The sequence below is a fragment of the Populus alba genome, chromosome 9 (genome assembly GCF_005239225.2).
Source record: "Populus alba chromosome 9, ASM523922v2, whole genome shotgun sequence".
NCBI classification, from domain to species: Eukaryota; Viridiplantae; Streptophyta; class Magnoliopsida; order Malpighiales; family Salicaceae; genus Populus; species Populus alba.
The window spans coordinates 7,022,359-7,128,323 of NC_133292.1; the positions used below are offsets into that span (position 1 = coordinate 7,022,359).

At 35.0% G+C, this 105,965-nt stretch overlaps 11 protein-coding genes, 2 long non-coding RNA genes and 1 other non-coding gene across 21 annotated transcripts; 8 read left to right on the forward strand and 6 right to left on the reverse strand.

Moving 5' to 3' along the window:
• The first annotated feature begins 2,501 nt into the window (after positions 1-2,501).
• LOC118027579 (ran-binding protein 1 homolog b) lies at positions 2,502-5,423 on the forward strand. The gene is made up of 4 exons (XM_035030961.2): positions 2,502-2,754; positions 2,858-3,009; positions 3,100-3,225; positions 4,757-5,423. Exons 1-4 carry the CDS (start codon positions 2,600-2,602, stop codon positions 4,978-4,980), a joined length of 657 nt encoding a protein of 218 aa, XP_034886852.1. The 5' UTR covers positions 2,502-2,599; the 3' UTR covers positions 4,981-5,423.
• A 5,294-nt stretch (positions 5,424-10,717) lies between these two features.
• Positions 10,718-16,423, forward strand: LOC118027578 (potassium transporter 1). Of its 2 annotated transcripts, XM_035030959.2 has the most exons (10): positions 10,718-11,265; positions 11,485-11,570; positions 12,279-12,522; positions 13,044-13,289; positions 13,796-13,846; positions 13,946-14,206; positions 14,303-14,355; positions 14,453-14,567; positions 14,647-14,901; positions 15,001-16,423. In XM_035030959.2, the coding sequence occupies exons 2-10, from the start codon at positions 11,511-11,513 to the stop codon at positions 16,014-16,016; spliced, it is 2,301 nt and encodes a 766-aa protein (XP_034886850.1). In that variant the 5' UTR covers positions 10,718-11,265; positions 11,485-11,510; the 3' UTR covers positions 16,017-16,423. The 2 variants fall into 2 exon arrangements, with proteins under 2 accessions (XP_034886850.1, XP_034886851.1); XM_035030960.2 differs by lacking the exon at positions 11,485-11,570 and having other exon boundaries at positions 10,721-11,265.
• A 3,806-nt stretch (positions 16,424-20,229) lies between these two features.
• Positions 20,230-22,777, forward strand: LOC118027577 (INCREASED PETAL GROWTH ANISOTROPY 1-like protein 1). Its single transcript, XM_035030958.2, has 5 exons — positions 20,230-21,102; positions 21,184-21,500; positions 21,588-21,699; positions 22,320-22,451; positions 22,526-22,777. The coding sequence occupies exons 1-5, from the start codon at positions 20,437-20,439 to the stop codon at positions 22,604-22,606; spliced, it is 1,308 nt and encodes a 435-aa protein (XP_034886849.1). The 5' UTR covers positions 20,230-20,436; the 3' UTR covers positions 22,607-22,777.
• Positions 22,778-24,297: 1,520 nt separating this feature from the next.
• On the forward strand, positions 24,298-25,107 carry LOC118027539 (pyruvate decarboxylase 2). The gene is made up of 4 exons (XM_035030916.1): positions 24,298-24,387; positions 24,485-24,589; positions 24,776-24,919; positions 25,006-25,107. Exons 1-4 carry the CDS (start codon positions 24,298-24,300, stop codon positions 25,105-25,107), a joined length of 441 nt encoding a protein of 146 aa, XP_034886807.1.
• Positions 25,108-27,197: 2,090 nt separating this feature from the next.
• On the reverse strand, positions 27,198-27,845 carry LOC118027576 (uncharacterized). Its single transcript, XR_004683850.2, has 2 exons — positions 27,558-27,845; positions 27,198-27,462 (listed from the first exon to the last, which is right to left on the reverse strand). It is a non-coding gene; the product is annotated as an uncharacterized lncRNA (long non-coding RNA).
• Positions 27,846-29,637: 1,792 nt separating this feature from the next.
• On the forward strand, positions 29,638-39,919 carry LOC118027575 (6-phosphofructo-2-kinase/fructose-2,6-bisphosphatase). Of its 4 annotated transcripts, none has more exons than XM_035030955.2 (23): positions 29,642-30,278; positions 30,374-30,437; positions 30,714-31,006; positions 31,952-32,149; positions 32,515-32,724; positions 32,837-32,932; positions 33,178-33,276; positions 33,349-33,378; positions 33,980-34,033; positions 34,760-34,813; positions 34,898-34,975; positions 35,560-35,657; positions 35,734-35,791; positions 35,893-35,967; positions 36,163-36,210; positions 36,604-36,701; positions 37,565-37,640; positions 38,493-38,555; positions 38,672-38,763; positions 38,963-39,031; positions 39,119-39,182; positions 39,277-39,342; positions 39,559-39,919. In XM_035030955.2, the coding sequence occupies exons 1-23, from the start codon at positions 30,090-30,092 to the stop codon at positions 39,634-39,636; spliced, it is 2,250 nt and encodes a 749-aa protein (XP_034886846.1). In that variant the 5' UTR covers positions 29,642-30,089; the 3' UTR covers positions 39,637-39,919. The 4 variants fall into 4 exon arrangements, 2 of the variants coding, with proteins under 2 accessions (XP_034886846.1, XP_034886847.1); XM_035030956.2 differs by having other exon boundaries at positions 35,566-35,657; XR_012170731.1 differs by lacking the exons at positions 39,277-39,342; positions 39,559-39,919 and adding an exon at positions 38,840-38,858 and having other exon boundaries at positions 29,639-30,278; positions 39,119-39,148.
• Positions 39,920-41,197: 1,278 nt separating this feature from the next.
• LOC118027573 (RING-H2 finger protein ATL2) lies at positions 41,198-42,154 on the forward strand. Its single transcript, XM_035030954.2, has one exon. The coding sequence runs from the start codon at positions 41,368-41,370 to the stop codon at positions 42,109-42,111; it is 744 nt and encodes a 247-aa protein (XP_034886845.2). The 5' UTR covers positions 41,198-41,367; the 3' UTR covers positions 42,112-42,154.
• Positions 42,155-45,812: 3,658 nt separating this feature from the next.
• On the reverse strand, positions 45,813-45,886 carry TRNAI-UAU (transfer RNA isoleucine (anticodon UAU)). The gene has a single exon. It is a non-coding gene; the product is annotated as a tRNA-Ile (tRNA).
• Positions 45,887-47,941: 2,055 nt separating this feature from the next.
• Positions 47,942-50,169, reverse strand: LOC118027572 (zinc transporter 6, chloroplastic). Its single transcript, XM_035030953.2, has 2 exons — positions 49,220-50,169; positions 47,942-48,515 (listed from the first exon to the last, which is right to left on the reverse strand). The coding sequence occupies exons 1-2, from the start codon at positions 49,910-49,912 to the stop codon at positions 48,201-48,203; spliced, it is 1,008 nt and encodes a 335-aa protein (XP_034886844.1). The 5' UTR covers positions 49,913-50,169; the 3' UTR covers positions 47,942-48,200.
• A 7,412-nt stretch (positions 50,170-57,581) lies between these two features.
• On the reverse strand, positions 57,582-59,427 carry LOC118027571 (probable N-acetyltransferase HLS1-like). The gene is made up of 2 exons (XM_035030952.2): positions 59,026-59,427; positions 57,582-58,859 (listed from the first exon to the last, which is right to left on the reverse strand). The coding sequence occupies exons 1-2, from the start codon at positions 59,197-59,199 to the stop codon at positions 57,879-57,881; spliced, it is 1,155 nt and encodes a 384-aa protein (XP_034886843.1). The 5' UTR covers positions 59,200-59,427; the 3' UTR covers positions 57,582-57,878.
• Positions 59,428-65,391: 5,964 nt separating this feature from the next.
• On the forward strand, positions 65,392-67,934 carry LOC118027568 (BAG family molecular chaperone regulator 4). The gene is made up of 4 exons (XM_035030949.2): positions 65,392-65,683; positions 66,269-66,525; positions 66,616-66,762; positions 67,530-67,934. Exons 1-4 carry the CDS (start codon positions 65,488-65,490, stop codon positions 67,725-67,727), a joined length of 798 nt encoding a protein of 265 aa, XP_034886840.1. The 5' UTR covers positions 65,392-65,487; the 3' UTR covers positions 67,728-67,934.
• A 1,203-nt stretch (positions 67,935-69,137) lies between these two features.
• Positions 69,138-71,187, reverse strand: LOC118027570 (SAGA-associated factor 11). Its single transcript, XM_035030951.1, has 4 exons — positions 71,049-71,187; positions 70,743-70,813; positions 69,772-70,083; positions 69,138-69,532 (listed from the first exon to the last, which is right to left on the reverse strand). The coding sequence occupies exons 2-4, from the start codon at positions 70,782-70,784 to the stop codon at positions 69,350-69,352; spliced, it is 537 nt and encodes a 178-aa protein (XP_034886842.1). The 5' UTR covers positions 70,785-70,813; positions 71,049-71,187; the 3' UTR covers positions 69,138-69,349.
• Positions 71,188-78,525: 7,338 nt separating this feature from the next.
• Positions 78,526-79,913, forward strand: LOC140955971 (uncharacterized). Its single transcript, XR_012170785.1, has 2 exons — positions 78,526-79,346; positions 79,456-79,913. It is a non-coding gene; the product is annotated as an uncharacterized lncRNA (long non-coding RNA).
• A 16,107-nt stretch (positions 79,914-96,020) lies between these two features.
• LOC118027566 (farnesol kinase, chloroplastic) lies at positions 96,021-98,941 on the reverse strand. 4 transcript variants are annotated; one of them, XM_035030947.2, is made up of 6 exons: positions 98,392-98,932; positions 97,592-97,659; positions 97,381-97,512; positions 96,866-96,981; positions 96,593-96,707; positions 96,021-96,488 (listed from the first exon to the last, which is right to left on the reverse strand). In XM_035030947.2, exons 1-6 carry the CDS (start codon positions 98,728-98,730, stop codon positions 96,311-96,313), a joined length of 948 nt encoding a protein of 315 aa, XP_034886838.1. In that variant the 5' UTR covers positions 98,731-98,932; the 3' UTR covers positions 96,021-96,310. The 4 variants fall into 4 exon arrangements, with proteins under 4 accessions (XP_034886838.1, XP_034886839.1, XP_073267341.1 ...); XM_035030948.2 differs by lacking the exon at positions 98,392-98,932 and adding an exon at positions 97,964-98,366; XM_073411240.1 differs by lacking the exons at positions 97,592-97,659; positions 98,392-98,932 and adding an exon at positions 97,964-98,366.
• Positions 98,942-105,965: the final 7,024 nt, after the last annotated feature.

Sequence of the window (105,965 nt, forward strand, 5' to 3'; positions counted from 1 at the left end):
AAAACACTCTAAATGTCTTTCATCTCTCAATCAATAAAAAACTGTATGCGTGCATTATATATATATATATAGTAAGTTGGGCTGGGTCTTACACTCCTTCCCATTCGGGATCCAATAACATTGGGGCCTCCCTCCCACCATGACCCTATAATATTGAACCCTCCCTCTACCAGGATCCTTAACCAATCTTAGTATTGTAGAGGCAGTGTGAGCAATTAGAATTTAACTTGATTTTAGACGTGATTTTTTTTTTTTTATCATACATACATTTTCACAAATAAATTATCAAAGGTTAATTATTGTGAATGTTTCTTCACAATAATGATGGTGATAGTTATAACGGGGAAAATATCAATTCATTTTGAATGGATTCAAAACGTTGTTACTGTATGGATCGTGATTAACAATTCTATCGTTCTCATCCATTAAATAATATTTTAATACTTCCTCTTAAAATATTTTTTTATTGATTTTTTTTTCATATTGTAAAGATGAGATAAATTGATGTGACTTTTTTTATATTGTACGGAAGTTGGGTGATAATAATTTTTTTTTTGTTTCAAGTTGGGTTGAATTTTCTAGTTAAAACATGTTTGGTTTTGTATTTCAAAAATTCTATGAAAAAATTTGAAAATTTTTAAGTTTTTACTTTATTTCAAATTAATACTTTTTATGTTTTTGTATTGTTTTTTTTAATTTTTTTTTAAATATATTGAGGTTATGTCTGGCTGCGAAGCAAGACCCAGGAAATTTTAAATTTTAAAATTTTTTCTTTACTTCAAAATAATTTTGTTTTTAGATCGTGTTTGGCTTCAAAAACGGACTCAAGAAAAAAAAATACTAAATTTACAGTAAATATTACTACTATATAAAAAAATAGATTTTGATTTTAAGGATAAAATCAATTATTATTATTATTATTAATTTGGGTTTGGTATCTCCTTCAGATCCAAGAAACTTAAGGATCGAAAAGTACACCTAACCCTGTAGTTTTAAAAATTCTTTGAAATTTTTTTGAAATTTTGTTATCTAATATTGTCATATTAAGGCTGATGAAACTCTTAATAAATTTTTGATTCACATCATATACTTTATAAAATTTTGATATTATATAAGATATTTTTTTTTGGGTAATATAAGATATTTTTTTTTTATAACAGTAGTGTATCAGATTCAAAGTTTTATCAATATTTTATTATCTTTAGATTTTTTATGTAGTAGTTTGGAATTATATATATTATTTAATGTAGGTCCTGCTAGTGGAGGACCCAATTGGGTGTTGGGTCCTATCGAGTGCAGGATCCATAATACTTCTCTATCTTGCAAGGTGCAGTACTCACAACGTTAGGCCTTGCTCACAGTAGGCTCTACTTGCCACCACAACATGACCCAACAACAATGGGTCTTATAACTAGGACTTAACAACTTTGAGCCCTGCCTTTATCATGACTCAACGCCCAATTTGACCAAGCGCTCATGAGTACCCAATATTTTTGAACTTTACTTACCATCATGACTCACACATCTAATTGGACCCTACCTCTACCAGGATCCAATATCTTTGAGCCCTTTTCAACCAGAACCCAACAACAAGACCCAACGATGTGGGTCTTGCTAGGAGGTCAGGCCCAGTAGTGTTGGTGTGGGTTTGTTACGTTCAAAATCTGACTCTGCAATTAACACGGAGTAAACTAGTAGACTAGTCAGGTCAACCCATAACTAGGGTAATCCGGAAAAAATCTAGAATGAATATTTTTTTTTTCAAATGTGTTTTTCTCCTATCCTAACGGGTTAAAAAACCAAAAAATAAAAACTAAAAACCAAACACAATACCAAATGGGACATAGTATCTACTAGGAGCCCGTTTAAAAACGTGGACTAAGCCATGTTTTTAAATTTTTTTTAAAAAAATAATTAATTTTGTTATATGTTTTAGACCGTTTTAATACATTGATCTCAAAAATAATTTTAAAAAATAAAAAAAATATCATTTTGATGCACTTCGATATTAAAACACTTTTAAAAACAATTCGCAACTACACTTCCTAAATAGAAATATGTTACCTATGCCTCGCTGCGAATCAAATAATCAATATTTTAAAAAACGCTTCTAGAGAGAGAAAAAAAAGAGGTTTTATAAAAATTTAAATTTTTAATATTTTTTAATTAATTTAATGTTTTAAAAAATAAAAATATTATTTTAATATATTTATAAATAAAAAACATAATAAAAAAAAAACCGTGCCCCCCTTACAAACATCTCTGAGTCAGAATACTATGACAAGACAGATCAGGTAAATTTTAACAACTCCAGAGAATAGAAAGAGTCCTCGACCCTTGATTTGATAAAAAATCCATCCTCAAATTTTTAACCCGGAAGGAAAAAAATAAATAAATTAATCAATTGTCTGTAACTATTGTATCGTGCGTAAAGCTCACGCCTCTTTTTATTCAAAATCTATTATAATTCAGCAACCCCCACTATATATAAACTTCCATCACTTCACTAGTACAGCCCCCAAACCCCCAATCCCTCCAACACTGAACTAAAACACCAGACCCCTACTTTTCTCCTCTCCAAGCAAGAACATCAAATCTAATGGCAAGCGCAGAACCCGAACACGAGCACAGAGAAGATGAGGAAGCTCCGGCCGGAGAAGACGAAGACACCGGTGCTCAGGTTGCTCCGATCGTCAAGCTTGAAGAAGTTGCTGTCTCTACCGGTGAAGAAGATGAAGATGCGATCCTCGATCTGTAAGAAAATAAATCTATCACTTTCACCTTTTAAGTGTTTTGGTTAGTTTTTTTTTGTGATTTAAATGCGTTTTTTTTTTTTTTTTTTAAAAAAAAATTCAAGGAAATCGAAGCTTTATAGATTTGATAAGGACGGGAATCAGTGGAAAGAGAGAGGTGCTGGCACTGTCAAGTTATTGAAGCATAAAGAGTCTGGAAAAGTTCGTCTTGTTATGAGACAATCTAAGACTCTCAAGATCTGCGCCAATCATCTCGGTTTGTTCTCGTTCTTTTTCTTACTCTTTGTTTTTTTTTTTGTTGTGATTTTGCTAGGGTTTTAAACATGTTGTGCGTGTGTTTTTGTAGTGCTGCCGACTATGTCCGTGCAGGAGCACGCAGGGAATGATAAGTCGTGTGTGTGGCACGCTACAGATTTCGCTGATGGTGAATTGAAGGATGAGTTGTTCTGCATTCGTTTCGCATCTGTTGAAAGTGAGCTATTATTAGTATATGTTAAGAACTTTTTAGCTAGCAATTTTTCTGATTGGAAGTGCTTTTATTTCATTTTTACTGGTCTTGGATCGTGGTTCTGTTTGAATTGATTCTGCGTTGCAAATGTTGCATGGTTGATTGCATCTGTTGCAATTCATGTCTGCTTGCATGATATTTCGGTGTTGCTATGTAGTTGTCTTTGAAATGGTTTTTTTGGAGGTGAGGCTTGCAAGTATTGATTGCAGTGGGGTCTTGAAACTGTGAATGCACTAGAGGGATTTTGATTTTCTTAGTGAGCAGGTGTGCTCTTTTGTTTGTTATATCGTATTTGGTTTTCAGTATATTCATTATAGGTGTAATTGAGTGGTAGTAGTAACAACTATCGTTGTAGTTGGTTGATATAAACTAAAGGCTTTGGGGTCATAATTGCATTGCATCATCGTGCAACCCTGCTCTAAACAAAACCTGGTATTAATTTTATGCTTTTGCTTTTTTTGGTTTCTAGTTGGGGTAGGTTCTGTGTGCTCATGCATGCTGCACTGGTGCTAGAGATGTGCAACTCTCCTCTGAACATAACCTGGTATTAATTTTATGATTTACTTTTTGGGTTTCTAGTTAGGGTAGGTTCTATGTGTATTCATGCACGCGGCACTTCTGCTAGAGATGGTTAGGACTTGACATGTTTCTTATGTAACTTGGTTTTGAGTGTATGCTCTTTGTTTACTTGCTTTCAACTCAGGCAAAGTTTTGTGTGTACTAACACATGAAGCCTAAGATGGTTACGATGTAAAAGAATCTATGACTGTTTTGAGCATGTTGTTAAATGCTGTAATCCGGTGAAGTAAGAGAAATATTGGAGATGGTTGCTGTCTATATCAACTAGCTCTAAATAAACGACTGATGTGTGGAATTTGCACAGTCAGAACACATGAACACATGTCTTATTTCATTCACTATGAAATATGTTGTTCTATATTAGTGTCAACATCTTATGATGGAATGAGTTGTCTCTACTCTATTAGCAAAAAAATCATTTACTGGTTAAGTGAGACGGGGAGAATAAGAATCTCAACTTCAATAGCAACTTTGTTGATTAACCTTGATTTTCTTAAACTGTTTTTTCCCACAAAAATCATCCTGTTCTCTTAGAAAAACCACATGCAAGTTGTGAGAACCCAAAATAGAAATTTTGGTAATGTTGCTATGGAAGTGTCCGTATCATTCAGTGGAACTTGAGTTTGAGTCGAGACCTTAATGCCATGAGCTAGTAAAATTTAACTATTATTTCCAGAAGCAAGTGTGGGCGGGAAGAGGGCATGTGTGTATTCAAATTGTAAGGACCTGAAGTTCATTTAATGGCGGGTCTCCATCGGATTGTGTTGTTGACTTTTACATAAGCATGATGGATGTATGTATTTTTTGGGTAGACATAATATGTCTTGCTGTCTCTTTATTCTTTACATGTGACTGAAACACATGCATTATACTTATCTTCTTCCTCATTGATTACTGATATTTGGTTTTTCCTCAGATTGCAAAACCTTTAGGGAAATGTTTCAAGAAGTTGCTGAATCCCAAGAGAGCAAAGAGGAAAATAATGATGCAACTGTTGTTGCTGATGCATTGGAGAAGTTGAGTGTTGAAGGGAAGAAAACTGAGGAGAATGCTGGAGAAGAGGCACCTGCTGCAACCAAAAATGAGGAAACTAAGACTGACACGGATAAGAAAGGGGAGAAGCCTGCTCCCTCAACTTGAGGGTTGATTTGTTTGTTTTGCCATTCCCTTGGCAGTATGATGAGTTCAGTTGTCAACCATATTTCTTGTCCATTTTCTGGTTTTCTCATGCTCTAGAAATTTGTTGGACTTGGGCAAAGTATGGTTTGGGGTCTCTTCATTATGTGGTACGAGTCTGTTAGCATTTGGTCAAGCTTCGGATCGGTTGTGATTTTGCTGTCTGGGTATTGTCGAAGTTTCAGGTAGGTTTTTGTTTACATGATGTAAGTCGGCTGTGGTGCTCGGGGGTGCAGTTCGAATTAAGAGGAAAAAAAGGAACAAAACCTGTTACAGACAGTTTTACTGGGATATAATTCCTTGAACTGCTTGGGGTCTGAATTATTATCCTGTATTATGAGGATGATTTGTGTGCTACTATTGATCATTTTGTTGAAAGATTCATCTATCTAATTTCATTTGGCTAAGATTCCATTAAAAGTCAGTTGAAGGAATTATTTATGTTAGCTCACTCCAGAATTGGAGGACTGGTGGTTTTTTATATAGAAATGAGTGGGATGCTTGTGGTATGGGCGTGAATCTTTTGATTTCATTTTCTGCTTAGACATGCTACTGATGCATCTGCGCACAGAAAGAATATCACGCAATTGAGCGGCATTTTTGCCATGCGTTGTGAAACCCTAGGTCAAAGCAGCCATGCGAGCAACTGAACAAAACCTAGAGCTAGGCAATCTGATTTCATTTTTTTAATCCTCGGAAAGGAAGGTGGACCCTGGCGTCTTGGAGGTTTATGTTGTGTTCAATTGCTCCGAGCTACAAACCACTAAATTTCTTGGGATTTGTTTTTTCATTTGGTGGTTGTGCTGGAGCCGCAAAACTACAAATTATAAACTATAAAACATACCTAATCAAATTGTCGAGCTTGCTCGGGTGGCTATGATCCCACTCCCAAGGATGAAGATGACAAACATTTACTGATTTTATAGGTGGACTAATGAAGCGTTGCAATAACCACATTAAAAGGTAATTCCTTTTTTGTACTCTTTATCATCTATTTAACACTTCTTGCAATATTATTTATCTGTATGAAAAAAATTCCAAACAAAATCTATTTTAAGTTTTTTTTTTTGAACAAGCTAAGCACTACATGCTAGTAAAAATATATTTTTCTCAAGATATTTTGCAATTGTCGTGTACAGCTCTACCATTACTCTGTTAAATAATTAGTTGGGACTCGACCGATCATTTCAAATGCACTCTTTAAACTGGGGTGTAAAAAATGACAAATATTCAGCACAGCAGTCCAAAAGTCGGCGGCTGGCGGCCTTGATTGCACCGATCCTTTTTTCCAACCAAACCCCCTTTCAAGTTAATTGCCTTGATTGTGCTGGGCTTCTCGTTATGGGGATCTGTCCCTCAAAAAAATTATACAGCTGAAAGGCAGAACAAGGTGTAAATCAAAATTCTTAAAAAAATTAATTTTTTTATATATTTTGAATTATTTTGATATATTGATCTTAAAAATAAATTTTTTAAAAATAAAAAATATTACTTTAATATATTTCAATATAAAACATATTTTAAAAAACAATTATCCTCGAACATGTTATTAATTGTTACATCGGGTAGAATCTGTCTGATCACTTTATCATTTAGACAAGCCTGCAAATTAACGTGTCAGCATGGAAGCCATTTGCTGAGGACGTGAGGTGCCTGGCCATCCACTGAAGCACATTATTTATTTATTTATTTAAGTGGGAGCAATAATGCATCTTTAACTTAATTTTTTCTGGTCATGAAAGCAACTAGAGGATAAGGTGTATTTTATTGAACACTTTAAATGAAAGTTTAAAAGAGAAAGAGATAGAACTGAACTGAGCTACCAAGTTTGAATGGCCTAACATTGAATCAATTGGGACAGACGAGAGAGAAATAAATGTTCGATGTAGAAAGCTCACCTAACTGATTCCATCTGGTTCTTTTCTCCTCCCTCTCCCAGGCTCCTCCTCCCTTAGTTTCAATTTGTGCCCTCCATCCCTCTATACAATGTACTAGCAATAATAAACATGGTACGGTTGGGAACCCCAATAATGCTGGAGAAAAAATAAAAATAAAAATCAAAGGGATTTGGTTGTTAAGGTTCTCGATAAGTTGATGTCTCAGCCTTCCTATCATGCATCTTGTTAGCCGAAGTCATAAACAATTATTTTGGCCATAATGAGATGATATATAATTGTGTGGTTGGGACCAGTGATTTCGAGAGAAACAAACAAGGTTGGATTTTGGTTGTTCAGACACACATGTCAATAGTTGTCAATAATATCAGCTTGTAGTCGAAATAAAAAACAATGATTTTGCCATATATGCAAGCTCTCGCGAGACTCAGAACACATGACAAGCTTCCCAAAAGGCTAGTGTCAATAAAGGATGACGACACCGGAGGGGGGGGGGGGAGAGCTTAAAATGAGTTAACATCATATCTCAGCATCTCATTTGGTTGTAGCAAGAAATCTACATCAATCACAACTTGCATACTGTAAGTTGCTTCAATAATAAGTGAAAGAATCAAACTTGGGAGGCTATTAATAAAGCATGAACACCATCTTTATTGTTTCTTGCTGAGCTCATAGCGACCAATCTCAACTTTAAGATAACTTTTCTTTTATTTTTTTTACTACTTGGTGTTTTGCTTGCTAGGAATGAGAATATGTGGAGGGAAATATCAACTTTTTTTATTTATATATTTGGCGAACACTCTTTTAGCCTGAGCACAAGGATTTGGACGAACACAGGTGAATTCCAGGGATAAAGATAGCACGTAAGGTTTCTTTACAGCCTTCTTTTTGTACATCAATTCCTTTAAAGGCTTACAGTAGCTGAATGGACCCAAAATATGGGAAAGAAACAAGGACACTTCTGGAAACAGCGAAGGTCTTATGGTCCTACCGTTTGATCAATGATCACCCTTTTTTCAGCCACGAACAGGAAGCCAAGGCCACGAGGACAGCTGATGATAAATATCCCAGAAACTTTCAGCGAAGAAAAAGAAAACCAACAAAGATAGGTACTTCTAGGATATACCATTTTCGATCCCTGGATGTGACGGTGATTTTCTTGTTTGTAAAGAAGAAAGCACGAAAGAAAAACTGATCTGTACTGCGAAACAACCACTAAAGTCTAAACGAAACCCTAAATTTCAGCCAAAGCCATTGGCTAAGTGCCGTTTGGAGATTGAAGATCCCTAGCTATCATGCATGTAAGCTTAGACACCCTCAAGTATATATTGGGGGTGTACCCTATCTTATTGATCCTTAGTGTGTGTTAAAAAATCCTGTAACTTTGTTCCTTTAAATAAAAATCAATTTCTGTGTTTACAATCTTGTAAGAATTATATGTCCATTTCAAACCAAACACATGTATTATACCTTTCGTAGAAGACAGACGAGGATTGAAGTACATATCACTAAAGCACCACTGATTGGCAGCTAATCAGAGACATGTCTTTGGTGCACACGCGTCAGAGATAATATTTATGATTCTTTCTCGTCACGGGAGATGGGACAGGCCTTCCCTTGAATGGCTGTTTTTATGCATGCAAGTTCACTGTATCTAGGATAGAATAGCTGAAACCTTTATGCACTCATGAAAATAAATTAAATCATATCAAAGAGGGCTATAAGAAAAGAAAGACAAATTTAATAGTGAAAGCTAATTATTTTCAAAAATCATATAAAATAAGCTTTTAACTTGTCTAAATATAGAAGTTTAGTGAGAGGAAAATTGTAAGATATACTTGATATATTAAAAAAGAGAAAAAAAGAGAAAAAGGGAAAGGAAAATCAATGGGAGATACCAGCTTTATTCCTAGAAAATATATTTATTTAACAGGAATAAAAAATATATTCTTAGAAAACTTATTTTGGCTAACTGAATTAGATAAACATGTATATAATCCAAACTCTTTAGACTGTGCATTTGAAAAAAGTTGAAGATATTGATCACGAATTATATTAAAGCTTAAAATTATATAAAAATTAGAAATTTAAGGACCAAAATGTACAAATAATATATAACAGGTGGCAAGTATGGTACTGCCATGCTGTGGGACCCTGCCATCCCCAGTTCCATTAGTACTCGTGTCGTGCCAAAGTGGGCAACTTTACTTTTCCACTGGTCTGCGTACGTGTCTCTTAATCAGTGTTTGGAATCCTATTGAAACTGTATTTCTAAAAACATTTAAATGTTTTTTTTAAATTTTATTTTTAAAATTTTTAAAATGTAAAAAATATTTTTTAAAATAAAAAATATTCTTTTCATATATTAAAAAATAAAATTAAATCACAATTATTACTAAACTCCTAAACATCATTTTAATATTAATATGATACATGACATTATTTGAAAATATTTTTTAATTATTATGTTTGAAATTATTTGAAATTTTTTGTTAATTATTATGTTTTTTGTATTTTTTAATTTTTAATAAAAATATTAATTTAATATTTTTTAAATAAAAAATATTTTAAATAAGAAACTGGATCACTAGTCGCATATTTAACGACCCACAACCTAACCCTAGTCTGTTTAATCAGGTACTGATGGCATTTAATCGGGTCCATGTTAGGCTATAGGCTAGCTTGGCTTGGACTGATTATTCAATACATAAGGTCTGCATGCCAATTGACAAGCAGATTAGTACGAAAACGTTTTACCTAATTACTTCCTTTCCAGCTGGGTTAGTGATCAGGCTTGGGTCCAAACTTAGATTATGCCAAACAGATCACCACAGGGTGACGGAGATCGTGACCCTTTTTTCGTCCTACCACCTTGGCTTTTACCTCATTTTGCAACGGGATACTTTTCTTGGCTTTTTATTATTTCAGAAACTAAGTCACATTTTAAAATAATTCTTTGATGCAAAATTTGTTATTTTAAGAAACTTTGGGTTTGTTTGTTTTTATATTTTAAAAATATTTTTTAAAATTTTTATTTTTATTTTTATTTTTATTTTTTTGTTTAAAATTAATAATTTTTGTGTTTTTTGATTATTTTAATATCATATAAAAATAATTTTTAAAAATTAAAAAAATATGTTATTTTGATGTATTTTCGAGCAAAAAATCACTTTAAAAACACAATTATTACTACATTTCCAAACACTTCTTTATTCTTTTTTAAGGTACAAGGGCACGTTAAAAGTGTGGTAAATATTATTTTTAAAAGTGTTTTTTTATTTACAAACTTATCAAAATAATGCTTTTTGATATTATTTTTTAAAATTTATTTTTGATATTAATATATTAAAATAATAAAAAAACATAAAATATTTAATTAAAAATTAAAAATTAAATTTAAACGAGTAGACCGCAATACCAAAAATCACCTCACTTACCAAAAGACATGCAAATAGTTTTAATGTAAAATTAAAAAAATCACCTCACTTATTAAGGATTAAAAAAAACTGATCTTTCTTAAAAAAATTAAATTTAAACGAGTAGACCGCAATACCAAAAGACATGCAAATAATTTTAATGTAAAATTAAAAAAATCACCTCACTTATTAAGGATTAAAAAAAAACTAATCTTTCTTAAAAAAAAAAAAAAAAGCGATCTCATTTATTAAAAATAGAATGTTCCCGCAAAACCTTAATCTCTTCTTTTCATGCAGAAAAGTGGAATTGAAAACGAAAGGGATAATGTTCTCAATTCTCTCCTCACCAATTTGTTTTAAAAAAAACGGAAAATGTTCTTAAAGTTCACTTTCCAAACGGTCAGTTCTTTAATTGAATAAGATATTTTCCGTTCCTTCCTCAATCCCCATCCCCAATGTGTAACCTTTTATTTTCTTGACATTCACAGTAAGGTAACCCCCACCCAATGACAGTAGCCATTGGGCCAGAGCAAAAGAGTTCCAGAGAATACAACACCCCTTCAAGACTGCAACTGCCAATATATTTATTATATATCTTTTGTTAAACTTTTTGTTAGATTGTTTACTTGTATAATTCTACGAGTTTCAAGGCTTTATTTACATAAATTGTTTTTTTAAAAAACAAAATTTTAGAGACTAGAGAGGGACAAAGAGCATTGAATGCATTTTGCAACCTCTTTGGTGCACACGCATCACTTGCCTCTTCACTACTTGCTGCTGCCTCTCTTCCTACATTCTCTCTTCTCTCTCTTTATATTCTCCTTTACAGCTTTTCACCCTCCAAGTTCCAATCTTTTTGGCCATCTCTCTCGCTCACTCGGAGTCAAAAAGCCATGAACCCACCAGCAGAATTTGTGGAGCAAGGGATATCTCCACAGGTACTCCGCAACTGACCATGATTTTTTTATTGCAGTTTTTCAGTTTCATATGCTGTGGAGTTTGTGTTGAATGGGGTTGTGAATGCTGTCACTGACGGAAGCTTTCAAGAAATCTTAGTTCAATGTTTGTTTGTAAGACTAAAGATGGTTTCTTTTTTAAAAAACTTCTGATGTGTAATAATGAATTGGCGGGGTTTTCTGTTTCTTGTTCCTTTGCAGAAGATTTTGTATCTTTTTAGTATTTGATGATGATAGTGAATTTCATGAGCAAGTTTCACAGTGATGGTGACGCATGCAATTCATTGGTAGATTCTGCTTCTCTAACCAGCCCCTGTGCATTTAATTCTTAAATGTTGGATGGATTTAAGAAGATTGCACCCATGTTTTTTTTTCAAATTTTGCTTTCATGTCTACTTGGGTCAGATAGGTTCATTTGAAAGGTGAAAAAAATATATGGCATAATTTAGAGCTTTTACCACTGTTATTCTTCAGGCATATTTGTCATAAGCTGTGGCATATTTTGTAGAATTGAGAATAGGTATTAGAGAATAATATAAATTAGTTTTTGAAATTTTATTTAATAGTTTAAATTTTTGGGTTAAATTAGTTCTTTGACATGATATCAAAGCCTTGATGACCAAGCGATCACAAGTTTGAATTTTCACTATTTCTATTTATTTGATAAAAATTAAGCATAAAGTAATGTGGATCTGTGTAAGTTTCAAGCCCAAAAAAAGTTTTCATTTTAAGGAATGTGCTAGAGAATAATATAAATTATTTTTTAAAATTTTATTTAAAAACTTAAGCTTTTAAATTGAATTAATTATAAAGCGTTGAACCTCAAAAGACTGCAAACAGGCTTGAATAGTGCTGCTCATTTCTAGCTCAAAATAGGGTCATCAACCTTTTGCATTTTCTGCATATAAAGATAATTTTACCTTATAATGTTGGTTGTCCTAAATTTTTCTTTCATATGCATCATGAATTTATTAGTTTACTCTATTATGAATCAGAATGTAAAGAGGGCATCCTGCATGAGCGTGATCACATTGGCTTACCAAAGTCTTGGAGTGGTTTACGGTGATCTTAGCACATCCCCTCTCTACGTTTACAAGACCACTTTCTCTGGGAAGTTGAGCCTTCATGAGGATGACGAGGAAATTTATGGAGTGCTCTCTTTTATCTTTTGGACATTTACTCTCATCGCTCTTGTCAAATACATATTCTTTGTCATGTCAGCTGATGACAACGGTGAAGGTAGCGCTTTCTCATTTCCTCAACTGCTTACTAATGGCCTGTCGTACACAACCTTATCAAAATTGTGACAAAAGAATTATTTAGGATAAGAACAAACGATTTGTATCCTATTCTGAATATGATGAGAACTCAGAGAAATATGTATGCATAAATCATTGCCCGGGCTTAGCCCCAGTTTTATTCCACTGCAATTACCGAGAAGCAGACTTGTCACTCTGTGAAAAACCTGCCCAAAGAAATTTCCCCTGCATTCTTATCCCTCTCCCTTTTTCTTCTGAAAATGGGAAGCTTGGACTAGGCTAAGCACCACCCTTTAGCACACAGCAGCATTCTAAATGTTGAAACTGTAGCAGTTGTGCACAACTCAGTTAGAGTTTTCATTCTGAATACCAGACACATCCATCTATGGAAAAACCATGTACTAGTTCCCATAGAACTTATTAATTTGAAGCTCAATGGCTGCAGATTTGGACAAGGGAGAAAGACAGCTTATTGATGCCAGCTTTTCACCTATTGTGCAGGTGGCACCTTTGCATTGTACTCTCTTCTTTGCCGACATGCGAAACTCAGCATTTTACCAAATCAACAAGCTACAGATGAAAAGTTGTCTACCTATGCAACAGAAGCATCTGCAGACACATGGCAGAGTTCTGCTCTGAAGTCATTTTTAGAGAAGCATCCAAGATTTCACAAAATGCTGTTGATCTTTGTTCTTTTGGGGACGTGTATGGCAATTGGTGATGGCGTACTCACCCCTACAATATCAGGTAGCGGGATTCAACGTAACCACTCCTTTTTGCTTAGAGCATAAGTACCCAAGGAACACTCATACTGATTGGCTGTTGACAGTCGTATTAGGCTAAATTTTATTATGATGTCCACTGAAAGGGGAAAAATTTTCTTCCAATGTCATGGAACATATAATCTATAACATTTTCCTTATTGTGGCGAAAATGCAGTACATATTAAATTGGAATACTTAGGGATGGTGAATTTGATGGCAGTTGATATTTTTCTTGCCAGAACAAGATGAAGTAGGTATAGAAAAGGTGCCTTTCTTTTTTGTATAGAATTAAGAATGCTGATGGCAGTGTGACTTAATAATAGTTTTATGTCCATGTATAACTTGGATGTCAAATCTGAAACGCAATGACATTAGGATATGCTCCTTTTCTCTCTGGATATTTTTCCCTCCTTTTGAAACTCTGAATCTTAGTCTGATTTATAGAATAGATCCTATTCGTACTGAGCTTTGCATACCTCTGCCTTTCAGTCCTTTCAGCAGTTTCGGGGGTCAAAGTTAAAATCACTGGACTCCATGAGAGTAAGTCCAAATTCATTCATCACTGTCTAGAAATATATTACTGCTTAAAGGCCATCTTTGTGAGATAAACTTATATTTGATGTTTCTGTGTACCTTCAGATTACATAGTTATAATCTCGTGTGTCATACTGGTGGGGCTTTTTTCTCTTCAGCATCATGGAACAAACAGAGTTGCTTTCTTGTTTGCTCCTATTGTCACGGCATGGCTTCTGTGTATTAGTAGCATTGGAATATACAACATATTCCGGTGGAATCGACATGTATTTTGTGCGATTTCTCCCATTTACATGCTGAAGTTTCTTAAAAATACTGGCACTGAGGGATGGGTGTCGCTAGGAGGAGTGGTCCTTTCAATTACAGGTACTTCTTTAACACTTCCTTATGGTTATAGTGCTTTACTTGAGGAATGGGCTAGATAGAGGTACTAAAACTAGATTCCTCTGGAATGCGTTTCAGGAGTGGAGACGATGTTTGCAGACTTGGGCCATTTTTCTTCATCGTCAATAAAGGTAACTTGGTTATGTACCAGGCATTCAAAACTAAATTTTCTTATATCATTCAACCTTGTCTCTATCCTAATCTGAACACCTGAAATTTGTTTTCCAGGTTGCCTTCACTTGTGTAGTATATCCCTGCTTAATTCTTGCATATATGGGTGAGGCTGCATTCCTTTCCAAGCACCATGAAGATATCCAGCGAAGCTTCTACAAAGCTATACCAGGCAAGAGCTAAACTAAGGTCCAAAGTTGAAGATTGCTATTGGTTCTTCTCTTGTGTTAATGTAACTATGCTTTCTGCAGAATCTGTGTTTTGGCCAGTGTTCATAGTGGCAACTTTTGCAGCTGTGGTAGGAAGCCAGGCTGTAATATCAGCTACATTTTCCATGATAAGTCAGTGCTGTGCCCTGAATTGCTTCCCACGTGTGAAAATTGTTCATACTTCAAGCAAAATATATGGGCAGATATACATTCCAGAGGTCAATTGGATGTTAATGTGCCTTTGTTTGGCTGTGACAATTGGATTGCGAGACACTAACATGATGGGCCATGCATATGGTATAAATATATCAGCCATAAAAATAATTGACAATTATCATTTATCTTTATGCATTCATCTATGTTAAATAAAATTTGATCATTTTCCTTGGTTTTTAGGTCTGGCTGTCACTACTGTTATGTTCGTGACAACTTGCTTAATGGCACTGGTGATGATAATTGTGTGGAAGAAAAAAATAATTATTGCAGTTGCTTTCTTATTGTTTTTTGGATCGATTGAAGTGCTTTACATTTCAGCATCTGTTTACAAGGTGCCAGAAGGTGGGTGGATTCCACTTGTGCTGTCTTTGATCTTTATGGTTGTAATGTACATATGGAACTACGGAACAATGAAGAAACACCAATTTGATGTGGAGAACAAGGTTTCAATGAATAGGATAGTGTCTCTAGGACCTAGCCTGGGCATGGTCCGTGTTCCTGGAATAGGTTTGGTTTACTCCAACCTGGCTATTGGAGTCCCTGCTGTTTTTGGACACTTCGTAACAAACCTGCCTGCCTTCCATCAGGTGCTAGTTTTTGTCTGTGTCAAATCTGTTCAAGTTCCTCATGTCAGTGAAAATGAACGGCTGCTCATCAGTAGGGTCGGCCCGAAGGAGTACGGCATGTTTCGGTGCATTGTAAGGTATGGTTACAAAGATCTGCAACAGGAAAACTATGATTTTGAGAACAGACTGGTATCCGCAATAGTTCAGTTTGTAGAAACAGAGGAAGAAAGTGCATCTAAACTGACAAGCGAATCATTTGGGGAATTTGAAAATACAGCTTTCAAAGGCTTTGTTGCTTCAGAGCACCCCTATACAAACTCACGTCGCAAGGAGAAAATGGAGCAGTCTTCATGTGATATTCAAGCAGAAGTGGCTAAAACTGGCAGTGAACGTCTAGAAAATACTCAACTTAAACACGAATCGTTGCAAATACTGAAAGCTAAGGAGTCTGGTGTTGCTTACATTCTCGGGCATTCCCACGCGAAGGCAAAGAAATCATCCTCTATCATCAAGAAAATTGCAATCAATGTGGTGTATACTTTTCTGAGCAAGAATTCTAGAGAACCCGATATTGTTCTTAATGTGCCTCACACATCTTTGCTGGAGGTTGGCATGATTTATTATGTCTAAGTTCTACAGGAGGGACACTAGCGATTAGGAGATTCTACACCTAGAGGGGAAGAAAAGAAAGAAAGAAGACCACTGTTAATTACGGTGACAGATATCGAGTACAGTCCGGATAGTGGCCTAGAGAATGGAGAGCTTTCTAGTCTTTTTTGAATCCAGGCTTTACAGGTTTGCATGGCACACCTTGCTTGTTCATATGGGTTTTATGTTTGGTGACTAAACACCATATAACACCATCACCAACAATTGCTAGAAAATGTATAGTCTTATTTCTTGAAATTGTTGGCTGTTCTAACATAACACATGCACATGAAAGTTAATGCCATTCTGAAACATTCGCCGATAAATGTTGCAACTGAACTTGATGAATTATTGCAACTCTTCGAGTATGGAGGATTTTCTTTGTCGTATCGCCTGTTGTCTGTTGATGCAGAAAGGATGATAGTGTGGTACGGATAGCAGAAAGGATAATGCAAACAGCAATTTCTTTGCCTAGCTCTCCATAATTTGAGTACAGAACACATGCATGCATATTGAAAATTATAAACATTCAGTAATTTAGGGATTGCTGGAGGTAACAATCACCTAAAGTTTATTGCATGGTTCTAGCTCGCCAGGTGGGAGAAAAATTGAAAATAATAACATAAAAAAGAATTGTGAGTAAAAGTAAATAAAGGGGGTAAAAGATGAATTGAAATATTTCCCAAATTGGCCATGAGATATTGGGTCAAATCACTAAGATTTTATTGTTTAGCGACTAAATCTGGATATTCGAGCAATATAAGGGACTAAGAAAACCAATGAAGCTCACAAACTTGAAAATGCAAAGTGCAAAAACTCTCTTACATAACAATTATTATTGATTTGAGTTTCTATAAATTAAAGAACTACTCGGTTCCAGAAAACCAACATGAAAGCTTGAAGAGGTAAGATGAATATATCGGCTCTTTGAGGGAGTGAAAATTGAGAAAAATAATTGAAATATAAAGAGTCCGTTAAAACAAACGGGGGCTGTGAACGATTTTGATGATATCGCTAGAAGATTTGCTTTGTTAATCACAAAGACTTCAACAGCTTAAGAACCTTAAGACAGGTTGACTTGGTATTGGATTCCTTCATGCTGTTTTTACCTTCTTGGTTTACACCTTCATTTAAATAACTATAGCAAGCCCCAACCAATAATAATAATAACAAAAAAAAAAAAAAGGGATCGTTCGCCCCTGCACATAAAAAGAATTATAAACCAACGTGAGCTGGCACTTTTGATTGCTAGCGTGTTTGTTCTCTCTAATGCTTTGGAGTGGTTTCGAGCCTGGCTCAGAACCACCTGATCTCTTTTCGTTTAATGTATTTTTTGGTTTGCGTTTTATTTTCAATTTTCGTTAAGACCTTTCGTTTTATTTCTTAGATTGTTAATTGTTCAAAAGGCCTGATAAACAGTACTATAAACCAAAAGGCCTATAAACCAATGATAAACAGTACTATAACCAAAAGGCCTGATCCAGCTCTCCTGGGCTGAACCCAGGTGAGCACAGCTCCTGCTCGTCTGGGACAGCCCAATCACTTGGGCATGTCCTCAGGTTCAGCCCGGCTGGGGGAAAAACGCAGATCCTTTTGTGCAGATTTTATTTTATTTTGCATATTTTTATTCATATTTTCTCATAGTCTTTCTTTTGTTGTATAGATATTTTTTATATTTTTCTATACACAATCTCATAAATTCTTTCTTTTTTTCCCCCACTCAATCCCATAAATTTTCTTGTCTTCACACAAACATTTTTATTAAACAACCATTCTCTAAACCAATAAAAATTATTTATTATTTTTTCATAAAAATCTATTCACATGAAGGGCTACAAATAGTTATACCGTCCTACATTTAGTCTCTCTTCTTAAAAAAGATAAATGTAATTTATATAACAATTTTTTTTTTATATCTATAAAAACTTACCATATCCTAAGACCCATACCAAAAAAAAAAAACGCCATTCATTTTCTTCATTTTTCTAACCTGCTAAACCCAAACTAACTTAAGTATCAAATTTTTTGTTTTGTAAGTAACCCCAACCATAAAAATACAAGTCCAATCTATAACCAACAAAAAAAAACCTAGAGATTCATTGGAGTTTTCATCGAGGATATAAATACACACACACACACACACATATATATATATATATATATATATATATAATATGGTCTCATTATTAAGTATTACTCTAAAAAGTGTGAGTTTTTTTTAGTATGCAAGACTCAATTGTTCATCGTTTCACATATTATTGTGGATGAGTTATGCAAAATTTCATGTTTTTTTAATTTCATTTTTAATTTTTTTTCTAGTAATTTAGTCCCAATTAAAGAACAATTGATTTTAATTTTTTAAAATACCCTGTGTATACAATGGTGGATACAACCATAGAAGTTGAAATCCATGATAGGCCTTACAATGTAATCAAGAACCGTAACTACACAGGTTTAGTTGATGCTCTCCATAATGGACATGGAAAATGCTGGACAAACAAGGTCTCAATTCCTCACTGTGGGATTGATTAGTGAAATTGAGAACAGTAGATTCATTAACCTTCTTCTTCTTCTTCTTCTTCTTTAAGGATTACCTGTATGGTTTTTAAGGCAAAAAAAAAACAAATAAAATTAGCGCAAGAATAGTTTTTAAGGGAAAAAAAATTGAGGGAGACTTGTGAATGTTTCTTTTTTGTTTTTGCCTAGCCACCCACCGATTTGGAGGGTGATATTTTACCTTCTCACACGTGAAGTAAAAAACTAAACAAACTACTATTTGCAAGGCAATCATGCTTACTTAAGCCAGCCATTAATGGAGGAGACTTTTTTTAGGAGAACAATGACTGAAAGCACCGATAATACAGTAGATAAATACAAGACACAGAACTTCCTTTGGTCTTCGGGCATCAATATTGTTCACAATTGAATTGCCCATCAAGATCTTGTGGTTCAAATCATGATATTATAAACAGGACGCAGTTTGCCCGCACCATCCTTCAACGCTTCTCAAGTCATCAGCAAGTAATAGGGAATTCGATTTACGACCTAATGATGGCTATGGGGCCTCCTGAAAAAAAAAAAAAAAAAAAGCTGACTTGAAGAAAATCAAAGCAACCAAGCTCCTGCAGCTCCTGGTCGGACTACTTTTTCTCTTAACGTTGAGGCAGAAGTACATTATAGTGATTGCGCTTAGATGTTCCTTTCTAGTACTGTAGAATTGATTCTTACAAAGTTTTTTATCAGGATCCCTCATAAACCCGGTACATCGTCTCCGGTCTCCACCAAAATGGTGATATTCTAACATTCTCTATCTCCTCAACTACCACAGGAAATAAAACTTCACCATCAGAGATATTCTTTACTTATAACTCGTATAATCGCTAATTTAACCTTTTCAACATTTTACAATCAACGCCTCTGAGAGGGCAAGCTACTCCAGGAATAAAACCTGTAGACATACTGTATCATGACATAGAACCAGGGCCTACGAAAGGGCAGGCTACTTCAAGAACAAAACCTGAAGCATAGCTGCCATCCATTTTCCTTTAAAAGTAAGGGAAAAACGAAAAAACAAAGTAAAAGACGAAAAACTTATTCTGGTAGGCTGTATTTATCATTGCCTTTTCTTTTCTTTAATGAACTACTGTCGGCATCTTTACTGTGCTTCATTTCCCAGCTCTTTTTTACTTTCCACGTTGCTTAACAAGCAAAGAATAGCAAACGCAATGCAGTGCGATCAAGACCTCTAGAAAAGTTCATGGAGATCAACACGAGAAGAATTCAGAATTGAAACCTGGTTTGACCTGATAGTTCCACCATCCCACTCCGGGGCTTACACATGTAAAAAGAAGAGTAGAAAAGGAAGTTCACACATGGGCAGTTGGGAGTTTGCAATCAGTCATATCTCAATTGCTGCCTCGTGCTCTGCCTCACAGCACAACGTGCAAGATATGCAAGTGATGTTATAACTTGGATTGATGAAGCCTAACAGCTTATGCCACAGCAAGAAAATGGAATTCTACCAGGATGTCAAGGGTAAATGAACTTCATATACAATCAATAATGCGAAATAAAATAGAGGAAAGAGTTAAATTTGACCTGAGAATTTAATGTTGCACCTAACATAACTTCCTAGGGACAAGTATAAAGGATGCCAGCAAATCAAAGAAAACTCCTCACCTACACTGCAAATTGCAAAAGAGGGAAGTATGACAAGTCACAATTTCTGGTTCACAAAAGGTCAGAAATACCCTGCCCAGGATACCATGTTCGGCATGCCTGGAGTGCCATTTCTAAGCATGCTAAGGGGTATTCTATTGAGCATCACTCTTCAGGCTTAGGTGAGAATACCTTGCTTCCAAAGTAAGATCATTAAATAAAAGGGGAAGGATCTAGCTATTGAATGCGACTCCAACCTTCTTCTGTTATTATTTTGATGAAAGCAGAACGAGAGAGTAAAATGCGGAAAGAAGAGGATGAATCATTGATCATCTACCTCAAGAAAGAAGTCGAAGCTGCTCTGCTAAGGACTGATTCTCTGGAGAAAGAAAATCGGGAATTACAACAGGAAGTAGTTCGTCTAAAAGCACAGATAAGTTCACTCAAAGCACACGACAATGAGAGAAAATCCATGCTTTGGAAGAAGTTACAGAACCCCATTGACAGCAGCAAAACTGATGTATTTCTGCAGAAACAATCAGATTTTGTCAAAGTGAGTGAGGAACATTCAAGTCCAAGACCGAGCATACAGGAATTACCATCAAGAAAAGAGAAACTGGCAAAAGTACCAAATCCACCACCAAGGCCTACTTCTGTAGCCCCTTCATCACCCAAGGAAGTGAACAGCAATAAATTGTCACCAGCACCACCACCTCCACCTCCGCCACCGAAGATGTCTGTTGGGTCAAAAACAGTGCGCCGCGTGCCAGAAGTCGCCGAGTTCTACCGTTTGCTTACAAGGAGAGATGCCCACATGGAGAACAGGATCAATTCAGCGGCTATTCCAGTAGTTGCATTTACTCCAAGCATGATTGGAGAAATTGAGAATCGTTCCACTTATCTTTCTGCAGTAAGTTAGTTGCAAACTTCTCTTCTCATTGTTTTAACAAATTGTTACTCACTGATGACAAAATGCATGCTCATTGGCTAGATAAAATCGGATGTGGAGAAACAGAAGGAATTTATCAATTTCCTAATCAAAGAAGTGGAGTCTGCAGCCTTCAAAGAAATATCTGATGTTAAGGCATTTGTGAAATGGCTGGATGATGAATTATCATCTTTGGTTGACGAAAGGGCAGTATTGAAGCATTTCCCACAATGGCCAGAACGAAAATCAGATGCTTTGCGAGAAGCTGCTTTCAACTACCGAGACCTAATAAACCTCGAGTCTGAAGTTTCATCATTCCAGGACAATAAAAAAGAGCCTTTGATCCAAGCCCTGGGAAGAATGCAAGCATTGCAAGACAGGCGAGCATGTACAAACTAAATTGCAGTAACTCCCTGTTTTTACTCAATACCATGAATTAATGACATGATCAAACATCAAATTTACAGGTTGGAGCGAAGTGTAAACAATACAGAAAGGACTAGAGAGAGCATGATCAAGAGATACAGGGATCTTCAGATCCCATGGGAATGGTTGCTGAACACAGGGTTGATCGGTCAGGTAGGTAGCATGTAGCTTATTTTTACCTTGAAGCCTGATCAGGTAACATGTAGCTGGTTTTCACCTCGAAGCATGATATTTCAACTCATGACAATACCTTGCCAACAAAATTATCATCAATTAATAGAAAATTAGAACAACAACTTGACAGGCCAAAACTTTTGACATTTACAGAAATAAACTGAAGTTCACGTGTTTTATAAAGGAAACTGCTTCTTCCCATTTAAAGGGATTGAAGTGCGTCAATTGTTACTATGAATAACACCAGAAAAGATTCTCAGCAAAAAAGCAGGATAAACATGATGGTCTAGCCTCCTGCATTCTCTAGAATCGAAGTAGCGGAATAGAAAAATGGCTTCTCCTAGGTGAAATTTCAAGTGATAGAAAAATTTGGTGGCCACTCGAAAAATTTATGCAGATAATTTAATGCCCCCCACTGCATTTTCTAGATTTTGCATATTGCATCTCGTAATGGATTCATCTTGAAGAACTCCAAAGAAGGGTTTCCTATATCTGCCAACATTTTTACACAAATATTACCAAGAAAACAACTTTAAAATGGACTCCCAATAAGAAATCAGAGACACAGCTCCAACTAACAGTCTCGATATTGTTAACAGATGAAATTAAGTTCTTTGAGGCTAGCCAAGGATTACTTGAAAAGGATAACTAAAGAGCTGCAGCTTAATGAATGCTCAGGAGAAGAGAATCTTCTGCTTCAAGGAGCTAGATTTGCCTATCGTGTACACCAGGTAAACATTGAATTCCCTCAAGCTCATTTTTGAGATTTTACCTGTCTTACTAACCTTTATGTCAAAACATTCAGTTCGCAGGTGGCTTTGATGCTGAGACCACACATGCATTTCAGGAGCTAAAGAAGATTGGCATGGGTAGTCTCAAACAATAGAGAGTTAAGTAAATTCAATTTTATAGAATGGGAGAGTTTCATAAATTATGAATTAAAGTTCTAAGATCCTCTCTTATGGGTATAGACATGCTAATCACTGGTTTTGGGAACAATGATACCAAGCACCTTGATCATCTCAGGCTTTCAACATGCAGCAATCAAAACAAAATGGTAAGGAGTCACGGATGGCAATGAATGTATAATATAAATTCGGACTAAATCTTATGAATTTATCTGTCTAAGTAACTTGGGCAAATTCTTGATTGCCTGAAGGGGAAGAAGGCATTACAGTCTGTTTTTGGGAAGTTTTTTCACTGAATTTCTGAAAACATATTCTGTATTCTGCAGTTCGGTAATGATAGTTCACTGAATGCATGGGAAAACGTTCGGTAAATCTGTCGGATTTCCCCCATTAGCAGTGCCTTTCTGACATCCTAAATCCGTGGGTTAACTTTATGTTCTATATATCTTATTCATTTAGATCCTAGCAGCAAATAGCACATGAATTCACTCCAAAACCTTTTGAAGGATAGAAAGATCGTATCACGTTCACACCATGTCAATCACTCAACAGTGTTCATCACAAAAAAAAAAAAAAACAATAACAGAGAAATTTTTATATTTTTTTATTTTCTTCAATTTAATTTTTTAAAAATAAAAATATATTATTTTAAATATTTTCAAATAAAATATATTTTTTTAAAAAAATCATCATCACATTAATAACTCTGCCGACAGCAATAGCTAACTTCGCGCACGTTATAAAATTAATGCACGACAAGTGACTTTTCAGGAGGCATTGCATATTTGCATAGTATTTGCACCACAAATTAAAAAAAGGATGGATTTCCAATCTATATTATTAAAGAAAACATCAGATTCTGAGATTAAGAAGTCAAATCACCGCTAGAATCCTTTTTTATTTGTAGTTTGTACCATCCTGTTGGCAGGCATATATAGTGCTTGAAATTTTATATTTTATTTTAGTTTAGAGTTAATTACCTTAATTATCCGGATAATTTATAGTTGTTTAAAACAACCCGAACTCCAAGCACAAGAACAAATCAAAATGGAGGCACCTAATTTTTGTCAATTTGGTCTTGACAAGCATCCAACATTCTTCTATATTATTAGGATCTTGATTGGTTGGATTCTTTTATTACTAACATAATTAACGGAATCCATCTACTATATATTATATTAATGTCTGATCTCTTTAATCTAAGAGACCAGTTAAAGCTAATGACGTGTCACATTGAAAGCGTGACACACATGTAGTGTGACTAGGTATAACAGTTTGATGTATCAAAATTCTTTTTTTTCCCTTAATTTTTAATTTTTTAATAAAAAAATAAACAATGTTGTTTGTTTTTTTTATTAATAAATGCTGCATTTATTATTATATTTTATAATTGTTAATGATTTGATCTACTCATTTATTTATTTATCATATTGAAAGTGGTTTTTTTAAAAAATGTTTTACTTTATTTAAAAAAAAAGTTTATTTTCTAACTTCATCAATGGAGGATAAAATTATTGATTTATTGATGAAACGTACTTGATTCAATTTGTGTTTTTTTTTTATAGGCGTGATTTTTCAATTTATTTTTTATGTGTTTGAGATTTTATGATTTTATATAAAATATTTTTTCCTGGCAGAAAAAAAGATGATTTTTCAACACATACAGAAAATGTCTCAGGGAGCACAGCTGTGGTTGCTGAGACAGGAGACTCCTGGTTTCATTGCCAGAGACTCAAGTTACCAGAAGGACGTGTGTACTGTATAGGATCAAAAGGCCTAACGTCATTTATCTTAGTTTCGACTTTTCTGAGACATAAAAAAGGAATAAAACTTGGTGTTGTGGGTATGAATTTCAGATTCAACATGGTTCAATAGGGTGGTCTGTAGGTGCAACACCTGGCTATGCACGGTCCCTGCCATATAAGCGGGTGATTGCTTGCATTGTTGATGGGAGCTTTCAGGTGAGCACTTAATACTGTTCTCATTCAATCCATCAGTAACTGGCACGCAAATGTATATTGTCCTATCTATAAATGTAATCCCTTTGAAGAATTACTTTATAAGGTTACTGGCCGTACAGCTGATAGCGATCCGATTTGCAGATGACAGCACAAGCTGTGTCGACTTTGCTGCGGTGTTGACAAAAGAGTACCATCTTCGTTATAAACAATGGTGGATACACCATAGAAGTTGAAATCCATGATGGGCCGTACAATCGTATCAAGAACTGGAACTACTCGGGTTTAGTTGATGCAATCCACAATGGGGATGACAATTGCTGGACAAAAAAGGTCAGGGTTTGAACTCCTAATTGCAGAATGGGCTACTTCAGTGAAACTGAGAATTGGAAGTCAGTGTTAGTTCAAATTGTGAGGAGGAGCTTATTGAAACAGCAACAGAAGAGACGAGAAATTGTCTTTACTTCATTGAGGTGATTGATGCCAGCAAAGAGCTACTAGAATGGGGTGTAAGGGTCTAGCAGCCAATGGCCGCCCGGCGCCCACCAAATCCTCAGTAAACGGCCTCTACAAACTTGAAACTAGAATAAAAAGCCTGTTGCAGAATCTTAAACGTTTCAATTAGCAAGGCTGCTCATTTATATCAAGAAATAAAATTCAATGGGATTCAGTTCCTGAGTTTATATGAGATTTATGTTTCATATCAATAGTTCAGGACGCGATATGAGTGAAATAAAAAGACCGGAGAAATAAGATCAAACCTCTGTTTTATGATAAAGCAATGTCAATACATCCTGCCTATGTTTCATGATTGTTCTGCGCGATCAATAGTTAAAATCTCCAATTCGTAGTGGTCGTATGAAGTGGTTTTTTTTTTTTTTTCCAATTATGAAGTAAACTAGTGGATGTTTCTCGTTTGTCTTGCCTAGCCACCCGTTGACTTGGAAGACGATAATTTACCTTCTAATTGGCCTGTGATTATAAAAACTACGAAACTACTGCTTGCAAGGCAACGTCCGACCTAAAACTGCTAATCGTCGTGGAAACCTTTTTGAACAATAACTCAAAGCACCAGCACAACAGATGAATAGATTAATGCTGAGCACAAAACCTCCTAATTTGGTATTCGAGCATTGATATTGCTCACAAATGAAAAGCCTATCAAGCTCCTGTGATGAAGTAAAAAAAGACACGAAGTTCCCTTGGCTGTAGGGAATTGGATTTCGGAACTGAAGATGGCCCTCGGCCTCTAAAAAAGTTGAGCTAACTCAAAGAAAAGCAAAGCAATAACACGAGTTATGTTTCCCTGCTGAATCTCCTAGTCAGGTTACCTTTTCTTTTAATAACACGAGTTATGTTTCCCTGCTGAATCTCCTAGTCAGGTTACCTTTTCTTTTAATGTCGAGACAAGAAGTGAGAATTGTACAAATTTCAAGTTCTCTACATCCTAGTGACCGCATCTTTAGTTGAAGTGTTCCTTTCCGATACTCAAGAATCCATTTTCTCAAAGATTTCAAGTATCCTCCCAGACCTGGTATGTTATCCGGTCTCCACCATAATAATGATATTCCAACACCCTCCTCAACTACCTCTGGACATAACTTCACCATCTGAGTTATTCGTTACGTTTAACTCCATGTATTACTAGAATAATCAAAGCATATAGAATTGATCACCTAGACATACAGTATCATGATGACAACAGAGGCCTGCTAAACTACTTTAAGAATAAAACCTAAAGCAAATCTTTTGCCTGATAGTTCCAACATCCTACTCTGGGGCTTGCACATGTTAAATGGAGAATGAAAAAGAAAGTTCCACACGTGGGCAGTTAGAAGTGATGTTATAACTCAGGTAGATGTCGATGAGACCTGACAATGTACACTACAGCAAGAAAATGGGATTCTACCACGATTTCAAGGGTAAATGAGGTTCATGGACAATCAATGATTGATAGTAAAATAAAAGAAGAAAGAGTTAAACTTGACCTGAACATTTAAAGGGGCACCTAACATAACTTCCTAGGGAGAACTTATAAAGCATGCCGGCAAACCAAAGAAGTCGCCTCACCTGCACTGCAAATTGAAAAAAAGGCTAGCCTAACAAATCCCAATTTCTCTAAAATCAAAAGGGGAAGGAATTACTAGTGACAGACACCCGATCTTATAAAGACCTGAAAGGCAATTTGACTTCCCGTTAATTTATCTGTCGAACATGCTTCTCAATTCCTAAATCCTAACATAACTAGGCTCTAACACACAACTTACTCCCACAGTCACCAATAAATAAAAGATTGAAATTGCAAAACAACATAATGTTCTTGCATTCTATTTATCTTATTCATTGAGGTCCTAGCACCAACACCCGAATCCATTCTAAACCCCATTCAAAGCGCAAAATGCTTTGAGTATTGACAATGTTTATCACCATAACAAAAGAAACATTACTGTTCTGCTGTGCTGGACACAACGTAACTGAAAATCACCTATCAACTAGACATCTCGGATTGCAGTAAATTTTAAAACTCAGTAAGTTAAGGAACAAACAACAGAACTTTGCAACAATTGGCGACTTAGGAATAGAATTTTAGAATCAAAGCAGGACAAGAGACTTATCAGGGATTGCATAACAATTGCATTCACGCCACATTTTTTTTTTTTTTTTTTAAAGTAGCATTCCCAATAGTAATAATTAAAAAAACCCGCTAATTTCCGCACATCAAGTGATTAAAAACATATACTCCATGGTTCAGAAAGGAAATAACAGCGAAGATTAATTAAGGGTTTTGTAAGGTTGAGCTAAAACTGCAACTACTTGGATCTTTGCCTCATTTTTCGGCGTTTTCTCTTCAACCTCCTCATTCGCTTCTTCTTCCACTGCAAAAACAGATATACCAATTAATGACTCTCAAGTCTTCTAATTAAACAGCTTTTTATGATTTAGGTTTGCTAGAAAGCAGAGATTAGATTACCTTGGCTCTCATTGTACCAGATGGCGCGAGTGAAAAACCCTTTTTCTTCTTCAAGGTCTAGAATAGACAACTGCAAATTGTAAATACGCGAAGGGGATCGCCGCTTCTCGGAGTTTTTAAACACTAACCTTAACTCTATTTTGTTTGGGTCAAAGTAACCGGGTCTGAAAAACGGATCCAGTGTAAAAAAATGGAGGCATTGCTTGGCTGTTCTAATTCTCACAGCAAGATAGAGATTTTTGGCTCCCCTCAAATTGGGGTAACACGTGTCTGCTTCTTGTTGTTATGTTGTTCTGTGGTTATTATGTTGTATTGCATTTAATGTTGTATTTTTTTTATTAACACAGATATTTATTTCAATTATGTGCATTGTAATTAATTTTATAAGTCCTGAATTTTATAAATTCTGAAATTAAAAAATTCAATATTGAAACATAAAATAAAAATATTATTTGATAAAAGATTAGCAACAAGATAACAATGTTCGGTTAAACTATATTATTTTGTTTTTAAGATATAAAGTGAAAGATTAATAAATATTATAGTACACAAAAAGTATTTATTAAAATTTATGTTATTTATATCAAATGATTTATAATTTATTAAACTTGTATGACATGTGTGCACTTTTTTAGGAGAGTAATCTTAGGGCAAAAAAACTAAAAAAAAAAGAAAAAAGAAGGAAGTTTAAACTGGAATATGACTTTAGATGTCATGGTGGACTAAAAAAAACATTTGGTTACAAGAGCCATTCAAAATGGAACAGCTTCTGGGTTCTTCGGTATGAGACTCACAATCCTACGTTATATTTTTTCACTACCAAACATAGATTTGACTTTTTGTCTGAAAAAAGGACTTTTAAGTTTTAACTAAACAGCCTTTGAAGACTTTTTATGATTTAGTCTTGCTACAGATGAGAGATTAGATAAATGGAGCAGGTGAGAAACCCTTTGATTCTTCAAGGCCCACAAAAAGCGCAAATTGTGAATATACGAAGGGGCATGGCACTTCTCAGTCTTCTTTTTTTGGAGTCCTCTTAAAAAAAATATGGTTGTAATTATTTTTTTAAAAAAAATTTATATTAAAATATATTAAAATGATATATTTTTTTATTTTTTAAAATTATTTTTAAGATTATTACATGAAAATAATTTAAAATATATAAAAATTATTTTTTTACAAATAAATATTTTAAAAAACATGTTTCCACCGTATTCCTAAACATTCAATTTACACATACATAAATTCTATATGGTTTGGGACTTTGGGTAAAAGGAATCGGGTTTGGGAAACGGATTCAGTGTAAATTGGGGTCATGTTTGATTGTTCTAACTCTCTTAAAAAAAGGGCTTGAATTCTAATAATTGTTCTTAATAAGAAATAATAATGTCTAAGATAAAAAAATTAAAAACGCATAGATTAAAAAAAAAAAAAAACAAGTCATGCTTAAATATTTGCGTGGTCATATGTTTTTTTTGGCTTTTAGAAGAAATATTTGCCTTTTATTTTAGCTTTTAAAGAACATTAACAATCCTATCTAAGTTTATTGGTTTATTTATTTTTTATTTAAATTTAAATTAATACCCTCTCAGTTTTTTTCTTTAACTTTTTAGTTTGTTTTTTCAAATATTATTTATTCTTTTAATTATCTAGTATTTTTTTTATAATGTTTTAAATAGATTGTTATAATTTACTTTTATTTTTTTGTCTTTTATATATGATATAAATAAAATTTATTTTCATGATTTATTTATATAAAAAAAATTATTGATAAGAAAAAATAACCTACAAGATAAAAAACAAAAACACATAAATTAAAAAAAAAATCAGGGTTAAATATTTGTGTGCTCAACTATAGTTTTCTTTTAGAAAAAATATTATATTTTCATAGGTATTTAATTAGCATTATAAATTTTTTATAGTTTCAATCCATATTTTTTAAATTTATTTCATTAAATATAAATAATATTTTTATATATTTCAAGTAAAAAAAAATTATACAATTAAATGTATTCATATATTTTCTTAAAAATATATGAATAGAGGCACTCCCCGTCCGGGCTGTCCAAGCATGTTTGGATTTGACTTCGCAGCTAAAAAACAAAAAACCTAACTTCACCTAACAGGCACTCCCCCTCTGAGAGCCGGTTGCACCTGCAACTGGCCTTAAGCCGAACAGCCCCTAAGATTCTGGGAGTGAGTAAAAAGAGGAAAAAAACACTGCCCGCCTGTGAACTGCAAGTTGTTGGCCCAAAGCGTCATCCAGTCTCACCATCGGCCAGCCACATAATTAATCGAAGAACAGAGCACCGACTCTCTCTCGCTCTCGTCCCTTACCGTTACAGTCGAAAAACAAATCCAACGGCTCAAAACCCAGCCAAATCTCTAGACCCCCTCTCTCTTTATTCTCTCTTATCCAAAGAAAATCCACTAACACACCAAATAACAACGACAACTTGCTTGGCATACAATATAAATAGCATCTCTTTCTCTCTGTCACTCAAAAATCAACAGTCGAGAGAGTAGCTAGCTATGGGCACTGGTTTGTCGAAGGACGCAGACGGCAGCTCGCACGGAAATGAAGGAGAAGAAAATCCAGACCACGCAGGAGGTCAACTTTATGTTTCTCTTAAAATGGAGAATTATAGACTTAAAGCCGAACTCGTCCCTCATGTCTACGGTTCCGTGCCTCTTGTTGGCTCCTGGGATTCTTCTAAAGCTGTAATTATGCTAATTAGCTATTAAAAAAAATTCAGTTGCAATTAGTTTCCAACTTTCAAACCTCTCATTTGCTTGTGTTTGTGTTTGTAATTTAGCTTTCCATGGAACCTGAATCGGCTTCAATGTGGGAATTAAGCTTTGTCGTTCCATCTAATCACGGTAACTAATTCAGTTTATTTGTACGTTTCTGCAACTCTTTTGTTTCGTTGCAGAGAAATTTAGAGAACAGAAATGGAGTTTTTACTTCATTCATTTTTAATGCATAATTTGCCTCCGTTTTTCTTACTAGAACTCGGAAATTTATTTTCAAATTCCAATCAAACAGTAAACATAAGGCATGGTTATTTATTTTAGTAATGATTTTCTAAATTTTTCTTTTTGATTGGATTTTTTTTTTAAATAAAATAAAATGTTTTATTGCTTGTTGGATATTAGAAACTTTGGGTTTCAAGTTCCTGTTGAAGCCAAAGTACAGTAACAGCCCTTGTGTGGTGGAGGAGGGTCCAAACCGCCTTCTTACCGGGGGAACATTGCAAGGGGAATCGAGGCTGGCACTATTCAAGAATGGCGATGTGACTGTGGAGTTTAGGGTGTTTATTAAAGCTGATAGAGTTTCACCTTTTGATCTTGCGGCCAGTTGGAGAGTTTATCAGGAGAATCTCCAGCCTTCAACTGTTCGTGGAATTCCTGATGTCAGCATCAATTCTGTACCAATGGCAGGAATTGAGGTGCATTTTCAGCTCGCAAATGTTTTTTGCATTTTCATTTGCTGTTGTTATATGTTGCATAATGACATGTTGTTTCCTTTTCTATGAGATTTCATTTCTACAGGGACCAAGAGTGAGAAGAGGTGGTTTTAGTTAGTTCTATGTTTCTTTATACTCTATTATCTATACCTGCCTAATGATTCCCGAGCTGCAAACATTTGAGTTATCATGAATTTATAGCTAATTAAAGACCGGTAAACTATATACTTAATTGGCTCCTCGACCTGTGAGCTAAAGTCTTAGATGTGATGCTCTAATGTATATCATCATTTGTTGTTGTTTCCTCAACTATGCTGTTTTTGGATGGTAGCCTATTCACTATTGTTCTCGTGAAACCACAGTTGATTAGAATTTGGTATTTCTGTTGTTTGATTGCTAGTATTGGCTACCAATGGGATATGCCCAGTTTTTGGGCTCAGTCCATTTGTTATCATTTTCATCAATTGCGTTTTCTTATTCGTTTACTTACATGTGAGAGGGTGGCCATTGATTAACCACATATTGATTTTAAGTATTAACTTTGCTATGACCTTAATTACTATATGGGCTGCTCCACCAACTATCTTAAACTTTCAAGTTGGATGCTTAGCTTGGTATTGGAGCTTGCTGTGGTAATTTGTTATTGTTGTCCTCCAGTTCAAATTTCTCTAACTAGTTGCATTATCGTTTCTTTTGTCCCCCCCCCCTCCATGATGCTGTTATAAGCAAAGCAAAAGCATAACAAAAACAAAAAACTCTTCCAAGTCAGATTGAGACCTTTCTTAAACTCATTTGCAATTGTGGCCTTCTGTGCTGCAGTTGATTTCCATCATTTTTCACCGGGTGAATTGTTAGTTTCATTATACTGTTTAACCTATTAACTTGTGCACACTAAAGAAACTGTCCTTCAATTTATTTATTTTACAGAATGGCTCTCCAGCTAGATTGGAGCTTGATCTTGAACATTATGTTGTCCCAGCTCCATCAACTTCTGCAAACTCGGCTTTCGTGTATGCAGCTAACAATACAGAGAATCCAAGGTTTTCCAATGTTGATTGCCCAGGCAATGCTTCATATTCCTTCAAGGATAGTGGTGTTTCTGCTGATCAACCTACAACTATAAAGGTTCATCTTGGTAACCTATTTTGCAGATATACAGATTAATTTCCATCACAGGCCTAGAAATATCTAAGTCTACTTCAATACACAGATATTCTTTTCAACGTTGTAATGTTTGCTGCTCATAAATTTTAAAGTCCCTCCAATATAGAGGGCAATTGGATCATATCAGCTTTGTTGGGCCTGGACTTCAAATTTTAATGGGTGCAATTCTTAGAATAGTTAGGTTAATTCCAGTTGGTCAAGGAGAAGTTTGATGCTAATTTTTAAGATGAGACATTTTCATATGCATGGGTGGCTGCCGTATACCTTGTTTTCTCCCTGTTAATATAGTATTCTAGTTCTAATGCATTTTGCAAATGTTCAAATAGGAGATGGAGGTTGTTATCCCAGATCCATCCAAGGTATATTCTGGTTCCGGCATGGTTGAATCAAAATCAGTGGGGACATTTTCCTCTTTGGAAAAGCAAGATGGTCACAGGGGGCTCTTTGTGGATAGAGGTGTTGGATCTCCTAGGGTAGTTAAATCATCTAGTTCGAGTGGATTTTCTTTTGATCTCAAACTGGACACTGAAACCAAGGTTTGTAACAAATATTTCTCACAGTAGGAAAATCGTGCGAGCTTAATTATTTTTTGTATGTAGTGGTGTGGTTTAATGTCACGGTTTTATTCTGTGTTCCCTGCATTGTCAGAATTCAATGCCAGCAGCTGCTGGAGCTGTTGCTGCTGCAGCTGTGGCTGATCAGATGCTTGGACCAAAGGAGGATAGGCATTTGGCAATTGTTCTGGTATTCTCCTGCATAATTTATTGATCAGAACTGGTGATAATATTTATTATCCTTCTAATTTCACTCTCAATTTAAGTGAAAAGTTTTCGAGATTAGATTTGGTATCAACTTCTACAGATAACTTGAGAGTTGCATGCTGGATTTAACTGAGTGCTTGTATTGTATATGTTCCATTTTCATAGTTCAATAATAAATGCACGAGTTTTGTTGATAATTAAAAATTCTAACAAGTGCTTGCACTGTAGGTTGGTTTACCTGCCCGAGGCAAAACTTTTACTGCGGCTAAACTTACTAGATATCTTCGTTGGTTGGGTCATGATACCAAGCACTTCAATGTTGGAAAGGTTAGTCATGCATTCTTGAGGCCTATTACATGTGAAAAGTTGAAGTGTAATGTTTACCTTTGTCTGTAACAGTATCGGCGCCTTAAGCATGGAGCTAATCAGGTATGCTTAAAGCCTTTTACAGTTGATTATGTTCTTAGAACTTTCATTAGTTATATTAGTGGTTGAATGACTATTGTTTTTTTTTATTGATGAAGAAATTTGTTCTGCATTGTTTGTTCCAATGGAATGATGATTAGTGCTGTACAGTTCATAGACATATACTGGTTATCTTCTTTGCATTTCTCTCCCTTTTAATTGAAAAATTATCTCAAGTCTTGTCCATGGAATATCAGTGCGGTACCTCCTACAGCTATATTTGCTACAGTTTTGTAATATTTTGTCCCATGTCAATTACGCAACTGAATTCCAATAATTATTAATGATTGAATTCCAACTTTTTAGTAATTAATGCTATTAAAAACTAAAACTTTAATGCGGTTTCACGATGTGCTTGGCATTCAAATCCGCTGTATTATACTATTCTCTTATCCGCAAAATTCGTTTGTCATTTGAGATATGCATTTGGAATAGAGATTGATCCAGATGTGGTTTTAATTCTATACTTGTACTATGTATTGCACTCATGTTATGCTCTGGAATCGAAATACTGCAGTCATTTTCTTCTTTTTTGGACATTTCTTGATGATTTGTGTGGATGCAGTCTGCTGATTTTTTCCGAGCTGACAACCCTGAAGGAATGGAGGCACGAAATGAGGTAATTTCCGTTAAATAAGTGGTCTTTCATAGACCACAAAAAACATTGTTTCTCTCATCCTATGATGGTTTTGTGTTTATTGCATTATGCTGGACTGATTGAACTTATTATGACACTCTCTCTATGAGTGAGCGAATAAATTATTTGGTTGGACTAGTTCAATCTTTGGTTTAATATGTGTTGCTGCTCACGTTCTCCTTAGGATATAGTGATGGAAGATTTATTGATTTCTAAAGGCTGTAAATTGTAAGACATTAATTTCTTAAAATTGTACAAGTTCCTTGCAATTGTTATTGGATATATGAATCAAATTGCTTTATTACAGGTATTATTCCTTATTTGAAGTATCCTTGAGTTACTGAGATCTCAAGATCTATTTCATTTAGATTTTCGACTCTTGAAAATTTGTAGGGTAATGGTCACTAATAAAGTGAAAAGAAAGTAGTCAATAAAAGGAAAGCAAATACTGAACAGTGAGAATAAAGAGTGGAACTAAGCATGTTGCAGGAACTGATCTTTTTGCTGGTTCAGTAATTTGGCCCATGCCCAGATACAATCCTGGATGAATACAGTAACCCAAATAGCAATTAGTAGTAAAGCCTCCCAGAAATACTACTGTGTCAAAGTATGCTGTTACTTCTGAACTATTATTTCTTACACGATTGGGAATGGTAACACATTAACTTTCTCCTTTGCAAATAGTTTTAATGTATCACGTGCTACTAGGTAGCAGCATTGGCAATGGATGATATGATTGCCTGGATGCAAGAAGGTGGCCAGGTACATTATCATATGTCAGATATGATGACATTTCTGTGTATCTTTCCTAATCCTTTAGATTTGTCTGTTTCAATTTCTTTGTAGGTAGGAATATTTGATGCCACAAACAGTACCAGGAAAAGAAGGAACATGCTGATGAAAATGGCTGAAGGGAAGTGCAAGGTACTGAAACCATAGCATAAAAGGTCCTAAAATTTACCAGTAAGATACTAATGTGATTTTTTAGTTGAAGAATATCCTTTTGGAATGTGTGCTTTTAATGTGTTTTGCCTTGAAGCAATAAGCACTTTGGCTACCTATGCCATTTTTATTGCCTTTTCAAATCTCAAAGTGTTTTAAGAAACTGAATTTCACATATTATTGCCAAGTGTGCAAGTTATTTGGCTACTGAGATTATTCTCTAAGCTTAAGAGTAAGATACTAAATTTGGAAGCTTTACAGTGCTTAGGTTCATAAATTGATATTCTACCTCATAATCTTCTTGCATCAGGTGTTAATCTAAATAAATTAAATAAAAACAGCGTGTCTTGATTTTTTCTTCACCTTTTGGCTGCACAGTTGCTATCTTAAATGAAAACTTTCTTATTCTGATCTTTTGCTCTCTTTTATTTCTTGGATTTTCAAACTGCTAAAAGTCCCCCTTAAGAACTCCTGTAACCAGAGGACAAAATCTGACTGGAAAGTGGGATACAATAGAGAAATGATGAAGAGTCCTGAACTGTTCTGACACGTGTTATCTGTTTTAGCTGCAGATTATTTTTTTGGAGACACTATGCAATGATGAACACATAATTGAAAGAAATATACGTCTTAAAATTCAACAAAGCCCTGACTATGCAGAACAGTATGGTTACTATCTGAAGTCACTGGCTTCTTAACTGAACAGACATGGGTACTTAGTACTTGGTGTCATTTTGCAGGCCAGATTTCGAAGCTGGATTGCAAGACTTCAAAAGTCGGCTAGCTAATTATGAAAAGGTGGTTTCATGTGCTTTCAATACCTTCTCCTTTTTGAGATTTGGTCATTACCAATGAGCAATTTCAACTTTAGGTTTAAAATTTTTACTTCTATTTACTAGGTTTATGAACCAGTAGAAGAAGGATCTTATATCAAGATGATTGATATGGTCAGTGGACATGGTGGACAGATACAAGTAAGCACACCCCCCCCCAACTGATTTGTGAATTCATTTATATGCAGCATAAGTTTATAGTGCCATTTTGGTCTATATGGCACCTTGGCTAACTGAACTTTTTTCATGAATTCTTATATATTGAAGGATGTTGTCTTTGAACTCCCTATGTTCCATGTGATTATTCTATGATACAACTTGGGTTTGTACATTCAGGTTAACAATATCAGTGGCTACCTTCCTGGGAGAATTGTTTTTTTCTTAGTAAGTTGTCCTGCCATCAATTCGGTACAATGATTTCTTAGCATATTATAGAAATGTTCTAGTTGGCCACTTCTCCTTTCTAATTTCTAATTTCTGAAACTCTCTTGTCATCACAGCTGGCACTAGTTGTATTCAAATTTCTGTCAAATCTTAGCTACCATGTTTGCTGAAAATAAATTGCACTTGAGGGATGTTTGTTTGAGAGGTTTTATATACACTTCTATGCAGAGGAAGAAGATAGTGTTTACTTGAGTTGCAAACAGGGACTTCAATAAACATAAAGAAACCAAGATGCCTGAAAGTGATGAACCATGATTGACCATTTTTGTGGCAATCTTGTTCATTTGATGCTCATTCTTTTCACTCAAACCTAAAAATTTTAATCTGATGCAGGTGAATACACACCTTACACCACGCCCAATATTACTTACCAGGCACGGAGAGAGTCGAGATAATGTTAGAGGTAGAATTGGTGGTGATACTGTATTGAGGTATTGGTTCACAATTTATTAATTATCTGGTATAATCTGAATTTGAAGTTGTAAATGTTATTTTTTGTCTAGTTATCTTTAATCTTGGATGACCTAAAATGTTTTGATGACAGTATTTTCATGTCTCTGCAGACTTGAACATATTCCTTTTGAGAAGTTTGTAATATCCTTCATAGAATCCCTACGGGCTTCTTGCTACTTACAATATTGCAGTGAAGATCAACATCTTGCTTTTACCCAAAAGTGTCTGAATGTGAATCTGTTAAGAATAAAAGAGGAGTGAAACTGAATAAAAGAGGAGTGAAACTGTTGAGCATGGAAGCTGAATGGCCTACATAGTACTCTTGTTAGCAACATTATAATTGATTAACAACTGAGAGGCCCAAACACAAATCACTCGATATCTATATATATCCACATATAATATCTATTAAAAATGCATGTTGTATTCTTAAGACTTTTTCTTACTTTTTTTTTATGAATGCCCTCTAAAACTTGATTCCAATGCTGATATTTTTTTTCCCTTTAATAATCACTGTTGTATTTCAAAGTCAATCCAAGGATGAGATTTGTCATAACCCAGAACTAGTCCCACCAATGTCCAAGAGCAATGAGATAGCTTGATGTATGTCAATTATATTGCCAAATTATTAAGTCTCTCTGTCTCTAGTCAATTTTCCCTTCACGTATACTGTCAATTCTGGTATTTTTTTTATATAGGTTTAACACTCCATGCTGACATGATTCCTTCGGTTTCTAATCTTTCTTTTCAAGACATTCTAATTGTCTGCATACTTTGGTTCGTCTTTGAGATTTGATCTACCCTTCTGGTGACTGGAATTTACTATAATTTGTTTCTGCAGTGATGCTGGAGAAATTTATGCCAAGAAACTTGCTGACTTTGTCGAGAAACGACTGAAATCAGAAAAGGCAGCATCTGTAAGCCTTCATCAATCCTAATGATTAGCCTTTTCTATCGTCCAAATCTTGTATCCTTAAAAACCAATCTTTTTGATGTTAGGTGCCTCTGCAACATTGTCCTATTTTCTTTCACTTTAAGTAGTGAAGTTAAGTGTTGCTTTGTCTTGTAATAATTATAAAATTTAAGAATTCAGATGTTACACAATTAGAGTTTTTAAGCTTCTGTAGTGATGCCATTGTACTCCTAAGCTCAATAAGTTTTTCCGAATCATAAAGATATAGAAGTGGTTTTTTAATAGAATTTACATTTAAGACTGGCCTTTTTTTTGTAATGCTTTGATGTTTTGTGTCAATGAGAACACCATGTTACTTCTAGTTCTCATTTCCATGTTCAGTTTAACAGAATTGCCTGCTGTTTTATGGTGCTAGTTGTGACTGTCTGCAACTCATAATGGTTTCTTCACATTTTAGCTCTTCTTTTTCTTTTTTTTCTTTTTTTTGGTTTCATTGGGAAGTAGGAACAATTATTTCACTGATAATTATTTATGTTGTTCCCTGGAAGTTCAGCTCAAGAAGTTTTTCCAGATCACAAGAAAAAAAGTGGTTTTTAAATAGCTTTTACTACGTTGAAGATTGGATTTTTCTTTTTTTAATACTGTTTTTATCATTCTAGTTGTGACTATCTGCAAATCATTACAGTTTCTTCACATTTTAGCTGCTTTTTTCTTGTATTTTTTTCTTTGGGAAATAGGAACAGTGATTTCACTTATAATTATTATCTTGTTTCTTGGAAGTTCTGTCAAGCTGGGTGTGTTTAGAATGAGCTATATGAATTCTTACAACCATTTTTCTGATTTTTCCGTGGTCTAGATTTGGACCAGCACACTTCAAAGGACAATTATAACAGCAAGTCCTATCATTGGATTTCCCAAGGTCAGTTTGAATCCCCGCAGAACCTTAGTTGGCCGTTCAGAATCTTGATTTACTTTGGCTGACTGATGGACAATGGAAATTCATAGAAAAAATAACAATTTTGGCCATTTTGATAGATTCAATGGCGTGCCCTTGATGAGATAAATGCTGGAGTATGTGATGGAATGACATATGAAGAGATTAAGAAGAACATGCCTGAGGAATATGAGTATGTGTCTTCTCCTCATCTTCGCTCTCCCTCACATTTGCTTTACCTTTTACCTGAATAACTTATTTTCTTGTAGTAAACTCCTATGACAATCAGTCGGGGTTCTCTTTACTTGAAAGTGCACACATGTTTGTATTTTTCCTGTGCTTGGACATTATTAGTTGCGTCCCTGAGGCCTGATGCATGTCCATTTGAGCAGGGCACGCAGGAAGGACAAGCTGAGGTATCGATACCCTCGTGGAGAATCTTATCTTGATGTCATCCAAAGGTTTGCATTTAGCGGCTTTAATTAGAACCTTCAGTGTTTCATATTCCTGCTTGTAAAATTAAAAAACTTATTTCCACATCAATGCAGGCTAGAGCCTGTAATTATTGAACTAGAAAGACAACGGGCTCCTGTTGTAGTCATCTCTCACCAGGTTATACATTAAACATCCACATTCTTCAATATCCTCGTAAGCTGAGTTGGGTTCGACAAAGCTTATGAGAGCTTTCATGGCTTTATTTGTGCAGGCTGTATTGAGAGCGTTATATGCTTATTTTGCTGATAGGCCTCTAAAAGAAATTCCACATATCGAGGTAATTCAGTATAATTCTGAACTGGCTTTGTTTTTGTGATGATAGCTTAGGACGAACATGTCTAATATGCAGCAAGGGACTGATTAATCCTCCTGGCACATCATAATTGAGCGGTGCACAGTTCTTAGGAGAGGCTGGTCTGATGCTTGTAAACATTGCGGGATTCTAGCTGTATTGCTGACATATTCTAACAGAGTAGTTATATTCAAATTTCAGGTGCCACTTCATACAATAATAGAGATACAGATGGGAGTTACAGGAGTCCAGGAGAAAAGATACAAGCTCATGGACTGAAATGCTCACAGAAGATTTTTGTGACTCTTTACACGAACTTCCAATGCAACTTCACATTCATTAAATCTCCATTCGTTAACGAGACATAACACAAGCGTGAACGCACCAACTGTATCTGGAATAATTTTCATCGTTCCAACGATAAAATTGAGGACAACGATGGTGTTGTAACTTGAAAGTAGCTTCCTTTCAATGCATCCAAAAAGTTTCGAACAGCACTGTATATGTTATTCTGGATCTCTTACAAAACTCGAGCGCTTTCTAGTTAACCACGTTTTAAATATCACCATGTCTCAATTAAGCGTATTATCGAATGGATGAAGAACAATCCGATTCCTTTTAAATTTCTTGCACCCTAGACTGTCCAGGATTATTGTGAAACTACTGTCCTCCAATCATATATGGCAATGCTCTAGAGAGGATGTATCATGCACTCCCCATCGCCAACAATTGGCTAGCTTCTCCGCGTCTCTGCCGACGCCGTTTTGGTCCCAATTCATTGCTGGACTTCTAGCAATCGATTGAGTGACGTGCCAGTATGCATAGCTGCTGATTTTTAGATCTGGTGTCAATAGTCTATCTAAGAGTAGGACCTTAGCATGTCACAGGTAATACGACATTGCCCCCGAGACAGGTCAGAGGTCACGAGCCTAAACCCAACGCTAAAATGGAACCCTCGCCAGAAATCAGGCAAACAAAAAAAGAGAGCCCCAACAGGGAGTGGTGATGCAGCGGTGGACTAGTGGTCGTAATAAGAGTCAAAAGATCTTGTCTGGTTAGATTCACATGGGACCCCTGAACAAAAATTTGACCCCCAAGACCAATTAGGGCCCCAATTGACTCAACCAAAAAGGCACGAAAAGGATGGCTTAACAGAGATACCATGTCTGGATGTTCATTGAAGTTAAAATTTTCTTTGAATTTTTAATGTTTTATAATAATTTTGATGTTAAAAATGAAAATATAAATATTTTAATATATTTTTAAATAAAAAATATTTAAAAACAAGAACTACAACAAATATATCTCTTTTCATTCTTGGGATACCTAACTTCCTCTTAAGCAATTAAAATAGCCACATGCTAAGAACCCCACCCTCTTATGCCGTCGCCTTCACGAGTCCTCCATTTCGGCTTTTCTTCTCTTCTTTCCTATGCATGAGTCTCATTAGCTCCTTGGAAAAAGGGATTCTTTTCTACTTCAAAGAACACCATATAGACTATAGACAGATAGTCTTGAGTTCTTGCTTGCTAATACATGCGAATGTTTGAGGACACATTACCCGCAAGGGCAGAACAGGGGAGGCAAGCAGGGCCGGCCCTGCAAAACATTTTAATTTTTTTATTTAGTATTTAAATATAGAATAGTATGATATTTTTATTTTAAATAAATATTTTTTTAATAATATATTGTGTTATATTAATTTTGACCACGCTGTCAAATTCTACCAGCTGCCCTGATTAACCGTAATCTAATCCTCAATCAACGACTTCATTTTCATGTTAAAGTCTTCTTTTATACGGACAAACGCACATTGAAGTAGCAAGTAATGAAAGAAAAGGAAGATTACGGTGGTACCTTATTGTCAACAAAAAGGATCGTTCTATATTGTTCTGTACTCATGTAAGTAAATATATATCCTCAACTTTTCTCTTCTACAAACATCACTCTCTTTAAACCCCTAAAAGCACTGCAACGTCAACTATTATTGAATCACCAAAGCACAATCCAATGAATCATCTCATCAATAGCATATCTTCATATGACAGCAACATAATGCTTGCTGCAGTTATATCCCTTCTTGTAGTGATCCTCTTTGTGTTGCTTCTTCACATCTATGCCAAGTGGTTCTTGGCACGAGCTCGCAATAGAAGAAGATCAAGTTCTGTGACTGCGTCTCACGTTCTACTTCCTTCAAGATTCCACCATCTGCATAATTTCACTTTTGACACTACTTTCTCTACTTCTACTTCAAAGGGTCTTGATACATCAGTCATTTCTTCAATTCCGTTGTTTGTCTACAAAGCAGAAGAGTGTAAACAAGGTTTAGAGTGTGTCATTTGCTTGAGTCCTTTTGAGGAAAATGAGGCTGGTAGGAGCTTGACAAGGTGTGGTCATGGTTTTCATGTTGAGTGTATTGATATGTGGTTGAATTCTCACTCTAATTGTCCAGTTTGTAGAGCTCCTGCTGTGGGTGATGACAATGACATTGCAAGTGATGGCAAGTCCATGGAGGCGAGTGCTAGAGAGTCAACAGACGATAGGGGCTTGAGTGATGTTGGGGACTCTAGATTGGAAATTGTTATTGGTATTTCAAATTCTGAGAATGGGAATCTTGCTGTAAACTGTGATTGTTTATCAGAATCACCATCTACTTCTTCGTCTTTGGGTTCTTCTTTGAAGAGAATGCTGAGTAGGAATAGATCAGAAAGCAAGGCTTTCCCATCAATTAATGTGATTGAATTGGATGCCTGAGAGATTGTCTATGTTTATACAGAGAGCGCGCTTGTATGGATGATCTTTTGTAAGTTGATAGATCATTTTAGTATCTGAATTCTCATTACTCATTAGGCCATGCAATCTTGAGCTGTTTGATTATCTCTTAATTCCTTAAACATTTCTTGAATCAGTTCAACAGTGGGTCACGCTTGTTAGCTGAAGAAAACAGTATTTTGATCATAGAGCTGGTGTGCACAGTATCAGTCTATGATCCAAAAGTTATATGCATAATTAACACAAGGCATCGCAAGAGAAAGAATCTTGACTGAGCAGTAGCAAGTCTTGGAGCTGTGTGTGGCTGTATCCCTGAAATATAATTGATGCTTGGGCTAAATCCGTATATGTTTGATGGGTCGAAGAAAACGCGGGACGTGTTTCCGTGGTAAATTAATTATATATTTGTTTTCTATTTAAAAAAATATATATTTTTTTATTTTTTATTTTAAATTAATATTTTTTTTCTGTATTTCTAAATTATTTAATATATTAATATCATAAATAATTTTTAAAAAATAAAAAAATATAATACTTTAATATATTTCTAAATAAAAAAACAACTCAACTGCACCCTAAAAAAAAACCTAAACTGTGAACCTATATGGAGAGGTTAGAGAGGACAAATTCTCTTGTAAAGTCTTCCATATTTCCGCTAAGTGTTTTGGAGTCTTGCATAGAACAAATTGCTACGTGTGAGAGATGTGTTTGCTTGGTTTTCCTCGTTGGTTTGTATTTAATTAACTCAGAGTCCAAGGGTCAATGAAACAGGATATGTGTATGCTTTTCACTGATTACAGCCTCTGATTGCCTCCTTCGAACTTCAGCTTTTTGTTCAAGCAAAGAGAAAATGAATATACGTGTGCACCGTCATAATTTGTAGCAATATTCCCAGGAAAAGGAAAACAAAAGAAAGAGTAAGAAAGAAAAAGAGAGAATTACTATCATTTTTCTCAATCTCGTGTAGAGAATTTCATCACATTAGTAATTAATTTTCCTTCCATTTCAGACTTTTGGGCAGCGTTTGAATGAATTAGAAGCTATCAGCTTACTATTGCATACCAAGGAAATCCAGGTTATAAAAGAATTAAGCAAAATCAGAATCAATCAATGAAACACACAAAGGAACATTGCCAAGACCCTTCGAGTATTTTTCCAAATGAGGACTTATAAATGAATGATTGTTTAGAAAGTTATGAATTCGTATGCTCCTGGGTTAAATTTATACTACTTTGTTTATATATATTTATCTAGAACTAACAAATAAGTTATTTTTTAATTATAGAAAGAAAAAACAATTAAGATGGAGATTAAATTATCAGTCAAAATCACTGACCAAGATAAAAATTAATTTCCAAGGTATGAGAAAAAATATTATAAAGGGCATGGTAACAGAAAAATGTTAGAAGTGACTTATATATATATATTCTTCAAAAACAGCAAAAAAATTGTTGGTCACAGCTTTCTTGTTCTTGGGTGTCTTCTGTAAATCCTCATTAGACTTGGGTCGAAGAGAGGCTCTGCAGACGGGGCAACTTGACTGAGTACTTGGCCACTTATCTATACACTCAGAATGATAGGCATGATTACACACGGGCAAGACCTTAACTTTCCCTTCATCTTCGGAAAGACTTAGGCATATAGAACACTCAGTTCCTACGATAACATCATTAGCAACATTTGTAGTCATAGATGTTATAATTGGCATGACGTTTATGGTTGCCGGGTGGAGCCCTAGTGAAGTGGACTGTTGTATTGGTGCCATTGTTGCCGGGGTACTGGTGGTATCTGAGAGACCGCCCGCGATAGCGACGACAAATCCATTTGTGCACACAAGAAAAAGGCAGGGATGATGGGAACTAAACTGGAGCAAAAGAAAAGTATGAGAAAGAGGCCTCGGTCGTCTATATGGAAGCATGTTGTGTTTAGCTCAAAACTAAAGTGCCGGTGAGAGGGTGGGGATTGTCGGGAGGCCATAACTCATGTATAGGGGAGTTCTTGCCTGATGGTTGTGGGTTAGGAGGATGGCTATGACCAGCTGCCCATGCCAAGTTCTCATCGTGTGGATTTGGCAACAGGTAATGTAGTTGTCAACATTATTTTGCTAATTGCTTTCAGACAGTATGGTCAGACACGGAGATTGTCCTAATTGATGCCGCCGTTTGTTCATTCTGGAGAACATAGGTACTATTAAACATCGGTCCCACTATCTCATTGTTATATCCTTGTAGCTCGAGTCTTGACATTTACGTACGTTGTCTCTAAGTAATGTCTTGATACATGCAACCATGCTTTAGCTTTGTGATGAAATCTGGCTTTTCCTTCTTTCTTTTTTTCCTTTTATCAACCTAAGGCTTAGTGACTTTCTAAAATGACTGCCTTGGTTCTTTTTTTTTTTTAAATCTCAAAGAATAGCTTTAACTGATGAAGTTAGAATGATTTTATATATAATTAGTCTATAGGATTATAGATCGTATCTAAAATAGTCTAAGGATTAAGGAGTTTATATATACCAGCCTGTCAAGGTCACAATGAGCATGGAATTAATGAGAGGGACGATCGCCATTGTTGAACCTCGTATTTTAACGTTTTTTATATATCAAAGAATCATCTCAATCCAATAGCTTAAATTGTTAGGTGAGATCCCAAGATATAATTTATATTATTCTCTAACATACCCTCTCAAATGAAAGCCCTTTGGACTTAAAACTTGCACAAGCCCACATTACCTTATACTTGATTTTTATAAAATAAATAGAGATGGTAAGATTTGAACTCATAATCACTTAGTCATAAGACTTTGATACTATATCAAAAAACATTTTAACCCAACAACTTAAGTTAAGTGAGATCCCAAGATATAATTTATATTATTTTTTAAATATATATTTTATTAATCAAGCAACTAGATGGATGATAAGCCATCTATCATTTCTCCTTTCTCATACTTTTTTATAATTTTTTGTTCTTTTGTTTACCTTCACTGAATGAAAGCCATGAGAGTAATCCAAGAATGTGAAAGTAACCTACGGTTCGGAACAGATCTTAATTTGATTGGGCTCAAAGACGTTGGGCTTGGTTTTATTCATCGAACCACGCGGTTGGATTACATTTTGTTTTAAGTTTGACTATGTTCCATGCAGCATCGTTCGTTTTTGTTCGGCAATGCTGTCCTGGTACCGAATTGATGAATGATGTTGAGAGTAGAACAATGAAGGGTAACGCTGATTTTCTTTTCTTTTCTTTTCTTTTAAAAAAACTAGGGTTAGTTTCTCATGGCCATAAATATAAATATAATGAATATAGGATTTGAAGTCTTGTCTTTAAAATAGGTAGTTAGGTAACTGGGTAGGTGATGGAAATGAATAAGTACTTGTTAATTGTATATCAAAGTTGGTTAAACCCGTTTGATATTATATTACAGTGGTATTTTTTTTTAAGTGTTTTTTAAAAATATATTAAAAAAAAAATATTTTTAATATTAATTTAAAAATACCATAAATTAATTTAAAGTAAAAAAAATATTATTTTTTTAAAAATGTTTTTAAAGAGCCAAAGTAAACTGGCTGTGCGACGGATGCTTATCACTCTCCAACCAACGAGTTCACATTTCAGAAATTAAAAAACGCTACATTAAGCTTTAAGGCACCTTCTTCGAAGAGAGGTAAAAACCTAAGACAGAATGGTCCCGGCGGGGCTCGAACCCGCGACCTTCGGCTCATAAGACCAACGCTCTAACCAACTGAGCTACGGGACCTGTGTTCTGTAAGGAGATAATACCATTTATTTGAATATCTAGTTTTAAGTCTAAAACTTTTTATTTAGTTCTCTAACCAGTTTTTTAGTCCGTCCCCCAATTGAAACTGGTTTCCCTCGAATTTTAATTTATTTTTTTTGTTAAGTTTTTTTTATGTTTTGATATTGTTTTAGGGTGTTGTACTTAAAAATCATTTTTAAAAAATAAAAAATATATTATTTTAATAATTTTTAAACAAAAAATAATTTTTAAACTATAATCAGTATTATAATTCTAAACTGACGAATCGGTGTAGGCGTAAACCACTAATATTATAAAAATAAAAAAAGACCGGTGAATCTTCAACAAAACAAATCCGTACTTCATAAAAGAATGATAACATGCCCATTGCCCCATAGGCCTGTTTTCTTCAATAGCATGTCCTGCAAGCTGCGAATCATCTGTCAGCACAAAGACTTGATATAGAAAGTGGAAGATGGAGTCACTCGGCAGCTTCCAGTAGTCAAGACCAGCACTAAGATTTGTTTTTGAAAAACCACACACCATTCCATGAGGACATAATCGGGGGTGTTTCGATAGTGGGTTTCTGACGTTGTCATCACTATGTCTGCACTTCGAGCAATTCTAGTCGAGAGGCCATAGCTCATCGTAGGAACGAACTGAAACACGTCAACCAAGAACGTTATTACAAGGCAATGACCAGATATCATCACCATTAATTGAACATTAACACTTCCTTTCTGCTTTATTATGCACATATTAATTGTATATGAAATCGGTACAGAACAAGTAGAAGCCGGAGTGGCAGAAAACTCCACAGAAAGAAGAAATGTTCTTTGATGCGACGCTCCAAAAAGAGACATTAACCAAGTTTAGCCTAACACTTTTGTTTCTGATATCTTCTTACTTTAAAATAAAGTTTGAGTTCTGATGACTATTGTTTTCAACAAAGATATATAATAAGGAAATAAGAAACATTTTTAATTATAGAAAAAGCAAATCAAAATAAATTATAAAGTTTAATTTTCAATTGATTCAATAATGAATGATAAAATAAAATAAAAAACACAAAAACAAAAACATAAATATAAATCCACACCCTAAAAAAAACCTCATGACCTAAAAAATAAATATAAATAAAATTAATTTAATAACTGAATCTCTAAAAAGATATTACAATACTCAACACATCAATAATATTATTTAATTGTTTATTAGCCCAATAACTTTTTAATCTTGGGAGCAAAAAAATATTTTTATTATTAAGAGGATGGTGAAAAGTTAAAAAACTATTTGATAAATAGTTCTAAATTTTTAAAGATAAAATATTATTTTTATTTTGTTAAAAAAAAAAACTTGTGTACTCTCAAACAATCTTGTAATGACTCTTGAGCCAATAAAAAAAAAAACCAAAGATCCTCCACTCAAGCCTTATTTTTTTCCCACTCAAGAGCAAAAAAATAATTTCATTAAAGCAATTCATAATAAATTATCTCTATTGCTACATTAAAACTTCCACAAGGTTTAGAGTTTTTGTTAATGTAATTTTATTATATGATATAGTCAGCCCAAGGCAAGAGTATATCACCTTTTTAACAGAGATTTAAGATTTTTAGTATTTATAAGTAATAATAATAATAATAATAAATCAATTCAAAAAACCTTCTCAACAACTTATTCTTTTTAGGATACAATAACCCGCTATCCATCTGCTGACTCAAATTCAATTCTACACAAATGAATGAGTCAAACTCCACCGCATAAATTTACTTTAGATTAGACAACGAAGATAAATGCTGTAACTTATTCATATTAAAATTAAAAACTTCAATATAAGTTAAAAAATAATTATAAGTTAATAAAACATGTAAACTAACAAATTACATAATTAACTAACTAATGAGTTATATTTATACTAAGACATATTGCAAAAGAGCTAAGGTTATTATATGTATCAAGGTGAAAGATAAATTAGTAGCACTCCACTTGCTCGACATAGAAGAGCACTACGTTTTAGAAAGGTTTATGCTATATGCCTATAACATTCTCTGGATGTAACTAAAAAGAAAATTGCTAGTAAGTTGCCTGGCTCAAATTCTTGATACCAAGTGGCCGTATGCCACCACGTTTTCTAAATTATACACCTTGATAGCTACATGCAAGCGTCCTTATATAGCAGAAAATGACTGTTTTTCTATATATATATATATATATATATAGAAAAGGCTGTTTTGATGTTTTTGAACGACGTACACAAGCTCCCGTATCATTACTTTAATGTCTAGCCTTCAGAAACAAGAGCACAAAAAGAATTTCACGCCCAAAGAGCGAGGATAGACATTGAAGTAGAGCCAAGAGCTAGGGCGAGGAATGATGCCTTCTTCAACCATGGAGCAGAGCTCATCAGCTTGTTATGGAAGAAATCAACAGCTATGAGATCAACAAGACCCATGTATACAAGTACACCTGAAGATAATGACCCCAGTAATCCTTCCATGATCAAGGCATTGGGGTTACTGTCGTCGTAACCGGTTATTGAAAATATGATCATCCCTAACACTATCCCCATCGGTGTAGTCACTGCAAACATAAAACACATGTACGCCACCGTTCCGAAGGTAAACCCTGCCTGCAATTTGCCACCATTGCGTGCATAATCAGATTCATAGCAAGAATGAATGTTAGCTGTCACAGTATTTCTATCCTGTCCCATAAAGAAGTGTACCCGATTTCCGTTGACATGTTCCGACGACAACTTTCTTTGAAAGAAAGAAAAGTTGACCAAACTGAAAAGCTGGTTGATATCCTAGTTATTGTCAATCGTTCATGATATATGACTCATTCTCGCAAGATTGCCATGTAAAATTCTAAATACTAAATAAACATTTTACGCATGCAACAAGGAAGCAAGTAAATGCCATTAATACTCCTGCAAAAGATTTGAACTCCTACATGATCCAGCAGCTCATGATGTACTAACTACGTATCCTATAATCACCACTCTTATATTGCATGAATGGGGAAATTATTAGCTTACGGATTTTGATATAATACAATCAAGCAGGCCGTCTCCTTCTTAGAAGGTAAAGGTAGTTGAAGGAATGAACGACAGTGGGCTGCTGGAAAGAAAGACATGTCGTTCATTCTAAACTGGCAAGTGCCCAAATTTACAAATCATCCCATTCCAAGCCCACATGCAGAGTAGTACTTGTTTTTCTCTTTAACTAGGAAGCTAATAAACTAATTAAACCACATCATCAACAAGCAGAGATTAATTAACAATTAAATACCATATCAGAGGTTAGATTAACAAAATAATTAAGAGGAATTTACCTGAGCAATGCAGCCGCCAAGACCCATCCCTTCAAAAATCTGATGAAAAGCAAGAGCAGCGACAAGAGGTCTAATAGTACACTTATTTTGTGACATACCCATAGTAACCCCAATTATCACCGAGTGAAAAATAATCCCAATTTCCAAAACCTGCGACACCAACCTCTGCTTTACCTTAACCAAATCCACCTCTCCCATGATCTCCACCTTAACCGACATGTCACTCACTTTCTTTCCCACCATTTCCTCCTGTGTCCCAACAACCGTGTACTCCCCGTCACCGTCACCGTCACCATGCCCGTGCCCGTGTTGCTCCACGTGTGCACTTGCTGTTAAATCAACTAACAGGGCTAATAAAACCCCAATTAAAGTAACTAAACCTGCAAAAGGGAAATCTTTCCAGGGATGTTTTGATGCTACGTGGCAGTCAGAGAGTGCACCGAAAGCGTCGGGGAGTACGTGGACTAGTGAAGTGGAGAGGATTACTCCTGCCGCGAAACACTTGATGATTAGAGTTGCCTTGTCGTAGACGGGTTTGCCTCGGAAATAGCGAGCTAAGAGAACTGGAAAAGAGATGCCAATTATGCTTGTAAAGAAGATTATTAAGATGGAGATTAGTTTTAGGTGGGTTGCTGCTTGTGTGTCTCTGCAGGCTGCGGAGCGGGTTGCGTCGATCAAACAAGCAGCTGCCATGGGAAATGACGGGGTTTTGAATGACTGATCTCAAGTTTTACAGGGAGGAGGAGGAAGTTTACAAGTCTATGGCGTGTGGACTGGAGCGTCACGCGAGAGAGAGAGAGAGACTATCAAGGAGCCATAGTTGCCTACGGACCTGGTTCATTAAAGAGAGTAGGGTTTGAGGGGTCCGCTATTGAATAAATGGTGAATGCGCTACTATAGTAGTGATACGGTAGTGGTTTTGAGCCTTTTTCTGTTAGTGCTATTTGTGTGATTTCCAATCTTTGATTTTCTTTTTCTTTTTTTTTAGGAACTTCAAATATGAATTATTGGTGGATACATCTAAACTAACAAGACTGGGACGCATGGTTTTTCACCCTTTATGCTATGAGAAAACAGAAATTTAATCTTGTGGTGATAGAACTGCCAGAAAAAATGTCTAGCTTGCTTGGATAACTGAGTCGAACACATGGACGGGTTCAGGGGAAAACAAATGAACAAATGTATTCGTTTAAAGTATAATGTCATGGAAAAAACAAAAAAGAAAAAGTTGGTAGTCGCGACATAAATATGTAACGACCCACCGCCGTGATAAGGTAAGGTTAAATTATTAGTATTTGATTTGGTTGCGTATTGTAAAAAACTCTTAAACTGATGATTTTTTACGGTGGAATTGCAAAGTATAGTTATTATTTTGCCTTTATCTGCACAGAGTTTTTATTTTGTTTATAGGGCTATAACAGTATTTTCAATAGGATACAAAGATTATTTGTAAATTGACTGGGAATAATTTAAAATCAATAAAATTAAAGGATAGGTAAAGGGTTATTTTAATATTTTTATGGGTTTTTTATACTCTATTTATATAGAAAAAAATTAGTATTTTCATTTAAAAAAAAAAAAGTTGACACATGCGATGTAATGCAGTGACCAAAATTTTTTTATTATCATGTCATTTTGTGGAGGCGAAATTTATGGGGCATTGCATGTTTCTCAAATAACAGAATTTAGTTTTTTTTTTTCTCCTTGTTTTTCTTCTTTTCACTCATTGAAATTTGTGTTAGGTCGGTCAAAAATCAGGTTTTCCTTTTATTTATTTTATCTTGCAATTATGATCCTTTTTTTATTGATCTTTCTTTATTTTAAATTATATACATATTTTTATATAAAAAATAAGTTTTTAATTAGTATTAATGAAAATAAAATATTTAATTTTTGTACTGTTAAGCTTTTACGAAATTTATTGAAGTTAATTATTCTTTTATTTCTGCATACAATTGCATAGAAATATAAAGATATATATATTTTTTATTTTTTTATTGAAACTTTTTTTTTCAAATGATAAGTTTTTTTATTAATAAAAACATGCTATGAAAAACAAATTCATATATAAAAAGAAACACATAAACAATTAAGTGAGCTTTGACTACAGAAACTTGTGTGTGTGTGTGTGCATTTGTCTTCTATATATCTGTAACGTGAAAATAAGATGTGTCGGTCCATATTTTAGCATTAATGAATTACTATTTTGTTCTAAGCTACGAAAAGAAAAAAGAAAAAGAAACACATAAAGTAGTTCTATTCATTACTCACCTTATTATTTCGGAGTTTACTTTTAAAATATGGTGGAAAGCAAAGTCAAACGTTGGATGTCATTAATAGTAGTCCAAGCAGGCCTGAATTGAGCAGAGTAAGAACTATCTATTTTAAAAGCCCAATGGAAATCGTTTAAAGTCCACAAACGAATATCAAAAGAAACTTAACAGCATATTTGGAATTAAATTACATGTTAAATTTTATTCAATCTTAACTATAATTTGAATTTATTTAATAATATATTATAATTTTTAGATTTATAATAAAATATTAAATTTAATTATATTATTTGAAATATCTATGAAAATGAATTGAATTTTGACTATTTTGCTCTAGAATCAGTTTTTCTTACAATGTTTTTTTTTTTTTTTGCAAGAACCCTTATATTTACCATTTTTTTACACTATTCCTGTAATGTTGTACCACCTTCATGTTAATTTCGCAGTCTAACTCTAACATCCTAAGTGCTGGACTAGATATATAGCTTTAATCATTCTTCATGTTGGACTTCCCCTTTTATATGATCAAGGATATCACAAAATCTGATTTGAGGATATACACTTTATACAACTCAAGTCCCAGAATAAACTCAATAAGTACCGAATCAATTTGGAGGCACAGAGTTTTTTTCATTCCAAGTAGAATGATAAGAATGATGTTGGCCCTTTTAACTTAAGAATTACAAGGGCTAAAGGGGAGGAAAACTTTTTCTAAATTGGTTGTAAAATAGTCTGCAAATTGTTTATTGCTCTCATGAACTGTATTTTGATGACTGTTCTATTTAAGGAGACAGGTCAAGCGCTTATTTCAGCAGCATCTCAAACTATGCTTTAGATTTTTTTGCGGTTGTTTTAGATTCAAACTTGTAAACTGTGATTAAGAAGAATTGTCATCGTAAGGCCTTGTTGGGGAGGTAAGTGTCTTCGTCGAGGCCGAGGCGGAGAAGGGCTGCGTGGACATGTTTTAGGTGTTTGAGGGAGTTAAAGCCTTGAAAGAGACGGAATGTGATGTCTGCTGACTTGTTGAGAATTAAGGAAGGCATAATTTGAAAAAGAAATGGACTTGTTAATCTTCATCCTCATTATCCATTACTGGAGTTAGTTAAGATGCGTAAAAGAAAATTAATTGGAAAAGGCGTAAAATAATCTGCAAATTGTTCATTATGCTTACCCTCTGCAGCACTTTTGTAGTTATAAAAGAGGAGCTATATAGGAAAAATTTAGCAGCCATTTTTACTGCAGTTTACATCCCCTCTTCAAGTAGCAGGCACGAAGATTAGAAAAACAGAAGGAAAGAAATAGTGGTTTTTTATCTTTTATTAAAAAAAAAAAATAGAGTTTGTGATGTTAAAAATATTTTTTTTAATATTGTTTTTAATATCAATTCAGGGGAATTACTATAGCAAATTAGAGGGTCTTCCCCTTATTTATTTTTGGTTATTTTTTAGCAATTAAATTCTATTTAGAATTCAAATCAATACTCTCAAGAAGTTTTCAAATTAAAAAATCCATTTAACCCTACAAACAGCATGAAAACTCTACATTGCAAATTCATTAATTTCAAGTTTTACAGCTTGACCTAACAATCTAAAGAGCCAATCCATGAATAACGACTTGACAATGCTAGCTACTAAGTCATCAAGACAACTATAATTTTTGGAAAGGAGACAGTGACACGTAGTTACTGAATTTACACTTTGAATCCTGGCTGTGCTCTTTGTATTTTAGTTTTATGTTCCTTCTCCTGTGAAGCTGCATGTCAGGAACTTGGATACAACGTCCAATTGAGATGAAGAGCTTTTCGATGTTATCCCATGTTAAAAGGGTCTTCTTACGCACCAAAATGGATTTCAGACAGTCTCCCAGGCCCAAGTGGTAGCGTTATCTTAAAAATCGAAACCTGCTCGCTAAAAGAAGCCTATCTGTCTCGAGCCCACTTAGGATCAACCTAACAAAGGCTCGCGGTCGGTCCAGATTCACTAAGGCCCAGAATCTTTTGAATGGAAAGCGATTAAGATAAATTAGAAGGCTTGGGCATGAACCAAAACAAGTAAGCTTTGGGCCTGAATGGTGGGAGTTTGTCGATTGCCGCCTGCTTCATGGTGCCAACTGCCATGAACTCTGCCCGAAGAAAGTTTCACCGGCTCCTCGGTCCTAACATGTTCAATGGAATTAAATTGTTAGGCATTGGCAGCAAAACATGAAACTACGTCAGATTAGCCATCACCCAGCCCACAAAAGTCAGGATTATCCTTTTCCTTTGTCTCGTCATCTTTCTTTCTTTTTTTTCAAATGTTAAGTTAATATGATGGGATGGGTCTTTGTTTTTTGACTAAGGCTAAGTGACGGGGCAGCTAAAGAGGCTGAGACCGATGGGTGTAGGTTTGGATAGAAGGGCCAATAGGGCAACAGATTGGATATATACCGCAAAAAGTTCGGAACAACGAGTGTGTAAGTGATATTTTATAATATTAGTCTTATTTGACTTTTCACACATTAATAAATGTAATTCCATGCCGTGTCATATGCTTTGAAGTTATTTTCAATGGTACCTCTTATTCATATTCTCAACTTCTACCTCTTGTTCACACCTCCATTAGAATATGAATAAGAGGTATAAGTTGAATTAAACAAAAAAAAAATAGAGTTATAATTAAATGTATATATAATAAGAAAACCAAGTAATTAATAATTTGACGTCTTGATAACGAGAGAATAGTTTTGGAAAATTCTAAATAGTAAAGGGTTGACAACTACTCGTGACGGAGTTTAGTGCTACTACAAAGATTCTATAATCTGTACCTATCGTCCAAATAAATTTTTTTTCCTTGTCATCAATTTGTTTTTTTCATAGAATGAGAGTAGCTTTCATTAATAAATACAGAGTATATGTTCATCAACAAAACTATGTTCACATCATATGGAAAATAAAAAAAATACAAGGACATAATTATATATTGTTATATATGTTCAAGTAGACAGGCTAGAGACATGACAAGCAATTAGATAAATTAGTCCTCCAATAGACTCTCATATATCCTTCTAACTAGTTGGACTTCCAATGAAATTTTTTACTTCAGGCTGCTGATCATATTGAAGCATTTTTTTATATATAATAATTAAGATAATATTAATAAAACCAGTTTATTATGGTAATTAAATTAAATTTTGAAACTTGAAAGTATCGCATCAATTCAAGCTATCTTTTATCAACAAGAGAAGGAGTCGTGCTACCAAATCCTATTCCTATGTATTGTGATAAAAACTTCTGAGTCCAGTATATCCATAAAATAAAAGTTGGCCATAATTGTCAACAGGAATTTTCAATCTTCATCAATATGCAAACTACTACGTGCTAACTAACACAAAGAAAATTCTACCCTAATCTCTGGAGGGCTACCAAGAATAACAAGGCCATCATCTGCATGGACTGATCCTCAATTTAGCTGTCCAGCATCAAAATTCGCGAGTTACTATTATTCTTCTTCCCGTACACATGATGTAAAATACGTGCAGCCAATTTAGACTAGAATGAGAGACGTCTGCAACTGTTAGAATTAAAGGGCTGCAATAAATGTAGGAAGCGAAAAATCAACGATGTAATTGACCTTGCCACGTCCTTGATCATCGCATGCTCAAAAGAATTGAGACTGGATGCGTATATGTGCTATAGATATATTCTACGAATTGTGGTCCATCGTATGTTTTTAATTTCCAAGTTCTCGAATACTTGGAAAAATCCAACCATAGATCGAACAAACCTTTATGATCACAAAGGTCTCCATTCCAAGGTAGATTTGTCAAGACATCACTTAGCAATGAATGTTTACCTGCATGTAATAATTGAATATCCTTCTCTCTAAGTGGCCAGCACCATTTTTGGTCTGCTTTTAGTACTGGAGCCTGCATGTTTTCTTGGGGTGGGAAATTATTGAAATCAGACGGACGGACTTATGCGAGTGTTTGGATATATTCTCTTTATTCCGTGGTGATTTTTGTATCTCTCTCTTTCTCTTTCATACAAAGATGTGCTGAGCTGTTTGCTAGTAGCCTCCATGGAATTAACTTGTAGTCGAGTAGTGTCATGTGCAGAGTCATAATAGAACTTTTCTTTCTTTGCTTTTTTTTTTTAAAAAATAAAATTTGGCGTGCATGATAAGGCTACGCAACGATTGATCTTAATCTATCTTTTCAAGTCCCAGTCTAGTTGGACTTTTATGCATGCTACAAGGAAAAAAAAATAATCTTGTGAATGCATGCTTAAGACCGGGCTAGCTGGGGGTAAATGGACTTCATTTCAGTAGCCTGATAATTCATAAAAAATCAAAAGAAAAAAATAGCGATTTTGATTTTAGCTGTGAAAAAACCATCTCACCAAATGATATCTTGAAATAGTTTTATATAAATTCTTTCAACATTAATAAGCAAATGTTCTTCCTATATTTACTTAGTTAACACGCATGCATAAACATGAGGATTTAAGTTCGCGTGTCATACCTCGAAGAAAACTAGGAAAAGGGAGATGCACCACGCATTTAAATCACACAAATCGTTTTAAATAACACAATGATACTATTTAGAAGTATAGAACTACAAGGGAGTTTAATTTGGAGGCTGTAATGACGGATTTTATATGCGTTTTCTATAGGGATGTCAATGGTATTCCCATTATAATTTCCATGCCCACCCATTATTAATTAGATGAAAAAAATTAAATATTTATAAATTATTCATGAAGTTTCGGATATCCATATAGTTATCTTCATATTAGATTCAAACAAATTTCAAATGAGTTTAATAACATTCATATTTTATCTATTATTTATTAATTAACTAAAATAATTATCCAAAAAGTATTTACCCCATTCAACATATTACTACTAGCAATTACAATCCAATTCCATCTAAGACATATGTGTAATATATCCCAATCCCACGCACATCAAATCCCTAATCTTTATTCTTACTTAAAATCGTCAATTCTCTACGCGTACGGCTAACTCTTCACAAATCCTCTTTCTGATACAAAACCTAAATTGTCCGGGATGTACGTACGGTCACAATTAAACAAAAATATAACGAAGTACCATACAATATAGTTAAAATTCTGAGAAATATTGAATGAAAGATCAAGAAGTTATCGATGTCGATGGCTAGGATGCTGGTGCTCTTACAAAAGTAATGAGATGATAGGTTTCAAAGCTGGAGTTAATTAAAGTTGGGGGGAAAACTACAACTAGGGTTAGAAATTAATGTGACAAAGGGATCATGAGGAATTAGTGCTCGTGCTTATTGCAGCAATGACCAATGTATCAGCTTTGATTAGCTCTCTACATGTGTAATGGACATGCAAGTATATATTGGCATTATCATGATTAGAAACCTCTTAAGTCATTTAAACCACTTGTTCGTGCTCTCGTGCTCCACTCACTCGATATATTTCTATGATCAAAAGACAAAAGCCTCTCTCAAGAATCAAAGTCTATTGCTCCATTATGATTGCCATTCGATTGCTAGCTTTCTATTTTTCATCTAACCAATAAAATCATTACTATATCGTCATTATGCAATCATCATCCCAATAATCATGATCAGGCTAGCTGCGGTACACGTATATTTAGATGACAAGAAATTAATACCTTTGAAAAACAAATTCAATGGTGACTATAAATGAAGAAACTTCCTTCTTTGACAGGAGCTAGAGAATAGGTGCCTAACTCATGGCTGCTTTACCTAGCTAAACATGGCGTCGACTGTGACTATATATTGACTTGAAACCCTAACCAAAGTTGTTTTATCCGCGGGACTAGCTAGGGTTCTGGAAGATGAAGGATCCTGCATCTGGGCAGTGAAGTTGACATCTTCCCATCTATGCTGTGCCTTGATTATGCATGAGTTGAAACCCGCCGAAATCATAAAATATTTTACTAACATCTAATTAATGACCTTATTAATTCACTTTGGAGACCTCGCTGGGCGGTTTTTTTGCATTCAATAGGTATGTATGCCTTCCATCTCAAAAGAAATATGAACTTCTTGCATTGGCATGTTAAGGAATGCTTTAGCTATATGAGAGTCGACAAATGAGATGGGATAATCCAATCGAAAAAATTTTACCCGTGAGGAAGGTACAAAACATGGACCACTGGCTTCATGATTAGTCAAGATCACAAGGGTAGCGAAAACTGAGTCGATAACAGGGACAAATAGGGTGGCACCTAATTACGGAAATCTTTTGAGATTTCGTGTCACCAATGTGAAAGGAACAAGAGAAAAGCCCCCACAAAGGAGAGATGGATGGACTCATCTAACAATACACGAGGTGGGGTTTGGCCTCAAGCAAAGCATAATAAATCCAAGGGGATATTTTCTTATATATTGCCTAATTAAACCTCTCTTGGGTCTACGAAAAGGGATGTTGTTGTCGGTGGCGTTTTTGGCAATTGAAGGATTGTGCTCTCTTCATTTTTCATGGCCTTTATGCACCACAAATCTTCTGGACAGGAGAGCGATTTCCAGTAGGGGATGTTAGGCCTTAGCATTTCCTTACCGCCTACTTCTGTTACTATAACCTTACAATCTTTGGTCTTTGTCGCCATGTTGTGCACAAATTGGCACAAGTCTCCAACCAGTTTTCCTGATAATGGTCCTTCAAGGTGCAATCCATACATGAAGTAGAATCCAAATGGACTGAAAAAATCTGGTATTGCAGAAAATTTAAAACATGGAAAGATTTTATCAATCAATCTTGAAATCTTTGTGTATGTCAAGCAAGATAAGGGCGCTTTCCCTATTCTTAGCTTGAAGAGCTCCCCACTGTTCCATACACTAAGCATGGCCCAACTACTTGGAAATTTCCCATCTGAACCAGAACCATCCCATGACTCACCTCTTTGATAGGCCACCCAAGTCCCCAAGCTTAGCCTGTTTCTTAGTATATTGCCTATATCGTCAGGGAAAAACTCCGTTGAAGTCATTAGCTTGCGGTACAGAAACTCAGCTTCTTCAATCCTGAGTTTCGCGACCTCAGTTTTTGATGACAAACGCAAGGCTCGACGATCAACTGGATTGACAAGAATCGCTGGTGTCCTGAACTCTGCATATCCAAGCTTTTTTATGAAGAGATTAACCGATGCCTCGTTATCTTTCTCCGTGGCCATGTACGCGTAGTCAACATCATTTGCAACGAACCATTTTTCCAATTCAAGCACCAGCTTCAATCCAATCCCTTTTCTTCGATGAAGCGGTGCAATTCTTAAGCCTAGCACATAACCCAACCTGGCTAGATTCTTTGGAGGTTTATGGACGGTTGCAAGCTTTATAGAGCCTTGAATGACACCAACCAGCTCGCTGCCCAGCTCGGCTATCTAACATGTAAAAGAAACAAGGTTGCAATATTTTTTCGTCAATAAGAGACATCATTGTAAGGGCAATATTGGATGTAACAACACAAGATATATCCGATAATGGATATAATGAAAAACAAAGGAAAAATAAAAAAGAATGACGATGATCAGTATCGTGAGCACGTACCAGCATCTTGTACATCGGACTGTTTTTGATTCTACAGATGGGGTCACCCATAGTATCCGTGAAGAGAACTACTCGTTTAGTCGGGCCTACCTCACATCTTCTCTCCAGATCTTCCACTCTAGCTCTATGAATTTGAACATCGTAGCTTCGTATTTTAAGTTCTCCGTACACCATTTTTCTCACCTCATCAAACTTGCACCATAAATAGCAATGAATTAACGACCGGCATGAGAGAGTGGAGATACGAGCAAATATAGCTTTTTTATATATAAGAGATCAAAAGAGAGCCCATACATCAGATGAAATATTGCAGCTAGCATGCATATTGTATATTAGCTAGTGATATATATAGGAAGGAAGTATACAATAGGTTCTTCGTTCTACCACTAACTAAAAGAAATTGTCCTGCAAATTCATATTGATCATCATTTATATGCAAAGGTGGGAAATGTGAAATGTCATCTCTAATCAACATCAACACTGGGCTTCAACAGCAATAATAATAGACAAAAGGTAGTTAATAATAGGATGTGTCTTTTTGTCCTCAGCCTTTTGCCCATTCTTAACTTAATTAAGCCCTGTCCACGTTAGGATCACCTCAGGCTCACGCCACCGTGCACGCCTAAGAATATGTATAGTTGGCCAACCCTCATTTGTCAATCGATTGTCCAAATACGATTAAGCCCTCTGCCCTCCAAAAAAAAAAAAAAAACTGCAGTCGCTCAGTTGATATATACCATACATATACAGGGACGATGAAGCCCTCTGCCACCGAATTGAAATATAGGCATGCTGTCCCGTCGGCGGGTCATAAATATCTTCAAATCTGATCATAGATTAACGATTCTCGACAAGAAGTTCATTGTTTGATTTTATCGAATTATCAGATCAATCTTTTAGCTAGGTGTGTTAACGTGCGGTTGGCCTAATTAATTAAAGGAGTCTAGATTGTGTCGTCGGCAGGTGTCCACCGTCTATATATAATGCATGGTGGCGACATATAATTAACTAATTAAGTGCAGGGATTAATTAATTGGGGGGCCGGGAGGGGGGGTTTTATTAGCTTAAGCTTTATGCAAGAGGAGGAGTCCCTTTCCTCTCACACTGAAGTTCCTGCATTTGTAATATATTTTATTCTTGATTCGTTTCTTTGTGTGATGTGTGCGGTAACGGTGGTCCATATTGGCTTCCTTTTAGACGCTTAGATTCGAAAGTGAAAGTAACCCTACTATAAAACCCTAACTCGCTCTCTACTGCTTACAGAAAAGCTACATATATATAAATTAATGATAATGCTGCTCTAACGTGCCCTGTATATGTGTGCGCCAGCAAATTTAGCTTGCAATAGTCGGTCCAAATCAAAGCGAGCACTATTGACTTGAACTTATAGATCATGCCCAGGGACGCGAGGCAGCAGCTGTTCGTTTTCTGGCAATGCACATTGGATCCGGTTTGTGCGTTGGGTTGCATGTGGGCCATTCGGTCTCGAGGCTTACCTATTCATTTGACATACGCAACTGTAAGACGCAGTGGGCCAGAGGACCCTGGAGACGAGAGGGAGAAGGAGGCTGTCGGGAGTAGCTGTCAAGTTGATTGGTTTGGGTTTGCAATGAGCCCACGATGAGATGCGGGTGGACTTGAGCCCAGCAAGATGCTTTGGGTGTTCGTTAGTTAGTGTTCCTTGGCGTAGCGCCACTTGATTTATTAGTTCTCTCCACTCGAACAAGGAAAAACAAAAGAAAAGGGAATGACTCCTTTTAATTTTTAGCATAAGTTTTCCAAGACCTTATTAGGAATTTAGTTTTTGGAGCGTGCGAAAAGATAGATGAAGAACCATTAAGACAAAAAAGAAAAGACAAAGTTCAACAGATGCTGTACCGTCTTATACCTTTTCAGATTAACGTCTTATGCTTGCAAAGTTAATTATTGCCATGTAGATGCTTTAATTAGTGTTGGAATTATTAATCTTCATCTTTGGGAACAATGGGCAGAAAAATAAGAAAAGAAACGTTTCCAAACGATTAGCTTATACCAGGAATCAACATATAAATAGAAAAGAAAAGGAGAAGGCGACATAAGGAACACAGCAAGAAACCCTAATATATATATATATATATATATATATATATATATATATATATATATATATATATGATCACATAGCAGAATTAATTAGAATCTAATTAATTACACATAAAATGTTTTACGAAACCCTAACCGTTCTTCTTCTTCTTCTCTCGCTGTTTTTTTATGGGCCCTTATTTAACTTGCTCATATGGTTCCACCAACCTCACTTTCATATTCATTATTCTTAATCTAAATCACAATCAATCCACCGCACCCATTATTGCTTAGAAAAAGACACGTGCTCCATTTATGCGCCATTAGCTAAATGCAAAGTGCACACGTGTAGGAAACCCCCCATTATCACCCTAAAAAACAAACACAAAGGTCCCTCCCACTACATCCTGGCTAAAGAAAATACGGGTCCCTGCTTCACTCACGATGATCTATTTTGTTTAAGAATGGACTCCTATTGCTGATGATGATTTTAACTCTCCCACAAAGTGCTAAGTGTACGACATTTATTTGTCTTGTTGGTGTCCTAATCTTTCTTTGCATGCATTATGTTGTCTAGCTGCATCTACATGCCTTTTTAGACGGACACTTTTGTTAGATGGACACTTTTGAGGGCCAAGGCCATTTTTTAATGTGTGGTACCACTCCAAAAGTGCTCCAAGCTTTCTTAAGGGAGGGAGCATGATAACTCCTTGCTTTTATTCTTCTATTTGCATCAAACTTATCTACGAAAGTGTTGCCGATATGCCCTATGAGGAGAGACCTTTTATGTCGATGCTTAGTATTGTTCCAAAAGTCTCCTCGTTAATCATCTTTATCCATTCCCCTCAATCCCTTTGGAGATGCGACCGTGACGTGTGGTTGGACCAATGTTTATGTACCAGTTGTCGTGAAATATAGGAAGTGGGATGAAAGCTAGAGAAGGGACCAGTTCTTAATCAGATTTGTGCAGGAAAATCATGGAAGCTAGATCATGGATGAATAATAACCCCAAGAGACCACCATCTGAATCTGCATTAAAAGAGAGTGGAAGAGAGAGAAACGAAGAAGAAAAGGAAGGGCACATTACACACCAACCAATTAAGATCGATACCACATTCTTATATGCCAGCAAAAGACGTCATTTTGCAATGAAAAGCATAAAAGAAGAGAAAATGGTTACGCTACATGTATCTGAACTACACACTATAAGGTGCTCTAGATGTCAAGTAGTGATCGCTAATAATTTGCCTTCTTTTTCTTTTTCCTTTTCCTTTTCCTTTCAATGAATGAAAGATTTCACTATAGATGAGGGGCTCAAGGGAGAGTGTACACTGCTCTTATTTCTTTTTTCCATACAGAGCAAATGAAATTACATCAAGCAATCCTTAATATATTACCTTTAAATCTGAGGTCCGAATTTATCCCATGAGCTTATAAACCAAGCTGATATCTAAAATATTTGATTAATTTTTTTGGTTTTGATAATCCAATCCATCCTTTCTTGATGAAATGACTAATAAATCATGTTTTATTCCTGCATAAGATCCTTTTATATATATATATATATATATATATATATATATATATATATATATATATATATATATATATATAGGAACTAATTGATGATTAAATGAGTATCATTTGAGAAAAAAATAATTATATTTAGGGTTGCGCTTGGCCGAACCCAAAAAATAATAATGAGTTATGGATTCCTTTTTTATGATCATTCTTTTAAAGAATAAATCCAAAAAAAAAAAAAACAGCAAATACTTATCCATCAAAAACTCATTTCATGTAGAGAACTTCTTGCAAAGTTGAATTCATATTTTGCACACTTCAACTGACCTTTGATGCTTCGAATTTGAAGATTCTAGGACTAAATATCCTTTACCTTAGAACATGAGAAGAACAAGTGATTTTTATATTCAATTTCTCTTTTGTAAAAAACGCAATTAGAATCAATTACCTTTCCTAGTAGAAAGTCAATTCAGAATTGCAAGCCATTATATAAAACTATATTTAATTAGGGATATGAAAAGTTTTTGTAGAAAGTTATCTCAAACTCTGTGTAGAGTATATTTATATCCTCGTGTCTGACTATTATATCATGAAACTCTAAGCATTTATGTAAAAGTGGCCACAAGACAAAGTTATCATCAACAAAAAAACCTACATGTGATCATGGTACCTTGAGAGGTGCGTAGGATAACCTCCTGCGGATCGATCCCTCATTGCCCTATTTAAACCACTCCTGTTTCAAAAAGCCATTTCGCAAGAGTCCATAAAATATGGAAAGGAATCGAAGTCACTTGTAGGCCCATTTCATGGTCCCCGTTTGTTTGGGCCCGGAATCTGCAGAGGACTTCAGCAAGATTGTCCAAAACTGGCCCATATGACTCTTCTTGGGGCCAGTATCTTCACATTGTTTATAAAAAAGTGAAAGTAAAAACTACATTTATGTTATTTTTATTTTTTCCTCGTTGATATTAGAATTTGGGATATATATATTTATATTTTCACAAACTTTTCTTCATTAGCACCCAGTAACATGGTCCATTTCCTTACTAGACGTCGCAGTTCCTTGCAATGGAGCACCTGCAATCATATTTTTTCGATTATAGATGCCATGTGAAAATATAAAAAGAACCAGCAATTTCTTTTTTAATTTTAAGAATATAGAACCAGCCAGTGTTGGGCCGAGTTCTAGTAGAGGAAAACAAGCATGGTGCCGAGTGAAGGGAGACAAATTTTGTTCCAACGAGGTGCACGAAAAGCACCAAATCAGCCTGTATTTTCCTTTTACTGTTTTACATAATTTACTAATATTTGGTTTTAGAGGGGGTCTGATATAGAACGTAACTAAGAAATCAGCTATATGCACTATGGGCTACAAATAAAATTTCAGAGACACGTAAGCACAATGGCATATCATCAAAATCTTAAAAAAAAAAAATAAATCCAAATAAGGTCCTTGTGTTCTTATTAGCCTGGAAAATCAAAGAGGGATTCCTGGTGCATTATTTGCCTGTGGCCTGTGGGTACGAAATATTCTCTGGTGGCCTGCCTAATGTCATAAATAGGAACATTAAATCAGGGTTCCCTTCATCTTCTGAGGCTGTGTTTGGTAATATAATGCATTGAATTTAAAAATATTTTTCAAAATATATGTGAACTGAGAAAAAAAAGTATCAAATTTAATATTTTTAATTTAAATACATTTTTATATAAATAATAAAAAAAAAATCCCCCGCCTAGGCCGCATGACGAGACGCATACCAGATTTTAACAACAAATATAACCTGCAGGCTGGAGTACTGGTCACCCTCTGTATCATTAAAGAAACAAGAAATAGCTTGTGGACCCGTTTAATCACATCATTGGTGCAAAACGTAATTGGCGAAAAGCAGCAAAATGTTGGCCCCTCATGTCACATAGCTATAGCCATTTAACTCGAATGAGTTCTTGGTTTGTGTTATGAATTTGACTGATTAAATTATAATTACAAGTAAATTTAGTATATTATGATTTTAATATTAAAAAATTAAAAAATATTATTTTAAATAATTTTTTAAAATCAAAGTATATTATGTTAAAATCAAAATCAAAATATTATATTTTTACTCATTATCCAAATTTTTTTTTAAATAAGTGCAATCCTAAAAAGGAAAGTAGAAATTTATTGTTCAAATATTAAAAGGGTCACTTAAATTAATCCAAATAAATGCTTGTAAAATAACAACGATTTCTTGGTTGAGGATGTCATAAATTAAATATTCAATAACATCAAAATATTTAAAACGATAATAATATATTTAGAAATACTTTTGTTTTTTTAATAATTTTAAAGGGTTGGTCTGTGGTTAAGAATACTTGTTCCTTTCTTAATTTTAAATTTCAATTCCTGGTAATTTATTTCAATAACGGGCCTTCGATAAAGCAAAAGAATAGATTTTTTAATATATTGATTTCTATTAGATTGAGATCTGTTAAATCTCTATAGTTGTTCCCTGCTTTAATTGCCTCTTTTGATTATCATCTTTTATCAAGTATTTGGAAAACCAGGAAGTGTATATTTGGTATGGGATCGCATAAAATTTCGAAAATTTTTAAACGCTCAGCCATTAATAATGTGATCTTGACAAAAGCACTTCAGGATAATTGAACGCCCTGGAAATAGTGTCATGCACCATATCAAGTTTCTTTTATTGCTACAGACTGACAGAAACCGACCAACCGCTAAGCTCTAAAGTCTGCTGACAAGTCTTTGTCTTAAAGCTTCTTTTTTGTTTGCTTACTCAATAATCCTGTTTTGCTACTACAATGACCTTTCTCTCAACCAAACTTCAACCTTTTTCACTTTTCTTCAAATTGTTCACTTCTTTATGATTCTTGACGACCATGAAAAGCTCAACTTCAAAAGGTACAGAGACAAGGGAGTTTAACTACAGGGAGATAGACTGGGAACTTAGGCCTGGTGGCATGCTTGTTCAAAAGAGAGATGTTGGGGTTGGCTCTTCTGGGCCTATGATCAAGATCAAGGTCTCTCATGGCTCATGTCACTATGATACTGATGTCCCTGCTCAATCCACTTTTGGTAAACATCTGTCACTGAAATTAATTGTGCGTGTGATTTGCTTTATTTTGGTTTGATCCCATTGGATAAAATGCCAGGATCTTATTTTTCTCCTTCTGGGGTTTTACTTTGCTGTTCATTTCTTGACAGTGGGATCAGAGACAAAACTGTGGTTGGTCCTAGTTTTTATTTTAATGGTTGTTTCGCAATTAACGAGAATGATCTAGCCGTGATCGGCGATAGATTTTGTAGCATTTTGATGTAATGTTGTTTTTTTTCCCCTTCATTGAACAAGCCTTTTGGCTTTTATTTCTACTTTTTCAAGATGCAATGCATATTTGCCAAGGAACAGAAATTCGTACTTAAAAATTGATTTTGCTTAAGTTAACCTTACGGAGATGTACATTGATCATGATCATTTGCGTTCGTTCGTTCATTGTATGGCCCTCTCATTCTTGCGTGCAATTTGATGGTTCTGAGGTTGTTTGAGTTTACCTTGATTGTCTAATATTAAACTGCCCACTGGGTATAGGTTGCAACATTATGTTGTCCCTTATTCTGCATTCTGAAGTTGATCCTTAATTGCTGTATTTTGTTGAATTGAAGGGGATTTGAAAAAGGTTCTTGCCAATGAGACTGGTTTGGAGCCTAAAGAGCAGAGATTATTGTTTAGAGGCAAAGAAAGGGAGAATGATGAATATTTGCACATGGTAGGTGTAAAAGACATGTCAAAGGTGATACTTTTTGAGGATCCAGCTAGCAAAGAGAGGAAGCTCGAGGAGATGAAGAGAAATCAGGGTACGTTTGAAGCCTATGAAGCTGTTTCCAGAGTGAGGGCAGAGGTTGATAAACTTTGCGAGAAGGTTAGCTTTCAATTGAGATAAAAGTTAAAAGAATTTCTTGATGGCAAATTAGGTGACTTGTTGGTTATCGATGTGCTAATGATTTCTTAGGTTGTTGCATTGGAGACAACATTTTGCAGTGGCACCGCGATTGCAGACAAAGAATTTGTTGTCTTGACGGAATTGCTTATGATACAGTTGCTTAAATTGGATTCAATTGAGGCAAATGGAGAAGCAAAAGTGCAGAGAAGGATTGAGGTTATTAATAATGCTGCCCTGCTTGCTAAATTCTTCCTTCGCTGATGTTCTGTGATTGTCTGTCATTAGTTCGTTCAAAAGCAAGAGGGAAACTGTTTTGAACCTATAACTTGTTCTATGTCCCAAGTCAGAAATCAGTATTCGGTGTGGGTTTGAAAGATGCTTGCTCTTCATGTGCACAAAAGCTTAAAGTGATCTATGCTATTCGTAAAACAATGCTGGAAAGTGGAATTAAGTGATTGAAAGACAGCTTAGGATAAGTTGGAGCCTATGGTTGTCCTGATTAATGGGCTATTTCAACTGGGTTATAAATTTTCAGTTTCATATTGATTAATCATGCATTCCCACTCCCACTAAATATAAAAGACAAAGAAGGAGAGTTGGAAAGTGTAAAGAGAATAGTGCTTGCTGATGAATCAATTGTTGCGCCTCTGTTCTTGAAAAGAAAGGGTAAGCAGGAGGTCCTCTGATGTGATTATCCTTCTGGCATTTATGCACGAAAGAGTAGAGATTTTTTCACCCCTAAGGGCCCTTTAATTATTTCCCATAAACACTTATTGACTCGTGTGGCCATTGCTTCACTATTACTTGCTATACCATAGGCTACCAGGGTGATGACCCTGCTGTCCACTTTTTTTTTTTTTTTTGATTCGAGTCCTTGCATTATCGGGATCGCGCCTATTCGGTCCAAAACATAACGACTAAATGTTGTTCAGTGCAGTTCTGTGTCAAAATGATGATGTATAAATTCGAATTTTCATGTGCAGGTTCGTCGAATCCAGAGCTTTGTGGACACTCTTGACAATTTGAAAGCAAGAAACTCTAACCCCTTCAGCAATAGTAGCAATGCAGTATCGGTGACTACCAAATGGGAGACATTTGCGTCTGGAGTTGGAAGCCTGAGTGCCCCAGTTCCAATGCAATCTGCCACTAAAGTAACTCAGGACTGGGAGCTGTTTGACTAACCATGAGTTCTGTTTGCTGGTTGGTTTTGTACAAATTCACAATGGATTGTGTATTCCCATAGGGCTTGAAACCCGTATCGTGTAGCATCTTATGCTCTTTTGGTCACCGAGTGCTGTTTTTGCCGAGAAATGGAGGGGCTTATTTCGAACCGCTTCTATAGCTGTACATATGGCTTTTCTTATAATAGATGAGCAACTTGTCTCGTCTCATCCGTTTGCCTTCTTATACATGGAAGAACTATGCTTGGGAAGCATTGCGGGAACCATCTTTAAATTTTTGGTCTGAGTCATGACAGCCATTTTCGAATGCACACCCAAAGGTCTCAAACAAAACCAACATGATCAGCCTCCATATATTTATATATTTTTGGGTAGAGCTAGAAACACCCCCACCCTATCCCATATCTACCCAGACTGCGGCTGCACTTTACCACTTTCGTTTTGGTTGAGCTTTGAAATCATCTTCCTGGACACTGCACTTGCGTTCATCTACAGTACTTATGGTGCTCCTTTCCCTGGGTAAAAATGATGCCGGATTGCCGCTGCACACTTCAAAAAGATTTTTCTTATCTTTTTTTAAGAAAAATCACCGTGTTGATCACGTTTTCACAACATATTCTTACAACAGAACCATAGCTTTATTTTAAAAAAATATCTGAACAACGCGACAGAAGATAATCAGTGGTCTAAATGCTTCCTTTCTTATAGACTAATGTGCAACCTTCCACCCTATATAAGTCCAGGCCTTCATATCTCAACCTAACACGGCACAATTAAACATGCAATTTAAGTGCAGCTGCTTCTTCCAACCGTTACCCACCTGAAAGAATTGAGTAGGAGAAACAATTCCCCAATAATACACGGAGGTTTCAGTTGATTTAACCTGCTGGAAATTAGAGAGCAACGACCAGGGCATTAAAATGATTTAATAATAATAATGTCAGCAGAATTTCCCTTTCACTTTCCCTTTCCCTTTCTCTGCCTATCTCTGTGTTTTCTTATGATTTTGTTTCTGATCAGAACAGCCGGTTTTTTCTTTTTTCAAGAACGAGCCGGTTAATATTATTGCTATACAAAAAAAAAAAAAAAAAAAAAAGGTGAACTGAAATCCAGTTTTTTGGCTATAATTCATTAAATTTTTATCCAGCGGAGCGATAGCTTTTCCCATTTCACATGATCTTCACTATAGGACCTTTTTTGTTGAGAAATAAAATTGGGAATGGAATCCGTCAAAGGCAGGAACTGCAGGAGTTTAGTGTGCTCATCACTTCTTTGACACTTTAGCCCTTTAGCTATTCCCCTTCCCAAATTTCTGCTAATGAGGTGAATGAAGATTGAACTTTCACGTCTCATTGGCATTGAAGCTGCCCTTTACATTGGGGATTAGCAGGGAAAAGATATGCAAGTGAGTTGTCAATAGTTTCCTATCCAATAGCGGCAGGTGGTTTTGTTCTCATTCCAGACTCGAAGGTTCAAACAACAAAGGATTCATTTGCAATATTTACAGAAATATTGTGCATTTAAATCCTCTTCTAGTATTACCTTTAAGAAAACAAAAGAACCCGCATTGGTTGTAGTTGCTCTTATGTCATGAAATCACCCTGCCATCACTCATGCTTGATTCATGGCTCTTCACATGTTCCATTTGAGTATTCTTCGACTGTGTGATTGTATGTTCCATTTGATAACCTGTTTGTGCTGGTTGAATTTGAATAAGAGGAGTATGCAGAAACAGGACTGCCTCGTGAGTACCGGTTCTGTGCTGCTGTGCTACTTCTTGTGGCCTTGACACGAGCCTTCCTACCCTGTATAGAAGACCAAAAGCATATCAATGATGTAAAACAGAAATCTAATACAAACCTCTTAAGCACAGAAGGCGTTTTCATAAAATGAAAATTGGAGAATTCTGATAAGCAGAATACCAACTGATACTCGCCAGAATTTATACCGAACCATGACGTGGTTCTTACCGGGAAAAGAAAAAACTAGTTATCATCATAAAAAATGATAACACAGCCATGCATATTAATAGTCAAAGGTTCACCTTTCCCATGCACTTCTCCAAATGAGGAGCAAATCTCCCAGCCACGATCGGTCTCCCACAATTCATGCAATCAAACACTTCATTTGCAACACTTGGATGTGTTTGTCCAAATATGTCTACAACATACTTGCCATTGGTTTCACCACTATTACTAGGATCAGCTACTGTAACACGAGCTTGTGCTGACAGCCTCAATTCTTCTTCCTCTTCCTCCAAATTGCGATCAAGACCCAACCTCGCTATCCGATGACACTCAGAGGCAACATCAACAATTATGGAGTCAAGGAGCTCCCCAAAAAAATGGGATGAAAGCTGTAATCAAAACATTTACAACCATGAAAAACACGTACTAGAATTGTATATGAGCAAGCACATCAAAAAAGCATACATGAGAAGAGCAAAATAAGAGCATGAGTGACAGGTCATTGGAGGGTTCAATTCCAAAGGGGAACAAATGAGTCATGACTCATAAGCAAAGAGGAAATGGAGCAGAAGCAACTTTAGGTAATAAATCTGCAGCTCTTTATTTGCCTAACAAGTTCTCCATGGAGAATGGCAGAGATTCAACTTACACCATAAGTTCCTTCCTTCCTTCCTTCCTTTCCTTCAATAGGTTTTAACTTGAAATCATTTGTTTTTTCAGAAAAGAGTAATGCTATGCAGAGTTTAATTGCAATCATGATGGTGAATATATTACATATGCCTCTACGGTCTCACATTGACACCTGATCGCATGTGTTAACAATCACACATCTCTATCAGCAGAGACTGGGCAGAATTTCTCTTCAAAAAAAAGAAAGAACACGCAATGATCGAATCCCATCAATAATAATACTCAACCTTTGACCACAATATTTTATATTTAACAAACAATCATAAATATTATCAATGGTAGATTACTTAGACATTATGAAACTACTGATTAACATAATGGTAACACAATCGTATAATTTTTTCAAGAAAATGAATACCTGAGTATGAGAAGACATGTTATCCTCGTTGGGCACTGACATGGACCTTTATGACACAAAAACTGCACTACCTGGCAAAATAGAATACAAAATCATCAAATCCTAGTTTCTTCAAGACAGATCTAAAGGATCAAACTTCAAAAAAAAATCGCAAAAGTTCACTCCAAATTAAAGTTTATCAGTCCCAGATTTTAGATTGGATTAAGTAACTCGATTAATCAGCTAAAAACCTGGAAACCCACAATAAAAATTAAAGTTACAACGGACATATCAATGTATAACATGGGATTGAAATGGCTCACTTACAGATTGAAACGACGTAGCCTTTACGAAGAGAGGGAGGTACTTTGCTAGTGCCTTGTCTTGTTAGTTTTGGTTTTGATTTGCAAGGAAAGAGAAGATAGTGGGGATCTTCTGCTTCGCACGACCCACAAATAACCAATAGCGGCTCGCCACTGTTTATGAAATAAGATTTTGGACGTAATTACAGATATATCCCTGTTCCCTAGCATTAGACATAAATATATAATCGTCCCTCAGAGCTTTGTAAATTACAATAACAGTCTAATCTCATCTCATCCGTACAGTTCAGTTTCATCCAGACTCGGAACCAATCAAGTACGGGGAAAGATCAACCTTACACACGTGCAAATAAAACGGATTGTCGTAAAGTCCAATTATTTTTGTATGGTTTAATTTCGATCGAATCAGATGTTAAACTTGATCAAACCTGGTTTGGGTGAGATGGATGCTTGAATCCTTCATGTATCTGTATTTTTTTATTTTTTTTTTACTCTGTATAGGATGCGAAAGTCCATAATCTTTAGGTTCATATAATACACAGGCGTTCGAGCCCGTTAGAATCAGATGTAGAAATGGCTGTGGAGGCCATTAATGGCGGACTGCTAGCACGGGTTCCCTTGGAAAGTAGTTGTGATCGCTGCAGATACCAAGCTCATCTTCGAAGCTGTCAATTGTTGTGGGTTTTTATTATGTGCCTAGAGTAGCAAATGCAGCAGCAGGTTGCACAGAATTGTACTTGTTTTGCTTAGATTTCACGTCTTATGGGATGCTCCAATCAAATTTCAAAGCTAATTCTTATTTAATTAGGTGATAATTAAAATAAATGTTAGTAGAAGTTTAAAGAATTTAAATTCTAAAAAAGAAAATGTATTTTTTTAGGTTAAAGTTGTATTTCTTATTTACACTTTTTTTTATCTTGATAAAGGATATTTTTTTTATTAACATTGTAGTTTTTTAATAAAAAAAATTAAGATAATAAAAATAAACATTTGCAAGAATTTCAATAATTTAAATTAAGGACGAAAAAGTTTTATTTGACACACAAACTGACTTTTTTGTGGCTGAAACGTTGTCGGCCGGATTGTTTCCTACAATCTCTCCCTTTCTACGTTACTTTCTCTCTTATCTCTCAAAATTCAAAGTCTTTAAAATTAATAAAAATAAAATTTGAGGACTAAAATATAAAACTATAAAACTATATGAATCAAATATGACAAAACCAAAAAATCTAAGGATTAAATTGTACTTCCATACGCAAAAAGGGCTTTGTTTCTACTGTACAATTCACAATATTTTATCTCATGGTGAACAATATAAAACCCCACGATTCCCCCAAATCTTTTAGTTTTGTTTATAATAATTATCAATACGTGCTTAGATGAGCGACCCTTCAACCTTGGAGTCTATTCTGTACAAAGATTCAGTTTGAGTTAAAGCAAACTAGCAAAATACATAGACTTCGACGGTCATCTCGAATTTATCCCTTGTAGTTACCGCTTTGAAATGTTGGATGCAATTATGCTATTTTTTCTTTTATTATTCAATAGGATGTTCGAGTCAGCTTGTATGTAATTTAATTAATCCTATAAATTTTAAAATTAATAATTATATAAATCTCTAATGACTTAGAAATTTATAAAATTTAAATTGATAATCTTTAAAAAATAAATTTAGGATCTGACCAATTAAGTTATATTTTATATTAATATTTAGTTTACTGTAACGTGACAAGGAAATTTTTCTTACAAGAATAATGCTATCGTGAAACAAGATTAATTATTTTTTTAGCATGCATGTGACAAACATATAACAGTATTAAACTAAAAATCTAGCATGCACGCACAAATTAACAACATGGAAAAATATTTAACCAGCAAGCGCAAATTCATAAAAAAAAATTAAAAATTATAATTATAATGTACTCGCTGAAGAATTTTAGATGAAAATATGGAAATAGAAAACTTACAACAAAATTGATTCTATGATAACCGAACCTATAAAGCTTTAGAATTAGAAAGTAAACAGAATAAAGAACAAAGGACATCAAAATAAAGAAAAAAGACTTGCTATTTTTCCCTGTTCTGTTCTGAACAGTCCCCGTTCATATTTATACAAGGAACCTAGGCTGTCAAAATTACTTCTGATTTAATATAATTGATTCTATAATTTTTTAATAATAAAAAATGTTTAAGATATTAAACATGCGTTAAAAATGGTTTAGACATTAATCTAGATATTTAAAACTTTAATCTTGAGAAACTAATCATATAAGTATTGAATTTAACAGATTCAGTGAAGCTAGACAACGAGCAGTCAACAGACAATTTTCTGCATTTTAAATATTAGGCCACTTAAATTTTAGAGTTGCAATCTTTCTATATAAAATACAATAACTTTTTTATTTTAAAATTGCATGTGATTTTTTAAGATTAATTTCTCATTAATTCTTAATAAGTTCTAAACATATTAACGTTTTATGTGAAAAATCATGTTAAAAAATATTTTTTAATAAAATGTTAACATCAAATATAAGTAGAATTATACATATTTAGCACTTGAGGTCTTGGCCCAGCGGTTGAAGAGACTTGTTCCCTTCCTTTGCATCTTGAGTTCAAACCTCACCGTGCACGTCTGTCACCCCCACGGTGCCTTACATGCTCATTAGGTTTGCAGGATATTTAGTGAGCCGTGGGATTAATCGTAGTGTGCGCAAGCTGACCCGGATACCCACGTAAATAATAAAAAAAAAAAGAATTATACATATTTATTAAAAATTGTGGAAGTCGGCTACTTCTCACGGGAATCCACAACCAAGGCCTGGCAGTCCATAGTCCATACTTATTACTTCACAATGGAAGCCCAAACCTGAGAATGGGAGCCCACACGCCTTATCCTTTGAAGACCACACCCTCCCCTTTCATTTGATGAATTCTTCGCCATGGAAGTCCACATCTAACAATGGGATCTCACACCTTATCCTTGGAAGACCATACGCTCCCTTTCTTTTGGTGATTTCTTCGCAGCGGACAATGGGGTTCCCACACCTTATCCTTGGAAGTCCACATCTGACAAGAGTTTTCCACACTTCACACGATATATACAGAACCCACTTGGAGAAAGTGTATAGTTTTTTATATAATTCATTTTAGAAAAAGCTTGTATAGAAATCGTGTAGATTACACGTGTGTTAATTAATAATAGTATGCGCCAAGGACTTTAGATTGTCTTGAATCTGAGTTGTTGCTATGTGATCCTTGAACTAGAAGATATTTGGTAAGTTGTACTGAATGTTTCTGTTCCACCCTCAATTCTCTTTGATTCTTGATATCTTTGCATATGCTTCTGGTGTTGCTCGGTCAATAGTTTGGTTTCTTTTATTTTATTTTCTATACCCAAAAATCGAAAAAAAGAGAGTGAAACTATTAAATCGAAATGTCCAAATCCAGGTACCGAACGCTATAACTAATGTGTATAGATTACAACCAGAAGAATCGCATCTTAAAAGCCAGCGGTCCAGTCCATCTCAACATTATCATCCCTTCGAAACAAAATATCAAAACGTTTGAGCCCACAAAATGATGACTATGGGGTTTGCGTCATCCCTTGCAAATGCGGCTCACAAATTCCAGCCCGACAATTTAAAGCCATGTTTGTTTATCAAAAAATAATTTTTAAAAAATAATTTTTTAAACTTTTTTTATATTTGTTTGTTATTAAAAAAATTAATCAATAAAAAACACTTTTCAATTAACGAAAAACACTTTCCAGTTAAAAATTAATTTAGGTTGATTTTAAAAAAAGTATTTTGCCTTTAGTTGTTTTTATTTTCAATCCTAGTTGCAAGGTTCTTTGTATCTCTTATAGACTCCATAATGAACCAAACATATCTTGAAGCCAACCGCTGAACCAGAGTGTATTATTTTGGGGTAAAACATAGTCCAGAATTAGAATTATAGAAAACAAGCACATTAATTACTATACTCTCTTGTTTGCATGGACACACAAATACAGGTTCAAGACTATATAATAAGCTCGGGTTATACCCTGTCCACACTATCCATGTGGTGAAATTCAAGGCGAGGTAGGACTCAAAAGAAATACAAGCCTAAAGTCTTATGTGACATAGAGCCCATCCGGCCAACTAGAGCTCAAGTGTAGATTGTATTCTTTCATGTTTGGACTGTCATGTAATTCACTATTTCACTGGATCTAGAGTAGACAATTCAACCTCGGTATAAGCCTGGTTCATCTAATAGGGATATTCATCTTCAAATTGGACATGGAGAGAAAAAACAAGACCTAGGTTTGAGGAGGAATTTTTTTTATTTCTGTAAATTATTTTAATATATTTTCAAATAAAAACACTCTTAAAACCATCAATATCATAATTACAAACATATGCTGCCGCAAAAATTCATAAATTGCTAAAAATTGTTCAAAAATTAATTGGGTTTTGAAAATCAATCTGTTTAGGTGGCTGGAGTCTGGTTGAAGCTGCTGGATGGAAGTGGACAGTGGTGCTGTCAGCTGCTTGGTTGGCTCCGTTGGTGGGTGTCGGGTTGATGAGATGAGGCTGGTGTCGAGTGCTGGGTTGGTTCTGTTAGGAGGGGCTGGTCTGGTTTTGTTGGGCAATCGCGGTAGAGGTGGTGGCGTCGGATGGTGAGGGAAAAGGGTGGAGACTAGTGGCTGCCGGCGGTTTTGGTGATGAGTGTGATGGGTTTCGGCCAAAATAGAGAGGAATGGGGTTGTTGGTTTCGGTTGCCACTGGGTTGAGGAGGATAGCTGCTGCCAGAGGGAGTTGTTACGGGCGGGTGCTTCTGCTGTCAGTTGCCATGTCCGTGGAGAAGAAGGGTGTTGACTATATCTATATGGGTGGTGGAAGCCGAGAGAGAGGGCTGTAGGAGGGAGCGGTGTGGAGGAGAAACCTTGGGGCTGGTCTTGGCGTGGTTGACGCTGGTGTGGTGGCTGGTCTACCGTGACAGCGGTTTATGGGCTATGATGGTGAAGTGCGAGGTTATGGGCGGCAATGATAAAAAACAAATGTGGAGAATTTTCTTAGGCTATGTTTGTGTTTTGAAAGTAATTTTTAAAAATTTATTTTTTAAAATTTTTTGTGTTTGTTTATCATTAAAAAAATTGATCAATGAAAATAATTTCCTATAAAAAAAAAATTTGATTTAGTTTTCAAAAAAGTGTTTTCTCTTGAAAAATTTAGGGGAAAAACATTTTCTGGAAGTTGTGAAAAATTTAGAAATGTTATTATTTACTGATTATATCAAATTTTGATCCTCAAACTTTTTGATTGCTATATATATTTTGTTTTGAATATTTATTTTTCAATTTCATTTCTTAAAATTTTATTTTTATATTAACTTTGGTCCTTATTTTTATAATTATTATTTGCTTTTTTCTTATCATATTTTTATTGAAATTTTTTATCTATCAAATTTGGTCCTTATTTTTTTAATTGTTACTTATTTTATTTGAAATAATTTATGAAATTTTGATTATTATTATTTTAATTTCTTCATCTTTCATTTTTTTTTAATTTTTTAGATTTGATCTCTATTATTTTAATTATTATTTATTTTATTTTAGATAATTTATGAAATTATATATTTTTTTTTAATTTCATTCTCATTCAACTTTTTAATTTGTAAGATTTGTTTCTCATTATTTTAATAAACTTGAAAAAAATAAAATATTAATAAGTTATTTTCCAACTTATTTTTCATAAAATAACCAAACACAGGAAAATGTTTTCTAACTCATTTTTCATTACACTATCAAATATCAAAAAATATTTTCTTAGAATTTATTTTTTTCAAAATTTATTTTTTTAAAAAAAATACTTTCTCGGAACGTTAATCTTTTGAGAGAAGGGATAGACCGAGGGGTTTGGGATTTTTTAGTTTTTTTAAAGAAAAAAAGGGGAGAGAGAGGTCACGGGTTTTACTTTTTACTTGTTTTGGGGAGTGAGGAAGGATGTCGAGATGGGTTTCCTGCCTTGCAGCACTGTTGCTGGTCGAGAGGGTGCTGTTGGGAGAGACGATGGTCGTGGCCGGTCGAGAGGGCGGGGGACGGTTCTTTTGTTTTTCAACGGTCATTATAAATTAAAATAATAAAATATAATTATTTTTAAATATATAAATTTAACCATAATAAATATTAATAGTAAAATAATGTTTTTATATTTTATTTTGTTTCAATCGTTACGGAATAAAATGTTTAAACAGTCATTTTATTTTTATTTTATATTAATCCTTCTTTTTATATAACCCAATTATATTTTAAAATTATAACAATAACATTTTAAATTAATGTAATAATCAACTTCATTCATGACTTGAATTTTATTTTAAATGGACCATTTAAATCAAATTTTAAAATTATAATAAGTATTATTTTTATTATTAAATTAATTTGAATCAAGTTGACTCATGACTAGGAATTTGAGTTTTGTTCTAAATCAATTCGACTTAAGTTTTAAAATTATAATAATTATTATTTTTATTATTGTATGTGTTAGATAATTTTAAATTAAAATATTTTTATATAAATATTTTAAAAATAAAAAATATTATCTTTTGAGATAACTTCTTTTATATAATTTATGTTTTAAAAATATAAAAATTTATTTTAAAATTATATTATAAATAAATTTATTTTTATATCATTATTTTTATTTATTTAACTAAATACGTTTATATTTGTACTATTTTTTATTTTTATCTCATAACAATAATTAAATATTATTTTAATGTACTGTGATATTGTCAGTGCATTTAATACACCGGGTATGGTGCACCACATTCAGTACACTGACCCTCTTCCAATTTTCTTTTCCATGTTTGGGGGCGTGTTTCCTCTTGTCTCTTCCCCATTTTTGCTGTCCCTCTTTACCTCAAAAGGCATTAGTCCCGCGATGTTCCAGAAACAACGTGGATTATGTTTTGTGACTCATCAATAGTTGAATTTATGGACACAACATTTTGTTTTTCTTAATTTTTAGTGATTGTTGGAGACAGCATCTAACAAAGCATCATATAAATGGCCGTGCTTATCTTAAGAACTCTGAGATCACAATCGGTGACATTGAATTAAAAAAAAAAAAAAAGGTAAATATTCTCATTACGTTCATTCAACTTGTGCCCAGACTGTTCTGCAGACTCGTATGCACAAGATATAAACAGGAAATTTGCATAAGATAATGTTCTTACAAGTGGACCTTCTGATAATTTAGCTTCAGAGATTTGAATTGCATCTGACATGTCCATGCTGTGATACCCTGAAATTACACGTTTTTCTGTCTCTCTTCAATTGAAAAAGTAAAAGTCGAGTGGAAAGGCGACACAAGACATCTCGGAGGGCATTTTTTAAATCTCTTTCTCGGGATGAAAAAAATGCTAAAAAAATCCCCATATAATTCCCATCTTAGCTTGTGGGAAAATGTAGAAATTTTCATGAACCCGCACCAGCAACTGTATGGGGCTTGAGCTAGAGTCTAGACTCTGGACCAATTTACCAGTCACTGCTGTCCATAACTTGCTGAAAGCTCTGGGCATCGTGGATTTATCTGGGACCATAAAACATGGCGTACACAATGACAAGTCACAAGTCGAATTTCCTGTCCGAAACTCACCAAGACAGTGAGAGGATGTGAGAAAAAGAATTCACACCATGTAAATTACAATTACCACCCTCTTCAAGGAATTCCCGTGGGAGAAAAGAACAAAACCAGTTCAGAAGAGATCTCTTTTATGGCATTAGTCAAATTGTAGAAAACAAATCAAGTTTCCTTACATGGTTGGACTTGCACCAGAGTCATCCATTTCATATATTCCCTGCAAAATGAAGAAATCATTACTGCTAGCAGATATGAAAACTACATGGATATCCCCAAAGCCACAAACCTCATCATCACCTGCTGGCGCCATGGCTACAACGTATACGCCGCTACAACAAGGAACGCCTCTTTATTTTCATGATAAGCATTTTGGCTTGCATGGTGAAATCTTGATGTTTGTTGTTGTTGGCATCTTCTTTATCTTCCTTATATCACTTGTACTCGCTCCTTGTCTCAAGCGAGGTAGGACTCCCGAATCGGGGGATGATTAAGACTCCGCCATGCAGGGAAAAGGTTTAACTTTTTATAGCTATGGAAACGGAGGAGGATTGATACATGATGGTGTTGCACAAGATCGAGTCTCACTGCACTGCAAGTGATCATGAGACTTGAAGGATCGATGGACAATTAACTCCTCGAGAAATATTCTTGGGGAACATCGCTAACTTGTGGCTGTGAGTTGTAGTTAATTTTATATACATCGTTTGCATACATGCATCTCCTGATTGAATCAGTATATATATGTGCTAGCTGAAGCTTTTTGGTTTTTGATTCAACAATCAGAGAGCACCCAGTTCGTGCAAAACTGTAATGAATTTAGGTATGGTACTGCCTCCAATTTCTCCATCTCCGAACCACTCTTCAGCAAAGCCATGGAACTGCATAAATTGTGCTTCTTATGATCTGTCTCATAAATTGAGCCAAGACTGCAAGTGAAAATAGGGAAAACAGACGGGAGAGGATTGATCAGAAAGCCAAGCGCACCAGACAGACTTCTCCAGAAGCAATTACTTCTCATTTAATTCCTTTTTAGGGATGGCAGCGGAGAGTGGTCGGGGCGGGTATAGCTCTGTGCCTGTTTGTGAGGTATATCGGATCGGGTCAGTATCATATTTTTCTTATTGGATAATCATGGGGCAGGTCGTATATATGATTTCCACATGGTATTTTTAAATTAAATAGTACTGAAACAATTATTATACAACTATCTTTATAATATTTAAACTATGAGACTTTTCTCAGTTGTGGTTGTTGAACTGCTATGTTTAATGTTTGAGATTTTATACTTTGCGCACTCACGCATTTTGAACTATTGCTCCGAAAAATGTTGTGTTGTTTCATTTTAATTAAAATAGCATGTCAAAAAAAAAAAAAATTTAAAACACATTTTTAATATTTTTTTTTTTCTGAATTATCATACTCCTCATAAAGGTTTTGTTTCATTTTAGTTAACTGTGCTGTTTTACATGGTTATTAATTATATATTATTAAAACACCATTTCAAAATAAAAATAAAATTAATAAGGAGACACCTTTTAGAAAAAAAACTAGTTAGATGACCCGCGCGATGCTGCAAGTCAAATTATTTTTGTATAAAAAAAAATAAAAAAAGCTAAGATCTAAAAGTATTAAGTCTTTTTGTAAAACTATACTCAAGAGTCTTGGGTTTCGCTACAACGCCTGACTTAAAAGTAATATTTATAATATTAATAATAATATTAAACTTGCATTATCCAAGTTTAAGTGAGTTTGGTTGCAATAGCAAACCCAATAGCCTTGGATGTGGGTTTGGCTGCAAGATCGTATCATAAAAGTGTGATAATTAAATAAATTAAGTAAAAAGAAATAAATATAGAAAAAAAACCAACATGAAGAAAATAACTAATGAAGAAAAAATAAAAAAAAAATCTGAATTAACGGAGTTAACTTTTCAGGCCAGGTTAACCCGTCAGACATTGGATTCTTGTTATAAAAGTTTGATAACTAAATAAAAAAAAATTTGACGGGTTGATCCAGAATTAACTAGGCTAACCTGTTAAACATGGGATCCGTGTCATGAAAGTTTGATACCTAAATAGAAAAAAAAATTTAACATTAACAGATTAAAATAAACGAAAACAATTAATTAGGAAGAAAAAAAAACAAAAGGCATTGGTTTTCACTATTGACTGCACTCTGTTGTCCACAATCAATGGCATAAAAAAGGCAATAAAGCAAAAAGAAAAAAACTAACTGGGTTTAAAAAAAAACCTACAAGAAGAAAAAAACTAATGAAAAAAAAAATCTAAATTAACTGGGTAACCCGTCAAACCTGAGATCCGTGTCATGAAAGTCTGATAACTAAATAGAAAGAATTTTAATATCAACAAACTAAATTAAAAAAATTTAGTTAAAAAGGGAAAAACAAAGAAGAAAAAACCTATACGGAGAAAAAAACTAATGAAAAAAAAATCTGAATTAACTGGGCTAACTTATCAAACATGAGATTCATGTCATGAAAGTCTTATAACTAAATAGAAAAAAAATTTAATATAAACAAAGCAAATTTTAAAAAAATTAAAAAGTAAAAAAAAACAAAAACAAAACGCATCAGCCTTTTCATTGTGGATTGCATTGTGCAGTCCAAAGTCAAAGACATAAAAACGGCAAAAAAACAAAAAGAAAAAAAAACTAAAGGCATCAATCGATAACTAAATAGAAAAAAAATTTAATATTAATGAACTAAATTAAACAAAAAAATATTAATTAAAAAGAAAAAAAAAAGAAAAAGAAAAACTATAAGAAGAAAGAACTAATGAAGAAAAAGGAAAAAAAAAATCTAAATTAATTTGTTTAACTCTTCGAACCAGGTTAACCCATCAAGCATAGGATTCACGTCATGAAAGTTTGATAACTAAATAGAAAAAAAAAATTAGCAGGTTAACCCAGAATTAACTCGGTTAATCTGTGAAATCAGGTTAACCCGTCAAACTCGGAATATGTGTCATGAAAGTCTGATAACTAAATAGAAAGAAATTTAACATTAACAAACTAAACTAAAAAAAAAATTAATTAAAAGAAAAAAAAGAAAAGAAATAAACTTCGGGTTACCTTGTCAAACCAGGTTAATTCGTTAAACTCGAGATTCGTATTATGAAAATCTGATAACTAAACAAAAAAAAAATTAGTATTAACAAAAGAAAAAAAAAATGGATGGGTTAACCTGTAAAACCAGGTTAACTCGTAAAACCTGAGATATGTGTCATGAAAATCTGATAACTAAATAGAAAGAAATTTAATATTAACAAACTAAACTAAACAAAAAAAAATAATTAAAAAGAAAAAAAAGGAAAAAAAAAAAAAACTCCGGGTTAACTCGTCAAACCAGGTTAACCCATTAAACCCAGGATCCGTGTCATGAAAATTTGATAACTAAATAAAAAAAATTAACATTAACAAAAGAAAAAAAACACAAAAAAAAAAAAATGAACGGGTTAACCCATAATTAACTGGGTTAAGCCGTGAAACCTGAGACATGTGTCATGAAAGTTTGATAATTAAATAGAACAAAATTTAACATTAACAAACTAAAGCAAACTGTTGCTACCCAATTTTTGACCCATGTTTTGATATATTTTCAAAAAATCCAAAAAAATTGAGAAAAAAACAAAGAAAATCCAAAAAATATGTTTTTAATATATTTTCGTCATTTTAGCATTTTCAACGTCGTCTAAAAAAGAATTTAAATTGTTAAAAGATTTTCAAACGCGTTCGACTTTTCACGCGTCATTTTTAAATCATTGATTTTTCGCATTTGAGTCGACGTTGATATTGCTCGTTTTCAAAAAATACAAAAAAAATAAGAAAAATCAAAATTTACAAAAAGAAAGAAGTTGAGGGACCAAGTTGAAAAACCTAGCAAATGTTTTTCTATAAATACCATGCTAAACTGATTTTTGAGGGTGGGGCAATTTTGACAACTTCAGAAAAAAATACAAAACCTAACCCTAAACCCATTTTTTCAAGACAAGCCGCCACCCCTTCCCCTTTGGTTTGAATTTTTTTCCTGTAGCCGCCGACCACAAACACAACCCAAACAGAGCAGCCCCCAGCCGGTTTGAATTTGCTGCTTCCCCTTAGCAGCTAAACAAACACAGCCCCCTCCCCGGTTTGAATGATTCTCCAATCCCCAGCCGTTCCTTTCCCTTCTCAATAGCAGCGCCTCCCAACTCTGTTCCCAATTCCCAGCCAACGAAAGCCAAAAAGAAAGCCATAGCCGATCCCCCATCACCAGATTTTTTTTTTCTTCTTCTCAGCCACTTCACAGCCCCCCCTCCCCCCATCGGACTTTTGATTTTTTTTTCTCTTCCCCTTGGTTCTGATTTTTTCAGACCACGCAGCCATCCCATTTCTTCTTCTCCTCCCCACATCTCCCAACGCCAGCTCTCCTCTCACCGGTCACCAGAACTCATCTTCAGCAACCAGATCGGCCTCCAGCAGCGCCGTCTGCACCCGAAGCAGAGGAGAAGAGGAAAACCCAGCGCCCACCGCGGCGCAACCAGCAGCTCCAGCACCACCGAGGCCACCGCCAGTAACCCACCAAGCAGCAGCAAGGCCAGCCACCGCTGTTCCTTTTCCCCAGCAGCGTCGTTCCCCCTTTGCAACCGCCGTCCTCCAACCGCAGCAGCTCCTCCCCACGGACCCGATCTGCTCACAACCGAGGAAACATCTCCACCGCAGCTGCTCCCCGTGCCCAGGAAACACTTCTTTCTCTTCCACACCGAAGTCTTCAAGCACTGGCAGATCCGCCAGCTGAAGAAGAAAGAAGACCGGGACAGACGCCACAAAGGAGAAAGATAACCGGAAATAATAGATCTAAGAAACAAAACCAAGTAAAATCAACTGGCTTGTGTTGTTTTCTCCTTTTGCAGGTGACGAGGGTCATCACCACCGGTAGAAAAGTGAAGAGGGGAAGGGGTCGATCCAGCTCCCCCATGTTTCTGGTTTCTTCCCGCGGCGGTGCGTGAACCCACGCGCCGCCAGTGACGGTGGCGCGTGGGAAGACGCGCCACCACTGTCCCTACTGTTCCTGAAGGGTTTCCCAGCACTGTTATGGATTGTTTAGGGACTGTTTTGTAATTTTAATGTGTTTTAATGTAATTTGTTAGTTTTGATTTTTTGTAATTGATATCTTGTAAATATGGATGTAAAAGAAAAGAAAAAAAAAAAGAAACAAAAATAGTGGAAGTGTATGTTTGGGTGTTTGTATTTTGTTTCATTTATTTATATATATTTTTTAATGATAACATTGCAAATATATTAAAGAAGAATTTAATATTTTGATCGGATCTCGGTTAAGAATTATTAACTTATACGTAAGTGATATTTCTAATTTCCGATGAAAAGACAATTATTAAAACTTCTTTAACACATCAAATTCGCGAAGCAGCTTACCTCAGGTAGGGTGTGTTAGGGGTGCTAATACCTTCCCTAACCACAACCAGTCCCGTACCCGCGAATCTCTGACAAGACCAGTACACTCGGTTTCCTAGTAGCCCGAAATCAATTACTAGGTGGCGACTCCAACGAACCAAATTCAAGCAAACAACAAACAAACGAGAAAGATCGCCAGCCGATGCCGCGCGCTGATTTGATGATTTTTTTTTGGGGTGCGACAGAATGGCGACTCCACTGGGGAAGGTATTTTTTCGATTATTGGACTAAGCTTTGTGTATTTGATGTGTTTAAGTTTTTGCATTTTTATCTTTTTGTTAATATTTATTTCCATGCATTTTATAGAATTGTCTCATGCATCACCTGTATTTATTTTTAAAAGCACACACAAGCTTCTAGGTTAGGTGGGGAACTAGCGATCTGCCCTAAGACTATTGGTCAGGGTTCAGATGCGTGAAACACCCAACTCATATCTGAGTGCCTGCTTGGTAATGGTGGGTATATGTGCCTTAACCATTCCTTGCAACGCCCCCATACTGTCTTTACGAAGAACGTCACTGGGCAGATATGAGACCCTTTTGAGACCAGATAGAAAACCTACCCATGTTCACATAATGAATAGAACCTGTCCTTAGGTTGTATGTGCTACCGTTTTTTGCATAAGGGCAAACCCTTCTTGAAGCATCTTGAATTCAAGACTTGTGGGTGACACATTGGCCGTTGCTCCGAAAATTTTCATTGTAGAGTTTGGTCAAAAATCACGATTCTTGTCCATCATACAAGAGTTACGACCATATTGTCACCTCTCGAAGGGTGAGTTCATCATATAGATTACATGTTCATACATTTATTATGCATGTACCGGGCTGAAAGGTAGGTCCCCCACGCAAGTTGTGCTACACGTGATTGGAGAAAAATGACGGAGGTGAAGAAAGGTGTCAGATAGAGGCTCATTATCAGATTAAGGTTGAGAGCATCAAAGGTGAAACAACTAGACTCAGATCTGCTCGAACAAGTGTTGAGCATCAAATGGAAAGAGAATGTCTGCACAGTCTTCTGTGGGAACACTGTTTGTTCACATCCAATTGAAGATGTACCTCTCATTTTCAGTCATGAACAACATCAACAATGTCTTTAGTCATCAACTAATGACAACTCTGGTTCTTGTCTAGTTGCACTGTTAAATATTCATCGCCTCCACATCATCTAATGGAACCAAACAACTACTAGCCTCATGTACATGTGCATTAGTCTGCTTTGAAGTTACCCCAATTATGAGCTCAATTCCAGCACAAGATGTTGGTCCAAAAAACCATGATCAGACGCTGAACTTCTACACGGTAGAGCTCTCTGTAGAGATTTATTTGGTGGATCTGCCAATGAGAAATGCAAGAGGGGATTTACTAATTGCATATACTACAAATATTTCTCTCCTCAGTTTCAGTACGAAGAAACTATAGCAGGTTGGAGAGCCAGACTTGGTTTGAAAAATATGAGCAGGCATCAAACTTCAACGTAGCAGAGCTCTTTCGGTAGGAATCTGTTTGTGGATCCGCAAGTGGGAAATCCAAGAAGGAATACAGTAGTTTCAGGTCATCTATGATGTTCCTCCAACAATGTCAGTATTAAAAGGCAAAAGTAGAGAAAAGAGACATGCCTAGACTGAAAAACATGAAGAATACTGAAACTTCAACAGAGCAGGACTTCCTCTATAGGTGTTTGTTTGCTGCACTGTCAGTGAGAAATCGAAGAGGGGATAAAGAAGTTTTGGATTCATCAGGTGCTCTTCCAATAGAGACAATGTGTGATTCCACACGTCGGTAGTGGCGATACTACAAGTTTCTGGGCGCTGCCAAGATTACCAAGCTGTTAGAAAGTTTTCTAACAATCCTCAACCAACCCTAGCAACATTGGAAGATTGAAATAATGTTATGAGGATTTGCCCAAGAATTGAACAAGCTATGAAGAGAGAAAGATTGAAGGATCTGTCATGGATTCTAGAACAATGAGGAGAGGTAAATCATGGAGATGACTTTGACGGTGTGAAACCCTTAATTATGTGGTATAGCCAGGTCTCACGGCAGCATCAATTGCCCAAATATCTTTGCCAAGATGGGACATTCCTCTGCCGTTTAAGTTGTCGACCAGCATCCGCAAGATTCCAGAATTTTGCTTGACTCCGACAAATTCCCATGCAACCACCAATTTCTCAGTGGTATAATCCAGATAAGAGATGTGATGTCATAGTGGGGTCCTCAACCATTTCAAGTGAACAGTTTCAAGAATTGCAAGAATGGAGTCTGAAAGTTGGTGAGCAAGAGACAGGTGGAGTCGTTGAAGAAGGGTGTCACTGTCTATATTGTTCCCCGAACAACTCAGGATCACATGTGATCGAAAATGCTTTGCTAAACACAGATATTGCTAGAAAAGCTGATTCGAGAATGGTGATGAACAATCAATCATATTGTTATGGAATTCTGCATTTTGTTTTGGGATCACATCTCATCCTTCAACGAAACATGCCTTGCTTTTGTCTCTTTGTTGTTTTGAAATCAACAGATGTTTAACATTTTATTCTGACAAAATATTTTGATCAAACTCCAACATGCAATAAAGGTTAATCAATCCGGAAGATTAAAAGTGTTTTGATTACAGAAATGACTCTATGCTTGAAAATGACATGAGGTGACCAAACAATTTTGAACTCATACCTCCTGAAACTGAACCACACATCATATAGCTAAGTTTTAACAGTATGCATAATGACATGTAGTGGATTCGGTAGTTATGGACTCGTGAATCATGATTCTTACAAGTCCCAATCATTACACTGGATGAGGTCAAAATTTATCGGCTTTAACCGACCTTGCTTGAAATGAGAAAAGACCATCTTTGATATCCCTTCACTTTCTAAAAATTATCTCCCTTTGTAGTCCCATTTTGAGCCTAATAGAATATTTTTTTCATAAAAACCCCGACTAGGATCACACCCCACATTGGGGGCAAATGAGAGATATTTTGGAGACATTGATATAATTAAGGGAAGAAGAGGAAGGCTTAGAACAAAAGTCCAATGATCGAGAGAGAGCTAGAAGAAGACACATAGACTGAGGGCATATAAGAAAGTTTTTAAGGAAGGCTATATATATATATATAAAAAGGAAAAAAAAAAAGAAGAAGTTGAAATTGCCCTCACTTAAATACAAGTCAAAGATAAAGGAAGGAGAACGCCTATCAAGTCTATGAAGAGCAAAAGAAATTTCAATCAAGGAAATGCACAACAAAAGTCAATACCAGAAAAAGACTAAGCTATAAACGTGACTTTTGGTGTCCATTATAAAGCTTTTGATGTTATCAGATGATTAAGGTTGGTTATTCATCAAGGAAAGGTGAATTTGCATTATAACTTATGTTAAGAAAAGTCTGAACTTTGAGGTTAACAAGGTTATATGTCGTTTCCTCTACAAAGACAACAATAGAAAAGAGTTGATGAATAGTTGATGTTGATCCTAGGTCTTTGAAACCCTCAAACACCTTTTGAGCCTTTGAAATTCCTTTCTTTCATAGCCATGAACCATAGCCTGCATTACGTGCTTTTAAAAGCCCTTTTTAATCAAGCAAGCAATTTGAACCGATAAATGGCGCTCTCAAAATTTGAAGAGTTTTTCCATAAGGGTCGTGACTTCATGAATTAAGCTATTGGTTATTATGCATACTGATAAAACAAGTTATAAGAAGAGAAACAACCTTTCTTAATAAAGCCTGAGTTTTGACTTGAGCATTTTTGTTTTTTTGAAATTCATGCAAAGGTCACCTCATCATAGACTATCAAATGATATACCCAATATCAAGGATTCAAATTGATACAAAGAACCATGAAAAAAGCCATTCTTAATCCTACATTGGGTCAATTTCTGTTTTCAAATGCATGACAATCAAAGGACTATATATTTCAAATAAAATGTGTTGGGCCTTTGATCAAAAAGCTTGATTTTCAAAAGTTTTTCAAAAAAAAGACATCTCTGATTTCATTTCAACAAACTAGACTTTGAATAGACATGATCTTTGAAATATGAGAGTTGATTCCAGAACAAGGAAGATTATCAAACACAGAAGAACATTGATTGAGTATGCAAAATCATTGATAGAAATGACATTGAAGTCCTCGACACTCCTTGAAAAGTTGAGCAGCTGGGGGCAATACAGTAGGCCTTGAAAAGGAAAAACAAGAAGTGCTCAGATCAGCTATGAGGCAATGTTTAAATGATGAATCAGTGAACTGAAGACAATGATGTTCAAAGACAGATAATCAATGAACGAGCACATTCGGATCATACTGGGGGCAATGTCATTCCAAAATGGCCCATGCTCTAGTGAACCCTGCCGACTGTGGAACAATGCTGCACTTAAAGGACAATCTCATATTGTCATTCTTCGAAACATGGTTATAGACAGATGTTATCACACAACTGCACTGAATGAATGTTGGAAAGGCACCCACCTAGAAGACTGATCGTGGGACAACTTGTTCTGAAGCCAGATGAGCACTTCACCGCATGAGTATGGGTGATAAAAGCATCATCATTGATGAGGCCGAGACATATCTTTTCACAAATCTAATTAGAAGAGTTGAAGGGAATCTATTAAGAAGAACACTGAGCATACAACCATGAGCCTTTGTACTGCAAGCTATGAGATGCATGACTGGATGACTGAATGAGTTCCAAGAAGGTTGATGATAACATGTACTTGAAGAGTACTGTTTCAACTAGAGGCAAGTTCATGATTGATTAACAATCTTGATGGGTATTGGCATGATGCACACAATCAATCAGAGGATAATTCTCAGAAGAAGCCAGGAGAGAAAATCCTTCATAATGAATCAAGCAGTACCACACTTGGGGGCAGGGTCAAGCTTGATGAACGATGCAAGCAGTAATTGTCAAAGACAGCCCGGGATGGGCACTGCGTTTACAGCTGAGTGGATGGCCAGTACATGAATGAGTCAATGCCTCGGAAGAACAAAGAAAGCTTTGGGATGCAAACAAGGGAACCCTATGAAGATGGAGCATCAAGGAGGGGGGGGACCTATATTTTTTCTCAGGTAAGTATACATGCATATTGATCATAATGCATTGCTTTTAACATTGTCAGGTCGGTGTTTCATCATCATCTTTTGGGTAGTGGTTTTCTAACCCTACCTCATTTTGAGTGCGCCTTTGAGCTCTCACCTCTTTCTGTGTGCGCCTTTGAGCTATCATCTCGGGTAGTGCATTTTTTCTAACCCTACCTCATTTCGAGTGCGCCGTTGAGCCCTCACTTCTCAGGTAGCGCGTTTTCTAACCCTACCTCATTTCGAGTGCGCCTTTGAGCCCTCACCAACATTTTTCTTGGGTAGGTCACCCATCATAATGAGACCATTTTTTTTCACATTCTTTCCACCTGGGTTGGTCACCCATGACAATGAGACCGCGTTCTTCATATTTTTTCCATCTGGGTTGGTCACCCATTACAATGAGACCACACTTCATATTTTTTCCATTTTTTGGGTAGGTCACCCATTACAATGAGACCGCACTTCATATTCTTGCTATTTGGGTAGGTCGCCCATCACAACGAGACCGTTCATCATATTTTTTCCATCTGGGTAGGTCACCCATTACAATGAGACCCCACTTCATATTTTTTCCATTTTCGGGTAGGTCACCCATGACAATGAGACCGCACTTCATCATATTTTTTCCATCTGGGTAGGTCACCCATTACAATGAGACCACACTTCATCATATTTTTTCCATTTGGGTAGGTCACCCATTATAATGAGACCGCACATCACATTCTTTCTATTTGGGTAGGTCGCCCATCACAACGAGACCACCTTTTCATATTCTTTCCACGTGGGTAGGTCACCCATTATAATGAGACCACACTTCTTCACATTTTTTCCATTTTTGGGTCGGTCACCCATACAATGAGACCAGCATTTTTCCAGGGTTAGTCACCCGTACAATGAGACCAGCATTTTTCTAGGGTTCGTCACCCGTACAATGAGACCAACGTAGGGTTCGTCACCCGTACAATGAGACCAACATAGGGTTCGTCACCCGTACAATGAGACCAGCAACACCAGGGTTCGTCACCCGTACAATGAGACCAGCTTTTTTTCTAGGGTTCGTCACCCGTACAATGAGACCAGCAACACCAGGGTTCGTCACCCGTACAATGAGACTAGCAGCACCATAGGGTTCGTCACCTGTACAATGAGACCAGCTTTTTTCTAGGGTTAGTCACCCGTACAATGAGACCAGAATGAGGTCGCCAGATGGGATCTCATGTAGCTTTGGTTAAAGGGAATCGCCAGATGGGATTTCAGGTTAACCGAGTTACGCATATTTCGTTCCAGTTGAATGAGGTCGCCAGATGGGATCTCATGTAGCTTTGGTTAAAGGGAATCGCCAGATGGGATTTCAGGTTGACCGAGTTACACATATTTTTGTTCCAGTTGAATGAGGTCGCCAGATGGGATCTCATGTAGCTTTGGTTAAAGGGAATCGCCAGATGGGATTTCAGGTTAACCGGGTTACGCAATATTTTCGTTCTAGTTGAATGAGGTCGCCAGATGGGATCTCAGGTAAACCCAATGTGTGGGCAGGTCGCCCGTGAAAATAGACTATTGGGAGAGTGTGGGTCGGTCGCCCGTGAAAATAGACTAGGGTGAGTATGTGTGGGTCGGTCGCCCGTGAAAATAGACTTGAGTGAGTATGTGTGGGTCGGTCGCCCGTGAAAATAGACTTGAGTGAGTATGTGTGGGCAGGTCGCCCGTGAAAACATATCAGTGTGAGTGTGTGGGCAGGTCGCCCAAGATAATGAAATCATTTTCCTTTTGTTTTCTTTACAAAGCTTACTATGCAAAATTTTGAGGACTTTTCCTTCGTAAGCATTGTAAAGAGGGGGCATCTGTTGCTACCCAATTTTTGACCCATGTTTTGATATATTTTCAAAAAATCCAAAAAAATTGAGAAAAAACAAAGAAAATCCAAAAAATATGTTTTTAATATATTTTCGTCATTTTAGCATTTTCAACGTCGTCTAAAAAAGAATTTAAATTGTTAAAAGATTTTCAAACGCGTTCGACTTTTCACGCGTCATTTTTAAATCATTGATTTTTCGCATTTGAGTCGACGTTGATATTGCTCGTTTTCAAAAAATACAAAAAAATAAGAAAAATCAAAATTTACAAAAAGAAAGAAGTTGAGGGACCAAGTTGAAAAACCTAGCAAATGTTTTTCTATAAATACCATGCTAAACTGATTTTTGAGGGTGGGGCAATTTTGACAACTTCAGAAAAAATACAAAACCTAACCCTAAACCCATTTTTTCAAGACAAGCCGCCACCCCTTCCCCTTTGGTTTGAATTTTTTTCCTGTAGCCGCCGACCACAAACACAACCCAAACAGAGCAGCCCCCAGCCGGTTTGAATTTGCTGCTTCCCCTTAGCAGCTAAACAAACACAGCCCCCTCCCCGGTTTGAATGATTCTCCAATCCCCAGCCGTTCCTTTCCCTTCTCAATAGCAGCGCCTCCCAACTCTGTTCCCAATTCCCAGCCAACGAAAGCCAAAAAGAAAGCCATAGCCGATCCCCCATCACCAGATTTTTTTTTCTTCTTCTCAGCCACTTCACAGCCCCCCCTCCCCCCATCGGACTTTTGATTTTTTTTTCTCTTCCCCTTGGTTCTGATTTTTTCAGACCACGCAGCCATCCCATTTCTTCTTCTCCTCCCCACATCTCCCAACGCCAGCTCTCCTCTCACCGGTCACCAGAACTCATCTTCAGCAACCAGATCGGCCTCCAGCAGCGTCGTCTGCACCCGAAGCAGAGGAGAAGAGGAAACCCAGCGCCCACCGCGGCGCAACCAGCAGCTCCAGCACCACCGAGGCCACCGCCAGTAACCCACCAAGCAGCAGCAAGGCCAGCCACCGCTGTTCCTTTTCCCCAGCAGCGTCGTTCCCCCTTTGCAACCGCCGTCCTCCAACCGCAGCAGCTCCTCCCCACGGACCCGATCTGCTCACAACCGAGGAAACATCTCCACCGCAGCTGCTCCCCGTGCCCAGGAAACACTTCTTTCTCTTCCACACCGAAGTCTTCAAGCACTGGCAGATCCGCCAGCTGAAGAAGAAAGAAGACCGGGACAGACGCCACAAAGGAGAAAGATAACCGGAAATAATAGATCTAAGAAACAAAACCAAGTAAAATCAACTGGCTTGTGTTGTTTTCTCCTTTTGCAGGTGACGAGGGTCATCACCACCGGTAGAAAAGTGAAGAGGGGAAGGGGTCGATCCAGCTCCCCCATGTTTCTGGTTTCTTCCCGCGGCGGTGCGTGAACCCACGCGCCGCCAGTGACGGTGGCGCGTGGGAAGACGCGCCACCACTGTCCCTACTGTTCCTGAAGGGTTTCCCAGCACTGTTATGGATTGTTTAGGGACTGTTTTGTAATTTTAATGTGTTTTAATGTAATTTGTTAGTTTTGATTTTTTGTAATTGATATCTTGTAAATATGGATGTAAAAGAAAAGAAAAAAAAAAAGAAACAAAAATAGTGGAAGTGTATGTTTGGGTGTTTGTATTTTGTTTCATTTATTTATATATATTTTTTAATGATAACATTGCAAATATATTAAAGAAGAATTTAATATTTTGATCGGATCTCGGTTAAGAATTATTAACTTATACGTAAGTGATATTTCTAATTTCCGATGAAAAGACAATTATTAAAACTTCTTTAACACATCAAATTCGCGAAGCAGCTTACCTCAGGTAGGGTGTGTTAGGGGTGCTAATACCTTCCCTAACCACAACCAGTCCCGTACCCGCGAATCTCTGACAAGACCAGTACACTCGGTTTCCTAGTAGCCCGAAATCAATTACTAGGTGGCGACTCCAACGAACCAAATTCAAGCAAACAACAAACAAACGAGAAAGATCGCCAGCCGATGCCGCGCGCTGATTTGATGATTTTTTTTTGGGGTGCGACACAAACAAAAAAAATTAATTAAAAAGAAAGAAAACAAAAAGAAATCCGGATTAATTCGCGAAATCAAGTTAACTTATTAAATCCAGGATCAATATTTTAAAAATTTAATAACTAAATAAAAAAAATTAACATCAACAATCTAAATTAAAAAAAAATAGTAAAAGAAAAAAAACAAAGAAAGAAGAAAAAAAAACTGAAAGGCATAGGAAATTTTTTTTTTTTTTTTTAAGAAAAAGACAGCTCAAAAAACAAAAAAAAAAAGAAAAGAGACAGCTGCTCAGCCTTTCACTGTGGATTGCTACAGTGAAAGGCTGAGAAGTTTTAGTATATTTCTAATTCATGAACCATTACAATCTTTTGGAAGTTTGTGTTGTTTCACTTCACAATAATTTTTTTTTTATTAATATTAGTATTCGAGTAAGTTTGCACATGCTTTGACTAATCTCATAAACCTTAAAATTAATAATTATATAAAATTTTAGTTTTATAATTTTAATAAAAGAAGAGATTTGTTTAATTATATTATCAAAAGTAAAATACAAATCTAAAATTTAATTTTTAAGATATGCTAATTGTACTCATGTTTTTTTAATTTAAATAAAATTAATATAACACTCGCGCGGGCGCGTGATTTTTATGCAGTGTATTGAACAAATATTACCTATATAAAACTGTAAAGTGAACATTAAGAGAATCTATTTAAAAGTAAATGAAATAGACATGACGAGATATCATTTAAAAGGGTAAAGGCTACGATTCATAGTTTTTGAGATTTTTTTTTTAAGTACCGTGGAAATTGTAATAATTTTTTTAATATTTAAAGTATCAATCAAATTATTTTTTCTTTATTAAATTTTTTTTTAAAAGAAAATATAAACAATCAAGTACAAAAAAATAAAAGTAAAAAAACTCAATTATCAACAAACTAAAAAAAATCATGCACATTTAACATGCATGTCATCATGTCACATGTCAATCTAATCAGAGGGAACTAGGGTCAAGCAGGGGCCGGGCCCCTGCAAGAAATTTTATTTTTCAAGCCTCTATTCTACAAGTTGTAATTTTAGCCCTAAAACTAGAAGATTTTAAATTTTACCCTCTCTAAATTTCTTTCCTTAATTTAGCCCCCTATCTAAAATTCTAGCTCCGCCCCTAAATAAAACAATGATGTTAACATAAAATACATGAATTTTGATGAAAACACCTGATTGGAAAATATTTAAAAATTCACATTCTTGAATAAAAAAAAGTTAAGATGCTCAAATAAAAAAAATAAAAGTTCATGGACTGAAAATGTTATTAAACCTTATAAAATTAAAATAAAATAAATTCATTATATATATATATATATATATATATATATATATATATATATATATATATATATATAGGAAGATGCAAGGAAATGGTTTGCTTTTATATTCAATTTCTCTACTGTCTAGAAGAGTAAACTTTTTTAAAATCTCTTCCTCTTTCACCTCGTCGACAACATACAAAATAAATGTATCTGCATATGATGATATTTATAAGAACAAATTAATCTAAACTTCAAACTTGGTACTCAAACTATTTTTTTATATCAATTTTACCATTAAACTGTTTTGATTTATCTATTAAAAACTTTATTAATTATAACATTTAATGAAAAACATTAAGTTCCATAAAGAATGGTCATTTCTTATTAGAAATGGATGAAAGTCGAAAGTTTGATAATAAAATTAACACGAAAAATAGTTTTGATGCAAAATTGATATTATCCTACTAACTTGGTGATGTATCTAAGGGCTTGCCCAATAAATTATCAACACATTTACATCTATGTGAAAAATATATTATTTCTGGGAAACATTTCTTTGGTCGAATAATCAAGTATTATATTATATACGAGTGGGGAGCTGGAATATTGAGTTTATCAATAATAAATGAATTTGGATTTATAAAATTAAAACCCGTTTTATAATTATACTAACGATCAGACTGAAATCCAGATGATCCGTCACCGAAACTTCTCCCACCAATAGAAAATGGAGTGCGTTGTGAAATGGTATTCACAATCACTCTTCACAATTGTGCTTGGAAATTAGCGCCAAAACAGAGAAAAAAAGAAAAAGAAATCTGAGGATATTACGGGCCTTGGTAGTGGAAAATGCCGAAAACTTACAAAGCCACTGGGCCTAGAAGATGGTGCTAGCCGCCACGAGAGTGATGGCAATTGACAACCTCAAAACAACCACACACCTACGGAACATGATCGAAAGCTGAGTATTTGAGATTGAATGTCAACATATTTTTTAATTATATTTTATTTTTTAAAATATTTTTATTTATTAATTTTAAAATATTTTAATATATTAATATAAAAAATAATTTATTTTAAAAAACATTTTAACATGCCATATACACCAGCATCACAGGAATTTAATAAAATATTGTGATTATTTTTCAAAGTATTTTTCACTTAAAAATATATCAAAATAATATATATTTTTTTATTTTTAAAAAATTATTTTTAACATCAATATATTAAAATAATTTAAAATACCAAAAAAATATTAATTTAAAATAAAAAATAATTTTAATTTTAAATTTTTTTAAAATAATTTTAAAATAAAAAAACAAACATGATATAAATCCAAACGTTTCAACCTGAGTTCCCCTTTACACACGATGAAATTTACATAGTTGTTAACTTTAAAACCCGTGAAATTAGTCGAAGCGCACATAAATTGGTCTGGACATTCACATTATTAAAAAAAAAAAAAAACACTAAATTAGCATTTATAGAACCATTAAGTTGAGTTCATAGATACTTTAAAGATAGAATAATCAGTTGAAACTGAGTTTTAAATTAAAGGCTTCACGTTCAAATTATCAGAGAGCTCCATTTAAGAAAAAATAAATAAATTAGAAAATAGTGAAATCAGGTCTCTACCAGGAATTTCTAGTCCATAGGATAAGCGAACAGGACCCCGTACAGGCACTGAGTTCAGCGCTGATTAGGTGAGGACTCAATTCAGGAAGCTGTCCCTTTTCACTGGTTAGGCCGTGGGGCTCATAAGAAGTATCAGTACATTCAAGTTTTTTGACCATCGACACTTCTCACACATAATACATTAAGCATGAATTGACCAAAGATAAGAATGCTAGCTCACAAGCAAACAGCAATTCTTGAGATCAGAAAACAAGGTGCCCCAACAATATAGAAGTTAGGGTAACTGTTAGGTTATCATCAAGCTCTGTACTTATGGGGAGTGATTCCACAAAAGCCGAGGCAAGAGAGACAACCAAGAAACCTAATAACATCTCCCAGCTTTTCTCAACATATCCGAACGAGGCGAAATAACACATAAACCTGTCACCATATTAACTGATCACTAACCAAACTTCTCCATTATGCATCAGCTCAAACAGCATCAACAAAGTTATGACATGAGATTATGTAAGAGTAAGACTTACCCAACAGAAGCCAGGAAACCAGCCAGGGCCATTGCAACACTACCAGCTATAGACTTGTTTTTGTTGTATGGGATTTTCTGCCTTCCAAAGCGCCTTCCCACAATGTCTGCCACCCCTGATTAAAAAAGAAGAAGAAAAAAAAGGCAGTTATTAGGCACAGTACAAAAAGAAAGTCTCAAGCATATCTGTTCTTCCATGTACTGAAACTTAAATCAGTGAGCAGTCAAGTTATAAGTTAAAGTAAAGAATGTATATTACTTAATTAAAAAATACCATCTCCAGCACACAGGTTGCATATTGCTGCAATTGCAACCGGGGAAGTCCTCCAATAGATAGCACAAGCCCCAGTAATTGTCAAGGCATAGTACAGCGGTCCTCTAAGAAGTTCCCTGATGAATGGAGGAAAGATGAGGTGGTCTAATTGAGAAGTATCATAAAGAAACAATCAAAGAATATCATGATGTGTCAAACTCCAAAAAAGTAATGGATCGCTTAGAAAACAAGAAGTGTTTGTTCAGAAACCTTTATCTAAGAAAAATAAGCGCCAACCTAGAAGTTATCTTCATAACAAAACAACTCACTTAAAAAATATGTACAGTAAGTATCCCGTCTAATCCACCAAATCAAATAAAATCCTGAGGAACAAATAAGGAGTAAATTGCGCAGCTGAATCAGTTCAAAACAAAAAGGGATCTCTCAGGGAGGGATCAAGAATGAGAAGGGAGCCTTCAAGACATTTAACACTGGGAGGCTTCATGAATTTTACATCCAGAGCTGTAAGTTATAACCTGCGGTCTCCAAATCTGCTCATTGATTTCACCGTAGCTTCATCTTTCCACATTCCAGATCCAATAAGAAGCATTCGTATTATGTTAACACCAGGAGTAAAAGCTGCGAAAAGTGCTCCCCGATGCCCAGAACTACAATAATTTGTAATAGCTGTTTAATGGGACAGATTTATAGCAATATTATGCCAAGCTTCTCTAGTCATAAAATTACCTGAAAATCGGCCAACACAGCATAAAAACTAACCCGATGCTTATATGCACGAGCTTCCTATTCAGTTTCTAAACAAAGAAAAGAAAAGGGACAATCAACCTCTAATTAGCTGAACACGATAGGAGATTTCATAGGAGAAGATTGATATTTAACGTCCCATTTTAAGAAACAAGGTATGACTCATAGACAAAATCTCCTATGAAGCAAATAATAAATGAATATAACCTCATGGAATCCATCAAAAAAGCAGAAATTAACATCGATATTTGCATGTAAATTCCCAGTAGTCGTTATACAAGCTTGTTAATCAAAATATAGTGCAAAAAATCAGGTGTTTATCCTAAAACTAAAGCAAAAAAAAAAAAAAAAAACCTGGTCAAGCCCATGTTTTGCGGTTTCTTTCCATAGTTGCAGGAACGCGAAAATAACAGCGGCCGACACAACAGCCGAGCAAAGATCGGAGACAACTGGGTTACTACCAGTCCACATTGCAGCAGCCCACAGTTTTTTGCTTTTCTTTTTGTCTACGTTTTAAGGCCTGATTAACAACAAAAAATCTGGTTTTTGTTTGTTTTCCGGAAGGGGAAGCCTTCCCAACGTACAAGCCACGTTTCTTTGTTTATTTAAATTGTTTTTAATTAGAGATATGTTAAAATAATATTTTTTATATTTTTTATAATTTATTTTTATAAAAATAAATCAAAACAAATATAAAACAATTAATTTAAAATCAAAAGAATAATCGTTGTTTTAAATACAGCTGTGCGACAGTGACAAGCACGATGGAGCGAGGGAGTGACCTGGTCGAAGACGTGTCGTTTTGTAGTTTCTGCAAAGAAACGAAGGATAGAGAGAGCGATAGTACCGGATACACCAGTGGCTATTAAATCGGAGACGACGGGATTCTGATGAAGCATAGCTGCTGCTGCTATCTTTGTTGCTGGATCCCCTCTAGATCTCCTCAATGATGTTTGAAATCCGACCTCAAATCTAGTAGTACAGCTATTATTGATTCTTTGACAAGGAGCGAGAATGAAAGTGGGCTTCAAGTTAGAGAGAGGTCTGCTGTGAGGGTCATATCGAAGAGAGGGAGGGGAGGCGTGGAAGGAGCAGTTCAATTTACTCGAGCACATTTTCATTTTGTTCTGGTTGTTCGCGCAAATAATTTCAACGAATAGTCATGCGCGCTTGGCCAAAATCGTTATGCCGTTTGGAGAGACAACAAACAGCACTGTTAATTCCTTGAATTGTTAGACACGTCACACGCCCTTAGCTGTATACACCTGTAAAAATAATTAACTCGATTTCTATGATCAGATACCTTCTTCTTCTTCTTCTTCTTCTTTTTTTTTTAAAAAGACATTTGTTTTGCACAGTGGGTTTAATTACGAGATATGGCCAGTTAAAACTTAAAAGGACGTACTGTTGGGCTGGCCTCGCTGAGTGAGGCAAAAAAGAATGTGTTGGAGTATCGTTCCTTTGGTTTGGGCCTTTGGGCCCATAAAATAGAAAAAGGATGCGCTGACAGTACCCACCCATTTGCCCGTGGGCAAGTCCAATCCACTGTTTTCAGCCTCAGGGGAGGGTTGGCTTCAAAATTTTTAATTTGTTTCACCAAACTTTTAAACCTTTTTATTTGGGCCCTTGTATTTAAAAATCTACAACTTATGCATTTAGTCCCTTCAGAGTAATTTATTTTATCTGTTCTGAATTTCACTTGTTATTTATGCCGCACCTCCATTAGTTCATGGACAAGCAAATTCTTATCATTAATCTTGCTTTAAAAATAAGAAAATCAATTTAGTCTTGCAGAGAACCGTGCAATTTCTTCAAAAAAATACCAATAATTTGATATGGGATTCTATGTTTTGTCTTAAATGATTATTCTTGTGAATTAAAGCTTAACTATTTATCTCAAAACGTATGTTTTACGAATTAGTAATTCTTCTAAACTTGTTAAGAATATGTGTTAACTTACTTTTAAATTTATTAGTAGGATTTATCAGAATTTCCCTTTTCTTCTGTGTATGTTCCAAAATTCCAAATGAGTAGTTTAGTGACTATTTTTTTAGTCAAACAATGTCAGGTTGTAAACTATTCTTCATTGATTACATTCACCTGAAAATACATGTGTAGATGTGATTTATTTATGAAAAGAATTAAAAAAAAAAAACATGACTCAATTAATACATTGATAATCCAAGACTCAATTAAGCAATTATTTCCATTTTATCAAATTTGATTTTAAATCGATGAACATCATTAATTAATCACGATTATATCGGTACGTAACTGGTCATAGAAGAACATTAATTCAACTAATTAGTAGTTAATAAGCCATCTAATCCTTTATCGATTAAAAAATATCAAAAACATTTAATGAATGATTATTAAGGTAATTTTTAAAAAAGTATATCTTTTTTTTAATTGTTAACGAGTTAATATAAAATTATTTTTAAATTTTTATTTAATAATCTAGTTTTTAAATTAAAGTAGTTTTTTTTATATAATATTATATTCCCGTAAACTTTCCTAAAACATTATTTGATAATTTAATTCTTTATGGAAATTTCTTTTTGACAATCATTCTTAACAAAGCACAAAAAAATAACATTAATTTTTAATTAGTGTATCGTGGTGCGAAACAAATTCTGTAATTTGAAATATAATCCAAGAATGTTATGCGTGCCTAGATTCTGCCGTCGCATTTTCCTTTTTTATGGCCAAGGCTCCTCCCAATTTGATATATTTCCATTGCACCGAAGTATACTAGATTTTGTAATTATGAAGTTTTCATATTTAATTAACAACGCCAGCATATTTCCATACCAAGCAAATTTTTATTTATTTAGGCGATGTTTAATTAACAACGCCAACATAAAATTATTTTTGAAATTAATTCATCAAAATAATTTAAAATCTTTTTTAAAAAATTTAAATAAACTTTTTAAATGTAAAAATAGACACACTTAAAGACCGGTTGGAATTACATTCCAAACAACATTTCTACAAAAAAATAAAATTTATTCTTGTTTAAAATTATTGTTTTGAATATTTTTAAATTGTTTTTAATATGATAATATCAAAAATAATTTAAAAAATAAAAAAAAATTATTTTGAATATATTTCTGAATGAAAAATATTTTGTAAAAACAACCACTACCATACTCTTAAATACCCCATTAGCATAAGTTTGGTATTATGATAAAGTGTGTTTTTTAAAAGTGTATTTTACATGAAATATATTAAAAATATTTTATTATTATTATTTTTTACATATTAAAACCATCATAAATCTTTAAAAATATATCAATTTGGATGTTTTTAAAATGTATCTAAACGTAATTTCAAACACAAAAATAAACTGTAACTACTTGCTTTAACCCAAAAGTGAAAAATGAACTTAGTTCCTTGCAGTCATTTCTAATCCTCTCTTCACAAGTTAACAAATCAGTTTATATAAAAATTTAATATAAAAAATTTGTTTACATATCATTTTTCAATATAATGACCAAACTGCCCCAAAACTGTAACTCATGCCTCCCATTAGGAGTTTTGGCAGGTATAAGCATATATGGAATAAACAGATGAGCAACAGGCGTAAATGTACAGGATATATGAAGGCAAGGTAAACTGGAATAGCCAGAGTCAAAGATATGGTGGCTTTTGCAGTAAGGAATTGCCTATAAAAAGAGGAACCAATTCTCACTTCTTACTCACTCATTCAAGTCATCTTTCCTCTTTTTTGTAGGCTATTAAGAAAATTTGCTGAGAAGATGGAGAGCATCACTGAGAGTTCTGCAACAGATCTTGCACTCTCTCAACCTCCATTGGTTTCCAATGGAAACCAGAAACATCCTTGACAAACAAGTCCCAGCCGAGACTAATCAGCCAGGCACTGATCAAACCAACCAGCAGGCTCCTCAGGGTCGTCCAGTTGACCCTAACCTGGACCCCAAGAGGCTCAGAAGGTGGATTTATCTTTTCACATTCATTTAACCATGCCAGCATTGTATTAGATTTTTGTTTATTTTTTTCCTTATTGTCAGAATATTTATTATTTTATGGTGTTCATATAATTATGGCAAATAACTTAATATATAAATAAATATGATATCAAATCATGAAGAATAATGCAGTTAAATCTAATTTGAAAGTAATAATTTTACCACCTTAAATTATTAATGATTCTGAACTCACGGTTTTTTTTTGTTTTTTTTTTTCATAGGATTATGGCAAGCAGACAGTATTCTCAGAAATACCGACTGAGGCAGATGCAATATATTATGCAACTTGAAACAGAAGTGAAAGCTCTCCAAGTAACAAAAATCAAATCTGATCCCTCGATGTAATAAATTTGTGCTGCAAGTTGTTAATTACTTATTTTATCTAGTCTTATACGTATCTATCAGGCGGAGGTGGCAATCATCGGTACTAGGATCAAGTACTCTAATCGCCAAAACTCATTACTGCGAACGGAAAACAGTTCAATTAAGCATAAGCTTTCTTCTTGTTCTAGTGAACTCATGTTCAAAGAAGGTCTCTCCCTTAATTCCCTCTATCTCTCTTTCTTTCTTAACTAATTTGAAGTAAATATCAAGCACTAACCGTGTTTAGTTATTCATGCAGCTCAATACGAGGAAATGAAGAAGGAAAGAGACCATATGAGACAATCCTATATAGTGGATCAATATCAATATCCAGGTTTTTTCAAGACAATGCCACCTGCGAATTATCCATTTATGAATGTGAACCTGAACCAACCTAGATATGGTCTCTATATGGAATCTGCCGCTGCCGCTGCCGCTGCGAAGCCACCACCAATGACGGATGAAAGCTCAAATCGGTTTGACAGTGCATGACAGGATACTAAGATGAACCCTCTCAACTAGAAATTACCTGAAAGTTTATGTGATTCAGCTGTTTTATATACCTGCAATAACTTTATGTCTGTTTTAATCTGTTCCTTGTGTTGTGTGCGTGTTGGATTGTTCCCTTAATCTTCTGTGGAATTTCAGTTTCTTCCTCTGTTAATTCCTTTTTTGAATTGTTTCAAAGCAGTTTCTGAGAGGAAGAAACACAAAATACTTTGTCTTTGCGTTATTTCAACAAACCATATATATTGGACAAGGCTTCGCTTGTGATTTGGATGAAAGCTCAGATCAGTTAATTTGACAAAATTATTCGATAGTTTAATTTATTTGTCTAAATTCATTATACTAGCATATAATATTTGAATTCAAAACTAATAATGGATAGATAATACTCAGGAGAAAATTCATTGAGCAGACAATGGGCCTACAATCTTAATTAAAGACGTTTTATGTTCAAACTCTCTATTCTTTCCAAAAGCAAGAGATAAAATTGACAAAGTAAAATAATACGGAACTTAATAAAATAATATTCAATACATATTTTTTCATTAATCCAGGAATATAAAAAAATAAACCAATTAACAAAATATTGGGGGATAAATTTGGAAAACAATATTCAATTTCATAAAAAAAAAAAAACAAAAGATAACATGTCAAATACGTAACCCGAGTAACGAGAATGAGATATCCCATAAAAAGAAAATTAAAAAAAAAATTATGAAATTCAATTCCTAGTCAATCCAATATTGAATGATAAAATAAAATAATAATAATAATAATAAAATTAAACACAAGCTAACCCAGATTAGCTACCAAACCTGTAAACCAAGTTATGAAACCAGAATAATCTAATAAAAAGCAAGTTAAAAAAAAAATTATGAACCTGATTTTCAAATAACATGATGAAGAATGATGAAATTAAAAAAAAAAATCAATTAATAATAAAAAAAATTACTTAAACAAACTTGGTGAACTCATCAAAATCTACAACATGGGTCATGATGAGACCAAGGTAGCTTAATGTAAATCAAGCCAATAAAAATATGATGTCCAGTTCTCACCAAACCTAATATTAAATGTTGAAATTTAAAAAAAAAAATCTAAAAAAATAACAATTAAAAAAATGAAGAATAAATTTGATAAAACAAGATTGACTACCCCTGAAGACCGAGGAGAGAATAGTGAAAAGAGGGAGGAAAAGAAAAGTAGAATGACTTTGCAAAGTCAAACCAGAACTCTTCCACTAATACATGTCATCGAGTAAAATGGAACTCCTTGAGACGATTCAAACAGTAACAAAAAAGGTTGTGTTTTGAGCTTTCAATTTGTTGCATGCACTGCTATATTGTGATAGACTTTCTCATTCACTGACGTGTGGAACACGCACCAATAGTTTTCTCCCTTCATTTTAGTTTCTAATTTGGCAAAAACAAAAAGGCTCTAAACTTGTTTAATTTTTAGATTTGGCCCCTTGAGCTTAAATTGTTTTAAATGGATAAAATCGAGTTTTATTTTGTTAAATCAAGCATAAATTGAGCAACGGAATTGTTCTAACACCATACCAAGCCAATACATACATATCATCAAATCCAAACTCAAACCAATTAAACATAAGAGGATTAAATTAAAAAAATTTACCAAAAATAATAAAAGGGAAAAGAAGAAACCGTGGAGCAGTACTATTAAACATCCATAATGAAATGTGCTCCACCATAATTTCAATAGTTCTTTTAGTTTTCTTTTTTAATGAAAAAGTAAACACTTGAGTGGAATTGTTGATTATAATTCCAAATGATACAATGTATGCATTTGTATTTAAAAATTTATCTTTTTTTAATATGATTTACTTTGAAAACAAAAAAAAAAGTTTGAAAATAAGAATAAGATTAAATTAGAAAGACCATAAAAGATTAATTAATCTTAAGACTAAGAATCCTAATATCTAAGGAAAAAAATAACTTGTACTACGAAAGTATAATCATCAACTGACAAATTAGGAATATATCTAATAAAAACAATTAATTTTGGCCCTTTGACATTATGAGTGCTCGACTTGTAAGAAAAAAATCGAATTTGCCTCAAATTTCGGGTGATAAACTGAAATTAACCCCAAAAAATTCGAAGCGTGTGTTTTGTAGTCCACGTGGAACGGCTTAGCAAAATCCTTACCTGTACTATAATGATTAAGGTTCCAAACTTGGACTAAATTCGGTTGCAGTTGTCTTGTTTCTTTCTCATGCATTCGCCTTGGCAAATAAGTGACAGCTATCACTCCCCCCCTATATTATGGTGTGATTAAATTGCCGAGAAAGCTGGTTCTGATGACGGATAAGCACAAACTTATTATTATTTTTTTAAAAAAAAAGTGATTAAGAGAAGACAGCGATTATCTAATGAAGTAGAGCGAAGAAATGGACCAAAAAAAACCACTCGAAAAAGGAAAAAAATGGAGGGTTTCCCCCATAATATGAGGATATTTTTGTATTTTGGACGAGGCCATGCCATTAATGGCAAAGGGAACATATTCTCCCCCTTCAAATTTACCAAATACTGACCATGGAAAGTAAGGTCATATATGGTATTTTGTTGTTGTATAAAAGTAGAGATAGGGAAGCCTCATGCATCATCTCAGACAATTTATATGTTGCCTTCTTTTAAGGTTAGTATGAGCAGAGTGTGAGTAGAGACTTCATTTCCTTTATAAGTTTTCTTTTCAATTGCTTTATTTTTGTTCTTATTCTTGATGATAGATTTGCTCTTTTGCAGGGACTGGAAGTATTACAAGTTATCACCCTGGAGGCTCTTGAACTGACTTCTTTCAGTGCGATGCCTCAATCCATCCATCCTTTAGCTCGTAGCTCATTTCAAGGGTTGAAAAAACCCTACTCCATGGACAGTAGTGTTACTAAATCCCCTTTCAATCCTTCTGATGCTATGACCATCTCATCGTCATCAGCAGATACTAATAACAAAGAGTCCCAGAACCTATCTTTCCCATTCGATAACAAGAATTCAACCACCAAGGATCTTGCCACCGATCCTGCAATTCCTTCTTCTGGCGATAAACCCGTCAAAACTCGGGCTATGATCAGTGGTGCTCAGATCCGAGCAGCTCGAGCCATAGATCCCAACATGGACCCCAAAAAGCTTAAACGGTGAACTATATATTGCTGTTGGTTACATATTTCAGCTTTGATATTTCATAGTGAACACTCCATTATTATTCAAACATTTACATCATTTCTTCTTTGTAGGGTCCTATCGAATCGAGTTTCCGCACAGAAATCTAGACTGAAGAGGCTTCAATATCTCGCTGATATAGAAAGAAAAGTTAAGGCTTTAGAGGTAATCTCCCTTTGTGTATCTTACCTATGTTGTCGACGAACATAATTAAGAAATTCATTCCACGATTATCTACAAAGTTCTCAATCATATCATTTCCATTTGATATATAGGAGGAAATAGCAGATCTCTCTCCCCGGGTTGCACTGTATAGAAGC

Bases quoted from the DNA above. Each gene is read 5' to 3' on its own strand.
- LOC118027571 (XM_035030952.2), bottom strand. From the start codon at position 59,199: ATGGTGTACGGAGAACTTAAAATACGAAGCTACGATGTTCAAATTCAT. The intron at 58,860-59,025 runs GTACGTGCTCAC...TTTACATGTTAG, and splicing joins GTCCGATGTACAAGATGCTG to ATAGCCGAGCTGGGCAGCGA.
- LOC118027568 (XM_035030949.2), top strand. From the start codon at position 65,488: ATGAAAAGCTCAACTTCAAAAGGTACAGAGACAAGGGAGTTTAACTAC. The intron at 65,684-66,268 runs GTAAACATCTGT...GTTGAATTGAAG, and splicing joins CCCTGCTCAATCCACTTTTG to GGGATTTGAAAAAGGTTCTT. The intron at 66,763-67,529 runs GTTATTAATAAT...TTTCATGTGCAG, and splicing joins AAGTGCAGAGAAGGATTGAG to GTTCGTCGAATCCAGAGCTT.
- LOC118027575 (XM_035030955.2), top strand. From the start codon at position 30,090: ATGGGCACTGGTTTGTCGAAGGACGCAGACGGCAGCTCGCACGGAAAT. The intron at 38,556-38,671 runs GTCAGTTTGAAT...CCATTTTGATAG, and splicing joins CTATCATTGGATTTCCCAAG to ATTCAATGGCGTGCCCTTGA. The intron at 39,032-39,118 runs GTTTGCATTTAG...ACATCAATGCAG, and splicing joins TATCTTGATGTCATCCAAAG to GCTAGAGCCTGTAATTATTG.
- LOC118027566 (XM_035030947.2), bottom strand. From the start codon at position 98,730: ATGAAAATGTGCTCGAGTAAATTGAACTGCTCCTTCCACGCCTCCCCT. The intron at 97,513-97,591 runs GTAATTTTATGA...AAATTATTGTAG, and splicing joins CTGTGTTGGCCGATTTTCAG to TTCTGGGCATCGGGGAGCAC. The intron at 96,708-96,865 runs GTATTTTTTAAT...TTTTTTAATCAG, and splicing joins CAACCTGTGTGCTGGAGATG to GGGTGGCAGACATTGTGGGA.
- LOC118027578 (XM_035030959.2), top strand. From the start codon at position 11,511: ATGATGATAGTGAATTTCATGAGCAAGTTTCACAGTGATGGTGACGCA. The intron at 11,571-12,278 runs GTAGATTCTGCT...ATTATGAATCAG, and splicing joins GTGACGCATGCAATTCATTG to AATGTAAAGAGGGCATCCTG. The intron at 14,356-14,452 runs GTAACTTGGTTA...TTTGTTTTCCAG, and splicing joins TTTCTTCATCGTCAATAAAG to GTTGCCTTCACTTGTGTAGT.
- LOC118027572 (XM_035030953.2), bottom strand. From the start codon at position 49,912: ATGGCAGCTGCTTGTTTGATCGACGCAACCCGCTCCGCAGCCTGCAGA. The intron at 48,516-49,219 runs GTAAATTCCTCT...GGCAAATTGCAG, and splicing joins TTGGCGGCTGCATTGCTCAG to GCAGGGTTTACCTTCGGAAC.
- LOC118027577 (XM_035030958.2), top strand. From the start codon at position 20,437: ATGCGACTCCAACCTTCTTCTGTTATTATTTTGATGAAAGCAGAACGA. The intron at 21,103-21,183 runs GTAAGTTAGTTG...CTCATTGGCTAG, and splicing joins GTTCCACTTATCTTTCTGCA to ATAAAATCGGATGTGGAGAA. The intron at 21,700-22,319 runs GTAGGTAGCATG...TATTGTTAACAG, and splicing joins ACACAGGGTTGATCGGTCAG to ATGAAATTAAGTTCTTTGAG.
- LOC118027539 (XM_035030916.1), top strand. From the start codon at position 24,298: ATGTCTCAGGGAGCACAGCTGTGGTTGCTGAGACAGGAGACTCCTGGT. The intron at 24,388-24,484 runs GTATAGGATCAA...TATGAATTTCAG, and splicing joins ACCAGAAGGACGTGTGTACT to ATTCAACATGGTTCAATAGG. The intron at 24,920-25,005 runs GTCAGGGTTTGA...AATTGTGAGGAG, and splicing joins ACAATTGCTGGACAAAAAAG to GAGCTTATTGAAACAGCAAC.
- LOC118027570 (XM_035030951.1), bottom strand. From the start codon at position 70,784: ATGTCAGTGCCCAACGAGGATAACATGTCTTCTCATACTCAG. The intron at 70,084-70,742 runs GTATTCATTTTC...TTTTGATTACAG, and splicing joins ACATGTCTTCTCATACTCAG to CTTTCATCCCATTTTTTTGG. The intron at 69,533-69,771 runs GTGAACCTTTGA...TCTTCTATACAG, and splicing joins TGGAGAAGTGCATGGGAAAG to GGTAGGAAGGCTCGTGTCAA.
- LOC118027573 (XM_035030954.2), top strand. From the start codon at position 41,368: ATGAATCATCTCATCAATAGCATATCTTCATATGACAGCAACATAATG.
- LOC118027579 (XM_035030961.2), top strand. From the start codon at position 2,600: ATGGCAAGCGCAGAACCCGAACACGAGCACAGAGAAGATGAGGAAGCT. The intron at 3,010-3,099 runs GTTTGTTCTCGT...GTGTTTTTGTAG, and splicing joins GATCTGCGCCAATCATCTCG to TGCTGCCGACTATGTCCGTG. The intron at 3,226-4,756 runs GTGAGCTATTAT...GTTTTTCCTCAG, and splicing joins TCGTTTCGCATCTGTTGAAA to ATTGCAAAACCTTTAGGGAA.